Source organism: Silurus aristotelis (genome assembly GCF_946808225.1).
Source record: "Silurus aristotelis genome assembly, chromosome: 26".
In the NCBI taxonomy this organism is placed as follows: Eukaryota; Metazoa; Chordata; class Actinopteri; order Siluriformes; family Siluridae; genus Silurus; species Silurus aristotelis.
In genome coordinates this window covers 5,059,953-5,202,916 of record NC_139599.1, presented here as the reverse complement: position 1 = coordinate 5,202,916, position 142,964 = coordinate 5,059,953, and the positions used below count along the sequence as shown (strand labels likewise).

Here is a 142,964-nt window from a genome sequence, read left to right as displayed (position 1 = left end):
CACCCCACGGCGTGAACCCTGGCTCTTTGGGCCAGAAAACACAGCTCTGATCAGAGAAGCGATACGCCAAAGATACACCCTACTACCCTACTGGTACCAGCTCTTCTATCATGCTTATCAAACCGGACAGCCTGTCATGAGGTGGGTCTCTCTACTCTGAGTTGTTTCACTATTTAGCACATGGGCATGGCATTTTAAATGTTATTCTATAACACTAAACACTGCAGTATGACAATAATAATAGACTAATAGTGACCTAGTTATGGTTGGCATGCTATTCTGACACATAAGTACAGCTTTGGACATGGACAATATTTGCCCCACACTATTTGGGAAATCTTTATTGTTGGTACTCAGTACCACTAATGTTTTTTTTTTTTGGTATTTCTGTAGTATGGAATTTTATAGTCCTAATGTTTGATTGGAACACATATATATGTTCAACTTCATACATCTTTGTACGTTTTTCTCTGCATCGCTTCGGTCACACCCAGGCCTTTGTGGGTGGACTTTCCTGAGGAACAAGCCACATTTGCCATTGAGGATGAATATTTAATTGGTGAGTGAAAACAAACTGTACCAGATTTGAAACTTATGGTGATAGATTTGATCTTTTTATTAAAGACCTCACGTGTCATTTTTGACAGGTAAAGATCTGCTCGTCCATCCTGTTACTGACGAAGGTGCGAAGAGCATCACAGCTTACCTGCCTGGGAAAGGAGAGGTGCATGGAACTAATATGATAATCTAATTAAAATTCAACATTTTTATGCCTAAATTTAACCCTTGCTTCAGTGAATGATTTCACTTCTCACTTGGATACTGTAGATTTGTACTTTATAATTGCTACTTTAATTATATATATTATTATGCTCATATTAGGACATTTATTTACAATTTTCCTGTGTTGAACATCTTTTTAAAACACTTAGCACTTGTTTGACTTAATTTTTTGACTCGTGGGTCCTGTTATATGTCATCTTACAACCAACTAGAAGAGAATTATAAAAAGGATTGTAAATTGTATTTAGATGAATTAGAATATTTAGTTTATGATCAATTGACTTCGACCTCACAGCATGCATACAAAAACTTGTAGAAAGGATACAGAGCTAGATTAGTCAACAATGTGCCTATTTTTTCTATTTCTATTAGTGCCCCCATTACCAGCTGTTCATGTTTAATACCACTAATGATCCTGTATTTATACTTAATTATTTTAAGCATTTTTTATTTGTTTATTTATTTTTATTTTTTAACAGGTTTGGTACGATGTTCACACATTCCAAAAACACCCAGGGGCTCAGAATCTCCACATTCCAGTCACCATGAGCTCTGTAAGTAGAACAATGCAGTGCCTTTGTTAGTTTTTTTTACATAATACTTTTCAACATAATACTACACTAAGTTCAAAGGTTGACCGATAGTGGATTTTACCGATACAGATAGCTAGATTGAATCGTGATTTCCGATAACCAAATGATCAAATGATGATTTTTTAATTTTAATCATTTAAATTAGAATGATTAAATTGGTTACAAAACAAACAAATATAACACACCATGTAAAATGGTGCTGAACTTTATTACTGAAATAAATAAAAAGAACAGCACTGAATCATGAAAATGTGCTAAAGGAAATAAATATGTAATATTTATATAAATAAGTTTAATTATATAATTAATAAATAATAAATCTAATATACCGCTCTCCATGCAGCGTGCAGTCTCGAGTGTAAAAACAAACAGCGCGTTATATCAGTGACTCGCCTCTAGAGGCCGCTCTTGGAATGAATATGATTTTCTGATTGTGTGTCTTGTGTATACCGGAAACCTTTTAACTTTTCCCTAGATCCCTGTGTTCCAGCGTGGTGGTGCCATCATCTGCAGGAAGGACCGTATCAGGAGATCCTCCTCCTCGATGGAGAATGACCCCTACACCCTCTACGTGACACTGAGTGCTCAGGTAGGCTCACTGGAAGAGTGCTCTAATGTTAAATAAAAATAAATGTGACTCCAGAGATGCAGACTTGTAGCTTGCTGCATATGTGATTGATTGAAATATGAGGGTAAAAATGTAATCACTTCAGATATAACCAATGGAAGCAAAAAAAAAAGTTTTCTCTTGGTTTCTATCTAGGGTACTGCTGAAGGAGAGCTCTACATTGATGATTTCCACACCTTCAAATTTGAGCAAGAAAAGCAGTTTATCCACAGGCGACTGCATTTCGCTGATAATGTGCTTACATCCAGGTGTGTTTCTTTTTTGTCCGCATACGAATATAATGTCCTCCAAACTTTTAGATCGCTGTAATTTTTACGCTAAAATAAATTTGCAGATATTTTGAGATTACACAACATTACATAGATTTTAATTTTTTTTAATTTTTTTTTTTACCACAAACATTGGATATTACCGATACGATAGGTAGGTTGGATCGTGCTTGCTGATAAATGATTATTCAACCGATAGTTTTTAAAATGAATACTGAATTTAAAACAAACACTGTAAAATAATACTGAACTTTATTACAAAAAATAAATAAAAAGAAAACAGTACTGAATCATGAAAATGTGCTAAAGGGAATAATATATTATATATATATATATATATATATATATATATATATATATATATATATATAATATATAAGTTTAATTATATAATTAATAAACATGTGGCATCAGTGATTCTGATAGAGGCTGCTCTTGTAATGACAGCGGAGGCCGGAAAAACAATCAGTATGGATTTTTGACGATGGCGGCAGTTCAGCAATTAACTAACTCCCATTAGGGGTTGCCACAGTCCTTTTCTCCTTCCTTAGTGTTCAACTTCTCCTACAGCTCCTCATACGCCTTTTCCTTGGCTTTAGCCACATCTCTCTTTGCTGACCCATCTCCGTGTTCTCCTGCCTACTATTCTCATCACTCTGCCAATCCCAATTCTGTTTCACCAACCTTTTTCTCCTCATGCTCTCCAGCACCTCTTCACGACCACAGAGCCCCTGTCTGACCTCTTCCCTGAATCTCACACTGCAGTCTTCCTCCTTCAGTTTCCACCATCCTATTCTTCTTTCAGTCCTCACTCTCCTTCTCTTCTTCTTCGCCTCCAAAACCATCCTACAGACCACCATCCGATGCTGTCTAGCTACACTGTCCCCTGCTAACACCTTACAGTCTCCAATCTCCTTCAGGTTGCCTCTCCTACATAGAACATAGTCCACCTGTGTGCACCTTCCTCCACTTGTATACATCAATAGTTGTTAGTACTTCATTTTTCTTTTCTGTTTACGTTGTTGTAGTTTGAACTGTTGTATTGTTGTAGTTTTGTTCCTTCCATTTTGTTTGCTCTTTTGCTTGTCAGTGTTGGTGGGTTCCAATTCCAGTGTTGGAATTATGGACTGATCATTTTGTTGTTCTTTGAACTCTTCCATCCCATCTGGAGGGTTTCGTTTGCATAAGATCTTCTTTCTTTCTATCTTTCTTTCTCCCATTATGAGTTAATCTTTTGCTCCTCAGTAATCTGGCTCCAGACTCAAATTTCACCACAGCAGCATGGATCGAGAGGGTGATAATAATTGGAGCCAGTCCTCCATCTTCAGCCTCCCTGAAGACTGCAGGTGAGTGTGTTTAGGGGTTTAACCATTTTTTGTGTTGTTTTATGATCCTATCAAGAGCTTTGTTCAAAAATATGCCTTAGGAAATGCGGTCACATATTTTCCAATGTACAACATCTGGAAAATGAAGCGGGACACATTTTAATGGATTTACGCTTAACATTCATGGATAAGTAAAATACTGTTTTGGGAAATGTTGATGAAGAGTTAATAGCTATGTTAGATAATGTTAATAATATGATGGGCTTCCATGTGCAACAGCTGGTTAAGAGTTTGACAAGACTGACATTCAACATTAGAGTAAGTGATTACTAAAAGTCGACCGATAGTGGATAATGGATTTTACTGATACTGATCGTGAAGTCTCACGTATCAAAACAAACAGAACATAGCGTCAGTGATTCGCCTCTAGATGCCGCTGTCGTACTGTATAATGACAGCGGATGTTCTCAGCCACTCCACCTATAGACGTAGCCCGGAAAAACTATCAGTATGGATTTTTGCAGATAGCCAATAGTTCCAACAATCAACTATCGGTGCCGAATGATCAGCAAAAAAAAAAAAAGAAACGATGAATCGGTCGCCCTCTAGTGACTACATTTTACATAAGCATTAATTTCCAAAGACGCAATGACTGGCTTATTAATGTAAAAAATATATACATATATACAGCTAAAATCCAGCTTGTTAAAATGCACTACTGTCCATGATTTTTCCTAGATGGTGCCGAATCTGCTTTGGAGTTTGATTTCGATTCTGCTGCATCAGTGTTAACACTGCGAAAACCTGGCGTCAATGCAGGGACCGACTGGACTGTGACATTGCAATAACACACACTGGGACACACACAGGATACTAGGACATAAGCAAATTTATGCACACACAATCCTCTTACCAGAGGGAGCAACACTTTCCTTTTTGCAAGATTAGATTTTTTTTTTCCACGCACATGCCCTGAGAAAGAACGTGTCTAGAATGTTCAGGTTAGGGACAATTTTAGAGCGAAGATATAAGTAGGGAAGGATAAGAGAAATAGGACCATTAGAGAACACTAAGAAAAAAAATCTTAACATTTCTTTAAATATGTTTCCTGTTTATATTTAAATATGTTTCCCTGATGAGTCTGCAGATGATAGTTGATGGTAGGAATGTATTTTTTTTCCCCTTCAAGGGAATAAGATTTATTCAGGAATGTGAAAACTTTTGCACTGACATACTGTATACTTTATAATTCTAATATTCCACATGAAAGATTTTTGGGAAAATCCTAAATAGTCATAAAGCCATAAAGTATTTCACAATGTAGAGCATATTTACATGATTACCTGAATTTAGTACAGTTTTAAAGAAAGACGTTTTTCTTAATAGATTTCCACAATGACTAGAAAATCGGATTTCACCACCACATCACAGAACCACCAAACCACTGAGTATTCAATTTAATTTACTACATTTTTTTTATTTTTTTATTATTATTATAAATCGGATTTCTTTGATTCGCATTGTTTACACATTTCCTCAGTATTATATATGAGTGTTCAGAACTTTAGAAGAAACACAAACATCCATATGAGTGTCCGGGGAGGTGTTAATATTATATTTGAGCTGTATTAATTCAAAAATGATTATATCCCTGACCAAAGCATTCATTCCTTCATTCATCCGTTTATTCCAAGGCAATTGAATCTTAATGAAAATGCTATTAGATGTTTAGCTTTTGATAACCCTTACTCCTTCGTGGATCCATAACTCTGATGAAGGTTCCGGTAATGTTTGTTTGCTTAGGATAAAACAGGCCACTCTGGAAAATATTTTGTGTTGATCTCTGGTTCATGAACCACATGGATGGCTGAAATAAAGATAATGATTTAAAACTCTCAATGTGTGTTTCTGTCTTTCTCTGAAAAAAACCAAGACATCCTTTACCCAGTGTCTGAGCTGATGTTATAAGTGATGCCGCAGATGTAAAATCCCTTGTAATCTTGAGGCTTGTGTGAAAAAAAAACCAAAGACTTTGCCAGATCTCTGATCTCCCCTTCAGCCACTGATCACAACCTCGTGGTAACCACAGACTAGTAACTGCCCTTTTCCTCACATTTTAATAATGTGACAGGTTCTTGTCGGTTTCTGCTCTACCACATTATAAGGATTCGATTATTTTTATATATATTTGTACGTCACTGTGGATGTGCATCTGCTAAATGCTGTAAACTTAAATGTAAATGTGATATGTATTAGAAAACACAGTTTGTTAAGGGTACCAGTAATTCTTGGTGCGTCACAATGAAACAAGACTCATATACAGTGATTGTAGATATCAAATATATTGGTGAGCTAAAAACAGTAACAGTAGCCCAAAATGAACCTGTTCTGGTGGAGCATCAATGGTCTTATCAATGGGATACTAATAATAATGTAGTGCAAACTGCATACACACAAATCCAAATTTTCTCATAATAATTATCAACAATGATTTAACAAAGTAGGAAACAGCTATTTTTAGAAAAGGCCCACGGGCTACTCATGTGGTCCTTGCGGGCTACCTGGTGCCCCCTGGTCTAGAGTGATAGACAGCAGCGACTTTTAGCAAATTGATAGCAAGTGGGTGTTTAGAAAGCTTCTAAATAAAAAAAGGAAGAAATGAATTGATTTGAAGATTTTCGGTTAGTGTGTTCATAGTGAGTTTCTGTGCATATTCCTACCAACTCTCCGAAAAACAGGCCAGAAAGTGAATAGATGATGTTAACTCAACAAGTGTGTGTAAGTGTGTATAATGGACTAAAGTGTAATCCAGGGTGAATTTTCTGGATGCTGATTCCTGAAAATGGATAAATGCTCATTTGAACGGTTGTCTATCAGAGCTGCAATGATTGAGAGTAAACGTTACTTTCACTTTACATTAAAACAATAATAATGATGTTCTTTGCAAGATCAAAAGAATCCCATCGACTGTGAACAGCAGAAATGTGGTGTTTTTATTACATGTCCCAAAAAGTTTTATTTCTACATCTACTTCATGAGCAGGTTTGTGTACAAGATGCTGAGGAGAGAGAGAGAGAGAGTGAGAGAGAGAAACAGCTTGTCTATAGAGCACAGATTTAGTTGTGCTGTGTTCTTTGAGTGAATAAGTATTTACACCTATAATTTACACACTGAACCTCGATAAATTAACTAAAGTAGCCGTGGGTTTGTTCAGAAAAAGATAAAAACGAACTACAAAGAGTACTTAGTATGGAAAAAAAAAAACATCCTTCGGCAATAAAACGGAAGCATCGTCCAACAAAAGGGTTTGTGTAAACAACCCTGAGGAGAATCCAGAAAAGGATCTCGAGGCTCAGGTTATCCTGAATTATTATTCTAATTAAAATACTTTATACATCCATTTAAAGAGGACAGGGGAAAGACTTGCGTTTCATCTGTTCACAAAAAGACAATAGAGAGCAAAATATACAGTCTGGATTAAAACATTATAAGATCTGATGAAGCTGAAATTCTCGTCTCAATAAATGTAGTGTGTTTGTAAAATGTGTTCGAAGTTTAAACCATCCATTAGAAGATTTATAAATATTGTGATTTAGGTGTAGAAAGAGCTCAGGTCTTGACATCATGCTTATTATTGCTCGATGTGTTTCCAGTATTTGAATCTGTGCCGTTTTTCCTGCATAAACAGGATCCAGTAGACATCACATGAGCTTGTCTGGTCTAAGGCAAGCACGTCATAGCAAAAATAAAAGAAACTAACTGAAGTTGAATCTGTGCAGATTCTGTGCTGTGTAAAAGCTGAAATTGTGCATTTCTGATTCGTTATAGCTACAGCTGAATTCTGCTCAGCGCTTGCTTTTATGTGCTACACCAAACCCAAACCCGCTAAATCTATTTTATTTTTTTTTTTTACGTGTAAAATATTCGGCTCAGAAAATCCCGAAGTGCAACTTGAGGTTCTGGTGTACCCCTGAGTGTATCACTGCAGAACACACATCTCTGTACTGTGATGGTCTCGATGCTCTCCAGATCGCTCATGTTCAGCCTCGCCGTTCTCCTGCTCCTCTGGTGGGAAAACACTCTGTCTGATGTCCATTAATAGGTCTCTGCCTTCGCTGGGGGGAAGGTTCTCCAAATAGTACTGTGGGGCTAGTTCTACCAACCTGCAGGGAAAGAATTAAAGTTATAACAGATAGAGGTTGGTGGATTAATCAGTTTTGAGGATAATGGCAGAGATAGCTGTTGGAACTAAATCTATATTGATAGTTTTTCCGGCTTGCGGTTCGCTGTCATTACGAGAGCAGCCTCTAGAGGCAAATCACTGACACCACGTGTTTCTTTTTACATGTAAGTCTACTTGCTGCACGGAGAGGTCTATATTATACACTATGGGATGATCCGCAAAGGCTGTGAATACATGTAATTATTTTCATTTGTAATAAATGAGCAAAACATTTAAAAAAAACTTCTTTCACGTTGTCATTATGGGGTATTGTTTGAAACATTTATAAGAAAAAAATTTATTGAATCCATTTTGGAATAAGGCTATAACATAACAAAATGTTTGAAAATTAAATCACTGTGTACTTTTCGGATGCACTGTATATGTTGATGGTTGACCCTAAACTGTGCAGGACTGGAGGGATTCTCCAAGACCATCCTTGGGAACCTCTGCAGTAGACCCAAGCAGACCATTAAACCCTTACATGTGCGGATGAACTGCAGAGACGATGCAGATGCAGTTGTCATGAGAGATAGTGAAGTCGTGATAGAGGACCCAGCTGGGGGGGTTGGGCTGTGGCCGTCGGCTCAAGTAAGAGGAGAAGGGGTGTAGGTGAGCCACATGTCTGTGTGTCAACAGTAAGTAATTCCCTGAGCCATCCACATCATGGGCAACCTGAGGAAGGAGGAAGTTCAAGGCTCTATAACTAATAAACACGAGAGAACTTTAAAGCGCTTTAAAGCATTTTTAATGACCCATGTTACCTTAAGGAAGAACCCGGAGATGAGAGCCCGTTTTATATTAGTAGTATTGTCCTGGCAGCCAAAACCAGGCGGTGAAACAGGCAATTCAATTCGCTGCATCACCTCGAGTAGCTCCGCCCTTATAGCCACAGCCAATCGCAGTGAAGTGGCATTCAGGAAGTTAGTGTTACACCAGGCTTCGTCCTCGTTGTCTATTATGAAACACAAAAAAGCAAGCTGTTACACCAGTATAGCCCCAAGCTGTCCACAAATGCTGGGTTTGACTAGAGCACGTAACACGGAAAAACTAAAAAACTACCACTTGCATATGGAATTTCTATTTGGAAATTTGGGTGGTCCTAAATTAGCAAATGATATCATATCAACATATTTGCTCACAGCATAAGGCACCACTTTTAGCTAGTATTTTCTTTAAATAGGTTCACATACAGACGCATAACTTGTTTTATTTGAGATAAATCTGTATATAAATGCAGTTCACTGTACTGAGACCCATATCTATAATGATTGCCAGCTTTCTGACAGCCCAACAAACTTTCAAAAATGTGCTTATGCCTTGGAAGTTTAGACAAAGATTGTCAAATACCAAAATCCAACATCTAAAGGGCTCTCTTGGGCCCTCACTGGAAATCATCCCTGGTTATGATACTGTATAAAACTTTCACTAAAATGAACCTGTGGATGTTTTGCTATGACTCACGCTGTAGGTAGGCATTGTAGATGTTAATAAGGGTCAAATGGTCTCCATCTTGGTGCAAAAGTGTGCGTCTATGAGCTAACGCTGCTTCCTCTTTATTGGTTGGAGGTGTCGCAAAGCATGGTGGAGCTGTGAAAAGAAAAAAGTGGTTTGTTTACTCTGGTGGTATCCAGGAAACAAAGCAACAACGTGTGAAGAAGATTAAATTGTTCTTTAACTGAAATAAAACAATCAAAATAAGAAGTAAATGCCATTACATGTAATCCTGTTTAAGTACAGAAAACTGCTGAAAATATGGTTTAAATGTAACTTGTGTTGTGTGTATATATATGTATATGCATGCATTTAGTTGGAAAGACTTGCTCCTGACCTGTAAGCATCGCAGCGATGGTCAAAAGTTCACTGACGCAGTCAAACTCGCAGGCTGCGATAAGGGCTCTGGCCAGTGGTGGCTCCAGAGGAAGCTCGGACATGATGATGCCCACCTCCGACAGGTTGCCATCATCGTCTAGAGCAGCCAGGTAATCCAAGTCCTCAAGAGCCTGCATCAGTGCCTCTGGTGCTGCAGACACAATTATCATAGGCATTAATTACCTTACAAAATTCCCCCCAAAATAGATGCACTGATTTGTAAACAAAATCAAGATAGGTATCAAATGATCAGTTTCATAGATCCATATAGTTTTTAAGGCCTAAAATGTCGATTTTTTTATTTGAGACTTTTTTTTTTATACCCTGCAGAAAACCCTGGAAAGACTAAAAAGAATCTATATAGTAATTAGATCTATCAGTTATAACTATGAGTAACTGCCAGTCTAAAAAAGGTAAAGTGGTCTGACCTGGCCGATCCAGGAACTTGCACTGGCCCATGTCGGCGATGTCCAGTCTTTTGAGAAAGAGGACCAGGTGGCTCAGGTTAGCCTCGGCTACTCCGGGACACCGAGATTCAGGCATTTCCTTTTCATAAAGGGATTGGGGGTAGAGACGAAAACATACTCCTAAAAGAGAGAGTTAAGTGCACTCAGCTTGGTGGTTCACAAATCTCAGCCTCGTGTTAATACTGTTCTTTTTGCTCTACTGTACACAATGTAAATAAATTGTTCTGAGTTTAGTGCAGACAAGTGCCGCCCTTTTGATTTTTATATGATTCAATAATTTACCGCATCCCAGGTCTCAGTCTACCACTGGGCAAGGCAATAAAGAGTATAAGTTAATCATTACTAGACTTCTGGATGCGGTACTTCTATGAGAAAGCCTCACCTGGCAATGTGCTGTTCACCCTCTGAGAGCGGGCGTCAGCTTGGTGTTTGCTGATTGGCCGCTGGACTTGGGAGTCAGCTCGAATCTGGGGATTGTACACCTGGATGTTTTTGTTAAAAGAAAGCATGTTTGAAAAAAAAGAAATTCGAAGACGCCGTTATAAATGTATCCGGATTAGTGTTGATGCAGCCTTAATCTTAGTGTATATATAATCGTGTGTGAATATTATATGAACACTGTGTGTAAAAACATTTACAGTATACTATTGCTTGGATAGAAAACAGAAAATATGAATTGACTAACATATAAAAATGTAGTGAATAATAAAATGGCTTTGAAATCCATCAAAGACTCCTATGAATAAACACGTACCGTTTTGAGTTCCAATCCTGTATCGATGACGTAACGAATGCAGGGCAAAGAGAACGAGGCTTCTCCCAGAGCGTCTGAAAGGATGACCCTGCGTTTTAAACACGGTCCAGCCTTGTTGTCTTCTTTTGTTTCAGCCTGGCTGTCATCTCCGTCTGGCGTGTAAACGTACAGAGCGGCTGCATCGAGGCTCAGGTGGAGCGGCAGAACCTGCAGCGCGCCCAGCTGTGGGCTCAGAGCTACACACTCCTTCTCCAACAGAGCCGAACAATCACTGATGTCCTGCAGATGTTGGGGGAAAAAAATTAAGAAATAAAGATGTCGGCAGATATTTTAATTTCACATACACAATTTGCTGTATAGAAATCAAGTAATGAGGACTGAATGCATATGAATGGCACATCTGTTAGGATAACTGATTCAAAATCCTTTAGGATATACCGTATCCCTAATCTAAAATATAAACGTGAGTGTTTGCTTTCAAATGTATGTGTCCTCAAAACGTGAATTCATCTTTAATTCAGCAAGATTAAGCTGGAAGTCTATACAGCAACTCACAGCAAGGCATTGCTGAAATGAAAGCTAGGATAAGGAAAAGGGCTGTGCTGTAAAAAAAATATTGACAAAAGGTGTAGCTATATGAGTGCATGTGTATGAGTGTGCCAGTCACATGAACAGATGCTTTAATGATTTCTTGGGCATGAGCATGTTGATATTCCTCTGGGAAAAGCAGGTGATCTAGAAATACACCAACACCCATTTATGAATACAGAGAAACTCGAGCAAACGTAAGTGATCTAAGTGTCCAACACCTGATCTATTCGGCAGATACAATGCTGCTGAAAGAGAAAAAGTGTACTTGACTGAAGGAGAGACTAAATAAGTGATTAAATAAGTAATAACAAGAATGAGGAATTGACCCAAAAATGTCATAAGATCAGGTAAGATAAAAAACAAACACATTTGGTATCTTGATACAAAAAGTAAATACACCCCTCACATTTCATTCTTCATTTTATAAGGACAATACTATAGAAATAAAACTTGGATATATTTTAAAGTACTAAATGTGCATCTTATGTAGCAGTACAGATTTACTGTCGTCTAAAAATAACTCGACATACAGCCATTGTCTAAATAGCTGGCAACAAAAGTGAGTACACCCTAATTGATAACAGCTGCATGTCGCATGCAAAGCCACATGTCCTATTCATCATGTTCATGTTTTTGTCTGCATGAAAGCACCATACAAATTTGTGTCTCTTGTATTAAAGCAGTTTGGTGCTTTGAGTACAATTCTCTCATACTGACCACTGGATGTTTATCATGGTTTATTAACATCGTGCAATGTGTCTAACATCCAGCAGCTCTATGTCATTATGGTGGAGTGGAAGAGGATCCCAGCAACAACCTATGCAGCTCTGGTGAATTCCATACCCAGGAGGATTTAGGCAGTGCGAGATAGAGGTCGGTCCTGTTCACTTAGGGTGTACTCACTTTTTGGTGCCAGCTATGTTGACAATAATGGCTGTATGTTGAGTTTTTTTCAGAGGACAGTAAATCTGTACTGCTTTGGATAGGCAGAGAGATGAGAAAAGTAGGCAGGAGTGCAAGGTGATGTGACTGCAGGTGAAGCGGGATGTCTCTAAAGCAAAGGAAAAGGCATATGTATGAGCTGTATGAGAAGTTGGACACTAAGAAAGGAGAAAAGGATTTGTAGCGAATGGCAAAGCAGAGGGACTGAGCTGGGAAGGATGTGCTACAAGGTTTCACAAATAAACATGCATTTGCATAAAGCATCCATGCCCATGTTGATTTGAGTAGTTGAATAGTTTTTTTTTATGATTTACCTGTGGAAATTATGAATACTGTGCTCGTTAAATTCCTTTACTGTTCATTTGATTCTTTGTCAAAGCCATTTGTCAAAGCATACAAAGAACATAAAAGTGTACGTAATTCAAGCCACTAAAACAGATACATTTCAGAACACACAAGAAGGAGGAAGTCCATTCACTCACACTAACACATAGCGCTCTGGCTCAATAGCAATGTTAAGATTATCACGAGAGAGATCTGATCTCATAGAATTTTTTATTTACAACAGTCTTTAGAGCTTATACAAAATGTGCAAACAACAAAGAACATCAAGTGAAGAAGCAGGCTGGAAGTGCTTAGATAATGACAGAGGTTTTATCAGTATATATCAGTATAATGGACTGATCTGACCGTCCAGAAAAGCTGTACTAATTCGAATAAGCACTCTTTACAAAGATAGTAAGCGAGAAAAAAGCAATCAGGACACACGATACACTGAAAACCATGGCAGATGCGATACAATAGCGAATGATTTACAGTGAAGACCTTTCTTCTGAACTAAGCAATTGATAAATGTGTACATGTCAATTTATTACCTGTGCACTGGGCAGGAAGACAAGTATATCTCCTTCCTCTCCTCGTCGGTGGAGATCCAGGACCATGTGGCATGCAGCAGTGGCCGGCTCTCTGCCAGCTGGTTGGTCTCTGTACAGCGTTTCTGCAGCAGCCCGGCCTGGTGCAGGGGGGGCTTTGAGGTGAGGCACTTCCTCGCCCAGGAAATCAGCTATGGTATTAGCCACTGGAGGAGTTGCGAGAACCACCACGCGGAGCTCTGTACGCTGCCGGCACACATCACGCAGCAGACCCAGGAGCACGTCACTGGCCACGGTGCGTTCCTGAGCCTCGTCCAACACCAGAACGCCATAGCGCCTCAGCAGAGGGTCCGACATCATCTCCTCCAGAAGCAGTGTGTCCGTGACAAAACTGGGGGTCGAAAAAGTTACCATAAAAGAGAAAAAATATATTTGTGAACAAAATCAAAAGTAATAAAAAGGAAATATCAATGTGTTCATTTCAATAGAATTCAACAAACATGCAGAAGCAGCTTATGAGTGTATGTACATGTAACCATGTTTATTTGCATATTAATACTTAGTTTAATTAGGATACACCCACAATTAACCAAATATGGTATGTGCATTGTACAAAGGCATGTAAAAAGTAGGGATGTGTGTGTTGTGTATGCTGCGTATTTAGGGGTCCTAGCCTACCGTAGTAAAGTGTCTGGTGTGCAGCCGTCATCGTGAGGGATCCTGTAACCAACTTCAAGCCCCAGACTCAGGTCCATCTCATCCGCGACACGAATGGCTAAGCTGCAAGCTGCTTCTGAGTATGGCTGACAGCAACAAACTAGGCCCTGTGTAAACTGCAGAGAGAGAGCGTACTCCACACACCACTGGGGCACCTACACACACACACACACACACACACACTCGTGTATGAGGGTTAAAGTTTAAAAAAAAGGTCACAGTCGAAATGTTTTCTAGTGCTATTACTGTAATTACTGTAAATATTTATTAATAACCTAACAAGTTTGGTCAAGAGAAGTTCAGAGCTTCTTACTTGTGTGCTCTTGCCCAGGCCGGCCTCTCCACTCAACACCACCATGCTATGAGTCTCCAGAAGCTCAAGCAAATTATACTTCAGTCCCCAGATGGGCAGAGTCCGTCGTTCCTCCAGCAGCGCGTAATAACGCGAAGAGAAGGGCAAACTATCGTAAGGGTTCACTTCCAGGTCACCCAGCTCACCGTCCTCGCCCTCATTCCCATCCTCCAGCTCCCCAGACAGCAGTGAGGACACGGAGAGGTTGTCAAGTGCTGGGACGGTTGCGGTGGACGACATTGCAACGGAAAAATAAAGGAACTCAGGAAGTGATTACCTGTGGTGCGGAAGAAATTTATGATTTATGACATTTTCCGGTCAAGCTACAGTTCTCTGAGCTAATAGTTTCTTATTCACCAAGTTTTACAAAGCTTCGATTTACTGACTGCATTTGCAACAACACAAATTTTGATTTACAGACAAAACATTATGACCACCTAATACTTAATGCTGATCAGTCTGTGGCTAAGCAGCCCTATATGCAACAAACTGCGATGCACTGTGTATTCTGACACCTTTATATCAGAACCAGCATTAAGTTCTTAAGCAATTTGAGCTACAGAAGCTCGTCTGTTGGATCGGACCACATGATCCAGCCTACGCTCCTCACTACATCAATGAGCCTCGGCTGCTCGTGACCCTGTCGCCGGTTCACCACTGTTCCTTCCTTGGAACACTTTTGATAGATACTGATTACTGCAGACCAGGAACATCTCACAAGAGCTGCAGTCGTCTAGCCGTCTAACTCTTTCAAATCCTTACGCTTGCCCATTTTTCCTGTTTCTAACACGTCAACTTTGAGGAGAAAATGTTCACTTGCTGCCTAATATATCTCACAGACTACTATGAATGAATGAATGTCATGATGAAGTGATAGGAGTTTTTAAAACAGATTTTTTTATCATTTACTCATTCATCTTTATTAATTGCTTTATCTTGGGTAGCGGCTGAATCCTGCCACAGGAACACTAGATTTGAGATGGGAATATAATAAATGGGACACCTATCTATAAGCAACAAACCAATAATACACACTTTCATATCTACAGGCAATTTGAAGTCAGCTACTGGAATATTTTGAGGATGTGGAAGAACCCAGAGAGTTCCTCATCTTTATAATCACTAAATCTTCTGTTTGTATTTATCTAATTTCAATATAAGAAAGATCTATCCCTTTGTTTTTGATAAAATAAAGACTCGTTGTTTGTTGTGGTTTCAGAAAAGACTCAAACCCCTCACCTTGCGTCACGTTCCGCTCGTGACCGCCACTGTTTTTGCTCTTGCAACACCTAAACTAGAAAAATCTGCAGTGCACTAATACTGTTGTATGAACCTGCAGCTGTCTCCTGCAGCTGTGCCACTCTGCTATTCGGCACATGATAGGAATGTCGGCTCCAGTATTCCTTGTGGTTACTTGTGCGAGTGTACTTCACTCGTTCTTACTCTCCCTACCCCAGGTTTTGCATGCACATACAAATACAGCACACTCTCCCTATCACAAGAAGAACCATCGGATCAGCACGTCCGTGCAAACACAACACCGTCACCATCTTACTGTTAACTGGTCCTGTTATTGCAATGCATAATACACTTCAAAGGAAAACAGAGGAACATTGATTTATTACAGGTTTTGTCTGATATGACTTAGAATTAAAAACAAGTCCAAGATCTGTCTGGGGTCTGATCTGTATATGGGATAACAAATGCAAAACGATGCAAAGATTAACTTTTAAGCAAAGATTAATAAATGAATACAGGAATTTTCAGGCTGAAAACCTGACCTGAGGAAGTCACTTATGCAAAACACTGACTGCACGACCCATATAAATCTCGCCTCATGGGACTAGTCAAGTTAAAAGCATGGCTAAAATGGGCCCTAATGCACTACACTGGTTTAGAGATTATTATTTAAGGTTATATGCCACACACGACGTTATAATGAATTATAAAAAGGTTTTATAACGTTTGAGCCACAAATAATAGACTCCATATACTGTAGGAAAAGCCACCTGGTTTTTTAAATAAGCAAACCCAAAATAGTGACACGGAATAGCAACCGAAACGTTGATGTTTGACTCTATAAATAATTCGTATCTTTATATATTTATTTTTAAGAATATATCTGATAAAAATCCCTTCAAGGAAAGTAGGTCCAGTGTTCAAGGCGGCAGCAGAAGCAGCAGCAGCCTACGTGTCAGCATACGAGTGTCACGAGAACAGCGTTCAAAAGCACAATGACACTGCATTCGAAGGATATTTTATATTTATAAAAACTAAAAATACCACAAATAATGTCACGTTACCTGAAACACATTTTGGAAACCCAAAAACAACCCAAATCTCGTCTCCGGCACTCCTGCCTTCCTGCCCTCCTCCTGTCCTGTGTTGTTATTGCTCTGTCATTATTAATGTAACACAATATCGGAAATACACGGCGTTACAAACAGATACACTTCAACAACTGTAACTAAATACGCATTATGTCCTTAATTCGACGTGAAGCTGTAAAGTCTGTTTTCTTGTTATTTCTGCGTGTTGACGTTGATCCTCCGTCACCCTGCGTTACAGAAACACCGCCATCTTTGCTTCCGCTCACCGTGTACAGGTGGAGGCGGGGCTTAACAGCGAGGGGGCGTGGCTAGTGTCCAATCACGTTTATCAGGTTAAATTTTTTATATGATACACACTCCTGAGCAAAAACAAACCTAAAATACATAACATCATTAAAAGCCAGTTGTGTGAAGTATTTAAGTCAAAATACTTCGTTATTGTACTAAAAGTAATTTTTGGCTGCTTTCGAGTTTCAAATAAATGAGCAACTTTTACTCTCTACTTAACTGCATTTATGATTCAGTATATGTATTTTTGACTCCACTATATTTTAATAGACAATAAGCGATATCAATTACATTATGCACCTCTGTTGAAGATGTCATTAAGGCTCAACACTCCCCTTCCTGCATCTGCTGCCCGTGAGCGACTTTTTAGCCATTTGAATAAAAATATAGCTACTATTTAAGACTGAGTTCCATGTTGTGTTGATCTTGTTTACTGAAGTGTTGAGGTGTACAATTTATTTTAGTAAATGAAACCTCACAAATGAACAGGTTTTGGCTTTTTACATACACATGTCTTGGTTTTGAGGACTAGTGCATCTTTGACCCTACGTTCAATACAAGTCAATTACTCAAGTACTGTTCAAATCAGATACTCATGAGACTTTTACTCAAGTCATATTTGAATTGATTTTTTAACTTGTAATGAAGTAAGTTTTGCAGTAAGTTATCTATACTTTTACTTAAGTATGATTTTCAGCCAATCTTTACACCTCTGATTACAAAACAGCCTACAAAACAGCATCAATTCTTCTAGGCACACAGTTTTTGAAGGAACCCGGCGAGTAGGTTGTTCCAAACATCTTGGAGATCTAACCACAAATCTTTTGTGGATGTAGGCTGCCTCAAATCCTTCTGTCTCTTCAAGTAATACCAGACAAACTCAGGACCCTGTGGGAGCCCAAACTGTTACTTTAAGGACTCCTTGTTCTTCTCTACAGTGAAAATAAGCTCTTAATGGCAATGCTGCAGAATACATTTGCAACCAATCAGATGCCTCTCTGATGATGTTGCATTATGGATAAGTATCTTCCTGTATTTCTCAGCATTAAGGACACTTTAAATCCTGACCAAACATCAAGCTTCATTTGCAGAAATACAGACCCCAACTTTCAAGGAACCTCCACCATGCTACACTGTTGCCTGCAGACACTCATTATTGCACCGATCTCCAGATCTTTGGCAAACAACTTCTTGCTACTGCCAAATATTTTTATATTTTGACCATAGCAATTGCAGCCATTTTTCTGAATCCCAATTCCTATGTTTTTGTGCATAGTTGAGTCACTTAGCAACTCTTCCATGAAGAAAACTTCTGGCCTGCCTTTTCTGGATATTATATATATCTGGGGCTCACTGGTTTTCTGCCAGTTCTTTACTGATGGCACTGCTGGACATCTTCGGATGTCTAAGGGAAGTTAGATTGATGTGTCTTTTATGATTTAGTGCTTTATAATTAATCTAAGTGATTAAGTAATTTAGTATATTGCGCTGTGGGGGTTCATACACTACATTCATCAGTCTATACCAACATACGTGGTATTTGACATATTGTATCGTTAATTATTCTTCCATCTAGTCATTTGATTTCTTTTTTGTCATATCATTTCATACTCACAAAGTCTGGCTGTTTGATTGTGTCCGCTGAAGTCTTAGATTGATATTCTTGGCTGACTGGGGTCCACGTGAGCTTTTGCTTTTAAAGCCCCAAGTTTTGACATATTGTGCATTTTGAGATGCTTTTCTGCTTACTGAGATTGTGAATAATGGTTGTTTGAGTTAAAATAGCTTTTCTAAAAACCAGTCTGTTCATTCTTCTTTAAGGCATTTTTTTTTGTTTTGCACTTTTAAAATCCAATAGCAGAAAACATTTTATTTACTCTAAACTGGCCTGTATAGCACTAACAACTGTGCCACAGCCAAAGTCATTCTGATATTTTATAGTGTTTTGTTGAAAAAACAGCCCTCACTTGATATTATAGGTACATATGGAGGTTGATATCGCAGAAATGACACCATCAAAATCCACAATGACTTAGGCAACCAGATTCTCTGTAATTATTTTAATTCATGAAATATATTCACCACTACACCTTAATTAGTGACAAAATATTAAAGAGCAGGAAGAGAAGGACACTCGTTGACCTAAGAACAATCTGTTCTGAAAATGTATTAGCCAATTTGCCTTCTGATTTAATTCATTAATATCATGTATTTTGGGACTTTTAAAATCTGAATGAATATGAGACATAAAAAAAGTTAACCCTTGATGACCTTCACCTACTTTGGCTAAGATAGCCTACCCTATTGCTTACTGATTTCATATATCTAAGCTAAGTTTTGTTTAAAAAGTGGAAGTATATCTTCAGAAAGTGCTTACAGTTTCACACTGCTCAACTTAGTGGTTATTAACAGCTAACATAATGTCCCCAGAAGCGGAAAAAAGACCATTTGTTTACTGTTACGCTATGGTTTATAAAATATTATAACCACATATATGCAAAGTGTATTGGGTAAAGCTTTAACATGAATATTCTTTTTTAAAATTCTTTTTTTTTCTATGATTCTTTGACTCAGAAATTGTGTATTGGAATTTTTTAGTACTTTGGTGTAAGTCCTTGGGATGTTTTACTGTCGGTTGTGTGTACAGACAGGTAGCAGAATAATATCTAAGTAAAATGTTGTACCACTATGAGCTAGAATCATCCTCATTTGCAGGATTCTACAAGTATCTATACACAGAAAAATCAAGGTACAGGAATTTACCTAAAAAAGAACAAATGCGTTGTACTCTTTTATGCTAGCGATGTACCTCTGAGCATTGGTACATTTTTGTAACTTCTTTTTTGTACCTCAAAAAGAATCTATATGCACCTATAGTGATAGAAATGTACCTTTGTGTCCTGGTATGGTTAAAAATTACATCCTGAAATTGTTCAATAGAATTTCACTGATGTTCTGTTGAACTGATTTGTAAAAAAAAAAAAAAGTACACATATTTAATGCATAAATATTCTTTCAGAGCAGGGGTCTTTAATCTTTTCCAGGAAGGGCCAGTGTGGGATAGTCATTGAAAATTAAGATCATTAGATTTGAACAGGTAGAATTTGGTGTGGACTTGCTTGGTTGGAATAAAAACCTGCACCCACACTGGACCTTTCTGGAAAAGATTGGAGACCCCTGTTTTAGAGTTACAAACAATAAGGTACAAACATGTGTCGATGCTCAGAGGTACATTGCTTTACACTGCTTGGGTACAGATGTAACGACAAGGCATTTGTACCCTGTTTACATCTTGATTTTTGTGTGTAGAACTGTTCTGGATCACAATTCTTCCAAAAAAATTGTACTTTGAGTTGAGGTTTTGATGATTCTGGTGGAGTGTCCTGTCTAAAACATTTTCCAGTTTTTAAAAGTGTTCAAAGGGACACGTGGACCAAAACCATGGAGCAAAATTTATCCACACAACATTGACAGCATGTTACAAATTATGTAATTGGATTCATATAATTATTTAATTAGATTATTTAATTAGGGTTGTTATGTATAAATTATAATATTTATATAGTGTGTTAGATGTCACATAACAGGATCATAAGTATTCTCTCTATAACATTTTTACATTTCACGTATTTCTGTCGTCTACTTGATGTACAGAACAAAGTTCTGGTTGATGTAAACTCTTTTTCCATTTCTATTCTTTTTATTAATTTTTTTTGTTCCAAACTGACAAAAAAAAAAGCATTTCACTGCACTCTTACTTTGTCTGATTTGACCCTGTTTGTTTTTTGTATTTATGTATTTTAAAAGATGTGACGAGGATGGACAAGATTAGAAATGAGTTTATTAGAGGGACAGCGCATGTAGGATGTTTTGGTGACAAGGTGAGGGAGGTGAGATTGAGATGGTTTGGACATGTGCAAAGGAGGGACATGAATTATATTGGTAGAAGAATGCTGAGGATGGAGCCACCAGGTAGGAGAAAAAGAGGAAGGCCAAGGAGGAGGTTCATGGATGTGGTGAGGGAAGACATGCAGGTAGTTGGTGTGAAAGAGGCAGATGTAGAGGACAGGGTGGTATGGAGACGGATGATCCGCTGTGGCGACCCCTAATGGGAGCAGCCGAAAGAAGAAGAAGAATGTATTTTAAAAGATACATGAAAAGTTTGCTGTAATTTCTCCAAATAGAGTTTAGGCTGAGGGTATGCCAAGTTTGCAACTTAGTAAATTGATGTTTATTTATTCATTGATAGAGATTTTAAAGCGCTTTTGTATATTGCTCTGGATAAGGGTGTCTGCTAAATGCCATAAATGTAACTGTAAATGACCAAATAAATATATGAAAAAAGAATTTTTAAACATCATTTATAATGGTCGAGGCATGACCAGGCTTTTTTCTTTGCGTCAATTGAGCAAGCCCCCCAACTTTTGAATAAGTTATAATAAAGAAAGTGTATGTTGTTTTTTTATCTCTAGAAGATTTGTATGAATAATTTGCTCACTTACCCAGTTAAATGTTTCAGTACTAAAATCTATGCAATAAACCAAACACCCCTGTAAAAATATTCTTTCTATCTAAGTTGGGGCAGAAATCTGATTCTGTAATCTAATGCACCATCACAGCCTGAGCACTAATGACTCACATCCTTGTTCGTGGATCACTAAGTGACCAGTGCTCTGCCCTAATCAGGTCACACAATTAATATGTGGCCAATTATGATTATTTGCGTGTAATAGATAATGATGCAATAATATCACGTTTTAAAAGGAACTTAAGGGTATATAAAGAAAATTCTTACAGCTCACAGAGGAACAGCTACTGCAGCTAGTGAAGCTACCAAACCTACTGTTTTTTTTTTTCTTAACATCAGCCTTGACGAAGTAAGTCTTGTAAATATTGGTGCTTTTTCTTAATAAAGCAAATAATATTTAGATAATCAGTCCAGAGTTTGACTTTAGGTTTGTTTGACAATGTATGTATGATTTGTTGCATTGTTCCAACTTAATATCCTTTTGAATTTCTTTTTCACACAGAGATGTCTGGAGCACCACTTACTATCTTCTGCATGCTGTGTCTGCTGTCCATTTGTACAGCCTGCTACATCTCTAACTGTCCAATTGGTGGCAAAAGAGCAGTACAGGACATCCCTCGACAGGTTTTCACGTTTTCAATACTTTTATTATAATAAATCATAGCATTAGTAGAAATTATTCATTATGTGATCTGAATGCAATAAATCAGGAAAAACACATGAGGCAGAAGTGATTTTCATTCATTAAAGAAAATGTCATTGTTAATACCTTTATAGTTAATACTGTTGAACATCCAAGTGTGCAAATAAATACTAAGGTAACTAATAGAATTTAAAAGAAAAAAAAATCCTCATTATTGAATTTGATGACAAGAAGAAATATATTCTCCAAAATATATATATTTTTTATTAAGATATATTTTTTTGAAAGATTTGTGTTTGTGTTTTTACTCATAACTGGCACCTTTACTGTAGCTTAAAAAGTATATATTTTTACTGACAAATGTGTGTCTTTGAGACAATATCTATTGTAAAGATTATATAAATACAATGAAATTGTAAAACTGAAAAACCGTATAAGCAAACATGAATTTTCAGACTAAGACTGGTTTAGAGATAATTATATGAACATGTGGAATTGTCTGTGTTCAGTGTATGGCATGTGGTCCTGAAGATAAGGGTCGATGCTTTGGTCCCAATATCTGCTGCGGAGAGGAAATGGGCTGCATGGTGGGAACTCTGGAGGCAATGCGCTGCATGGAGGAAGACTACGTGCCTTCTCCATGTGAGACTGGAGGAAAACCATGTGGCTCTGTGGCAGGACGCTGTGCCGCACCAGGAGTCTGCTGTGACTCAGGTCAGCTGCTGTTGTCCGTCGCAACGTAGACAAATAACATGAATTTGGAAAAAAATTGTATATAAGTAAAATGCCTAGGATTAATAATCTTCAAATTACTCCATAATCATTTTATTTGATAATTTAGCAGTTTAACTGTAAAAATGACAAAAACCTAATACCTAAAACCAACAGTTATTTTTGCATCAGTGCTGAAATACACATACTTTACATTTAATCTATACATTTCTAAATATAAATAACAGACAGACAGACAGACAGACAGACAGACAGACAGACATACAGACAGGCAGGCAGGCAGGCAGGCAGACAGATAGATAGATAGAAAATGTAATTTCTATTTATATTCTCGACATATGCAAAAGTTTGTGGAAACCTGACCATAAAATTTATGTGCACTTATCTGACCATTCCATTCCCCATTTAGTCCCCATTTGCTGTCATAATAACATCTATTTTTCTGTAAAGATGTTTTTGATTTGTACTTCAGCCACAAGGCCACTCAAGATCTTCTACTCCAGCGCATGTAAAGCATATTTTCACAAATGCTGAAACAGGTTGAAGTTTGTAGTTCAACTGAATGGAAATTTAATGTTACAGTATTCACATCCTATACAATTGTGTGCCTCCAATTTTGTGGTAACAGTTTGGTTAAAAATCCCCATATACCTGCAAAAATCAGGTGTCTCAATACATTTGCCCATAGTGTGGATATTTATATAAATAGGTTAACATAAATAAATTAGAAGCTGATTTGCTAACAAACTGAATATTTTTATCTGTTATCTGGTTGGAACTTTTGAGGCCTTTTAAACAATAAATGTTTAGTTATAGAAACAATATTATCTTCAGATTTACATTACAGCTGATTTTTTTTTTTTAACTAAATACATTGCTAACTTTCTTTTCCTAACTGTTTATATATTTTCTATGACAATTAACGCAAATATGTTTGATGTGTGAAACAGAGAGCTGCACCACTGATCACTCATGTCTGGAAGGAGAAGGTGAAGCATCCTCTCACAACCTACCTGCCAGTGGCAAAGACCTCCTTCTGAAGCTTCTTCATTGGACAAACTACAGACCTTACCAATGAGCTGTCCAAGCAGGGATTACATTGTTCTCTTTAGGAGGAGCCAAACACCAGCCAAACCGTCACATGACCTTGTGAAGTTTTTAAAGTTGGAATACTGATTTAGAATGTAAACAGATACGAATATCGGTCATGTATTTTAATAATTGTAATTGATTTTGTTTTTCTGCAGTAATAAAAAATAAATCACTTTATGTGGTGCTTGAACACTTTAACAGGACTTTGTTTACTTTGTGTATTGAGGTGTTTTATTACTATATCAAAAAATCTGATTAAGTGTTTGTGAACAAATCAAAACAAATCAAATACACCGTTGACAATGTGACAAATAGAACCACAAATTTGAAAATCAGTGAGCTTCAGTATTTTTCTGTAGTATTGCAATCAGTTCAATAGGAATATCAAGAATATTGAACAGGCGTAAAAAAGTCGCAGTCAACAAAAACACACACACACACACACACACACACACACACACACACACACACACACACACACACAGGAGACATGTATAGCATTGCTGAAAAAAAGCACATTTAAATAACTGAAAATATTTATTGAATAACAAAGTCTATAATCAGAAACAAATCTGAAAAGTTTTTGCGAACATTTTTGACAATTCACATGAAATAAAAAAGATTTTTTCTTGTTAAATAATCCACATACACGAGTCAGACTCCAATACAAGGCTTTTATTTTCTAACATCTCAATTAAATTTTATTTTAAGTGATTTACAAGTAAGTAAGAAGTAAGTTTTTCACTTGAACTTTTTCAGTTGCATTCACTTGAACTTGGAAACCCAAACCTGTTCCAGCATGGAGCCCCTGTGCACAAAGATCTTGAGTGGCTTGCTATAGAGCTCTGATCTCAACACTACTGCAGCTTTAGGATGAATTGGAACACTGACTGCACCCCAGGCCTCCTCACCTTACCCACATCAGTACCTGGCTTTACTAACACCCTTGTGGCCGATGAACACAAATGTCCGAAAGCACATTCTTAATTCTACTGGAACATCTTCCCAGAAAAGTAGAGGGAATTATGAGTGAATTGGAACTAAATGTGGAATGAGATGCTCAGAAAGCACATACCATGAACAGGTGTCTGCAAACTTTTGGCAAATTAGTGTATTTAAAATTGTGAAATCTTTTATAGTAATAATAAATGTGCTTTAATAAACACAAACCTCAGGAATTGAAACTCACTACCTTCCAGGCACTAAAAACAGTTAATGTGTATAAAACAGCATGCCATGTTGCCGTGCAAAACCGATAGCCTCGATACGCTCTCTTAATGCCATTTCCCAGTTCTCGCTTTGCTCCAAATGTGTAAAACGTGTCTCCATCTTTTCCAGCCGCCTCACTGTTTCAGGGAGGTCGATAGTCAGGCCTGCTTTCTGTACCACTTCGGGAAACTTGGCTGGGGATGCTGTCGCAATGCAACACCTAGAGAAAGGCATGGACAATTTCTTTCAAAACAGTCATTAGATTTTTACTGAACTGTGTTTACTCGTATGACTCTGTGTTTGACTTTGGTGTGATGTGTTTGCGTCCAATGATGAGGAGTAATACAAGTAAATACAAAGCTTATGTGTGAAAGGGGGGTTGTGTGTGTGTGTGTGTGTGTGTGAGACCTATTCTTCCCAGTGCGCACAGGACAGTGGTAGTGATGCCAGACTCCCACAGCTGTATGAGGGCACACCAAATACTGATTTTCCTCCCAGCATCTCTTCATGGCCTCAATGATCCCTTCATCAGACACCGAACCTGAACACATGATCGAAACCAACTACCCAAACAAAAGATTTTTTTTTTTTAGCCATGTCGATTTTAGGGCCCTAATTAGATTCACTTTTCTCTATCACCTGAAGGCTAATATTCCCTAGCAAACCTAGCTGCTGGTTTAACAATATAAGTTACCTTAATGGTTATTAGCTTCCTCAAAACCATGACTATTAATTTTAATTACACACAAAATAATTAGCCCAACATCTGCTAATGTCTACACAAACCTGCCAATTGTTTATTATTATACACAGTACTAGTAACCTTGCTTGTAACCTTGGCTACTGCTTTACATAATATAATTACCAGATACATGTTTGCCAACTTGCTAGTAACCCTCACTTTTACATAAAATAACAGTATGCTTAATGTCAGCTAACATGCTACTAACATTGGCTACTCTTTTATATAAGTTAGCCCAACGTTAGCTACGTTGCTCTAAACATTGGCTGCTTTACATAATTAAAAGATTTAGCCTAATGTCATCTGGCTTGCAAGTAACCCTGACTTTGGCTTTACATAATATAACAGTATGCTTAATATCAGCTAACTTGCTAGTAACCTTGGCTAATATTTTATATACTATAAAAAATGTGCCTAATATTATGTGGGTTTCTGCAAACCTGAAGTACTGCTTTAACATAATATAATCACTAGCCTAGTGTTTGCTAGCTTGCTAGTAACCCTGAGTTTTGCTTTACATAATATAGCCAAATATACTCTAGGATGCTATTAACTTTGGCCACTGATTTACATAATTATGTGTTAGGTTTTTGTTAGCTAGTTGGCCTGCATAGTTGATCACTGATCTGCAAATTCTCCACTTGGAAAAAGGTAGAGAACTCCGGAGAACCAATAAGACTGCAGCTTTTAAAAACCTGAAGCTTGTGGCCAGTGTACAAACGCTGTCAAGATGCTTTGTATTGCACAGCTATTTATTTTAAAAGAGATAAGAAATAAATAAAAAAAATCTGTATAACACTATACACAGACCTTTTTGTGGAGTGTTTCAGGTAGACAGAGTGTGTGAGTGTCCTGAAACTGCTCCATCATCTTCTTTACCAAAGCGCCATTATTTCCAGATAAGAGCCAGAACACACGCTCTATGTTATAAGGATCCTAAAAACAGGTCATAATTACACACATGCTTTGTGGATGAGAACATATACTGGAAGAAAAAATGTGAAGCACCTGGATATCAATGGCCGGAGCCAGAGTTTGCTTGACGCTGTCAGCCATTGAGAAATCTCCACTCTGAACTGCACGGTGCACCACATCATTAGAGTTCACCATGGCCACAAGGTGCAGAGGAACCCCCATCTGCTTAACGATGCATCCAGCTACAATCCACCAACACACACACACACACACACACACACACACACACACACACAATTGCTAAATGCAAATTAAACAGGACCTATTATTATACATTATTTCAGACTTGAATTGAGGGATTTAGAGGCATTATCAAACCTTTTGAAACTACTGACCCATGTGCTATTGTCAAGATTATATTTACCCTGTGTTGATCTAAAACCTACAAAGAGCCAGCTGATAAAGATCTAAAGTCTAAAAATAGACTAAATGGGTCCGTAATACAAATAATAGCACTAACGTTTCACCTGCCTATATTTAAAGGATTATAAAGAATGATCACACGGCTTATTCAGCGTTGGAGCACAATATAGTAGAGCCGCATAGTATATAGAAGACATGCAGTAGTTGAGCCATTTATTTTAAAGAAAGAGCCATAAATGTGTTCTTTAAGAGAAACATTTGTTCACTGAAACTGGACCACTGAAGGTTATAAAAAAATAAAAATAAAAAAAAAGGTCAGGCCATGTTGTTACAAACTGTCCAGTTTTTAGGAGCCTTCTTTTAAGCTCACTGATGTGAAATGCAAAAGTGGTCCTTCTCTGTTGTCTTCTATCAACCTCAATGTTGCACATTTAGAGATGCTTTTCTGCTCAACATGGCTCTAACCCGTGGTTATTTGAGTTACTAATAAACCACAAGTGCAGTAATAAACTATCAAACATACTGTAACTAGCAAGCAAACATTCTGAGGGAATAATTTACAGAGTTCACAGAGATATTTTAATGCATCAAATGGCCACACTGCTGCCATACAATACAATGCAATACAAATAGTAAAAACATTATAAATAGTTAAAATATCTTGAATGGAGTCAATTTATCTAGTATTTATTATTACAAAATTGCAATAAATCTAATATCGGATTATGAAACCTTTTTCTGAACATTATTACTCATTTCAAGCTTTTCTTGTTCTTTTGGCAGTTCTTTTTTTATGAGCAAAATGACCTAATAATAATCTTTAATATTTGATATAATTTAAAATATTATAGGAAATACGGTAATAGATACACTGATTTATTGCAATGCTGTAAACAAATAGTGTATAAGGCTCTTTCAGTGACATGAAGACATTAATTCAGGTACAGATAAAATACTTGCACTTAATTCTGGTATCCGAGATGAGTCTGGTGTAGTAAATTTTCCCAAAAGGTATTTTATTCCATCTTACATAATGTACCTCAGGGTTTGTAACTGTTTGTGTATGTTGGTAACCTATCAACAGATGCTGCCCACCTTATAAGTGCTTTCTTCTTAGGCTTCTGTTTCATGCCTCTCATTTGACAAAAATAATAATGATCCAGTAAACAAAGTTAGAGATTTAATGCCTGTAGTCTATACCTGTTATATTTCCTGCTCCTCCTGTGGGCACCACTACCTCCAGAGTGGGTAGTACGTCTCCATCCATATCCCCGACTCCACTCAGTTGCAGGTAGGCGTATATAAAATGAGCGAGCTGCACCAGAATGCGTGACCAGTTCACAGAGTTCAGGCTCATCAATCCATATCGCTTCACCAAGTACTGATCGGCGAACAGCTTCCTCAAAGGCACGTCGATTTCATCCGAACTTCCGTCCGCTTTATACGGAGCACATAAACAGAATGAAATAACAATATACAATAAAATAGAAGCCGTCATAGAATTTGAAGGGCTTTTAAAGGTGATGATTGGAATTGTATTGGTTTTAATGGAAACATTCATGGCCCTGTGGGTGTCTACTGGTAATTTGTTGCAATTAATTAGTGGTAAATCTGATGGACCAATAGAACTCTTTTTGAACTTCTATTACATGTCACATAAAATATCTATTGGATAGTATTAGGGACCATTAAGACACCATTAAGCATCCAGACTCCAGTTAGTTTTGATAATTAACAGCTGATGGTTTGCTAAAGCCTTTTTAATGGAAACTATTAGAATTTCAATGGGTTTTTTCAGCAAGGAAAAGTTTGGGTATGGTAACAATGGTAGGTGAGTGCAGATCATGTGGTGGTCATGTGACAGGAATTAAAATTACCTTTCAGTTTTCTGTTGATACAAAGGTCACTGATAATGAGATTGCTAAACGTCATGTAAAACCAATATAATGGAAAAAAAGAACTGCTCAGAATTTTAGATGTTCTCTGTATGTTTTGTAGTTTTCTCCAGGTTATCTAGTTCCCTCCCAAACATGATAGTAGGTGAAACAGCTACATTAAATTGCCCCTAAGAAAATGGAATATATTTCGTAATTGTGTTGTTGGTCACAGCTAATGGTTTGTATTAACGCTCGTAATGAAAACCATTAGAATTTCCTTTTTTTTTTTTTTTTGCAGAGAAAAGCTTGGGATTGGTAGCAATGGCAGGTGAGTGCAGATCATGTGGTGGTCATGTGTCAGGAATTAAAATATCCTTTAGTTTTCTGTTAAATATATATTTTAAGCCAAACAGGGCATAATGGTTAAATACCTGCAAAAACATGGACATTGTCCGCTGTATGTGTGGTCATTTGTCTCTCCTGCACCTGAGTGATTCGTCCACGTGGGAAAACCACCACTATGTCCACGGCACTAAGATCACACACACTGCTGATGGCTGAGCCTCCGGTGTCCCCAGATGTCCCTATATGGAAAGAGAAGTATTTACTTTTTTTATTTAGTAAGAGGTACTGTATATAAAGTGCTCAGATATTATGAGCATGCTCTACTTCAGATATCCTGTTATATGTATTACGTTTTTCACTTACCCACAAGGATGATGGCACGTCGATTGTCCTTGCACAGAAAGTACTCCAGAAAGCGAGTGGTGCAGCTCATGGCCAGATCCTTAAAAGCCAGCGTCTTTCCATGAAACAGCTCCAAAATGGACAAAGAGCCCTTCAGCCGCACCATCTTCACTGCATCTGGCACGGAGAACTTGGACAAAGCACTAGATATGAGGCCTGGAGTGTATAAAAAAAGCGTCAAGAGATTAGAGATGCATTCGGGATGAGCATGAAATAAGAGCATTTGGGTTACCTTCCAAGTCATGTTTTGGGATGAGCTGCTCAGGGATAAAGAGCGAACACACTTCTGACACGAGCTGCTGGTAGGACAGAGAGTACCAAGATCGGAGAGTGGCAGGGGAGATCAAGGGAATCGTCTCAGGCATGAACATACCCCCATCAGGAGCATAGCCTGAGAAGAGAACATCCTGAAAATCCCAACCGTGAACCTCTCCACGGGTGCTGCAGTACTGCATCTCGTTTGGATCTGACAGCCTGAAAAATACCACATGCTATTTTTTTTTAAAAAGCCTGTTCCAAAAAAGAAAATTTCTAATAAAATACATATTTAAACGGTATTTAAATTGAAAATGGCTTTTATTGGCAAGATGTTGAATTGTCATACACATTGCTATCGTTCATCTGTCTACAAAAAATATGACATCTCCATAGTGCATCTTTGTCATATGGCTACATTGCATTCCAAACTCTAAAAAACTTTGGAACTGGAACCTTCTTTCGATTTTTGATGCTAATTCTAATTTTTATGTAAATATTCTCATATCTCCTCATATCTTCTCAAATCTTCTCCTACTTCTTTTTTTTTTATACTTAGACCTTTTACTTAATGCACAATTTCTGAGAGGTCGATGGTGTTTTCATTTCGCTGCAAGTTGTATTCTGCAAATAACTATAATATGTTTGTGACAAATACAAATCTTGAATCATATTGAACAATATTGTACAGAATAAAAAAAACCCAACTCTGAGCAACACATAAGCACTGGGATCACTATACACATCACAAATATTGCAATATGAAGAGATCTAACGGCTTTTACGCAAAAGTTTTTCTTTGTGTTTCATCGAAGGGGGCACCAATTTGGCATTCGAATCTACGGCAATTGAATTTTGTCAAAAATCTGGATACTACAGTCAATTGTAGATGAGAAGCATAGAAAAAAAATATAAGACTAATAGATTGGGATTTGTCAAATTGTGACAATATATATATATATATATATATATATATATATATATATATATATATATATATATATATATATATATATATATATATATATATATATATACAGTGGGTACAGACCCCCTTAAATTTTTCACTCTTTTTTATTTTGCAGCCATTTGCTAAAATCATTTAAGTTCATTTCTTTTCCTCATTAATGTACACATAGCACCCTATATTGACAGAAAAACACAGAATTGTTGACACTGTTGCAGATTTATTAAAAAAGAAAAACTAAAATATCACATGGTCCTAAGTATTCAGACCCTTTGCTCAGTATTTAGTAGAAGCACCCTTTTGATCTAATACAGCCATGAGTCTTTTTGGGAAGGCTGCCACAAGTTTTTCACACCTGGATTCAGGGATCCTCTGCCATTCCTCCTTGCAGATCCTCTCCAGTTCTGTCAAGTTGGACGGTAAACGTTGGATGACAGCTATTTTTAGGTCTCTCCAGAGATGCTCAATTGGGTTTAAGTCATTGCTCTGGCTGGGCCATTCAAGAACAGTCACGGAGTTGTTGTGAAGCCACTCCTTCGTTATTTTAGCTGTGTGCTTAGGGTCATTGTCTTGTTGGAAGGTAAACCTTCAGCCCAGTCTGAGGTCCAAAGCACTCTGGAGAAGGTTTTCGTCCAGGATATCCCTGTGCTTGGCCGCATTCATCTTTCCCTTGATTGCAACCAGTCGTCCTGTCCCTGCAGCTGAAAAACACCCCCACAGCATGATGCTGCCACCACCATGCTTCATTGTTGAGACTGTACTGGACAGGTGATGAGCAGTGCCTGGTTTTCTCCACACATACCGCTTAGAATTAAGGCCAAAAAGTTCTATCTTGGTCTCATCAGACCAGAGAATCTTATTTCTCACCATCTTGGAGAACTCTATGCGGGTTTTTCATGTGTCCTGCACTGAGGAGAGGCTTCCGTCGGGCCACTCTGCCATAAAGCCCCGACTTGTGGAGGGCTGCAGTGATGGTTGACTTTCTACAACTTTCTCCCATCTCCCGACTGCATCTCTGGAGCTCAGCCATAGTGATCTTTGGGTTCTTCTTTACCTCTCTCACCAAGGCTCTTCTCCCCCGATAGCTCAGTTTGGCCAGTTGGCCAGCTCTAGGAAGGGTTCTGGTCGTCCCAAACGTCTTCCATTTGAGGATTATGGAGGCCACTGTGCTCTTAGGAACCTTAAGTGCAGCAAAAAAAATTTTGGAACCTTGGCCAGATCTGTGCCTTGCCACAATTCTGTCTCTGAGCTCTTCAGGCAGTTCCTTTGACCTCATGATTCTCATTTGCTCTGACATGCATTGTGATCTGTAAGGTCTTATATAAACAGGTGTGTGGCTTTCCTAATCAAGTCCAATCAGTATAATCAAAAATTTCTGGACTCAAATGAAGGTGTAGAACCATCTCAAGGATGATCAGAAGAAATGGAGAGCACCTGAGTTAAATATTTGAGTGTCACAGCAAAGGGTCTGAATACTTAGGACCATGTGATATTTCAGTTTTTCTTTTTTAATAAATCTGCAAAAAGGTCAACAATTCTGTGTTTTTCTGTCAGTATGGGGAGCTGTGTGTACATTCATGAGGAAAAAAAATGAACTTAAATGATTTTAGCAAATGGCTGCAATATAACAAAAAGTGAAAAATTTAAGGGGGTCTGAAAACTTTCCGTACCCACTGTATATATATATATATATATATATATATATATATATATATATATATATATATATATATATATATATATATATATATATATATATATATATATCACACTATTTTTGTCAAATGTCACTGATTTATAATAAAAGTTTTGAAATCAGAAAGCCTAGATTGATCTACATACTTACTGCAATGTTACAGAAGCACCTCAGGGACTGCAGCTATCCCCAAAACAGCAATGTCAAACTGTAGTTTACTGTTTTTTAGGCACACTGTTTAACATTAGAGTATGCACTTGTACATGAAGCAGGCATAAAGGGGGACAAAGTAAAGTGTAACACCAGAGCAAAGATCAGAGTGTCAGGAGTAGATCTTCACATTCTGTAGATACTGTGCACCCTGCTGGCAAGAGTGAGAAGAGCAGTAACTTTAGAAGGTCTGGAAGTAAAAAATAGCAGTGGTGGACAAAAGTCACAAGCCATGTCATTGAGTTAAAGTAGAGTTTTGAAGTAAAAGTAGAGATTATTATTATTATTATTATTATTATTATTATTATTATTATTATTATTATTATTATTATTATTATTGGGATCAGGAACACCATGCGCCTTTTAACAGTGAGTGGGCAAGTTCCAGTAGCCTGTCTACCTACCAGCATGTTTTTTTTTTTTTGTAGGTACAGTAGTAGAAAAAGCAAAGAACCCAGAGGAAACCCACACAAACACTGGGAACCTGAACCCAGAATTGTGAAGTGGAGATTCTACTCACTGTGCAATGACTTTATATTTTTAGGGTTAATTGTAATATTATATATATATATATATATATATATATATATATATATATATATATATATATATATATATATATATATATATATATATATATATATACAGTGGGTATGGAAAGTATTCAGACCCCCTTAAATTTTTCACTCTGTTATATTGCAGCCATTTGCTAAAATCATTTAGGTTCATTCTTCTTCCTCATGAATGTACACATAGCACCCCATACTGACAGAAAAACACAGAATTGTTGACATTGTTGCAGATTTATTAAAAAAGAAAAACTGAAATATCACATGGTTCTAAGTATTCAGACCCTTTGCTCAGTATTTAGTAGAAGCCCCCTTTTGATCTAATACAGCCAGGAGTCTTTTTGGGAAAGATGCAACAAGTCTTTCACACCTGGATTTGGGGATCCTCTGCCATTCCTCCTTGCAGGTCCTCTCCAGTTCTGTCAGGTTGGATGGTAAACGTTGGTGGACAGCCATTTTTAGGTCTCTCCAGAGATGCTCAATTGGGTTTAAGTCATTGCTCTGGCTGGGCCATTCAAGAACAGTCACGGAGTTGTTGTGAAGCCACTCCTTCGTTATTTTAGCTGTGTGCTTAGGGTCATTGTCTTGTTGGAAGGTAAACCTTCGGCCCAGTCTGAGGTCCAGAGCACTCTGGAGAAGGTTTTTGTCCAGGATATCCCTGTACTTGGCCGCATTCATTTTTCCCTCGATTGCAACCAGTCGTCCTGTCCCTGCACCTGAAAAACACCCCCACAGCATGATGCTGCCACCACCATGCTTCACTGTTGGGACTGTATTGGACAGGTGATGAGCAGTGCCTGGTTTTCTCCACACATACCGCTTAGAATTAAGGCCAAAAAGTTCTATTTTGGTCTCATCAGAGCAGAGAATCTTATTTCTCACTATCTTGGAGTCCTTCAGGTGTTTTTTAGCAAACTCCATGCGGGCTTTCATGTGTCTTACACTGAGGAGAGGCTTCCGTCGGGCCACTCTGCCATAAAGCCCCGACTGGTGGAGGGCTGCAGTGATGGTTGACTTTCTACAACTTTCTCCCATCTCCTGACTGCATCTCTGGAGCTCAGCCACAGTGATCTTCTTCTTTACCTCTCTCACCAAGGCTCTTCTCCCTGATAGCTCAGTTTGGCCGGACGGCCAGCTCTAGGAAGGGTTCTGGTCATCCCAAACGTCTTCCATTTGAGGATTATGGAGACCACTGTGCTCTTAGGAACCTTAAGTGCAGCAGAAATCTTTTTGTAACCTTGGCCAGATCTGTGCCTTGCCACAATTCTGTCTCTGAGCTTATCAGACAGTTCCTTTGACCTCATGATTCTCATTTGCTCTGACATGCATTGTGATCTGGAAGGTCTTATATAGACAGGTGTGTGGCTTTCCTAATCAAGTCCAATCAGTATAATCAAACACAGCTGGACTCAAATGAAGGTGTAGAACCGTCTCAAGGATGATCAGAAGAAATGGAAAGCACCTGAGTTAAATATATGAGTGTCACAGCAAAGGGTCTGAATACTTAGGACCATGTGATATTTCAGTTTTTCTTTTTTAATAAATCTGCAACAATGTCAACAATTCTGTGTTTTTCTGTCAATATGGGAAGCTGTGTGTACATTCATGAGGAAGAAGAATGAACTTAAATGATTTTAGCAACTGGCTGCAATATAACAAAGAGTGAAAAATTTAAGGGGGTCTGAATACTTTCCGTACTCACTGTATGTATATATATATATATATATATATATATATATATATATATATATATATATATATATATATATATATACACTGTATGTATATATAATTAATACTATCATCCAAAGAAAGATGTAAAATGTAGTATGTAATCATGTAAATGTTTTTTTATGATTTGTATTGTTTGTTGATGTAGCAGGTTGACCTTTGAACCTATTCCTTCATTTATTTGACATAGACGTTTAATCTTTTACTAATCTGGATTAGAGAGTAATTCAATAGCATATTTTAGTATTGTTTATGATCCCATGATTTGCTGTGATGTAAATGCAGTGATTAGATATATTCTAATTTCCAGTGCTGGTAGATTCCTGCAATTTAGCTAGAAATTGAAAAGAAATAGGCTCTGTATTCATTTATCATTAATCAATGTTAATTCATTTACATTTGCATTTATTGCAAATGTCTCATGTATATATTGGAACAGTTAAAGGTTAAGAGCTTTGCTCAAGTGCCTAACAAATGGTACCTTGGTAATGGGATTTGAACTCACAACCTTCCCCAGTACTTCGAAGTTCAACAGTTTCTTGTACAAACCAAATTACTGAATTTACAGTTGAAATACCCACTGTCACAAGCAAAAGCTTTGCAGAATCCAGGTTTGGATTCAAGTCCCTAGTAAGAAAGCCAGAGATGACAGTAGCGAGGGAAAAAACTTTGCTGGACATCAGAATAATAGTGAATGTTGTACAATGTACTGTATAGTAGTGTATGTCAAGAAACCAGAACACCTTATTCAAAAATGTATTGGCCAATTTCCATGTCTTTGCAAGGTTTATTTACACAAACTTTTTCCACATCAGAGATACATCCAGGGATATACAACCAAGTGGGCATTTTTCTTTAAATCGAACCTCAACATTGCCATTGCCATTAACACTGCTCATAGTGTTATTAGTTATTTATTAGTACTTCTGAAGGGTTCAGGGAAAATCCGCCATTTAATTCGGATACTCGATACTTGATAGGTGTCATCAAATGAGTTACACTGTGTTTTAAGACCTAATTGCTCTTGAGCAGTCTAGCAGTCATGGGTTTGTTGCTGAAAGCCGCCTCAAGCATGCTGTGGTAGACGTGTTCATTCTCCTTAAACATGCGCAGCTCCATCTCAGTCTGTGAGCGCATAGCCTGGGGGGGAAAGACATAAACATGAAAAATGAGTGTATACATGAAATACACTCTTTACAATCTTCTAGGGTGTTGGATTCAATGTCCGGTTTTCATATAGTGTATAAAGTGTATGTAATCAGTATTACAACAAAACCACCATAATTGCTGTATGTGTGTATCACCTCATCAGTGTATTACCTCCAAGTCTTTAGTAATTGTGTGATGGGGTCCGTGTGTAACAATGAGGATTGCATAGGATTTACAGATCAGGCCATGTGCAGCTTCGATCAGTCCTGCATGCCAGTGTGTCACACCGGCCCTCATAGTGGCCATACCAAGCTGAGCATTGTTTGAGTGATAGAGCTTCCTAATAGATGGCAAGGAAACAAAGATATAAACGTGAAAGGTTATTAAGGGGGGTGTGAGATATAGTCCGTTATTAGAACACGCATATTTACCTGTAGCCTTCCACCATCCTGCGTGCAAATTCTGCAGCCTCCTGGAAGGACTGCTGATATGAGAGAACCTCACTGATCACCTTAAACACACGCAGCAGGTAGAGGTTCGTCTCAGCCAGCACTGGTTCCTGCTTTTTCAAGCACTCACGGCAGATTTTAACAACCTGTAAAAAACAAAGAATAAATAATGTATGTGTCACATAATAAAATTATTAATAATAATTATTATTATTATTATTATTATTTTATATTATTATTGTTATCATCCTTATTTTATATAGTGCCTTTAAAAGTTACATCTCAAAGCGCTTTCCAAGGATAAAAATAGGAAATAAATATAAAATATAAATAATAATAATAATAATAAATACTCTAGCATGGCATATGTCTGTTATTTAAATAGGACTGGAATTATTACAAACTAAACTGTAGGCTATTAGTAGTAGCGGCTCCCCAGTTTTGCTTGAAACATTCCAATCAATTCCCAGTTCTCCCTACAAACCAAGGATGGTAAAGGCTAACTCAAGTGCTTGCTCAGAGATGGATAAAGCCAGCTGGCTACATCTTTTTAAGTTACTTCTCATGCTGAGCTGAGTCACATATTTGAGTAACACACCCTGAATACTATTTACCCTCTTCTGCATACATGAGCTCATAGACACCCATACATAGCTAGTACTGCTTTGATTGACAGGGGGAAAGAGATTCAAGCACAGCTCCCAAATAGAGAGCGCAGACAATTTTGATCCCTTGGCTTTCAGCCATGGATTCTGTTACATCAGATGTCTACTGATATGACACTATTCGTTTATTTGCCTTTTAAAAGCCACTATATATATATATATATATATATATATATATATATATATATATATATATATATATATATACATATATATATATATATATATATGAAACCCCTCTTTATTATAGTGTGCCTTATCTACAATTCATGCCTAATTTTTTATTTGATTTATACCAGGCACTGCTATATGAACAGTGTTGTATATTGTATGTATGGAACATAATATAGTTAATAATCTTTGATATTACCTCATGAAAGTTTCCCTCAATGCGAGCTTGTTCAATTTTGGCCAAGGCCTCCACACTAAAGTCCATGACCTCTTTCACCAGCTCCGCTGAAGGCTGAGGATTCAGCATAGAAAATGACATGAAATCACATCCCATGCATCATCATAGTCAACACTTTAAAATGTTCATGGTCTTGTTCTTAACCAAATAACCATTGATAATTCTTAATTAGTTTTTAAATGCAGGGTATTAAGCAAAAAATAAATAAATATGACAACTTAAAAAAATAAAATAAAATTCTGAATATAAACATGAGCAGATTTTGAGCTTTTGATATATTAGACCAATGTGATGTGGGAATGTAAAACAACAGAGTATACTACTCAGAATTTTGATTTATTTCTTATATCATATTGATTTACAATATAATGTAGTAGCTGTACACATTCATTGACCCATGACTGCTAAAACTGCCAAAAACTCCTTCCATTAATGTTAACAAAACATGTCCGTTCAGAAAGTGTTATTGTACCAATGATTATGCATTTGCTTTGTTAAATAACCACACTGTGGCTGTGGGAGTGTGGTCAAGCACCGGTTTGTGAATGGAGGGTGGAGCTGGAGGAAACTGAGGGGTAAGGCGCACACACCTGATGGTGGCTTTCCACTAACAAATGTTCTCTGTCAGAAAGAAAGCCTAGAGAACGGGAGAGCTGGTAACAAGGAGCTGTGTGCATAGGTGTGTTCAGGAACAAAATCATTGAAAAGTTAAATGAAACTCTGTGGTACATTGAAACACGTTTTGGGTTGAACTATTGCCTCTCTCCTATTCTTTTCTCCCTGAGCCAGAAAGCTCTCTACATACACAGAAAAAAAATTATATTTATAATTAGACTAGGATTTTGAAGAGCGCTTGCTATGCATACAAGTCCTGTAAATGAGGTGTTACTATAGAAATTTTAACATGTTATTAATATGTTAAATGTTAGTCAATAAGCCCACCTTTTTGCCATCGGTCTCTTTAACCGCCATCATGAGTTCATCCTTGATGCCACCACTGCAGTGTTCGCACTTGCAGTCAAAATAATACTGCTTTTTGAGCAGCTTCTGACGATCCTTGGATAAGTTTAAGAAATCCACATAGCTGACTGTAAGCTCAACGCCTTCTGGGATATTTTCTAAGGCGCGCAGCTCAATCCTACCGTCAGGAAAGAACGACAGCATGGTCAGAAGAAAAGATTAAGCACATCACAGAAGAATATTATTTTAAGAGTGGATACACTTGAAGGTTTTGCATGCTTTCTTCAGGAAACTGATCTTAAACACAAGATGCATAAAATAATCATGAATGCCTCCATATTATACAATTCAATTAATGTAGACACATATCTGTAAAAAAACAAAAAAACAAACAAAAGAAGTCTATTGCAATGCATCTAAAACATAAAAATGCATCTAATCCTAAAGTGAAAGTTCGTATACGCTCTCATTAGTATAAACAATCATTTAACTGCACACTAGTTATTAATATTAACATCGTATCAAAAACAAGCCACATACAGATCTTTTTAAACTGTCACATTGAGTAACTGAATGAACCTGAGATTTATAGAGATGATATGGAAAGGGATGCGGTAAGTTCATTCAGTCAAACATTTCAAATTCAGTTACACTCCACGAGCCTACCTCCTCTGAGAGTGCAATGCTGAGTCCAGAGCTGTCTGACTGGAAGAGAAGGTAAGAGGCCAGTTCACAGACGACTACAGAGCAACACGATTTAAAATCAATTGCTAGACCGTGATATTATGTATATAATGCATTATTTTAATATACATTGAATAACAATTAATTTAATAGAAATCAATTCTAATCATATAATTTTTTAAAACATTTAAATTGATTACATTGTGTGTAATGTTAAAACGTTCCCTTTCTCATTTTTGTAACTATTATGAAAAAATTACTTTAAAAATCAATGATAAAAAATTCAAGGTATTTAAAGAATTCACTTGGCGAGTAACTGAACTACCATGTTGGAGACCAATAGACCTTAATATACTAAACAAAAAAAAAAATTTCATTCAGAATACCTGTTATATTTTTTATACACTGTTATGAAATTAAATTCTTTCTTTTAAACTACTGAACTCTTGTCACGCCTCACCTGCCATGATTGAGGATGACAGTACAGTTGGGCCAGCAGTCATGGTTGACCAAACAGAGGTTAGGAAAAAGGCCCACACCGACTGCCTGGATTCCACGCTGGTCACTCATAGTGAAGGCATTGCAGTTGATCTAAAAATGAAATATAGAGATACAGAGAGTGCTACAGATGTGTAGGTGTAGCCTTGCATCGGCTTTTCAGTTTATTCTGTTGTGTATTACTGTACGTTACAAATGAACAGTGAAGGCGTGCATACCACACCGAAGATATGTGAGACGTAGTCTGTGCTATACTGCTTTTTGTTTCCTTTCCAGTAGTCCTGGAAGTTGTCAACATCCTTTTTGAGCTGCTCAAGGTCCTCTGGGGACATTGAAGAGACGTGGTCCTCCAAGAGGTCCAGAGTTGTTAGCTGTGTGTCAAAGAGTTTTCCTTTGTGCTTCTGTGTGCGCCACAGAGCTCGCGCCACCAGACTGAAAGGAAAACACAACCATAGTTAAATTCTAAGTACTTTTAGTGTGTTGTGTAACATAGTTTATACAAAGCATAATAGTGATATCTAATATAAGCTAGTAACAAAAATCTGATTTCTGAGAGTTTTAATGTTTTCTTCTTATGTTAGGATGCTAGCTAACAATTATTACAGCCTGACTAGATTTTTGAGCAGGTTTTTCAGTCATAAAGATGACCAGATACTAAAGTTATGTTAATACTACAGGCTTTGCAAAAAAATTATAATAATAATTCATCATCAATGTTCTGAATCTTATACTACTACTACTACTACTTCTAGCTCCTAGTGCTGGAATTTTAGCTACCATGAGCTAATCTGACAGGAATGTTTCATGTGTATAATCTTTACTGCCAATATAAGGCACATAGATTCACTAAAAGTGAAAGGATTTCTGAAGAAATAAATGTTCATAATTTATTCCTTAAAAGTTATTTTCATTCAGCATTCATAACCCTTCCTGTTAATCCTGGGATGTTAGCTAACACGAGCCAACTTGGCAGTATTTCTGCAAAAATATTCGGATAGGATTTTTAAATTATCATATTCAAAATTGTCGTAATCTTGGTAAAAAGCATATGCTACAAAGTTTGCCAACAGACTAACCTGAGAGGATTTTTAACTCATAACTATAAATGTTAATGAGCTAATTGTTCACTGAATGTTCATTGCTAATTCTGGAAAGCTAATTTACATGTGAGTGGACAGGATTTCTGATGTAAAATCATATTTATGAATTGCTAAAATGTGCAAGATAGCTAATATAAGCTAACTGTGGTGATTTCTGAGGTGAAAGTCACATTCAAAAATGTTTAGAATCTTTAATGTTAACGTTGGCAGTGTAGCATTGAACACTGAAAATCTTGACATAACATGACGGACCTTAAGCAGACCTCAAGCAGCAAATGTCATATGTGAGCTCTTAGACTTATACACCAGAGCTTCTTTTTAAATCCTGTTCTTCCCATTAAACAATGGAAACATGCCAATTTGGATGAATCCGATATTATGAGACGATGTTTGGTCTCGGGTGGATGGATAGAAAGATGGCTAGATGGATTGATGGATACTATGTTGGTCTCTTATATCACAGTTTAAATCCTTTACTCACCGCACATTCTCATTGGGTGCCTTGCCTTTTTGTCTGATGGCAGCACACTCATGCTTATGCTCTTCCCAGGCAGCTCTCTGACATGTGCGGTCACAGTAGTGGGCAAACTTGCACTGGGCACAACGGTGTGGATTAACCTGTCTGCGGAAGCAGCTGTGACACACGTGCATGAAGATACTGCAGACCAAAGAGAGAGAATATTTAAGTATTGGTTTTACTACCATAGTACGTTCAAACTATTTTAAAACAGACTCTCTTATACACTATACAGTTATAAGTATGGAAACATTTGACCATCATACTCATGTTGTAATAAGTTTCACTCTTTTGGAAAGGCTTTCCAGCACACTTTTTGAAATTTGAGTCCATTCAGCCACAAGAGTTTTGGTGATGTTCATTGGTTCCTTTGGGATGAACTGGAACACCTACTGACATTGGGTTCACTTGGTGTTACAGATCATTCCAAAGGTATTTAGTGGGGTTCATATCAGTGCTCAGTTCACTCATTAAAGCTCTTCCAATTCAAACTTGGCAAACCATGTTTTTATAGAGCTTGCCTTGTACACAGTGGAATTTTCATACTGGTTGGAATGATCGCATGCCTAAATTGATTTATTTATTTTTTTTTGCTTTAGATAGCTTCAAGCTTTTATGTACTTTCCCAAACAAAGTTTAACTTAAACATTTGACAAATAAAATCTGATAGGAGAATCTGTTTGTCATATACATGCTATCTGTTTGTACATATACATGCACCATCAATACCTCAATAAATATAGTGAATGAAAAAAAATATGAGGAAATAATGAAGCCTGACAACTATTTGTTTTTACCTACAATGTTTATTTTATGGTGCAGCTAGTTATTAAAATGCAAGGCAATTTGTATTGTCATGCTAGAGAAACATGATATACTGTAGCTGTTTGCTAGCTTTAGTTTCACGGTTCATTGGTAAAAGGCATCCAACATGTAAATGACCAAAATCCCAAAATGCTTATCTTCAATTATATTCAGGTGCAAAATCCTTACTTATTTTTCATGATTTTTTCTTTAAATACGGAAGAGGTGTCTATGTATTATGTACATACAGTATACGGCAATATCAGAAAGAGCTTTATTGCCGAGTATGTTTTCACTTACAAGGAATTTGTTTTGGTGACAGACGTTTCCAGTTGCACATTTTTATGAAAAATAAATCAAATAAAAAAAGTAATAAAATAAGATTAAAAGAAAAGTGGTGTTGCACATTTTAGGTGAAAAAAAAAAAAAAAAAAAAAAGTAAATACACAGAAAAATTTAAAATAAATAAAAATTGGTGGTAAAAAAATAAAAATAAACAAATAAATAAGTGGTATTGCACATGCCGACTGCAAAAAGTAAAAGGTTTTTATTGAACGTGTTTAAATTTTAAAGATATATTTATCCTAAAATGACCTTACAGGGCCTGTTTTTTTTCTACTTCCTCAGAATTCATCTGTATACACCTGTCAGGCTTTATTAAATAAGCCGCTTGTCATCGTGGCTTTCCAATATTTACATGGCAACCCATGGTTACCGGCAAACGATTTGGATCTCAGCTACCTCAAATATAAATACAAAAACAAATATCCTGTGCACCAGATTGGAAGACATCGGCAGTTTGCTTGGACCCTTTATAAGGGCAATATTGAACTCTTATCTCAGTATGAGTGACATAAAATCTAAACCCAGATATTTTGTTTTTATGAGTGTTTTGTATGAGTGATATAAAATCTGAACTCAGATATTTTGTTTTTATCTTGGATCTATGGGCATCATGGGCTGTACACGACTGTCATGATGCTTTATATAACAACGGTTCCAAGATTACAACTACAATCTTGAAAAATGGCAATTATCAAATGTTTTATGTGATGCCAATTTTTTATCCGTCACTCTTTCTGTGTCTTTACACAGTGCCCTGTTACCATTCAGTCCAGCAATAATGGAAAGCAGTGTTTCTGTTTACAAAGTCTATAAGTGGAAATTTCTGCGTGTTAGCTTCTGACATGCATAACCTGACAACTATGCAGACTATTCTTACTTTTTATGGAGGTGAAACAGTGATCCAGTCACATGAGAGTGAAGCCTGCTTCATCCTTTTGCTGCTGAAGAACCTTCTACAGTACATGTAAAGCTAAAATCTCAGGGCAGGGCTTAGTTTAGAATTTGACCGTTACATACAGTATAAATGCGAGTTAATAGAAATTGGCATTAATACAAAAGACACTAAATCTAAAATTATAAATCCAAGATGTAAATTAGATCAGTCATCTGACAAATGAATATCAGAACTAGAAATAGTCCTGAAGTACATTGGCATCAAAAGTCATAGGATAAGAATCATGTGACTTGTGTTACTCGTTTGCACAGCAGCTAGAAAATCCCAGTGACAGCAGTTTACTATGTACTGATATTCTCCAGTTGTATCACGCATTTAAAGTCCATTTAAGCCGCCCAATTCTTATCAGTACAGTTATATACAGTGCTTGTATACAAAATTTACTGTTTTACAGTTTATACAGTTTATTTAACTGTAAACTATACAGCAGTGCAGTTATTTTGTAAAATTGTTTCATTTACAGGCAACTGTTGCCAGAGGTGGACAGGATTTATTATACATTGCATGTATTTCAAAAACGGATTTCAAATATAAAATTGAATTTTGTCATGACAGGGTTGATGAAAATGTCTTCATATTTTGTGTCAAAATACTTAAGTGTTTTGTATATTTGTATATTTAAAATACTGTCAAATACTTTGTAAAAAAAAAGTCTACATGATGACATCATAAAAATGTGGCCTCTGATTGGTGCCTACTCAGTAGTTTGCCCAGACTTGTTGAGATCAGCTTGATCCATATGGAAGAAGGTGATAAAGGTAAGAACCTTGAAGGCTGCCACTTTTTAAATAGGTGTGCAATGATTGATAAATAAATATTTGATTGCTAAATACTGTACCCTAATTGAAGTAGCTGTTTAGGAGGATCATGATTTTGCATACCATTACATGCTGGACACATAATTATTATTATTAATTATTATATTATTTAATTATTATATTATATTAATTATAATATATTATGTTATTAATATATATTATATAACAATCAAATGATTAATTAGTTTAAAACTAGTTTCTATGAATACGGGTGCCAAACACCAAGTAACTAAATTAGGATACAATTATGAGTCATTTGCAAAACTGTAAAACATTAAACTGTTGATTACTTTAAAACTAATTTTCATCTGGGAGATCACAGGGATATTGTATGTAAATATTTGATCTGTTAACTGGTTGCATATGTGAGATTTATTGCATGACTCGGCCAGAGAAAAGCGGTTGCTATCAAACATTGTTTACTTAATCAACTAAATTAAGTCTAATGGTAAAGGAACAGATCAAATAGGCCAATTGATGGAAGGTTTGCAAAGAAATTTCATGCTTCATTGTAAAAGTATTTTTAGTATTTTAAAAATACAAAAATACAGTAGTTTATTTTTATACATGGTGTGGCTGCTGTATTTTGTAGTTTATTTTGATACACTTAAATTTAAGGTATTTGTTATTTTATTCTAAAATACATCTTGATGTATCTTTGCCCAACCCTGACAGTTATCAAACACTAGCTAAAACCTACGAAAAAATTACCATTTCTTTTTTCTTTATTCATCTCCAAAATATTTTATTAATATTACCATTGAATTCTATATATTGTATAAGCTTATATGTACATGCAGGTATCCTATCCATACATCTAAACGTTCTTTTAAAAAAATTTCATGATACATTTTGATCTTGGTAAATAAATTGGAAAGCAGAGAAAGTGACAATTTTGCTGGAATCTGTGGATTAAAACATAAAAGCATTAACTAACTTGCTAAATGTGCCACATATTACCTTGTATGTAGCTGACTATGTAGGAATTTTTAAACTACAACAGCAACAACTTAAGTAAGCTGACTAGCAAGATTTTTTAGCTAGCTAAGTTTCTTAGTTTTCTGTATCTAGCTAAGATGTATCTAGATGAATTTCTAGTTTGCTAATTTTTATCTAGGTAAAATTCCTATATAGCTTACTGGTATCTAGAAATATTAAAAAATCTAGCTAGTTCATACCTAGCTACAATTCACATCTAGCTAGTTTTTATATTTAGCTAATTTGTTTCTACCTAAATTTTATATATAGCTAGTTCATACCTAGCTACATTTTATATCTACTTATAATAATTTCTTTCAACTTACTGGTTCAATTAGAATCTAAACAATGATGCTTAACTGAACCTGACTGACATGAAACATTAGCCTTGTACAATCAATTACTTTTTACTTCACACAATTAGTCTTTAATCCTATTTGAAAATATCTGTAGTATTGTCATATTGCTTGTCAGAACGGTCTCCTGAGACCCAAGCTGCACAACTCTTTTAATAGATCTGCTCCAAGTTCTAATTTAAACTAATCTAATCTAATCTAAACCTACCCATAAGAGTTGTTAGAGTATCAAAAATGTGTTTTGAAAGCTCACAGCAGTGACCTTTATCGCTTCACTGCGCTAAATTTGTTTTTATTAGCAGCACGGTGCCTGTTGTATCATTAGCTCATTATCTTTTCATTGCTAATTAGCCCATTACCATTCTGTATTCTGCTCTTTCACATTCATAACTGTGTCAATTATGTTAAAATAAATTTAAACAAAATGTGTAGGGAAGTTATTAAGTTAGCATAAAAGTCAATCTTGAGACCTCAGTAAGTGCTATTTACAAAGTCACAGGGTTTAAAGATATCATGTATCAGGGACCATGAATGAATTCCTTGCTACCTTTTTATTAAATATAATATATAAAGGAAAAAGGTCCTTAATAAAGGCAAATATAAGTTAAGTTTTGTATTATACAAAACCCTTAACATTATTTAACAACTGTTTCCTTAAAGTTTTTTTTTAATTTTTTTTTTAGAATCAAAATACTATAATTGATACATTTTAGAAAAAATTCTAGTTAGGTCAAATACTTCGTTAATTAATTATTCAAAATGAGAATGATCAGATACTTTTTTCTTTATTTAGGGAAAGTGCCTAAATCATTCAGAATATCCGTGTGTAATAATTTTTTTTTTTCCAGAACAGAATCATTTCATTGAATAAGAATGTCAGTTTTGTTATTTTTGCTGTTCTTAAAGAAAATTCATATGCAGCTTTGATTTTAGTGTTGGGGCTGGAGTATTTACTTCATGGCCTAATTTCTTGAGGACCGATTTGAACATAACTGAACAAACAAATGTGATTGGAATTTCTTGGTTGCTTTTTTATGAATTGTGACAGAATAAATATGAACCTATAAGTACAAATAGCTTGTGTCTATACTACCTGCTTCTCCACTGGAATTATTTTGTAGGTATATTTGTAATTGCTACACATTAAAAAATTACCTTTTGTTACTAACTTTAAGTAGCACACAACCCAAGACACTGATCCTACCTGTCAAAGACCACAGCTGCATAGCTAGACTCTGTGAACACCACTTCACCAGTCTTCATCTGCTTGGTGGTCCGGAGGCCGCGGCCTTTCTCTCCGGCCTGGAACACCTCGACGCCATCCATTTTTTGAAGGGTCGTTGAGCAGAAAGAGAAAGGTGGTGGCTGCTGCTGCTGCCGAGAGAGGAGCTGCACACACACACACACACACACACACACACACACACACACACACACACACACACACACACACACACACACACACACACAGTGCACACTGACTTTCCCTGAAACTTTACCTATCCATCCACTACTCAGCACATTCCCAAAAATAGACTCACCCCTCTTTCTCTTTCTCTCTCTCTCTCTCTCTCTCTCTCTCTCTCTCTCTCTCTCTCTCTCTCTCTCTCTCTCTCTCTCAGAGCTGAACCACGTACACCATGAAGGGGGAGCTGGAGGTGTTGTCCTGATGTGTATGGACTCACTGCAGAGGTTGCAGGAGTGTGTATGTACCTATGTGTGTGTGAGAGTGTGAGTGTATGTCCTCCCCTTGTTTGGGAGAAGTAAGGCTCTGAGAGTATTTTTATCCAGCAGCTGCGTCTGCCTGTCACAGGAGAGATGGATGACATGGTATGACTGCTGTGAGACCCTCAAAACAACCTGCAACTCAACAGACTTCCACCTTTTATTACTGTTTAATTATTTATTCAACTTCATTGTGATATTTGTTTTTTAAGGACAGTGTTAGCTTTTATTTCAACACCATTTACACCTTTCATTGTCGCAATAATGTTTACATGCCGTTTGTTGTTTGTTGCTGATCTTCCAGGACTTGCTCTCTTTGCACAATATTCTGTCCAAATCCTTTGGTCACTGATCACTTTATTTTTGATTGCTGCTATTGTAGAATTGCACAATTGTTTACATTTCTCTGTTTACATTTTTCTGCTACTGTGCACCTTATTTTGTTACGACAGGTTTTACTGGCGGAGCTATTGTTGTTTTAATTTTTATATTTTGTGTATTTTGTATTGTCCTGCACTGTCCTGTGTTGTCTCGCACTGTCTTGTGATGTCTTTGCACTGTTTGCACCAGTTGCACACATGCACTTTATGTGGCGAGGATCTTAGTTCCTGGCCCTGTGTTCTTCTGTTCTGTGACTGTTGTTTACTGTTGTTTTATGTTGTTTTATGTAGCACCTGGGTTCAGGAGGAACGTTGTCTCATTTCACTGTGTACTGCATCAGCTATACATGGTTGAATGACAATAAAAGCTTCTTGACTTGACTTGACTTGACTTGTGTAACAGACCAGAAGAAGGATCAAAGGGCCAAAGAGTGGCAGCTTGGTAGTGCTGGGATTTTAACTCGTGAACTTTCAATTCAGTGCCTTAACCACTGAGCTACCACCTTCACAACAATTTCAGCATTTATATGCATAACCTTTATTCTTAGTGTACTTGCACTAGCTTCTGCACAACTTTACACTGCCCAGAGCCTTTATATTTATTTATGTACACACACGCACACACACACACACACACACACACACACACACACACACACACACACACACACACACACACACACACACACACATTTACTAAAAGTGGAATAATGTGTAGCTGAAACATGCTTGTATAGTAGTGAATAACAATTTTTCTCAAATTAACAATAAAATAAAAACATCTCTTTTCTAAATATTATAAAAAGTTATATATTGGGAAACCTGACTTTCCCAACCATATGTGCTTCTTCCCCAAACTGTTACCTCGAAGTTAAAGGCACACAATTGTGCAGGGTGTCATTGAATGTAATAGCATTAAATTTCCCCTTTTACTCAGAGACCTACATCTATTCCAGCATGACAATGTCCATGTGCACAAATCCTGCTCCATGAAGATATGGTTTACATGGGTTGGAGTTGAAGATCTAGAGTGACCTGCTATAGAGCTCTGACCTCAACCCTATTAAACACCTCTGTTTCACCCCAAACCTTCTCACCTTTATCAGTACCATTCAATGTAATCTCTGTTGTCTGTAAAACTCCCAGAGATCCAACATTTTCCAAAAAACTCAAACCAGCCTTCTGTAAACAAAAACCATGCCATTTTCAAAGCCACTGAGATCACATTTTCCCACATTCTGATGTTTAATGTGAACATTGTATGTCTTATTGGATAATTACCTGAAATGTGCACTCTTCATTTCTGAAAGACTATTTGCTCAAAATGTCTGTATTCAAGTGAGTACACACTTTTATTTGACCCTCCATTGACTATTTCCAGTGACTAATCACTTTCATTTTTACCCTGTAGTCTAAAGAATACGTGTAATAGCGTGTGAAAAATGAATGAGGCAACCTAAAGAAATACAAATTGTTCTGTTTTTTTTCCATTCATATATGAATATTACCACATCATATTGCTTTTTTTGCAACACAGTAGAGATACTTTTTTATGCAGGTGATTTATTCAGAGCTGACAGGCTCTGCTGGATTTTTGGAAAGGGTCGTCACTATAGTCATGGACGTTTCCATAATCTTCCCATATAGCGAAATGTTTATAACAAGAGTGTGGAATGTGTTGTGTTTAGAGATTGTGGGCTGTGTTGGATCAAATGAGACAAAAAAAATACCCAGTGTGAGAGTTGGGAACATTTGTAGCCAGGATAATTACTTGTCCTTTAAATTGAGGTTGAATGAAATACTATTTGCTGAATTAAACAGAACATTGGAAATAAGTAGCATTAAATAAGAGCACAAGTGAAATAAGGCACCTTTATTACATACAAGAATATTGCACGTCACAAAATCACAACTGTACAACTACAAATTACACAAGACACATATTGGCTACAGATTACATGAATTATATTAACAAATGTATGCACCGACACCACAATATTGGCTAGATTTTAGGTGGAACGTTGTACTTTTTGTTCCAATACAAATTGGCACGTCTTTATATTGCAGAACAACAGCTATAGCTTTCTACTTTGCTAGCTAATTCACGTTATTTGCTGTATATTTATATTTAGGTCCTAGGAATTTAACAAATATTTTCAAATTGGCGTGGTACGTCAGCTAACATTTAGCTAAGTGTTTTATTGGTAGATAATGTATGTTTCTGTTTACCATGTTGTTTCAAGTAAACAATAAAACCTGAAAGTAACTGTTATGTGATTAGAATCCACAGGCTAGTAGACTGAAAATTGGAAAGCTAGCTAAATAAATGGGTTAATTATTTTTGTATTTAATTCAATTCAATTCAATCTAGTGTTATTTGTGTAGTGCTTTTAACAATAGACATTGTCCCAAAGCAGCTTTACAGCAGCTCTACTCAGATAAAGAGGTTATAAAGTTGTGAGAAATGTCATGTGGAATGTCATACTGTGATTCAATCCAGAAGCTAGGTTTGCTAGCATTAGGGGCGTAAGCTAGCAAAGAATAGCGTAGCAAGTATGATAGTGAACACTTACAGTGTGTGTAAATGTTTACTAAAAATCTAGCTGACAACTAGATGAAAATTCTTTAGCATTTATAAAGCTGATATAAAAATAATATTGGTAAAATTATTTTGATGTAATGTTGACTGATGAAAGATTTTAGTGTATAATGCCAACTAAAACTATACCTATAACTCTCCTTAAAGAGAGCATCTCCATACGTTCTCCACAAGTTTTAAAATCTCACAGGAACGCGTTTACAAATCGTAAAAGTCTAGATGAGCTCCAGAGGTATAGTCATCCTCCAACAGGACCTTCATCAGCTTCCCTACAGACTCCTCACAGGTCAGGATGCGGCCTTCACAGTGCAGTGCCATTATAGACTTCCTGGCATTGTCGTCCGCTGTGTTGGTTCGAGCATGGACTTGCATTTCTGTGTCCAGAGGACCTGAGGAAAAAATACAGGTATGTAATGCACTGCTAGTCATAAGGAAACGCATGTTGGATGTTTAATAAATTTATATAAATGTACAAAAAACAGACCTCTTTATTACACAAAAACATTCGTTTTATAGGATTATTAGATATTCATTTGCTTCATTTTTGGTAATTGTGTATTAGTTTATTATTATATACTTGACAGTATAGGTATATAGTTATATATTCCTTATATTTTTGTTATTTATTTGCCTAATATCTTTGCCGTAGATCCAAAGGAATGACAAATTCAGAACCCAAAGAATAAAAATTATTACCTTGCAGAAATAATTGAGCTGTTATAAACCGTATATATTTATATTTATGGCATCTGGTAGATGCTCTTATCCAGAGCAATTTGATCACATTTATGAAACTGAGCAGTTAAGGATTAAGGGCCTTGTTTAAAGGCCCAGAAGGATTTGAACGCATGACATTCTGATCAGCAGTCCATCATCTAAAATCACTGAGCTACCACTTCCTCTACTATACACCATATATGCTTTCGTTTGTTATTCTAGAAGCTATTCAAATGTGTACCTAGCACTAAGAATAGGTTACTTAATATTTTTCTAATAAAAAAGGATGTCTGATTTTGTTCATATAAATTCCAATAAAAGCAATACTTTTTTAGTCACCAAGTGTCAAAAAAAGATTTGTGTTATTTAACCCAAATTATACCTGTCTACTATTATACACACTTGTTTTGTTTTTATGAGTTTCGGAAACATTGATCTAAAAAAATGTAAAAGTGATGAAGAAATCAGTATAAACTCAGGCTTGATGTCCTAATAGTGGGTTTAGGAAGCGCAAGATATTTTGAATAAATCATGAAAAAAAACAATAAAAAAATCTAAATACTAAACATACAATATAGAAATAAACAGAAAACAATCAAATAAATAACATCATAAATACACAAATAAAAATAAATAAATAGCTCTAGTGACTTTTGTTGGATCATTGTTTTGTATATTTGTAACTTATTTAATATCAAGACTGCCAAAGGGACAGCATCTCCAACATGCTGTTTAAGGTTTACAAGTTTACCAGGAGCATAGCTGAGAACCCTGAGCTCAGGTTCTTCCTTGGCCAGCACACAGAACATCATGTCCCGTGCTGCTTTCCCTGTACAATAAAGAACCCAGGAAGGAATAGGCTGCAGGGCACACAGAGAGCTCACGTTCACCACACTGCGCTGCAGACCCTCATGAGCTGGAAAAGCCTGCAGGATCCCAGCTGTCAAACACAGGGCTGAGCTCACGTTCATCGACAGATACTCGTCTACATCGTCCATGTCAGTGAAACTTCGGAAGAAGCGTGAAACATCGCCCAGTGCAGCTAAAAGGGAGGAAATGCAAAAGATTATTCGGCTCACTTTTTGAAAATAACACTCAGGGTAAAGAAGTGATGTGTGTCTATATTTTGGTCCCTTAATGATTCTTTGACTGATTAATTGCTACCAGTGGGGCCTATTTCATATTAAGGGGCAAAAATGAAACTTGAATAAAGGGTAAAAAGTAAATGTAGCTTGATAGTAAATGGGGCAAAAATATTTGCCATATTTCAAAAAAGCTAAAGAATGTTTTCTTACATAATGATGACAAATATAATTTTTTTTTTTAAACAGCACACAATTTCCTCATCATGTGCCACTGCCTCAATCTCTCCATAATTAGCTGTTCGTCACAACACAAAGCATGCTGTTCCTGTACATTAAATTAAGCATGTATATTTCATTATAAAAAGTCAAATTCATACATTCATATATTTATATTCTCTATAATTAATCATTTATTTCAATTGACATTATTTGCAGCTTCAAAATAAAATGAAAAGTTTTATTAGAAATGAAGATCGGGGTCAATTACATTTTGTTGTTCTTTATTCCAATTCTCATAAATTGCATGGTTGGTCAAATCAAAGGTCAACAGGAGCCAACTTTGGCCCTCAAGGCCCTGGTTTGGGCATCTAGAAAAATTATTCTTTTAAAGTAAACTTTATAAGACTATATTTGGGATTGTTGAATTCAATTTGTATTTCTCGTAAAGGACATCAGAATTAAGTGACCCATATAGGCAAAGGTAAGATTATATTATATAATGATAATAACATTATATTATGATAGGTAATAACATTATTGAAATATCTCACAGCAAAACTGAAACTGATTACTGGACTTCTATTATTATAATTTTTTGGCCAATTAAAAGAAATCTGATCCCAAAAAGAGATGAAATATTAAATGACTGGAAAAAAAAGACAATATTTTTAAGTATGAAAATGTATGCATATTTAATTTGACCATTTGCACAACCTCGTTTTTGGAAGAAAGAAACATCCAAACATCATTCCAAAGCAAAAATAAATAAATAAATAATAATAATAATAATAATAATAATAAAATGTAATAAAAAAGCAAAGATTGTGATGTTTGCTTGTTTAATATTTATAAATTCTATTCCACTTTATTGTTTTGCACACGTTTATGCTTCTATTTAATACAAATAGCTGTAAATAGTAAACTCAGTGAGACTTTGACCATCCTAAAGCTTAAAGCCTACACTGTGTAATCATGAACTAATGATCTATGGGTTTTCTGTTCACATTTTTCTCACCCGCGTTATTAAAAAGCAACAGGCTGTTGATTTCAGAGCTTGGTGTCTTTTTGGCTTCTCCTATAACCCTTTCCACTCCGTCTTTCTGGCCCAGATCTGCGACCACACAGCGGATAACCAGGCCGTTACTCTGCGAGGATAAATCCACCTCCAGCTCCTGCAGCTTTTCTGCAGATCTGGCAACCAGCAACAGAACCGAGCCCGGTTGTAGAAGAGCTGATATTTCTTTAGCAAGACATCGTCCAAAACCTTTAGAAGCTCCTGTTATGATGCAGATAGCCTTGCCGAAGTCTTTCCTTTTACACGGAGCGACATTTGAAGTCTTACCGGCTTCCATATTGCTTCTCCCGAGTGTGATTTCAAAGCGAGTGTACTTGTTAATTGTTTTGGACGCGGGACTGCAACACTTCCGGGAGTTTGACCAATGAGCTCAACGCTTTAAGGCACGCCCCCCAGGAGCAGCCAATCAAATATTGCATCATTACTCAAATGGGTAAAGGGGAAAATTTCGATAAACCCTGTGTCGTGCCATCGACCTGTTGCTGAGCTCAGTCATATGCTATAATCGGATTTTCTTTAGTAATATTTTCCCTGAAAAATCCCTTTCAGACTTGTTCAATTATACAAATAATTTTGTATTTATATAACACAATAACAGCTGTCTAAAAATATATCCATCATCAATAAAGCAACAGAGCAAATCGAGCAACAAAAACTTGAAAAACTGAGAAATTAGAAACTAACCATCATAAGTATATTTTATTGCACATTATAATGAATATATTATGCAATAAACCTAAACATACAAGCTTAGATTTTCTGTGTAATCTTTCATTGAAGTCAGCAAAAGATACCTATTTATCAAACACATTATAATTAACAGCTTGATTCAAGACAGAAAATAAAAAAAAGTATAGAAAAAAACAAAAAATTGTGATACTAGGACAGATACACAATGCTCAGACTTTCCATAAATGGTTTCTACTGGTATTTTCAGGATGAGTTTCATACTGTTTATTTATCACTTTGTCCTCTATATCTCCCTTTTTCAAGCCAACCACCTGCATGTCCTCCATCTCCACATCCATAAACCTCCTCCATGGCCTTCCTCTTCTCCTCCTGCCTATATTGTGTTCTATTTAATACTCGTATTGTCTGTATTGTCTCGTATTTGCTGTTTTGTCTTGTAGAGTCTAAGCTAAATGTACAGTGTTATTTATGTCTGTGTTGCTTTTGAGAGTCACCAACAGCTGGAACCAAATTCATTGTGTGTGTCAACACACTTAACCAATAAACCTGATTATTATTCTGATCTTAGCACTTTTCTTCCCCATGTCCCTCCTCTGCACATGAACAATCATACCTTTCTCACCTTTCTCAAAAACGTCCTACCTGCACAGTCTGTCTCGTAAACTTGTTTCTAATCCTGTCCATCCTCGTCATTTACAATGAAAATCCCAGCATCTTTAACTCAACCATCTCCAGCTTCTCTTCCTGTCTTTGTCAATGCCACTGTCAATGCCATAGCAGGTACTCATATATATATATATATATATATATATATATATATATATATATATATATATATATATATATATATATATATATGTGTGTGTGTGTGTGTGTGTGTGTGTGTGTGTGTGTGTGTGTGTGTGTGTGTGTACACACACACACACACACACACACACACATATAAATGCATAATGCATAAATGCTGCAAATGTAAATATACACACAAACAATAGTCATTTATTTCTTTTTTAACATTAAACATTAATATTGCACATATGGAATTGTGTATTAAACAAAAACATGTTAAACAACCCAGAACATGTTTTATGTTTTCAATTGTCCAAAGTAGCTAAATTTTGCTTTGATGACAACTTTGCACACACTCATGACATTCTCTTATCAAATTTACAAGAAACTTATCAAATCATCAGATCAATTTACATTTATTGCAATTTACCTCTTCTCAGAGTTTAAAAGGCAGGCATATTTTAACATCCAGAGGAGTTGGTCTAACTGCAGAAATAAACCATTTATTTCGGAAAAACAACAAGCTTGCTTAGGCCAAGAAACACAAGGAATAAACATTGGATCAGTGAAAAGCTGTCCCTCCAAATTTTTGGTTCTAACTGTCACGTCTTTGTTGGATGTACAGAGGGTTAATGGACGGTTCCTGAGCGTGTGGTTCCCACTGTGACGCATGGAGGAGGTGCTTTGCTGGTAACAGTCAAAACTAAAGGGCACACTTTAGCAGCTTTGCTACCACATCATTCTGCAGTAAAATGCCCATCTGGCTCGCACTTATCGGAACCATCATTTGTTTTCCAACAGGACAAAAGACCCCAAATACACCTCTAGGTTATAAAAGAACTGTTTGTTGCAAGAATGAAACTGATGGAATGCTGCATCAGATGACTTGGCCTCCCCAATCCCCTGATTTAAATCCAGTTAAAATGGTTAGGCATAAGTTGGATTGGAGGGTGAAGGAAAAGCAGCCAACAAGCAATCAACACCTCTGTTAACCATGAAAAGTGACTACCTCATGAGGCTGACTGATAAAATGCTAGGAGTTTTGCAAAGCTGTAATCAAAGCAAAAGGTGGGAATGAGAGAGAGAGAGAGAGAGAGAGAGAGAGAGAGAGAGAGAGAGAGAGAGAGAGAAAAGTAAGTTCTACGTGATAGGTTTTTTCTCAATCTGGCAACCTCAGACAGCTCCTGCGGTACATACATGGCGGTATTTGTGTGCGGAAACACGGCCATTTTAGTGTAAACTCACGTGGTGCAGGCATGGCGGTGGATATGAGATTACCTGCGAGAAAACAGACGTGTTTTCCAATTTCTAATTCCAGCTCAGACCACAAACATTTGGTAGTTCCAGGGGATGTGATCACATCAGACACAGGGTTCATGAGGTGAATATGAAGTCTAATGTAGTCTAAATGCAGCACTATGACTCAATGAATTAGGGTTATGGATGCTGGATGCTAGTCTAATATATTTATTTTTTCCCCCTAATTTAATTTGTATTATTCCAATGTCTGTCCAACTGCATTGTAACACTTTTCTTTATTTACTTACGTCATTGGGTTTGCCAATTTGTTTATTTACCTACTTTATATTAGTATTTACATACTTAGGATACCTACAGATAACAATATATAAGCTAAAAGCCATTGTAAGCATTTTCCCCTATTAATTTCATGTTAATCTAATAGTTTCCTATTTTCTTCATTTTTCATTGTGTAGTTAATAGTTTCATTAATAGTTTATCCGTGCAAAACAATTCGGTGTTACATTTTATCCTGTCCTCCTGTTGCTAATGCATTGTGAAGTAGGGGTGTGTAAACTTTTGCACTACACTATGTAAATTTTATCCCTCTTTTTTTGTGCTTCAGAGGCCATGGAACGTATATGGACGATGAGAAACTCACTGCTTCTGTGGCTGGTGAGGTAGAACGAGTCAACAAGCTCATCTGCGTGAGAGCACTGAAGACAAGGTGAGTACTTTTGGTGATTGGATGGAGATCTCATTCGTTAGCCTGTAAATGAGGGTTTTTTTCAAACCAACCCCAGGAAATCACATGACCATTGCATATACTATGATGTGCCACATGGTGTACTTTTTGCTGTTCTTTTATTATTTTTTCTATCCTTCCCCCTTCCCTCAGATTCAATGGTGAAGTCGGTGATGTGATTGTTGGTCGGATTACTGAGGTTTGTGAATGTTTTAAATATAGAAACCTGCATTGTTTTGCCTCTAATAGACCAGAAAAAAAGATGTCTGTCTTTTTACTCGACTCTGTGACTGTAGGTTCAGCAGAAACGCTGGAAAGTGGAGACGAACTCTCGTCTGGACTCAGTATTACTTCTGTCTTCGGTCAATCTTCCTGGAGGAGAGTTGGTAAGTAAACTATAACTTCATTTTTAAATGTGCTGTTAAAGGACAATCATGTACCACAGTGGAGTTGGTTAAATGTTGAGCTTTTAAAATAAATGAAAGAATGATATAAACCGTCTTAAGATGGATTTGGCGAACTGGAAATGATGGCGTTAAAAAAATGACATATAACAAAAAACAGTACCAGGAATTAACACCAACAGCTTCATTATTCAATCTTTGTCAAATAACGATGTGTTAAAACAGTCAAGTAAATGTGATGCACTACTTGCGGATGGAATTTCCTCTCAAATGCCCTGTCATTTCAAAATATTTTATAGTATTATTATGTATTTTATAAAATATTTGATATTTTCTGACAAATTCGGCTCTGCAAACATCATTAACAGCTTTAACCCGTCTTCGTTTTACTTCGAGTGGTTTTTCACACCAATAGTGTTTTAGATTCAATTCAACTTTAGTGTTATTGTGCAGAGTACAAGTACAAGTACAAGGCCAATGAAATGCAGTTAACATCTAACCAGAAGTGCAAATAACTATCTATCTATCTATCTATCTATCTATCTATCTATCTATCTATCTATCTATCTATCTATCTATCTATCTATCTATCTATCTATCTATATATATATATATATATATATATACAATGATCATATTATAGGAGTCTGAAAGTGCAATATTTATTACAGTAATACTGTATAAGGTGAAAATGTGAAGATAAACACAGAAGGGTTGTGAACAATGTGAAAAAAGGCAACATTAGGTAAACCAATGACTATTGCTATATGATCCATGAGTATTTTGCATAAGGAGACGAGATCGAGATTTATCCTCTGGTTGTCATCCAGTATTGTGGTAAACGGTTTCTAACTAACCTTTAGGGGTGGCACGGTTCACAAAACCCACAGTTCGCTTCGTATCACGGTTTTAGGGTCACGGTTTTCGGTTCTGTACGGTTCTTGTTGTTATTTTTTCTCTTAATCTTAACAGTTAATCAACACTCCAGAAATTTCCATCAGCATTTGATATATAGCTTATTAGCTTTATTATCCACAATATCCACAGTATTTTACTGTCTATATGTATGTTCACGGGAAACTGTCTGAGGCGAAACTGAGCACGGGGCTACATTGCTCATGCGTCGAACCGTGCGACGCACACACGAACCGAACCGAGACAAGCGAACCGAACGGTCCGGGTGTTTTTCCATGTACCGTGCCACCCCTACTAACCTTTAACAATAATATTTCAGAGGAGGCGATCAGCAGAAGATGAACTTTCCATGAGAGACTACCTTCAAGAAGGGGACCTCATCAGTGTATCCTAAGGAGCATGACAACGGTGTTTATATATTAGCACATGTCTTCAAATGACTGTCAGAAACTCTTTTTGCTTGTCATTATAAAACGACTTCCTTGACTTGTCTAAGGCAGAGGTACAGTCTGTGTTCTCAGACGGCGCCCTCTCTCTCCACACACGCAGCTTAAAATACGGAAAGGTACGTAGCCAATAATATGTTCATGCAGAAATAAAAAATCAGTGATCACTTCCTGTCTTTAGTGTTTTAATATTTGAATGTCTTGCCCAGCTGGGTCAGGGTATTCTCGTGCAAGTCTCACCATCGCTCATCAAGAGACAGAAAACCCATTTCCACAACCTGACATGCGGAGCGTCCGTAATATTAGGGAACAACGGCTATATCTGGATTTACCCCACCCCGGGGCACCATGATGAAGAGGCAGGCGGGTATTACACAAGCCTAGAGGTGAGAAGACTATTTGTTTTGGTTATATTATATTGATCAGGTACTGCATTTTCCGTGTTTTCAGTTTTCGGTTTGGTTTTCAGCCCGTTCCTCTCTCAGACCGGGAAGTCATTTCTAGACTGAGGAACTGTTTACTGGCTCTGGCAGCTCACAAAGTGATGCTGTATGATACCAGCATCCTCTACTGCTATGAATCATCTCTGACACACCAGGTAATGTTTGCGTAGATTTGTCTAGCGGGATTCATGTGGATTTTTGTCTTTTTGCGTGGATGTGTGGAGAGGTTCGATATGAAGCTTGTGGGTCAGAGATTCCATCTGATACCACATTAACATAAAATAACACAAGGCGTTAGGGCGACAAGTTTGGTTATATTTTGAGGGGAAAAAGTAGAGCATGTTGAATGTGTTTGGAAGATATTGCAGGCATGATAAAAAAAAAAAAGCCGGATCGAAAAGGAATGCAAGAAATGCATCTGTCATCAGAATGATGAAGCAGAATTTAGTCAAAAGAATGCAGTGATGAGGTTGAGGAACTGTTAAAGCCAGAATTCACACTCCTTCAAGTAGAAATGTCAAAAGTTTTAGCTCAGTGTTGCCAAGTGTATATTAATCTAAGGGTTTGTTATATTCTTCAAAAATATCGGGACGCCTGATTTTCCCAGCCGCGTATGCTACTTCTTTAAACTGTTACCACATAGTTAGTGGTACACAGTTGTATAGGATGTAGCATGCGGTAGCATTTCATTTTCCCTTTACTTGAACTAAGAGACCCAAACCTGTTCCAGCATGATGATGCATAAAGCCAGCTCTATGAAGATATGGTGTACATGGGTTAGAGAGGAAGATCTTTTGTAGCCTGCTATAGAGCTCTGATCTCAACCCTATTGAACACTTTTGGGATAAATTGGAACGCTGACTGCACCCCAGGTCTCCTCATCTCACCTACATCACTACCTGACTTTAGTAACACACTTGCGATCGAATGAGCACAAATTTCTACAAGCACACTCCGAAATTTAGTGGAACACCTTCCCAGAAGAGTGACGGTTATTTTAACAGAAAATACTGTAGGCTAAATGTGGAATGGGATGTTTTAAGAAGTCCACACTCTTTTGTATATATAGTTTTTGTCTCTACATTGAATCACAGGTTTGTACGATCTGTATCTTTTAATGAGCAGCACTTCGGAAAGCTGCATGGTTCATAGGTGCGTTTTAGTTCTTGCGAATTATTTCAGAAACGTATAAAATTGCTCTCCTTCTTTAGATCAAAGACATCCTGAAACCGGAGTCCATGGACGAAATCGTGATGGAGACACGGCAACGGCTTCTCGACCAAGAGGGTTAGAAAATCAGTCATCGTTCACAACGTGAGAAGACGAGTTAATACCCAACGTTATTTACCAGTGTTAAGAACAAGGTTAATATTAATTCTATGTCATATGTCTGAGATTCTTTCTGCGCTGATCATAAGTTGGAGAATGTGATATATATACTGCAAGAAAATGCTTAAATGAATACTCCAGATATTTTCCAAACCATTCTCTGTCCTTTTTGTAATATATCTATCTTAGTTATAACTTGCTTATGATAAAAGGCTAAGGACAGGTGTGGAAATATTAAACATTTCATATATGTGACCATTGTACCTCTTATTAATTCTGTATATGAAGAATTTTGTTTTGAATTTTCTAATAAATGGAGTAATATGTTAAAGGTTGTGATGAAACCAGACATATATAATCATGATGTTTAGATGTTTTTATGATACACAATGTTTCATGATCCAGTATAAAGATCTGCTTAGAAACAATTAAATTACATTAAGTAAAGGTTATTAGTTTTAATGTCTCCAGAAATAATTGATTCAGTATAAAAAAATTATTTCATTTGCCTTCCAAGTGTGTAATATGTGTACAGATTTTGGATTTTAATACTGATCCTATATTTTTCAGAATACCTTCTCAGAAAAGTGTTTGCAATAAATCAATGAATAGTAATTTTATCTCTCTCTCTCACTCTCTCTCATTCATAAATATATATATATATATATATATATATATATATATATATATATATAAAATATAATAATAATTTTTTTTGGTAGTATGTATTCATCTACTCTAATAACACACCCTGGTGTCTTCATTAAGATAGGTAGCTGGTAGTGTAGGATCTTGAGTGGGCTTTTATAGAGCTCGGACCCAAACCCCTATATACATTTGAGATTAATTTGAATGCTGACTGCACCCCAGGCCTCCTCACCCTCACCCTCTATCACCTACACTTTACTATCACCCTTGTGGCTAAATGAGCACAAATCTCCACACACAAACTCCAGAACATCTCCCCAGAAGAGTGGTTACTATAGCAGTAAATAGAGACTAAATGTGGAATGGGACATTAAAAAAAGCACAAATAAATCTTACATTTACCAACTGTTCCTGATTGTGGTGTATTTTCTTTATAAAATAGATTCTCATCTCTGAACGGACATTCTACATTTTTTACTGATACATATAAAGATTTCACGAGCGTGTGTGATTTTCCCATTCTTTTCCTCGGTATGGGTCACGGCAACATTTCTGTCTGTGGTAATTGCGCATGATCAATCTCCACTTCAAGACATGAATACGCATAGAGTTGACAAGAGTTCCTTACACAGTGAACTCTCCTGAACTTTTCCATATTTTGTGATTTCACAATCCAGACCTAAAAAGCTATTAAGTGGCTTAACATGCTACGTTTTTAGACCATATCTAATATGATGAGACTAAAAGCTAACAGCTTATAAAATTGTTTACAGATGAACATTCATCCCCATTGCTGTGAAAGCAAGAGATCCACAGGTCAGATTGGAGTAATGTAGCCTGGACACCACACACTGCCAGGCTGTATGGAAGACCCAAATTAAATCAGAAAACGTGAAAAAGGTTCCTTTCTAGTCCAGCGAGTCCAATGCTGATACTTTTGGCTCTCTTTTGGGCAGAAAGGCCCTTCATTCTCTGTGCTTCAGGGGTGTTTTATATATTATGGCTGATCTTCCTTACATCATTGGGATATGCAAAGAAAGAATTTTACTGTGCTTTAATGTACATGTAAAATGTAATGTATCATACATTCATATATGTACATCATGTTAATTAAGCATGTTATTTTCTTGACATGTCTTATCCTCTGCACAATCTTGCACAGTTATACTGTATATTACTATATATACACCTACCACACCTTCTGTAAATTAATCACTCTTACCCCTGTACATATTGCTATTTATTGTAAATAGGCCAATTCTGCATTTCTGGTTAGATGCTAATTTCACTGGCTGTGTACATGTAATTTGCACAATGACAATAAGGTTGAATCGAATCGAATCTTTTGACTAAAATGCACTTCTCTGGGACATTTGTATTACGGTTTGTCTGAATAAAATATGGAATAGTAGCTAAAAAATTAAAAGCATGTACAGTATGTGTGTTCTATTAGTCTGATTTCAATAAACAGATACAGATTTTAACTCTGATGCTAAAGAACAGTTATACATTATACACGTAGGAACATCACATTGCCGCAAGGGGGCAGTGTTTACTCCTGCTTAAATGTATGTCCTCTATTGGTAACAATTCATGCATTTTTGGTTTTCAGATGTTTACAGATGCAGTAAAATAGGTAAAGGTGTTCATTAGGATAGTTTCCATTAAAGAGATTTAAAAATATCATAAATAAATCATTGTTTGTTACTTCAATGGAAAGAAAAATAAATCTTGCCAATAATTTATTGCTACTGAGAAATATTTTTATTATAACATTTTTGAATGAAATAAATATTCGATACATTAGAAAAATAGAACTTAATATTTGGTTCAGAAACCTTTGTTTACAATTACAGAGGTCGGACGTTTCATGTAGTTCTTGACCAAGTTTGCTCACACTGCAGCAGGGATTTTAGCCCACTCCTCCATACAGGTCTTCTTCAGATCCTTCAGGTTTTGGGGCTGTCCCTGGGCATCACTTTGTTTCAGTTACCTCTATAGATTTTCTACTGGGTTCAGGTCTGGAGACTGGCTAGGCCACTCCAGGACCTTAAAATGCTTCTTACGGAGCCACTCCTTAGTTGCCCTGGCTGTGTTTTTGGAGTCATTGTCATGCTAAAAGACCCAGCCACGACCCATCTTCAATGCTTTTACTGAGGGAAGGAGGTTGTTGCCCAAAATCTCGCGATACATGGTCCCATCCATCTTCCCCTCAATACGGTACAGTCGTCCTGTCCCCTTTGCAGAAAAGCAAGATTTTTCCACCCCATGCTTCACGTTTGGGATTGTATTTATCCTTCTTCTTCCTCCAAACACAGCGATTGGAGTTTATACCAAAAAGTTCTATTTTGGTCTCATCTGACCACATGACCTTCTCCCATGTTTCCTCTGGATCATCTGGATGGTCTTTGGCAAACTTCAGATGGGCCTGGACATGTGCTGGCTTGAGCATGGGGACCTTGCGTGTGCGGCAGGATTTTAATCCACGACGGTGTAGTGTGTTACTAATGGTAACCTTTGAGACTGTGGTCTCAGCTCTCTTCTGGTTATTGACCAGGTCCTTCTGTGTATTTCTAGGCCGATCCCTCACCGTTCGCAGGATCATTGATACTCGACAAGGCGAGATCTTGCACGAAGCCCCAGTCCGAGGGAGATTGACAGTCTTTTTGAATTTCTTCCATTTTCGAATAATTGCGCCAACAGTTGTTGCCTTCTCACCAAGCTGTTTGCCTATTGTCCTGTGGCACATCCCAACCTTGTGCAGGTCTACAATTTTGTCTCTAGTGTCCTTAGACAGCTCTTTGGTATTGCCAATAGTGCAGAGGTTGAAGTCTGATTGATTGAGTGTGTGGGCAGGTGTCTTTTATGCAGGTAATGACTTCAAACAGGTGCAATTAATACAGGTAATCAGTGGAGGAAAGGTGGGCTTCTTAAAGACAAACTCACAGGTCTGTGAGAGTCAGAATTCTTGCTGATTGGTAGGTGATCAAATACTTATTTCATGCAATAAAATAGAAATTAATTATTTAAAAATAATAATGATTTTCTGGATTTTTTTTTAAGATTCTTTGTAAGTGGAAAATCTTGAAAAATCAGCAGTGTATCAAATACTTATTTGTCCCACTGTACATATATTTTATAAATTTTCTTTCTTTGTATTTTTATTTTTCATGTAGTATTTTTTTTTTTACTGCTGCAACTGTGGTGGGTTTGTGTGAATTCTTGTTAGAAACAAACTATATTAATAAACAAGCTTACAAAATCATCCTATTGTCTATTCATATAACCTCCTCCTATTTTTTACTTTTATTATTTTATATCATATATATATTCTGTAAGAATATTTTAATAGATTGTTTATAGAAAGAAAGAAAGAGCAAAAAACATACAGCTTTTCCCAAACCAATTAGAAGGTTCAGAAGGGGGGAAAAAAAGTTTTTAAATTGAGTTTTATTTATTTTGGGGGTTTTTTTTAGATGGGAAAAAAACGTTGTTTCAGGAAAAAAAACAATATTTTTAAATTGTTTTTTTTTTTTTAGAAGGTAATAATTTTTTTTATTTATTTATAAGAATAACAAAATAAATGTTGATTTTTTTTTTTTTTTTAATAAGAATGACTTTGGACAATAGTAATGTTTTTAAGAATAAAGTTTTTTTATTTTTAATTTTATTTTCTATTTTTTTTATTTTAGAAGGAAAAGTTTATTAGAATTTGTTTTTTTAAGTTTTATTATCATTATTATTATTATTATTATTATTATTATTATTGTTGTTGTTGTTGTTGTTGTTGTTGTTGATTGTAGAAGAAGAAGAAGCAAAAGGGAAAAAGTTTTGTTGGCGGAAGTTTTGTTGGGCGTAATGACGTCAGACGCACGCCTGCTCAGGAACTAGCCCACCGTGCGTATGGAAATATGGCGGCCCCTGCGTCGACGACTACACGATAGACATTTTATTCCTCAAAACTTGTACGAGCACGTAAGAGATTCTGCCGGGCTGTAGGTGTGTTCACACCGGGGGCTGTTCCGCTTAGTACCGCGGATTGCTGCTTTAGAGAAACGCGCTGACAGAGCTCGGGCGGAAGGCGAGAACCGCCAGGTTGTGCGGCAGAGTTGAAGTGCCTCTGGTCCGGGTGTAACATTATCTGGAGCCCGGGAGGGACCGAGCGACGGGAAGCTCGTACACGGAAGTCGTGGAGAGGAATTTGGCAGGAGATACCGAACCCGGGAAGTGTGTAAAGTGTGTTTGGAATGACTTTGGAATGAGTCCAAGTATTAGTTTATTGTGCTCACGAATCTTTTTTTTGGAAAACTTGCCAACTAAGTCAACTTGTTGACCGACTGAGCGCGTGAACCTGAGGCAAAGTGCAGCCAAGTGAAGACCTCGGCGATGCTAAAAGCTTTTTAACTTTCATATTTTAAAACATAACCTTGAACATTAATCTTTAAAGTATAAGTAATCGCAGAGTATAAATATGTCAAGTTCTAAACCCGTCCAGTTCAGAAGGGCTTTAATGGTACAGCAGGTGGAGACTGAATGTGGAGACACATTTCCCATTAATGATCTAAATAATAATAACAACTTCTAATATTAAAGTCAACTTTCACTACATTCCTTATTCCTGATCATTTAATGTATGTTTTTTCTAGTTCAGGGCTAATTTAAAAGAGACTTTATATATAACCCCAAAGACAAATGCAGTATAGTTCTTAATTAAACGTATGCAATCTTTTCTACCAAATAATTTCCATGATAACATTCCTGATTATTCATTGGAAATGTTCTCAGGATATGTCTGTAAATGTGCTTGACAATAATAATGGATCTCCGCCAGGTCCTTCTACACGCCTCCTTGTACATTAGGGACATTTAGTTTTTGTGATTTCGTGGATTGGCGTTATCACGTCTAGACGCAGAATGTAGGTTCACGTCCTCGTGAACTTTGTATTCCGTGCTGGGATGATCCAATTTTGCGTTTTGCTTTTCACCCCGTCGTTCGTTTGCGTATGTGAAAACTGAGCACGTTTGGGCAACTCGATTCATGACACACATAACAAACCCGCCAGAGGTGATCCGGGTCGATTTGGTCCCCGTGGTGGACAGGGAAAAACGTCACCGTTTGGGATTTGGGGTCTGGATCGCGTCACGGGATCGCGAGCCTCTCTGACGGAGAGCGTGCTGCTCGAACTGGCCTTCACAAGGAATTGGCTTTGCCCCGTTCCAAGTGAACCCCTTTTCTGTTCATCGCTTCGAGATTGACACCGAGCTCGTGATTGTGGACGGTTGAGCGTCCCGGCTCCGGCCTGGCATCCTGCCCTTATGGGGCAGCAGCCAGGGAAGTTTGTTGGTGACCAACGGAGGCCGAGTCTCCCTGCTCTGAACTTCATCAAGAGTGGAGGAAAGAGGGACTCGTCGCGCCATGGGCCTCAGCCCCTCAACGTGTTCGCAGTTCACGGTAAGGAAGTCGAGTTTCAGTTCCTGATTTTGGGTTCTTTTAGGCTTCGGAGTGCTGCGTTTTGGGACGTCTGGCAACAGGAGAATCACAAGTCATGGATTAAAGGGAGGTTTCTGGCATTTACATTGGAGCCACACTAATTTTGATGTAATTTTGGATGCAGCATTTGGTAGATGCCTTTTTCAAGTGCTCAGTTGTATAAATTACCTTATTGATTATTTATAAAAATGAGCACTTGAGGGTTAAGGGCCGTGCTTGAGGGCCCAACAGAGGAAACTTGGCAGTGCTGGGATTTGAACCTGCAACCTTTCGATCAGAAGTCAGACATCCACTTCTGGTATAAATTAGAAACTATAAATTACAAACTAGATTCAAGCCAATGCATTAAGCAAGTTGATGGTTGGCTGGGCTGGTACATCACATCCTGAGGGGGTTGTTTACAACTGTACCACAGCCAACAGTTCAAATGTGTCATTTATATATGGATGGCACACAATCCAACCAGTTAGTTCTCCATTATAACGACTGGAGTGGAAAGTCAGTAGTTAAGGCTCTGGGTTACTGATCGGATGGTCAGGGGGCTCAAGCCCCGGTATCACCAAGCGGCCACTCTCTGGGCCCTTGAGCAAGGCCCTTAACCCTCAGTGCTCCAGGGACATTGTATCATGACTGACCCTGTGCTCTGACCCACATATTCCTATCATTGCAGGCATATAGAAGAATTCTGTTCTGTAAAGCAGCGGTCCCCCAACCTTTTTTGCGCCACATACCGGATTAATGTCGGACAATATTTTCACGGACCGGCCTTTAAAGTGTGGCGGATAAATACAACTAAATAAAATGATAGGACCAGCATAAAAACTGGTATTTTCTAAATATAATAATAATCGTGAATCCATTGTGTTGTTTTTTTGTTCATTTTGCTAGCTTGCAGGTTTCAAATTAGTAATTGTATTAGTAATTATATTAAATTAAATTAGTAATGTATTATGTGTTAGCTGCCCCTTTAAGAAGGTAGCGGATGGAGGTAAGACATGTGACCAAGGCAAACATCTTGACATGCATCAAGAGTAAGTCATAGACAGATGTAGTGGAGAGAATCTGGTAATTTTCCAAAATAATACATCGTTCAGAATCGGATAATAAATAAAATGGAAATAATGTAAGTTATGTATTCTTTCAGTGTGGCCCGGTACCAATTGACCCACAGCCCGGGGGTTGGGGACCACTGCTGTACAGTACATGTCCCATTTAAGTCAAGTCAAGTCAAGTCAAGTCAAGTTTATTTGTATAGCGCTTTTCACAACAGACATTGTCTCAAAGCAGCTTTACAGAAAACAACAGTGAAGGTGAATGGTGTGCGTTTGTCCCTGATGAGCAGCCGTGGCGACAGTGGCAAGGAAAAACTCCCTTAGATGATATGAGGAAGAAACCTTGAGAGGAACCAGACTCAAAGGGGAACCTATCCTCATATGGGTGACATCAAAAGTTTGGTCATAAATCTTTCAACAATACAGAACAATTTGTGATCATCATAGATCCAGCATCAGCTTCTCCATGCCAGGGCCTTTAAACACTCGGCATCTACTTCTCCATGATCATCCATAGGTCCATAATCTTCACGAGGTGGGACGTGACTGGAGCTGGCCAAACCTCAGGATGCCTCGGGATGGGGAGAGAAAGAGAAGCAGTGGAGAGGAATTAGCGTAGCTGCTGTTCATGATATTAACAGCACAAGTTGATAATGTGCATGTGATCAGATGTTCTGGAGCACAAGGTTGTGATGTGATGTGTGTGATGTGTGTTATGTGTAGGCTTTGCTAAAAAGATATGTTTTTAATCTGCACTTAAACTGGGAGAGTGTATCTGAACCCCGAACACTGTCAGGAAGACTATTCCAGAGTTTAGGAGCTAAATGTGAAAATGCTCTACCGCCTTTAGTGGACTTTGCTATTCTAGGAACTACTAGAAGCCCAGAGTTTTGAGATCTCAGGGAGCGTGACGGATTGTAGCGTGTTAAGAGACTGGATAGATACATGGGAGCCAAACCATTTAGTGCTTTATAAGTGAGTAGCAGTAGTTTGTAGTCTATTCGAAACTTAATTTACATTACATTTCTGTCTTTCACGTGGTGGAAAAACCACTACGGCATCTAAAAATGCTCCTCGTCCACACTGTCGTTTTCAATCGTCTCCCAACATTTTCTCATCCACACAGAATCGTCTGAAAACGCACGTGTCCCTGTGCTGCACACAAGCAAAAAAACATACGACGAGTTGATCTGAATCGTTTATTTACTTCCCGGCTTCACCATACATGTGACTTTTCTGATATTCCTAAAATCATTACGCACTGGTATTGAATCAGTGAAATTGCTTCATTGCTGCTGCTTTTGAGATGGAACACTTTCTGACCAATCAGATTTGAGAATGAATATTCTTATATATCTAATGTATTTATTCATTTCTATATGTAAGAGTAGATAATTGGATTTTTGTCCGGCAATGATGAAGAAAGTGTTGGAAAAAGGAAAACTCCTGTCATGTACCTAAAACGGACCGAAGATTGAGGATAAACAGTGACTCGATCATGCGCAAAAAAAACCCTGACTTCACATCCTGCTCCGAGATGTCTGTCCACAGTAGTCTGTGACGTGTGACGCTGATAACAGAGCCGGTGCTGACACCTCTGTTTTGTTCAGGACCTATGCCGAGCGAGGCCGTCCGCAGCAGTTCCTTCCCATAGCACACTCGTTGTCACGGCAGGCAGAAAAATGGCAGGTCTGTTAATCCGCTCTTGCGCAACCCGAGGCCGAGGACTCGCGGGCGGGTTGGCAAACAAAACCTCCTGCCAGCTGCCAGTAAAGCAGAGAGTTCGTGTAAAGTGGCCGGAGGGTCAATGGGGTCATTTACAATGTCTCTCAGCGCTGTTTTTTTAAACTCTGGCGCTCGAGTAAAAGGCAGGGCCCTTTTAGAATTTGGTCTGGTCTTAGGAAGACTCCTCCTGGCTCGCGCTGTGTCTCACCGAGCAGGTTCGAACACCACACACACCGCAGGGAGACAAGCAAAGACCTGTCTGACTGCACCTCTTCGTCTGCCGAAACACTCGTATTCATAGAGCTTCATTTACAAGTCAAAGGTGTACAGTAAGATTACCTGTGCGTGTGTGTGTGTGTGTGTGTGTGTGTGTGTGTGTGTGTGTGTGGGGCAGCAAACATAATTGAACTGCTATATATCTCTTATATCAAAGGGTTTAAATGTTAAACAAAATAAGAAAGGAATAAATAAACTGGTCTAAATTATAAAAAAAAAAGGACATGAATTTAAATACATTGTTTTATTGTTATATTTTATTATAAATTATGCATTTTTTATTATAAGGTTTATTAATATATACTATATATTGTGTTAGAATTACACTATAATTACACAAGATATATATATATATATACACACACACACACACACACTAGTAGTTTTTGCTTTTTTTTCTTCTCCTAGAAATCTTTACACTATACCGATAAATGTTTGTGGACACCTGACCACAAGATTCATATGTGCTTTATAAACATTGCATTCCACATTTAGTCCCAGTTTGCTCTTCTAGAACCCTCCACTCTTCTGGGCAGATGTTCCACTAGATTGTGCAGATGTGCTCATTCAGACACAGGGCTGTTAGTAAAGTAAGGTACTGATGGAGGTGAGGTGAGGAGACCTGGAGTGCAGTCAGTGTTTCAATTCATCTCAAAAATTAATCACTATTAAAAGGGTTAAGATCAGAGCTGTGAAGCAGGAGATCTTGTGTTTGAACCCACACACATGTAAAACATGTCTTCATGGAACTGGCTTTGTGCACAGGTTTAGTTCAGGTGAAGGGAAAATTTCAAAGCTGCCACATCTGAAGTTATTCTTCCCAATTGATACATTTTATTAAATCAATATTTTTTTGTATAAGTACAGAATAAAAACAGTATTTTTATTTTCATTACTATGTGCTTACTAGGTAGTAGTGCTGGGCAGTGTTATTAATTGATCAGCTATCAGCAGTGAGTAACGTGGAACTGGCACCATTCCATGACACCGGATTGCTTTGGAATACAAGTGTTTGTAAACGGGTTGTTGCATATGAGCTCAGATTGCAGAATTATTTTTTTAAGATTGGAGATGAAGCATGCTGACAAACAGCAAACAAACATGACCAGATTACTGGCAATGCACCGTATAAAATATTATTGCTCGCTAAAAGATCCTCTTAATTCTTGTTTTTCTTTATCAAGAATATAGTGCGGCTCATGGTTCATTGGGAAGATCTCCAGGTTGAAGAGTGTGTGATCATTGTCTGTGATAGTTGGAGTAGTGTGCATGCTACAGTTGATCTCTGGTTTTGGGTATATAAGCAGACATGTTGGGCTCCAGGACCACCAGGGGGCCTCGTAAGAATGCGGGATTTACTGTTCAACTTAGTTTCAACCAGTATTTTAATCTGGTATTGAGAATCGTGAAACCATGGAATTAAGGTCAAAGTCAAATTTCTGGTGCTAAAACATTCCTTGTTTTGGGCAAGTAGCGATTTCAGTATTTTACATATTTTCTTTATATTTTTAATTTCAGATGTTCTGAGATTTCTCCGTTGCTTTGTTGCACGGGTGTACGCTTCATAACCAGATTCCTCTCCAGGCCAGCAGCTGTTCTGAACATGTATGGACCGCAGTGGAGTGGACCATGGTGTTTTTAAGTCTCTCTCCAACCCCCCCACCACCACCACCACCACCACCCCCCCCCCCCTTCTTCTTGGCTGGAACTCATGGAATCTGCACAGTCTAGACACCAAAGCTCTCACCCCATGATTCTTCTGGGTTGTGAGGACATGGTTTTGTTTTCAGCCGGAGGGATTGAGATGCAGGCGCCTTGGTCATTTTCGACCAGCTGTTGAGCCACAGAGGCTCTTTTTTATTTTTTTCATTGTCCAGCGTCTGCTTTGTACTCTTTGCGGACGTGAATCGCTTCTGTCTTTTGGGACAACCGCGTTTGTCTCACAGAAGACGTTTTGTTGAACTTGTGTGGATCGAGATATTCTAATGAAAATGATCACGATCGCAAATGTTATCATTTAGTATAAACTAACATGAGTTTGGCTGTCTTCGCTAAATTTGGTCTCAAAATTGTTGTAATGTCCGAAACTCTCCATTTTGGACATCTAAAGAAGCCCTTGCTTACACTCATGAACCACCCAATGAAAATTCCCCTCCCACAGGTTTTCATAACCATGTGACCTGCACTTGTATAATGTTATGGACGTTGGAATGTTCTCCCACTTCAGTAGACAAAAGTTTGTGGACACCTGACCATAAGATTTGCATGTGCTTTTTGAACATCCCGTTCCACACTTAGTCTCCTATTACTGTTATAAGAACTTCCACTATTCCGGGAAGGTGTTTTCACTAGATTTATAGAGATTTGTGCTCATTCAATCATAAGGGTGTTCGTAAAGGCACTGTTGTAGGTAAGGCGATGATGCCTGGGGTGCTGTCAGCGTACTAATTCATCTCTAAGGAGGTCAGAGCTCTAAAGCAGGCCACTCCAAACCATATCTTTATGGAGCTGGCTTTGTGCACAAATACTTTTGTCCATGTAGAATTCAGAAATTCTACAGTGATCAATGTTATGCACAGATCGTTTTGATTCGCTGACTGTCTTTTCATCACAAGTGAATTGTGGCGAATTCCTGCAGTAGGTAGAGATTAGATATGAAAAAAAGTCACCTACACTTTATCTCAGAACTCTTAGTCACGGAAATATCTACAATCCGAGTATGTCTAGTAGCCGGAAACAAGGGCTTTGAAACCGTAATTATTGGTAAAAAGAAACAACAACTAAAAACTTGAACTCAACTAAGGGTTCACTTGTGTTTTTCGTCAAAAACCTGATATCTGTGGTTTGGGGAAATTAATACACATTAATCCGAGTGATAAGAACCGTTGGAAAGCTAACAGATGCAGATGTTAATGCCTCACCGACCGTGTTCTGCAGAGACTTTCTGGCGTTTCTGAACTCTGAAAGGGATCGACGCTCGTGTGTGCAGAAGCGCAGCGTTCAAATATTGCAGCCTGTTTGGAAGACATAGTTGAACACAGGGCAAGCCACAGCAGTGGAGCAGGAATGTGACCTCCTGTGCATTCCTCTCAAGTGTGTCTCTCTCGCTTTTTTTTTTTTCTTTTTCTTCCCCTCCCTCGCTTTCTTGTTTTCCCTCTATAACATCGGCATGCGGATATTTGCGTATTCGCAGCAAACGGGTTATCGCGTATTAACGTTTGCTTGCTGACCAGGGTGTTTTTTTTGTTTGTTTTTTTTTTGCAACAGATGAACAGTTCTTCAGTGTCAATGTGATATTATTTGTGTAGTCAGTTTGCAGTGTGTCTGTTTAATAATAAGGATAATACCTTGGTTTTAAAGTCACGGTTCGGATCAGTTTCGGCACAGTCAGGGGAAATCATAAAAACAAAACATAAAATTGCGTGTTTTTTTTTTTTTTTTTTATCAAGACAGTTTATTATTATTATTATTATTATTATTATTTTATTTTTATGTTTTTACATTTGTAAACATTTCACCAAAAAAAGTGAACTGTTGTTCACAAATGTTAGTAATAAAAATGTTTATTATTATTATTATTATTAACATTTGTGAACAACAGTTCACTTAAAAAAAAAATATATATATATTTTTTTAATAAAATGCCTGCTTGGTTTTTATAATTATATTATATATAATTGATAGAATTTTATGAAAATTTAAATATATACAAAAAAAAAATAATAATCTAATTAATCCAATACTTTTTTATTTTATTTTTATATTAATTAAATTGGTGCAAATAATGTTGATTCTCTCCGGCTGAGGGAAGAGGTGACCGTCTGTGAGCAGCAGTATGGTTTCATGCTAAGAAAGAGCACCACATACAGCAATATTTTCTTCTTGATCTTGCAATGAAAATGGCCAGTGATGCTGGCATTGCATTAAAAAGAACAACACACAGGGTGGAAGAATTCACACAGAAGTATCAATACTTTTGATGCTGGTTAATATTAGGACACCAGACTTTTCTAGCCATATGTGTTTTTTTCTCAAACTGTTACAGCAGATTTGGTGGCACACTATTGTATATGACATCTTTGGGTCACTTGTAGACCCAAACCAGTTCCAGCTTGACAGAGCCCCTAGGCACAATGTGAACTACATTTAGATATGGTTTACATGGATTGGAATGGAAGATCTTGAGGGGCCTGCTATACAGCTCTGACCCAACAATACTGCACACCTTTAGGATAAATTAGGAACACTGACAGCATTTGGGCTCAAACGATTCCTCGAGTAATTCGATTAAAACACACACACACACTGTGCTTCCCCACAGACCATTATTATTAATGCACCACCTGCTAATCTCTGGACAGGTAACACAGGAGGCGTTGCAGAATGATATATGTGGCGGCATAGAGCAGGGAGTGGAGCACATTTTTAAAGCTGGCGATAAATCCACAGATTTAGTGCGTGGACCAAGAAAACCACTTCGGAATACTGTTTCGAGATTTAATTAATAAATAAATGAGTAAGAATAATAGTTTTATTAGACGGATATTTTCCTGCAACCTTCTCTTCACTGCCACTGCGGAGGGACTGGTTTTGACTATTTTGATGTAATTTGTCTACTAAATGCACTAAATGGTTTTAGTTTTCACAGATATTCTTTTATACAATTTTCAGCAATAACATTTAAAATTTTTCTAAAAAGGAAAACAAATTACCGGTTCATTATAAGAGACCCGTCTTATTACCCCCTGTATATTTAGTATTTCTATTTTAATAAAGAAAAAGTACTTCTTATCCGATTAATAGTTAGGATACTCGATTAGTAAAATAATCTATAGCAGCAGCCCTAGACTGCACCCCTCCACACCCTATATTCATTACTAACGCCCTTGTGGCTGGATGCCTACAAACATCCACATGAAAGAATAGAGGTTATTATAACAGCAAATGGGGATTCAATGTGGAACGGGATGTAAAAAAAAAAAAAAAAACCCACACAAATCTTGAGGTCAGTTGTCCACAAACATTTGTTCATAAAGTGTATCTTGGGATCATGGCATCATCTGTACGTTCTAAGAGATTTATTTTCAAAAACACTAGAGTGGCTCAGTCAAAGGAAAAACGGGCTAAGAAGGTTAAAACATTCTCTTGTTCGTCATTCAGGAAAAACCTGTAAAGGGGAAGGAATGTAGAAACGATATGCGAGTTTGATTTTGGTTTGGGTAGTGTGTAAATGAAAGAAACAAAAGCGAAATCCACCGCGTTGTATTCTGTTTAGTGTTAATAATGATAGCTTGCAAAAATACCATTATAGCAATCAGTATCTGTATCAACAATGCTGGCGTTGTAGTAAAAATAAACAAGGTGTTACCTATACTTAGTTCCTTAAACAAATAAAAGTTCTCATCAAGTTGAGATGTCCATCTAAGAAGCAGTGGTCGATTAAGAGCACAAACCATGTACTTGAGTAAAATGCCAGAGTAAAAGAGTATATTACAGATATTACTCCAGTAAAAGTGCTCCCTTTAAACTCTACAGATGCCTTCAATGGTACTTAAGTATCCAAAGTGCTGTAATTTATTATGGCTATAATGTTCCTATTATCTTTCTAGTCACAAAATATTTTGCTTAATCAACCCAGTTTATGTGAAAAGACTCTGTTACTCTTAGCATCTATTAAAAGAATGCTATTAATGAGGCTTACACTGATTGACATCTATTTAAATGATCATGAGCCCAAAACCTTTTCAACTACTTTAAATAAATAAATGATAAGGACCCGTGTGCTGCGGCGAGGTCGAGTTTCTTCTACCATTTATTCCCGTCAAAATGTTCTGCTCGCTGTTGAACTGATGCTGAACTGTATGTTTGTGATCAGTAGATACATCAAAGCGCCAATCAAAACAAGTTCAAAACGGAGCGCGCGCTCGACCCTGATTGGTGGCTTGCTGAGGGTTTGACGAGGTACGTTTTCACCCGCTCATAAATAACAAGTAACTGATTTCGCAAAAGTCGAGTAAAAAGTACGATATTTGATTTTGGGGGAAGTGGAATTTCCCAAATGTAAATAAGCCAGTAAAGTGCAGATACACGAAAAAGCTACTTGAGTCCGGTAACAAATTACATTTACTTAAATACGGGCAGTAGTTCAGTTTTTTCATGTTTAAGAAAAGGGGCTCTAAAGATCTAAAGAACACAATCATATCCACAGTGAAACATGGACTGAGCTGTGAGCTGCTTTTCCGTAAATCAGTATGTAAATCATAATTATACCAAGCCATAATCGAGGAGCAGCAAGAAAAATGAGCTCATCAGCATATGATTTGTAACCCATTGAAAATGTAGAGAGGGTTACGAAATTCCGAGTCCGTCAGTGAGACCCGTGTAACCTTGGGGGGGGGGATGAAGAGGAACGGTTCCTCTTCTTGCAGTAGACGTTTTGCAACCGAGTACTAATGCTGATCATTTGTCCCGTCTGATATTTTTCTTTGATTGAGCCCCAGCACTGTAACTCTCTTCTGTTAATCCTGATGATCGCATTCGCACCGAGTTTCCAAATATGTAAACCGTCTTCTCTTTAAAGGATGTTTGGAATTATAATTTAGGCAGCGAACCGATGAAAAACATCCCCGCTTCGCCTCCCTGCATTTCCAGTGCATGTTGTAAGCAGAGTTGCAGGACTTCAGCTGGATTTATTTAACTCTAATACACTCTCAGAATGAATGTGAGCGAGAGGGAGGGAGGTGCTGTAGTTATTACGCAGTGCTCTGCTCCTCTGGCTTCTGCTGTCTCTGCCAGTACAACATCTGCAGGACATCTCAGCACCGTCCTGCACATATAAAGTGCCTTGCTGCCTTTCCCCCCCCCCCCCTCTCATCGCTTTATAAAGTTTCGATTGTAACATGACCCGCAGTGTTTTTTTTCATAACCTCTGACCATTTGTTTAGTTTTTTGACGCTTTTTTTGTATTTCTCGTCTGTAAACTTCTGTATCTATTACTCATGCGAATCAGGTGTGCGCGATTGCATTAGTGCATTCGAGACATTATGGAATTGAGGAAAACGGATTGTGGTTGTCCAGTAAAGTAATATTCATGGATATTATAATATAGTGCTTTTCTTTAATTTATGTGAAAAAGAAAAATGCCTCCCAAAATGAAACATTTTGTCATCCTCAAGTCGTCCCTTGAGAGTCGTTTTGTCCGTGTTCACTCCTTTTCTCGTCTTTCTCGTTTGTTATTTAATGAGATACCAAGATCTCGGGCACTATCCGGTTATAATCTATTAGCAGGTCGAGTTTCTCCCAGATGTTTCTAACTATCGAAGTTTACGCAAAATATAAAGTAGTACACGTAAAAGGACAAACCCGCTTCAAGATAAACCCTTTCCAGCTATTTACAGGCCTGGTTTCTGTTCTTTAAAGCTTATAGTGGAGCTGAGATCATCTCAAACGTTAGCATAGACGACTATCTTTATCTTATCTCATCCCGTCTGTGTGTTTCAGTGTTTCTAGGAAACGGATCCTGTGTGTTTGGGCCCCGGCTCCGATTCTGCCTTTATCTCCGCTCTCGATCCCGCTCTTAATTTCTTCCATGTGACTGTATTTGGTTTTGTCATGTTACCCACGCAGCGATTTGGAAACAATAGACTTTGTAAATCTGAAACTGGGCCAAAAGTATAAGAGATGGTGAATTCCTTTTTTTTTTTTTTTTTCCCACAGTATATTTTTTTTGTGTGATGCAGTGCAGATGAAAGTCTCATGCATTTTTCTATTTATTTATACATTTATATTTTTTTGCTACAGTATGGATTCGTGCCATATTTGATCAGTGGGAGGCAGCAACGCTATGTGGAAATAAGGGTTTTTAAGGGAACTACGAAGCTTGTTGATGTATTTGTTGCAAAACAGCTGCACATGAGTGGGAGCACATGTTCATGTATCATCTTTAAGGCTGCCGTAGATCTTGGGATCTTTGAAATCTCTGTACGGTCCGTTTTTTTTAACACATCCAAAAAAACGTAAAACCGATTGAAAAGACTTTTCATCGCGCCATGTTTTTTTTTTTTTTTTTTTTTTTTTGCCTTTCGATATTTATCCCATCCAGAATATCCAAAGCTTTTATTCAATATGTTCAAACACAATGTGCTCGATGGCGGTCTGATGCAACCTGATGCTGTAATTATATCACGAAGATGCCATTTTTAAAAAACTACCGCCTGCTGATCTACACACATCAGCCGAATGTCTGTATGAACATCTGTACGGACAATTACTGACGAGATCTAGCAAAATACGGAGCGAATCTGTCTTGTGGCGTAACTATGGTTACGTTTGAGTAGATAGAGAGGTGTTTTTGGTGACCAGTGTGCTCTCATTGCTCAGATATGAGACTGGGAATGCGAGTCGTGATTGTCAACATTTTGAGAGTTTTTCTGTGAATGGGAATCATTAAATCGGTTTGCAGAACAATAGAATGATCAGTTGTTCGATGATATATATCTGTATATCTGTAATATCTGTATTGGTTTTAGTGGTGCAACGGATGACATACCTCACGTTTTCGATCAGATTGCATTTTTCGCGTCAGCAAAAAAGGGGAGGAGACCAATCTAATTGGCTTTTCATTTATTACAGGAAGAGTTACAGTAAGAAAATGCTCCCAAATGTGAGATTTAAATGATGATTTTAAGTTAGTCGTCATCTTAGTCGCTTGATTAACGCGTCTCGTTTACGCGAACACGTGGCTGATCCGCAAGTAAAAGAAAAAAAATGAACAATTGTACAATGATATCAAAGCTATCGTACACAAACATAAAAATATAAACATTTAGTTTGGCCATTAGGGGATCAAATACGATCCTCTGGACCCCTGATTAGTGTGCATGCATGTCAGCTTATGACAATATTTATATTTCTGTTCGTATACAACAGTTTATAACAATTTCCCCAAATTTCTAATAAATTCCCAAAAATTCTTAGAAAGTTTTCAACTATTTTCAACTCCAAATATTTCCAAAATTTCCCATGGTAAGTTTTCCGAAATTTACTGGAAATTTTCCGACCCTCTGCAACCCTGGTCAGAACAGAGCTCCTCAATTCATAGCAAAAGCTTTGGACAACATGTTTAATACCTCATTTATTAGTATTATTGCACTGAACTAGCTAACTAGCTTGTCGTTATTGTGCGTTATTACCTACCACGTCGTCTTCTGTTCTCTCGCATGTTACCGGGCAACACACCAGAGCTATTAATTAGTCCCCAATGCAATCACTAACTAATGCATTCATGATGTGGCTGTTTCTGCTCATATAATTTTTGGCTACGTCCCTCTGTACTAATTTGACCCAGTGTTATTAATTCTCAGCATTTATGGAATGAAGTCACTCGTTGGCTCTGAATCGATCAGCGCCCTGCCTTGTGCCCTTCTTTCATTACACGTGCACCATGCTAGCGAGGAACTTGGCACTGACCGAGCTGGCCTTGAAATGGCCCAGATGCCCAGAAGGAATTTCAAGGATAAACACTGTCGAATAGCTTGGCTGGTCCCTGCACGCGTGCTATTCGGGACTCGCCAGCCTTTTAGCGAGCGGTGCTGGCGTGATAGATGTCGGAGGAAATGTTCGCAAAACACTCTATGAATCATAATTAGGATTCTTCAGGTGTCTTGTGCTTTTTTTTTTTTATTATTATTATTTTTTTGCGAATAAAACAACTTGGTGGCCTACAAATATATCAGAAAACCTCATCCATATTTTATTTGGAAATTAGCATTGTTTGCATGTGTCTCAGGTCCCTGTGTAGACTCCAAACAGAGATCGGGCGTTTGGGCTTTAAGAAAAGTGAAAAGTCATTTTTCAGCAGCCACCTGGATTTTTTTCAAGCACTTAACGACCTAGAATTCACCTGGACTATGATCTCAGCCAATCAATGACCCAGAAAATGGCTAGACTATGAACTCAACCAGTTAACAAACTAGTAACCAACTGGACAATGATGGTCCAGTTAACAACCCAGCAACCACCTGCGATCATTCAGAAATGTCCAAGAAACCCACTAATGCCTGAATACCACCAGGAATATTTTATTATTATTTTGGTGACTTTAAAGAATTTGGAATTTTTTATGTATATAAAAAATTATTAACCTCATACATTACATACATATTACATATATTAACCTCCACACAAAAATCTTTATTTCGACGTAGCCGGACTCCGGTCCGGGTTTCCTGAGGAGGAATTCCAAGTTTCGAGGGAGTTTTATTTGCTTTTCCCCAGTCTACAGTCAGCTTTATGCTACCTTTATTAGAGCGCAGCATTGTTTTGTTTTCAAATCGGCACGGGTGCAGCGAATCTCCGCGATGGCACTGTGCAATAAGCTTGACATTTAAAAAGCAGTGTGATATTTTGTGGGGGGTTTTTTTGTGTGTTTGCAGGCGAGTGATGTCAGGCGTGCTGTGATGCCCCTGAGGCGTCCTGCACCTGGCTCATGTTTCCCCTGTCCATTAGGCAATGCAAAATAAAAAATAAATTCCTTTTCATTTGGATTAAAACAGGGGAAAAAAACAAACAAAAAAAAGTTCCTTACAGCGAAAATATCGTCTTGTAGGTGTGCAGCGAGTTATTTGCCTTTTATTTACTCGTGCCCTAGGGTTTGGAAAAAGACGAGAGCAGAAAAGAAGGGACAAACAAGAATGGGAGGGGGGGAGCGAGAGCATACCGTAGACGTCAGCTAACTGTTAACATACTGAGCGTGGCATTATATAAATCGTAACGTAGTGATTCTCCTGTGAGCTCATCACTGAACTATGTGCTTCACGTTTCTCCGTCCTCCCCCCTCTACTGGGTCTGAAACTCGCACTCCGAAATCCTGAGACGGTTAAAGCTTCTCAATTCTTTTTTAAGAGCTTTTTCCTAATTAGCTTGCGATTAACTTTTTTCTCTTTTTTTTTTTTGCTTTTAATAAACGCATGCTAAAAACCACTGCTTCTGCAGCGATTACCGGGTCATTTTGTGCATCTAGCAAAATCTGTTTGTTTGTTTTTTGGGGGGGTATAAATTGTTTCCAGAGTTTGATATTGTCGATGATGCAAACCAGGTGTCCTGCAAGACCCTGAAGCGAAGTCCTATTGCGAAAACCTTTAATCCTTTTACCAAATCAAAACGCAAAAGCCCACTGTATGATTACCTCTGTACCTTGTTCTCCGTTTAAAGCGCTCACGCAATCAACTCGATCTCAATCTACACGATAACCTTTTTAGGTATGCTGCAGGGTTGCTTTTCAGGCCCTTTTTGTATTTAACTGTAAATGAAGTGAGGTAGCTGAAATACCACAAAGTCCTTGTTGCAGTCATTTCATACCTCAGCTCTATTCTCATTCCCTCTTGGCTGGACTACAGACTACAGAGGAATTGTATCATTGTCCTATTTTCTGTTGTTTTTCGCTCCCGCAAGAATGGAAAGTCGAGAGAATGTCTTAGCGGGCCAACGCGGCTCTGGACTCCGCAGCGACCCAGGTTCCCGCCTGTCTGGAGACTCCAGTCAGCTGGTGTAGAGAGCCGGGTGATGTCAGCTCCAGAAACATTAATACCTTTTTTTCCACATGCTCATGGCGAAGGATCAGAGCATGGAAATGAATTTGACCTAGGATTCGAAGTATGCACCTCATAAAGGGCGAGGTTTTTCAAAATGAGAATATTACGTAAGTTGTGTTGCAGGTAAATGATCTGTCCAGTCAAATGACAGAAAATTGGGATTTCAAATGTATATATTGGGGTTTAATGGTACAAAAGTGAAAGCGTCCCGTAAAACCACGCTCGAGCGAAAGTAAAAACGTACAATCCGAAAGTATTCAACTGATGAAAGAACGAAATCGTAGCCACATTTTGCCTGGAATCATCATTCAAGTCGAGGTTTCTGCTCATTTTCATTTCTGCTACTGGCTAGAATTTAACTTGAAATGTTAGTTTTAGGTTTTAATGCTCTGCGTTATTGATCGGAAGGTCGAGGGTTCAAGCCCCAGTATCACCAAGCTGCAAATTCTTGGGCCCTTGAGCAAGGCCCTTAACTCTCATTTAAATTAATTTTTATTTGTAAAGCGCTGTTAACAATGGACATCGTCACAAAGCAGCTTTACAGAGATAAAGCGGTTACAAAAGAATGGATATGTTCGTTCCTCGTAATTGTAAGTTAGCAAACAAGGGCAAAGAAAAAACTGATGGTATGAGGAAGAAAACTTGAGAGGAACCAGATTTAAAAGAGAACCCACCCTCACCTGTGTGGCACCTGGAACCCTCTGTGCATGCACAGTAGTATTATTTCATGACACGAGTTTAGTACCTGTATCATCCACACATACTACGAAATAAAACTTTATATTGCTTAGGTAATATGGAATTTATATAAATGGATGATTTCATTTGGTTTGGTACATCCTATTGTTGTTAGTGTAATTATCTCGTCCTCAAATAAAGCTGAACTTAACCAGTTGGATTTTCCCCAACAATGAACCAACAATGGCAAAAAGCTGAATAAGTTTTATTCAGTTTGAACTTTGTATAAAGCAATACACTATAAATTATAAGACAAAATGCATTATCATTGGACCATTTAGCTCGATGACCAATAAAAAGCAATTATTCAACAACACACAACTGACTATCCCCCCAGCCCCCCCTCCAGCTTGGTTAGCCTCACTGCTTAAACAAAAGGGGGAAGGAAAAAAGAGGGGATGCTTGCCGTGACATTTTGCAGCACACTTGCTGTTCTTCGATTCTTCTAATCTGTAAACATTGCCAAAAATAAATAAATAAATAAATAGTGCCGTGCAACAAAAGGCAGATTCCTTCTCCAACTGTCTCATCCTGTGACTTGTTGCCAGAGAGTGAGTGCCTCGGTGTCCCACTCTGTTAATGTGTGTGTTTGAAATTATGTATGTTTCCAAGTAAGTGTGTGTGTTTTGGGGGAGGTGGGAGGATCCAGCCAGCTGATGTCATGCAGTCCAGCAGGCAGCGCCTGAAAGGGGCCCTTTGTTGGCAGAGCGCGGTTCTAGCACTCGGCTTCTCTCACTGTCGCGCTCCCGAGACGTCAGAATGGCACCACCGAGAAGCACCTCGTCATGACTTACGTTTAAATTCGCTCTTCGATCAGCTTTGGGAAAGGTTTTTTCTTTTTTTCTTTTCATGTTTGGATGTTCCTCTTCCTTCCAGTTAAAACGATTAGAGCAGAGCTGGAATGGGGAGAAAATGGAGCCTCTCGCACAGGAAAGACGCTAGAAGAGCTGCGTAAAAAAAAAAAAAGTCATAAAGTGGATGCAGCTGTGGAGTCTTGCGATGTGGATACCAGCGTTTAGTCTGAAGAAACCAGTTCCTTCGCTTTCCTAACTTTGGTTTTCTTTCTTTTCTTTTTTTTTCCTTTTCTTCACACGCTAATTTTTAAGGGTTTAGGTCGTTTGTCAACCTAAACAAAGTCTACGGATTTAAAAAAAAAAAAAAAAAAAAAGAAATTCTTTTTCCCCCCTTTAAAGCAGGACTGTACAAATCAAATGAAAATGTTGGAAATCTGTCTGAAATTGGTGGGGTGCAAATCCAAAAAAGGTCTTTCAGCTTCCAGCTATAACCTTCAAGGTAAGAATTTGGGATTGCGTGGGAGCACATGAAAGTGGTGTGTGTGTGTGTGTGTGTGTGTGTGTGTGTGTGTGTGTGTGTTTTGGTCTTCATGAAGAATCCGTTACAGGCGAGTGCAGTCGAGGGAACTCTGGGTTGATGATCTTCTGAAAATCATAGGTTTTGGCAAATCTTGAGGCCTCCAAGCATTTCTGCCGTTTTGAAAAGTGGAGGAGGGGAGAGAGAGAGAGAGCGAGAGAGAGAGAGAGAGAGAGCAAAGCCAGACACACTGGCTCACAGCAAAGGAATCGGGGGAGGTAAAAAAAAAAAAAAAAAAAAAAAAAAAAAAAAAAAAAAAAAGTCAGGGAGGAGAGAATACTAGGAAATCTGACTCCAGCCTGATTGCCTGCATATGTTCAGTGTAAGCAAACGTTCAATTGTGTTCTAGAAATTCACACTCCCCTGTGTGTCCATAGAAAAAGGTGTTCTGCTTCGTGTTTACTCTTGTGTACGGTGTCTTCCCCCTCTCCAAAAAAATAAATAAAGAGCGAAAAAGGTTTCACACTTTTCTGGACCTTTCCTTAGATGTTTAGCAACTGAGGAGTTTTTCTGGGAAGGCCCATGTTTCACGTGTCTTGTTGCATGGTCTGGTTACTGTAAAAGGGGGGGACCTGAAGTCATCTTGAAGTTCCAGCAATTTTTGCTGTGGTTCTTATAAATAAACAGTTTTTCTTCCTCTTGTTTTGCTGAGGCTTACTCCAGCCTTCACTTATTTAGATTTTTTTTTTTGTCTCATTCTTTGCTAACTGTGTATTCGGTGTTTAGACAAACGAACCCAAACTATGAGGGAAAATCTATAGATCAATTACGCATTTTTTTCTTTTTAAATTAAGAAAAAAATCTTGGTTTGTTTTCAGAACCAAAAACTAAACAGAGGAAGAGAATCAAAGGTTATAATTTTATTTGTTTGGTTTTTATGTTTTCTACATGCAGCAAATGTAATCCTGAAGCACACTATAGAATAAATCAGAATGATTAGACCCCAGTTTTAGGAAAATACACTATATGGACTATCAGGACACTGGATTTTTCCAGCCATATGTGGTTCTTTTGCAAACTGCTGTCTACAAATTTGGAGTTTTTTGGATGTCGTACCATTTCATTTTTCCATTCACTTGAACTAGGGTTAGGGTTCGGGCTGTTCCAGCATGACAATGCGTCTGTGCACAAAGCCAGATCCATGAAAATATGCTTTACATGGGTTGGAGTGGAAGATATTGTGTGGCCTGCTATAGAGTTCTGACTTTAACCCTATTAGACACTAAAAGTTGAATTGGAATGCTGACTGCACCCCAGGCCTCCTCATTTTCCCTACATCAGTACCTGATGTTACTAATGCCCTTCTTCGCTGAATGAAATAACAAAAATACACATCTTATTGGAACAATTATAGTAATAATTAAATTGGGATTAAATGGTCACTTATAGTCAGATATCTACAAACCTTTTGTTTATACTTAGTACATATTGTGTATATTTAAATACTATATATTTGTATAGTATACACTTAGTGTATATTGTCATACAATGCAGATTGCTATAGGATGTCCATCTAACTGGTTTTAGACAGTTATAACTGTTTTAATGTGTAAAGTGCATATTTTCTAAACAGGTTATTCTGTTGTATAGATCAAATCCAGTTTAGGTGGTAAATTTGTATGGTTCGGATCCTTATGACCAGGTTAAAAAGCAATTTCCTTTAGATTTATTTGAAATAATTGTCGCCTGCAGAAATCAAACGACTCATTGACCTCTGAAATTATAGTTATTGCACCCTGGAAAGCCTAAAATAGTGCTAATCTATTGGACGAATATGCTCATGTTTTCCTACCCATATGGCCAAATGGCCTCCTACAACATTATCAAAGAAAGTAGAGGAACATAGTGATACCACTGAAGGTCAGAACCCCTTTATCCTCTCCTGTGGTCCGTAAAGGTGAAAAAAATAGAGAGCCAGCAATGAAAACAGCAGTATGACTGTGCAAACTAACAAACTAAAGATTGATAGTTTAGATATTTAAGGATGGTTAGAGTTCAACCCTCTATGGAGGATTAATCGAGAAATTGTTAACTTCAAGTAAACAATTAGCTTCAATTTCTAGTAGCTATTTGACATCAAGCAATTCAAATTAGACTCGGAACGATTTAATCATCTCAACGTTCCTACATTGTCACAATATCCAGTGACGTTCATTCTGAATATCAGAATAAATCGGGCGACTTTTATGCATTTTGCTCAGTACTTTAGTGCAAGTTATCAATCCAGATAGTCGCGATTGGCTTGCTGGTATGTCTATACTTGGTTGACCTAATCTTCAGAGCTTGCTGGCGTCTGCTTTGTGTTTTAAATCACTGGGTCCTCTTATTAGGGTGAAGGGGTTCAAAACCGCTTTTGCTCTAAGCTCTGATCTCATACGACTCGTAAAACCTTGAGTATGTAAAAGCTTTCTTTATTTTACTGTGCTCATCCCACGTTACAGCTTCCGTCACGAGTCGAGCTAATCACGCATTCCGCAACATCCCCAAACGTTACACATCGCACCTCAACTTCAAGGAGGAGCCTCACTCCCCTTTTGTATGTGTGGCGGTTGCCTAACAGGAAAATCACAGCCAGTTCTGTGTCATTTGTTTATCTTCCACTATCGCTGCCTTATTTCCTTGCCAGACCTCATTTTTATGTCTCATCGTACAAAACATGTTTTTCAACATCAGATGCTATTTTATTCCGCATCACGCAGGAGATTTCGAATGAGGTCAGGGTTAATCAGAATCAGAAGAGAGGTTTTATTGCTCACACATTCAAGGAATTTGTCTTGGTGATGGAAGGTACAACATTAAATCAGTGGAAACGAAGAGAAAATTATACTTAATTTCCCGCCATGATCACGTGAAAAACATGTACAAAATCGAATGTAGAGATGCATGCAAGTGGGAAGGAGTGCATTAAAATAGTGTTGGAATTAAATAGGGAAAAGAAAATGTATTAGACAAGTTTGTGTGTCGCACTTGAATTTGATTAATGTAGGTATGACAAAGTTTCCCAAGGTAATTGAATACTCCTTAAGATTACTGAAGACATGCAGGAATAAATGAGGCGGGTGTTATTGCTGAGGACGGGGATTTAACACTACACGTCTCTAAGGTGTTTGTTGTTTGTGGGTTTGTATTCTTGTTTATTTATGGGACTGTCTGTTTTTACAGAAGCTCGACCGGATTTTGAGCCCTCTGGTCTTTCTGAGGCGGCACGATGGAACTCCAAAGAGAACCTGTTGGCAGGACCCAGTGAAAACGACCCCAATCTGTTTGTAGCACTGTACGACTTTGTGGCAAGTGGCGACAACACTCTCAGCATCACTAAAGGTAAGACAGCAGGGCGTTGTGTCATTCAATCTTTTATTGGGATTGCAAATGTATGAACTCCTACTTCCTTTAAAATGAGAACTAGAGGTCGGCCGACTTTACAGATGTTGGATCGTATTTCCCGATAACCAATTATGTAACCGATAGTTTTTAAAATGGATTCCGGATTAAAAACAAACGCTCCGTATAAAGTAGTACTTTATTATAAAGATTTTAAAAAGTACGGAATCATTAAAATGTGCTGAATGAAATAATTATATTAATTAATAAATATATAATATCGCAATCTCCGTGCAGCATGCAGTCTTGTGTGTAAAAACATACAGCACGTAGTGTCAGCGATTAGACTCTAGAGGCCGCTCTTATAATGAAAGCGGGCAGGAAGCTTGAATCTGCGAAACCGACAAATCGGTCGACATCTCCCGAGAAATACAAGAAGTACACCGATGAATGCAGCTCTAATTTTAGTGTGTTTGCAAATGAGCTCTAAAATGTGTACCTGAGGTAGTAATAAAAGAAAATGTGGAAAAAAATGGAAATAGTCATTGTAGATTGTAGACATTGTAGACATTTTATTCCTGTGAGGTTCACTTTACTACAAAAAACAAAACAACTCAACTATATTTAATATTCCTACTTGACCCACTTTTATGAACAACCTTTTCGTTTTGTAATTTTTTCCGTTCAAAGTAAAGACAGCACACGCTTTCTGGAGCAAAGTGTCTATCGGTTGTTCTCTTCAGTAATGTGTTTTGAAGGGCCATTAAAGTAAAAGTTTTCCACTTCAGCTCGGAGCGACAGATTAACTTGCACACGTTGTTTATGCACCGACGTGTATGTAATGGTGTTTGTTAATAAGTAGCGAGATCGTTTTAAGATAAACTCGCTGAGAAGTCTAGTAGGTTTATTTCTTTCTTAGAAAAACTTCTTGCAGACCGAGAAATCTAAATATTCATGAACCACAAATTGTCTAATAGTGAACTAGATAGGGATCTGATAGGATCTGATAAAAGGTTACCCATAAACACACTCCTGTACCGAGACCTAAACAGTTTTCTGTTAATGAAAGCGCACTGGACGGTATGTTTGTTAAGTGAGTTAAGTGAGCGACCCACCATGTCCATTCTGGGCAGTCGAGTGACGTCACTGTCTGGAAATCCACATATTCACCTCACGTTCTCTATCTCCCCTCTGCTTCCTTTTATCACGTGCAACATGCGCGTTTTTTCCACTCGGCTCGCTGAAAAACAATACGGCAGCTGTGACTGCGCTAGAAACGGCTTTTCATGTGGGGAGCTCATACTTCATGATTTTTCATTTTCCCCCGAGTTTACATGACAAAATTAACTGCACAGTAATGGATGCAGAATGTTAGCGGTTTTGTAAAAAAATAAAACAAAAAAAACATTCATACAAGCAGAAAATTCAAATAATTACAGTATCAGTGTAGAGGCTTAAACTGGCCAGATTGTAATTTCAGTTTGTACCACAATGGGACGAAAAAAGTAAATATCAGCTTTTGAGCGCTGAAATTGTATATAACAGGGCATATTGTATGGTGTGTGTGTGTGTGTGTGTGTGTGTGTGTGTGTGTATATATATATACAGTGAGGAAAATAAGTATTTGAACACTCTGCTATTTTGCAAGTTCTCCCACTTAAAAATCATGCAGGGGTCTGAAATTGTCATCGTAGGTGCATGTCCACTGTGAGAGACATAATCTAAAAAAAAAATCCAGAAATCACAATGTATGATTTTTTTTACTATTTATTTGTATGATACAGCTGCAAATAAGTATTTGAACACCTGAGAAAGTCATTGTTAATATTTGTTTGTTTGCAATTACAGAGGTCAAACGTTTCCTGTAGTTTTTCACCAGGTTTGCACACACTGCAGGAGGGATTTTGGCCCACTCCTCCACACAGATCTTCTCTAGATCAGTCAGGTTTCTGGCCTGTCACTGAGAAACACGGAGTTTGAGCTCCCTTCAAAGATTCTCTATTGGGTTTAGGTCTGGAGACTGGCTAGGCCACACCAGAACCTTGATATGCTTCTTACAGAGCCACTCCCTGGTTATCCTGGATGTGTGCTTCGGGTCATTGTCATGTTGGAAGACCCAGCCTCGACCCATCTTCAATGCTTTAAATGAGGGAAGGAGGTTGTTCCCCAAAATCTCACAATACATGGCCCTGGTCATCCTCTCCTTAATACAGTGCAGTCGCCCTGCCCCATGTGCAGAAAAACACCCCCAAAGCATGATGCTACCACCCCCATGCTTCACAGTAGGGATGGTGTTCTTGGAAAGGTACTCATCAGTCTTCTTCCTTCAAACACGTTTAGTGGAATTATGACCCAAAAGTTCTATTTTGGTCTCATCTGACCACATGACTTTCTCCCATGACTTCTCTGGATCATCCAAATGGTCATTGGCAAACTTAAGACGTGCCTGGACATGTGCTGGTTTTAACAGGGAACCTTCCGTGCCATGCATGATTTCAAACCATGACGTCTTAGTGTATTACCAACAGTAACCTTGAAACGGTGGTCCCAGCTCTTTTCAGGTCATTGACCAGCTCCTCCCGTGTAGTTCTGGGCTGATTTCTCACTTTCCTTAGAATCATTGAGACCCCACGAGGTGAGATCTTGCATGGAGCCCCAGTCCGAGGGAGATTGACAGTCATGTTTAGCTTCTTCCATTTTCTAATGATTGCTCCAACAGTGGACCTTTTTTCACCAAGCTGCTTGGCAATTTCCCCGTAGCCCTTTCCAGCCTTGTGGAGGTGTACAATTTTGTCTCTAGTGTCTTTGGACAGCTCTTTGGTCTTGGCCATATTAGTAGTTGGATTCTTACTGATTGTATGGGGTGGACAGGTGTCTTTATGCAGCTAACAACCTCAAACAGGTGCATCTAATTTAGGATAATAAATGTAGTGGAGGTGGACATTTTAAAGGCAGACTAACAGGTCTTTGAGGGTCAGAATTCTAGCTGATAGACAGGTGTTCAAATACTTATTTGCAGCTGTATCATACAAATAAATTGTTAAAAAATCATACATTGTGATTTCTGGATTTTTTTTTTTAGATTATGTCTCTCACAGTGGACATGCACCTACGATGACAATTTCAGACCCCTCCATGATTTCTAAGTGGGAGAACTTGCAAAATAGCAGAGTGTTCAAATACTTATTTTCCTCACTGTATATATATATATGCTGACTGTTTATCAATTTGACTTTGTGGTCATAGAGACTCATTTGTCAAACTGAATATATATTATCTATATTATATATGAATATATATGAAATGACAAAAGATTGATATTATATAAATTATATGCATTTACACAAGAAAACAAATAGAAATCAGCTCAGAATTTCATAACCGTTCATATCCTATACTCGCTAATGGGAACTGCTCGGCTTCAAATCATACAAGTGCCCCGAGTTTGTGGATGGATTCCGCTGTCAAATTTAAGCGCCGTATTGATTTCAATTGCACACTTTTTTGATCTTTGATTTCTGACTTGAAATAATGTGGTCAAATCCAGAAAACAAATGAGAAACTGATAAACACGTTCTCAGCATTTCGTTTTCATTTGATTGTTTTCTGTTTTGCTTTTTATGGAGTTTTATAGGCACCACTGAATGCATTTTTCGTGTATAAATTACAGGTTCGGAGGATAGCGGATGTTACTGATACCGAGAGGGAGGTTGGATAGTAGTAATTGCCGATAACCGATTAACCTACCGAGTTTTTAAAATGCATTAAAAAAAAAATACTAGTGTAACACTCCATGTGAAATAGCACTGAACTTGATTACAAAAATAAAAGAAAAAAACAGAACTGAATCATGAAAATGTGCTAAAGGAAATATGAATATATTCATTATTCAAATATAATTAGATAATTAATAAATAAAAAATATATAGCACTCTCCATGCAGCACCTCTATTCGCCTCTAGAGGCTGCTCTCGTAATGACTGAAGGCGGAAAAACTATCTGTAAAATAAAGCAACTAAAGCAAAAAAATATTTGCTGATAGTTCCAGCATTCAAGCACCGGTGCGATTAATCAGTCGACCTCTAGTAAACGGTTATCAATATAGACGTAAATTAGAAAAACAGTGTAACATTACGTGTGAGAAGCAACACAATAAAAAACACTGAGCGTTCGCTTAAATTCTGACAGAATTTACCCCCGGAATTTTTCAGTACGGATGATTGTGAGGTCCTTCCCATAAAATGATCTCATAGCAGCAGATATCTGTATCAGTCTTCTAGAACACGGCGTGCAGCTTTACTCCACAGAGAAAGGGAGAAGCGGAAAGGGAGAAGAAAGAAATCTAGTCATACACTCATAAAACAAACAGAAATATAAGACCGTGTTAGTCATACAGGCATCTTTAAAAAAAAAAAAAAAAAAAAAAAACTGTAGACGGAAATGCATCAGAACTGAAAAAAGGCCACACATCCTCTGCAGTGTGAAGTTGATTGGGTTGTTTTGTTTTCCTGAGTTTGCCAGAGGCATCGGACTCGCTGGTATTTATATTTGAGAAGAAAAAAAAACACGCACAAAGTAAACAACACGTTCAATCTTTGTTTAAAAATAAAATTGATGTTCATGTCTGACATTATTATTCTACCTCCCGTCTTCCACAGACGTGTTTTTTATTGTTCCTACAGAGGTGTTGGATTTTTATCAAACGCCCTTTTTTTTTATTTAATTTTTTTTAATAAATATTCTTTTATCCCTCTTAAAATGTCAAGGCCCATCTTTTGTGTCCAGAGTTGCATTCCTGAACTCTCGTTACTACGGTCCTCTCCTGTTATTTTCATTGTGGTTACTGAATAATATGGTTTATATGAATAGCTGAAAGAGCTTTTGAGAGGTCGTCGGTTTCAGAACAAGTTCTGGAATTCGATGACGCCATGTTGCGCAACCACGAAAACGAGGACGTTGTGTTTAGAAGGGAGAATACAATCGAATTACAACTCGGCTGGTTCGGAGTTGCGACGTTTCCTACCGAAATTTCTTTTTTATGGTCTGAAAAAATAAACTTATCTTGGATCATAATTATCAGTGGTGAACAGTAACAAAGTGAATGTAATTTCTGTGTGTTTAAGCAGCTTTTTACACGTATCTGTAGTTTATTGAAGTATTTCCGTTTGGGGAGACTTTTAGCAGGAGTCTAACAGCGTCAGTTCAACAGAACATTTTAAGAGCAATAACTGATTGAAGAAACTCCTGACCCGAACTTGCCACAACACCCGTGGCTTATTTGCACAATTTATTTTTAAGTAGTTGAAAAGAAGGTTTTGGGCTCATGATAATAAATATCTATTAATAAATATCAATCAGTGTTTGATTACATATCATTCTATTAATAGATCACGTGCTAAAAAGTCTTTTCACATGAACTGTATTGATTAAGCAAAGAGTCTTGTGACAAAAAAGATAATAAGAACATGATAACCTTTTCCACCAATGGTGGATTTGTTATGGCTATCACGATGCAATTAGTGTCAAGGAGTCACACTCATACTACATCAGACTCTCCGATAGTCTCGTGTCCAGATGTTTTATGTCGAACTCGTGCTGTTTCCTGTTCATGGTAAATATAGAAACAGATTTCATCTGGGTTGACTAAAGGATTATATCCATAAGATTTGTGTTTGTGCCAAATGTTTGTCTGATGACTCTCGGAAATATATTTGTCTCTAAATGTTTTTTGTTTTTTGATGTTTATTAGGAGAGAAGCTACGAGTTCTGGGATACAATCACAATGGCGAATGGTGTGAAGCACAGACCAAGAATGGTCAAGGCTGGGTGCCCAGCAACTACATCACTCCCGTCAACAGTCTGGAGAAGCACAGCTGGTACCACGGGCCCGTGTCGCGCAACGCCGCCGAGTACCTACTCAGCAGTGGCATCAACGGCAGCTTCCTGGTGCGGGAGAGCGAGAGCAGCCCGGGCCAGCGGTCCATCTCGCTACGCTACGAGGGACGAGTCTATCACTACCGCATCAACACGGCCTCAGACGGCAAGGTGAGAACAACAGAGTTTACTAGTGCTTCTGACTTAACACAGTGCTGTTGAGTTCTTGCTTCTGATTGGGCAAGAGTTCTGATGGTTCTGATGTCATTCAAACCACGTTCATATTATTATATTAATATATTATCATTATATTAATATATATATTTCCCGTGGGCTCACCACCTGCAGGAGGGACCGTAAGGGACGGTGCTGTGAGGATTGGGCAGCAATCGAAGGTGGGGGCCTGCTTAGACTGCTGCCCCCGCGACCCGAATTACGGATAAGCGGGAGAAAATGAATGAATGAATGAATGAATGAATATATTATCAGTACCATAGTATTAGCGGTGACCCCGAATAGTCGAAGATTCAATGCTTTGGATAGGAAGAGCCGGTTTCACAGTCGAATCTTCGCAGAGGTGCTATGAAACAAGGATCATCCCATTTTTGGTTATATAGGGGTGCTCAAAGTCTGATTTTACATACAACTACCCGGTTTGGCAATAAGTTCATTATGATTAATGTTATAAATAAAAATGTGAAAAGAAAGAAGCTTTTAATAAATACTTTGAATGCACGTAAATATACTTTCCATGATCCGTGACCGATAGAGGAGCATCTTGGTGGCTGTACTTAGAGCGCGCTCGCACAGGCAATATAGCCGATTTCATTTGATTTGCCGACATGTGAAATGCAAATCCTGTCCGCAGTGTGGCCTTTAGGCAGTTTTTTTTTTTTTGTGTGTGTGTTTACTGATCTGAAACTGATAGAAACCCTTCTATCACAAATCTCTTCTGCCACTCTTCTCCATCAACATTCTCAAAGCAAATATTGCGTCCGTAGTGCTCATCCTTCATACTGTTGCTCACAGATGGTCACCTCTTCTCTCAGCCTGGCTTCCACTACTCCTTTCCATAACTTCATGGTGTGATCAACTTTATTCCCCTGTAGTTACTGCAGGCCTGCACATCTCCCTTATTCTTAAAACCCAGCACACTCCTTCTCCATTCCTCAGGCATCCTCTCACCTTCCAAAATCTTGTTGAACAATCTTGTTAAAAACTCAATTGCCATCTCTCCTAAACATCTCCATGCTACTACCAGTATGTCATCTGTTCCAACCAACTTTCCACTCTTCATCCTCATAATTACTGATCTCACTTCCTCCTTACTAATCCTATCCACTTCCTGCATCACCATCTCCACACCATCCAACCCTCTTTCTCTCTTTTTCCTCATTCATCAGCTGCTCAAAATACTCCCTCCACCTTCTCAACACACTCTCCTTACTAGTCAACACATTTCCATCTCCATCCTTTACTTCTCTAACTTGTAGCAGATCATTCCCAGCTCAGTCCCTCTGCCTGGCCAATCGCTACAAATCCTTTTCTCCTTCCTTAGTGTTCAACTTCTCCTACAGCTCCTCATATGCTTTTTCCTTGGCTTTCACCACATCCCTCTTCACCTGCTGCCGCATCTCCTTGTACTTCTGCCTACTTTTCTCATCACTCGGTCGATCCAAATCCTGTTTCGCCAACCTCGTTCTCCTCATTCCACCACCATGTCTTTTTGTCTTTCTTTCTATTGCCAGATGTCACACCAAGTACCTTTCTAGTCTCCTTTATCACTTCTGCAGTATTTGCCCAATCATCCAGCACCTCTTCACCACCAACGAGCCCCTGTCTGACCTTTTCCCTGAATCTCACACTGCAGTTTTCTGCTTCAGTTTCCATCATCTTATTCTTCTTTCAGTCCTCACTCTCCTCCTCCTCTTCTTCACTTCCGAATCCATCCTACAGACCACCATCCGATGCTGTCTAGCTACACTGTCCCCCACCAACACCTTACAGTTTTCTTGCTTATTCAAAACTAATAATAATTTGTCAGAGTCTGAGCGTCGCAGTGAGTGCATTAAGCTCAAAGATTCTTTTCAACACACCAGTCCGATCCTCCAGAAAATCTTCTCTGGCCTACAAAACTGTAGGGAGGCTGGCTGCTTTTCAGCAGTTCCAATTTTATCACCGATAAAGAATGCACACTGTGTGTGTGTGTGTGTGTGTGTGTGTGTGTGTGTGTGTGTGTGTGTGTGTGTGTGTGTGTGTGTGTGTGTGTGTGTGTGTGTGTGTGTGTGTGTGTGAGAGAGACTGAGAGAGAGAGATGCATGAGTATGTCACCGCTCTGTATTGTTCAGCATGGTGAGGTAAGGGTGTGGAATGGTGGCTATGAGAGGAATGCCTGCAGTGGAGAGATGATCCACTTTCCTCATCGCGCCTTTAAGCAGTCAGCCGTTTTCAATTATTCCCGTCCGACTTTGGACCACAAAACACCGTGTGATTAATCCAGGGGTAGTCTGGATCTCTCTGATTTAGTGGTTTCTGTAATTCCAGTGACTTTAATAGGCCCAGCTACGATTACCTCATTCCAGGAACTTCATCCTCAGGCTGTGTCACACTTTTTTTTATTTTATTTTTTTATTTCTGGTCATGATAATAGTCATCATGCTATTCATTCTGAAGGCCTGCATATATTTCTCAGAGGATGTTTTTAGACCTGTGCACCAATGATTAAAACTCTTGTGTGTCTTTCAGCTTTATATCTGATAAACCAGGGCATTCCAAGTGACCGAGTCAGTGAATTTCTTCTTCTTTCGGCTGCTCCCTTTAGGGGTCGCCACAATGGATCATCCATCTCCATACTACTGTCCTCTACATCTGCCTCTTTCAAACCAACTTACCTGCATGTCTTCCCTCACCACAACATCATGGTGTGGCTGATCAACTTTATTCCCCCTGTAGCTACAGCAGGTCTGCTCATTTCCCTTATTCTTAAAACCCAGTACCGGCACACTCCTTCTCTATTCCTCAGGCATCCTCTTACCTTCCAGAATCTTTAACAATCTGGTTAAAATCTCCACTACCATCTCTCCTAAACATCTCCATGCTTCTCCTGGTATGTCATCTGGTCCTTTCCAAGGAGTCTGTGAAGTTATTGTTACATGTTCTTCCATGTTACAGGCATCTTTTTTTTATAGAAAAAAATGAAGGTTGGTGTAATGTCATTACCACAGTTATTTTGTTGCCATGATACCACAGCAATTTCTCGCTTAATTGACAATTGCTTTTCATCCTTTTATAGATACATTTAACGATGTGGAAAATCCATGAAACAAGTTAGCCCCCTGGTGTCACATAGTTATCACAACAGTCATTTATTTTACTTTTCTTGAGGTAAAAACTAAATCCTTGCCTCCTAAAAACTTTTCCTTACAGCAGGGGTCCCCCTAACTTGTTCTGTGAGGGCCACATCATTTTCCCTTTCTTTTATGGGGTTGGTTAGGAGGGCTTAGTTTGGGGACCCCTGCCTTACAGGAACAGCTTTAGCTCTGATACAAATGTAAAATTTTTGTAATGTGGCTGCCGTGTGCGAGTTTCTACGTTCAGAACAGTTCCATTATTATAAAGCTTACAGCTGATCAATGCGACTGTTATAGAAAATCAATCAACAGCTTCTGACGAATCAAGAATCAAACAGCGTTGTTTCTTCAGCAATTTGAGCTACAGGAACTCGTCTGTTGGATCGGACCACACGGTCCAGCCTTCGCTCCCCGTGTTCATCAATGAGTTTCGGCCGCCCAATACCCTGTCGCCGGTTCACCACTGTTCCTTCCTAAGAGCACCTTTGATAGATACTGACCACTGCAGACCGGGAACATCCCACATGAGCTGTGGTTTTGGAGATGCTCTGACCCAGTCTTGTCAAATTCGCTCAGATCTTTACGCTCGCCCATTTCTTCCACTTCTAATACATCAACTTTGAGGACAAAATGGTAACTTGCTGCCTAATAAATATACCCACCCACTAACGGGTGCTTGATGACGAAATAATCACTCACCGGTTATACTCAGGGGTCATGCCTGCTGTATTCACTGCGTACACTTGTTTCCAATTTTATAAGAAAAAAAAATACTGTATTATCGAAATAATTTTTACAATTTGTTAATATTTTGTGAAGTTGGTCTAATGTTCATCTAAAAACCTTGCTGTGATTCTGAAGGTTCCTGTGTCCGAAGTAAGAAAACCCCTGTCCTAATTTAGCACTATTCTTCACAGCTCTATGTATCGTCAGAGAGTCGTTTCAACACACTGGCCGAGTTGGTGCATCACCATTCCACAGTATCTGATGGCCTCATTACGACACTACACTACCCAGCACCCAAACGCAACAAGCCCACGATCTACGGTGTCTCACCCAACTACGACAAGTGGGAGATGGAGCGCACAGACATTACTATGAAACACAAGCTGGGAGGAGGCCAGTATGGAGAGGTGTACGAGGGAGTCTGGAAAAAGTACAATCTCACCGTTGCTGTGAAAACACTAAAGGTTAGTAAAGAGCCTTTTTGTGCAAGACATACAATGCACAATGGAAAGTGTGCGCGCCTTGGTTACAATTCCCTCTACTGTAATGGCTTCATACAAATTGTTTGATTATAATGGAAAAACCACAAAAACACAATATTTTTCCATCTTCTAGGAGGACACAATGGAGGTGGAAGAGTTCCTAAAGGAGGCGGCAGTCATGAAAGAAATCAAACATCCCAATTTGGTTCAACTATTAGGTAAGTCCGTTCCCTCGACCAATCAAAAGAATCTTTGGTTTGACCTCACCGATTATAAACAAACAACAAATCAGGTACTTTTATAAAGAGTCTACCTGCAAAGTAAGCAAGTGATTAAAGCATGGCAGCAAATTCATTGCTAATCAGATGTTCTCATCTCAGGTGTTTGTACCAGGGAGCCTCCCTTCTATATCATCACCGAGTTCATGACCCATGGTAACCTGCTGGACTATCTGCGCGAGTGTAACCGCGAGGAGGTCAACGCTGTGGTGCTGCTCTACATGGCCACTCAGATTTCCTCGGCAATGGAATATTTGGAGAAGAAGAATTTTATTCACAGGCAAGAGAATCCCTGAAAATACAGCTCGAATAGACTACAGTGCACATTTATTGTCTTTCATTTGTTTTTGCTCAAGAAAACGCATGCTTTTATGATTATGGCATCAGTTGTGGTTTTAGTGAATGGGGACGTTTGGTTAGTGTTCCTGGTGTCATTTAAGCGTATAGTGACCCTGACCCCACTCCAGTTGTGGCAAGTTTTGTTGCCGCAATGTTACTCCTACATATATAATGCTCTCTAATTTACAGATATTCCTTCTATTGTAGTAAATGGGAAGAAAAAAACAAAACAGGTTTTTTCTTTTAAAAAATTTAATCCTTATGAAAGGCTCGGTCCGAACTAAACACTTTCCTTTCTTCTTCCTTCTCCAGGGACTTGGCTGCCCGTAACTGCTTGGTCGGTGAGAACCACTTGGTGAAGGTGGCAGATTTTGGTTTGAGTCGTCTGATGACGGGAGACACGTACACGGCTCATGCCGGAGCCAAGTTTCCTATCAAATGGACTGCACCGGAAAGCCTGGCATATAATAAGTTCTCAATCAAATCAGATGTTTGGGGTGAGTGAATGACTTTGATTTTTAAGTGGAAGTCACAAGGGCAGATATCTTACAATGTTGAGCTAATGGTGGTCTTGGTGACTCAGCTTTTGGAGTGCTGCTATGGGAGATTGCCACCTATGGGATGTCCCCATACCCTGGGATAGATCTGTCCCAAGTTTATGAGCTACTTGAGAAGGACTATCGCATGGACAGACCTGAGGGATGCCCAGAGAAGGTCTACGAACTAATGAGAGCCTGTGAGTAACTTTGTGTTATTGTGTGTGTGTATATATATATATATAGCCATTATATGTATTTCTTTGTTTTGGAGCTGGGGTTTTACAGAAAATGACTACCAGTAAAATTGTGGAGGATTTATACATTTAAATATATTTATTAAGAATACTAATGCTAGATTAGTTTTTGTTATGCACCATACAGACAAATGAGCACTACTTTGAGCATCGAGATATATCGCCTATTAAAAGAACATAATACTATCATAATGACACTTTTTTTTTTTATATATATTCATTGCAATTGAAATCAAAACATTTACTTGCCTATGCATAAATCTAACAAATAATTAGGCTATGTTATAATTAGAGGTTGACCGATAATGGATTTTACCGATAGCTAGGTAGGAACATACTTGTCAATAACCAATAAAAATAAATAAAAAAACACTCCATGTAAAATAATACTGAACTTTAGTACAAAAAAAAAAGTACTGAATCATAAAAATGTGCTAAATGAATATATTCATTAATTAAAAAATTGCATCATTAATAAATAAAAAAGTTGTAATATAGCGCTCTCCGTGCAGCGTGCCATCTCACATGTAAAAACAAACAGCATGTGACGTCAGTGATTCACCTCTAGAGGCTGCTCTCGTAGTGACAGCGAACCGAAAGGCGGAAAAACTATCGGTATGGATTTTTGGCGATAACCAATAGTTCCAGCAATCAACTATCGGTGCCTCGACCACTATTAATAAACTAGGGGGAAAACTTTTGTTCGAAACCCAACCTTTATTATCAAATTCAGATATATTATACGAGTAAAACATATATTTGAAATTTTATTTTCACAATATGTCTTTGGCATTGTTCAGAGTGCCGTCCCAAATGTTGGGGGGTTGGGCTGTAATTTGGAGGCAATATCAGATTTTTATGTTTTTGGGTTGGAACAGGTTGGAAATGGAACCCAGCAGAGAGGCCTTCCTTTGCCGAGACCCATCAAGCATTTGAAACTATGTTTCAGGAATCCAGCATCTCAGATGGTACTCGATTATCTTACTGCTGAGCAAGAATTCTTGTTTGCTTTCCCCTGTGTAGCTAATGACATGATGTTTTACCTTTTCCAGAGGTGGAGAAAGAATTGGGGAAGAAGGGAAAGAAGCTTACACTTGGATCCATACAACAGGCCCCAGAGCTGCCAACCAAAACAAGAACGATGCGTAGACCCTTGGATAAAGATGGAGACAGCCCTGGTGAGCATCACTTTTTAGAGGAAACTGGGAAACTTCATTGCCCATATATTGGTTTTAAATCAAATGTTTGTATTTCCAGACGGTGCCGAGGCAGAGGTAGCCGTGTCTCCAATGCTTCCCCGAAAAGAGAGGCTTTTGTTAGACAGCAATCTGAACGACGAGCCAAAATCCAAGACTTCCAGCCTCAACCCCTTGATCAGCTTAATCAAAAAGAAAAAGAAAACCGCTCCTACCCCTCCAACACGTAGCAGTTCCTTTAAGCACCCCAGGGACGAGTTTAACAACGGCTCGTCGTTCAACGATGCCACTCTCGGAATCGACCCTTCTAAGTTCCTCTGCCTTAATAATAACGGTGCCGGAGGTGTCACTAACGGAGCCCCTGCATACCCCGGTCAGGTTTTTCTCCCCTACCCGCGGAAAAAGGGCGCACCAGGAACCTCCGGTGTCGGGAGATTCGCCACAGTCCCCCCAGGTGAGGAAGATCTGTCGAACTCGAAGCGCTTTCAGAGGTCCTCATCAGCCTCCAGCATGCCTCCGGGGTCAGACCGGACAGAGTGGAAGTCTGTCACGCTCCCCCGTGATGTGCAGTCTCGCCACTTTGACTCCAGCACCTTGGGGAGCAAGCCTGCCCTTCCCCGCAAAAGCACACCCCGTGGTGGCACGCTTACTCCGCCCCCACGCCTGTCCAAAAAGACAGAAGACGCATTGGACGAGGTTTTTAAGGATTCCGAATGGAGTCCAGGATCGAGCCCCCAGACCTTAACCCCAAAGCTCGGGCATCGGTCACAAACGCAGAGCGAAAACTCCAAAACCAATGCTTTCCAAGCAGACCTGATTAAACTGAACGCACTCTCTGCCCTGGGAGCAGCCGGGGAGGAGTGTAGAGCACGCAGACACAAACAACCTATGGATATCTCGGGTCAGCGAGAAAAGGATAGGGGGAAGTTTACAAAGGCCAAGCCTGCTCCTCCTCCACCTCCACCCTCGAGTGTCAAATCTGGAAAGGTTTCGAGGAGCCCCACGCAGGACATTACCGCTGACACGAAAGTCAAAGCCAGTGCTGACCTCAGCCCCACTGGTTCTGACCAAGGCAGGCCCTTCTTGCACCAGGAAAACACCAAAAAACACAGCACCTCGAAAGCACAGTCAGCAAAGAACATGTCCACATCTCCCACAAGTCAGCCGCTCGGAGTCGTGCCCATCTCCCCCGTTGGAGATCAGGGCTCAGCCACCGCATTCATCCCCCTCGTGAGCACGCGCCGCTCTCTGAGGAAAACCCGTCAAAACGAACGCATCCCCAGCTCGACCATCACCCGCGAGATAGTCTTAGAAAGCACCGAGCTTCTCCGTGCCGCCATCAGCCGGAACTCTGAGCAAACAGGCAGTCACAACGCGGTTCTGGAGGCCGGCAACAACCTGTCTAAGTTCTGCCTGAGCTATGTGGATTCCATACAGCAGATGAGGAACAAGTTTGCGTTTCGCGAGGCAATTAACAAGCTGGAAAATAGCCTGAGGGAGCTGCAGATCTGCCCTACAGCTACTGGGGGCTCCAGCACACCACAAGACTTTACCAAGCTCCTGTCCTCAGTCAAGGAGATCAGCGACATTGTTCAGAGGTAGCGGAAGTGCCTCACTCCTCCCTTTCATTGTCCCCTCTTCAGGGTACCCAGCTGAATAATGATCTTGATGGCAGAGGGAGGGATGTTTTTGTTGTTTTCCTCTCTCTCGAAATGGCTGTGATGTACGTTATTCCTAAACAATCTGAAATCACCTCTCGCTTTAAAGAAAAAAAAATACTGTACGATTCAATATACTGTAGGTTGCGTATCATAGGACACAAGCGTCTTGATGTTGGACAGAAATTCAGAAGGATTAAAACAAAAAAGTATTAGTTACATTTTAAATATTCCAAATCACTGCAGTTCTTCTGTCTTTAAACAGATGTGCCTTAATCGTTGTTGGCCTTCATTTGTCAATGTCAAAAATCAGCCAAGTTGCCTTGAAAACCCAGGACTGACTGACAGCATTTTAACTTATTCACCTCCAGAGGAAAAAAAAAAAAAAAAGACACTATGTGATTCCGAACACTACTGTCCCTAGGATTTGGAGGACTGGTAAAACAAGACCAGCACCACACCACACGAACTACGTATCCGAATGTTTGTATTATTATTTTTTTTAACAATCTGTAAGCATGCAAGCCCGTTCCGCACACCACTCGCGAAGATCCCAGTTACATCTGCCTGTTTTGGGTCGTCTCAAGGTTCAATAACGTATCCAAATAGAAGTAAAAGCCCTTCCCACAATCACTTCTTGTCACTTAAGGACAGCTCCTAGCTGACCCTCCGTTTCCACGGAAACAAGAAGCTGCATAATGATTTACATTATTGAGGTTGAAAGTGATAAGGTTTAAATGAAATCCAGGATGCACGAACCAGCCAGGTGTAAACGAGGTACAATTCGCCGACTCTTACGAATTATAATCACTAAAATGATTTAAGAATTTTTCCGACGTCCCGCGGGTCAGTGCCAAAGTCGCTCACCTCTGTCTTATAAAGCCTCAAATGTATCGAGTGCTGAGGAATCGTATGTTAAACCAAAACCAATGACAAAACCTTGACTGCTAAGTCAGAAACTCATACTGAAACAAAAACAAAAAAATAAGTTCCTTTTTGTTTTACTCGCATTGTTTTACAGTATTAGTGTTTTTCTTTTTTTTTACGACACGGCCCTCCGACTGCGATGCTTGAGGCTGAAGCCAACCACAAGCTGCCTTAAATTCACCGTGGTAACGCCAATGTTGATGTTTGTCCTGTTTTTATCTTTAGAAGTCATGCCACTACTCTGGTCTTTTTTTTTTTTTTGCAAGTGTCAACTTTGTACACTAATTTGCTCATCTTATGTAAATGTAAATACACTTCTTTTTTTTTTTTTTTTTTCTCTGTAACCATGGTGCAATTCCTCTGTAAAAAAAAAAAATACAAAGCAAATTTTTGTTACTTGAATGAGGGCAGGTTTTGTTCGTGGTCCATATTTGCTAGAAAGTTTATTGTTTTACATCAAAATACTGTCATTCATTTTCTATGCAGAAGCAGTTGTCCCACCAGCAGGGCAAATCAACTAGAGCTTTATAGTAGATGCTTATCTTAATCTAAGACTATAATAAACAGATTCGGTTTAAACATTTATGGAAGGAGTTTCCAGTATCAGCACTTTTTCCAAAACTGGAACGTATTCAGGATTTCATTTTCCAGTTTCCTTGTGTTGCAGCACAACACAACATAAACCGGGCCTGTGGATGCTGCACTATGTTGCTATAAATGGATCAGGAAAAGTAAAATTAAACCACTGTGGTTTAATGAAGAACAATATATACAGGAATCAGAAAATATATAGATTTTTTTTATAGCAGGACACCCTGACGTTGTTTTACTCCTTACACACGAGGTGGTATCAAAAAACTTATCTACATTTAAACCCGTTCACCTTCAAAATAATCCCCTTGCACAGCAATACAGCGCCCCCCCAGTGTTCCTGCCACTGCTGGAATGTGTAAGCACCTTCTGCAAATCGTGCTGGATCTCTGCAATGGTGTCAAAACGGCAACCTTTGAGCTGAATCATCTTCAGGAAGAGTGCGAAGTTCACAGTAGCCACATTTGGAAAATTAAGGTGGGTGCGGAAGTGAGATCGCGTTGTTTCTGGCGAGAAACCAATCATATCAGTCAGATTAACACCAGTTGCACAGCTTTCGATGTACACAAGATATCATCTTGGCACACTGACTTACGAAGGTCAAGTGCTCCCTGTGACTGTGTGTGCTGCCATCTGTTGGCCAGATACAAAACTACTTTAAACTTTTTGATACCTTATTTTTTTGGTGTTTGAAATTACTAATGTATTAAATCTAATTTCTACCTTGAATACAAACAAAACAAACCAAATCAAATCTTTTCTGTTTAGAATCTTTTATTATCATTAAAATCAAAATATCGACATTTGAATCATATACACGCGAAAATGCATTTGAAATGTTAGCGCAGCTCTTTCAAAATGTACTATGTATAAAGTGTATACATTTTAAACTGATGTGAATGAAGCCAGAAGTGGTTATTCAGACACGGCGGAAACGGACAGAGCAGGAAGAACTCTTGACACGTTCGCGTCCTCGAGGACAAAACTGTTCTGCTTTTTCTAAAGAACTTCCGGTTTATCGCTGAGACGGATTATAAAAATCTTGCCGCGCGTAAAGCCGAAAGGAGGTGCGTAGTGGAAGTTAAATGGAACACCGTGTGAGCAAAGCGAGGAGGCACACGTTTAAAGAAAGAAAAGTGGATGGTTATCAGAATCATTTGTACAAAGCAAAGAATGCTGCTATATACCTTGTGCCCCCCCCAGACATATTTAGCCATATATACAGCAGCTGAGTGAAGTGTTATGATACAACTCATGATGTCTTCCCCTTCAGTAATCTGCAGTGTCTCTATAAAAGCCTATTTGACAGCGGCAGGTCAAATTTACAGCTGGAACGAGCAAATCCATCACGCGGCATTCACGAACGACGCTTTTATTTTTTTTTTCGTCACACCGAGATCAATAATAAAAAATAATAAATCGCAACTGTGTAAAACTGCATGTTTAATTCTGGCAGAGAAAAGAATAAGATTAGACAGTTATGGTTTTAATATTAACACTAATCGTAAGACTGTAAGGCAACAAATCAAATGCTGGTTCTAGTTCTAATGGACATGGTATGAAGGAGGGAGGGGTGGGGGGAAACGGGGGACTGAGGCCCAGTACAAAGAGAGAGGAATCTTTTGAACGATGACATGAAAGGAAGTGCCTTTTTGTAAAGTGTCATTTTTTGAAAGAGAGAAAAGACTTTCCAACATCCCCAAGAATGAACACACTATGATAAAATATACACTGTTAAGCTGATTCGGCGTATCGGTATTACGGTCGACGCTGCCTCGGCTCGGACGCATGTTCCGTTTGAATGGTTTTGAGGATTCAGCAGAGCGCTGAACGAACACGTCATGCTTCCATCGTGCCTCTGAATATCAGCTGAGGTCTGCTCCTGGTCAGTCAGAGCACGACAGAAGAAAAGGGACAAACTGGTTAAATGGAGTGCGTGAAAGCGAGGGGTACGATAAACTGTTGAGCATGTGTGAAGTTGCCTTGGTCTGCTGGCCCACTGCTCACACCGCCCCCTGCAGGTCGGGAAAGGATGAGGGTGGGTGAAAGAAGAGGAGGAGGAGGACAGGGTGGAAGGGGATGAAAGGGTCGAGTACGTAGTGCTGGTCATTAGCAGCTGCATCCTTCCCTCTGAGGCTGTGATTCGCTGGTTAACCGGCCACCCTGAGGGGCAGAAGGTTTGTGTTGGACACCGGATTCGGCCGCGTTCAGGTCCAGGCTGCCGTCCTGAATGTTCTGGTAAATCTTCTTTGCCGCCTCTAGGAAAGCGTCCTCCACATTCTCGCCTCTGTGGGGGGTTGGGAACATGGGTAAGATGACCATTACGTATCTTTTACAATGACAGAATCCTAACCTGTTAATGTTAAGAGTTAAAGCATGAGCTATATTCTATTCCAACCCCTAACTTCCGTTTATGATTAATCAGCAGTTCTTTCCGTTTATGACCCATTTAAGACTCTGTCCACTTTCTCCCAGCGTTGTTTGCAATCTGTAAATCCGCCATTCAAACATATGCATGAGTTTTTGAATTGAAATCATTTTCACACTGCACAAAGTGTGACCTCGCCATAGACAAATCTGATTAAATAAAGGGACTCGTTAAAAACAAGAAGAAACACTATAAATGCTAGAAACATCTGGATATCATCTGTGCCCTTCATACAAGCCAGACTTCAGCCTGTATGATGTATAATAATTACTGTTACATCACTGCTGGCTCTGATTTATTGTTGATGAATTTTATACAATAGCAGCTCAGAGTTCTGGCTGGGAGGCGAACCACAGGTTTATATTAACTCATTTAAATGCATCGTTTCTAGAATACCCATTTATTCACTGGAATTTGTATGGTTGATGCACCAAGGACAATGGGATTAAACGGATCTCCTGTGACAGCACTTCCTAACAGTCGCTAGGTTTTGCACCACAAAGCACGTCTTCACGACAGAGGAATTTATGCTTTTCCGTTTGAACGACAATTACGTTTTTGTGTTTGATTAACTTCAAAAGAAAGAAAAGGGGAGGCTCTTTATGAAGATTCAACTGTATACAGCTGCTATAAAGAGGGAGAAATGATTTGTTCCACAGCAATAAATGCATTACCTGTAATTATTAATGGATTAGAAAAAATATATACTTGAAATATTCCATATTTTTGGGCAAATTGTTGTGAAGAATGAGGAATAAAGCACTTCTAGGATATCAAATTGAACAAAACTGCCACGTTTTTGTTTTGTGCTCATGCATGCGCATATTTTTTATTCATTTTTATACACACTGCAAACTTACGTTTTTGCGCTGGCTTCCAGGAACAGCAAACCTGCAGAACAGGAAAAGACAAATGAGTAAAGCAAAAGGCGCTCCTCCTGTGTGGATGTTGGGTAATAATAGGTTTTATGAGCGTGTGCTGACTCCCAGAACCTCCATAAACTCACCGTTCTCCTCAGCAAACTGCTTGGCTTCTTCATACGTCACATCTCGCTGGGCTTCCAGGTCGGCTTTGTTTCCTATGAGAATGATCACCTGTAGAAACACAAAAATAAAATTTTCGTAACTTTCGAAAATGAACCATCTGACAGAGGTTACACTCTTTACAAAGACAAACATCTTAGACGTTTTTATAGCAGTTTATTTTAAAACGCCGTAAAGAAAAAAAAAGTACTTACAGTATTGGGGTTGGTGAGGTTCCTGGCATCAGTAAGCCAGCTACTGAGGTGGTTATACGTGCTTCTCCTGTCACAGCGATAGACGCAAACTATGTCAGCAAAGCACAGCAGAGAGCCAGCACATAAGCACCTGTCATTATATTCTACTTTAGCAGCGAGCAAACGTATGCGTTTATTTAACCGCCGTACCGAGCCTGTGATCAAAGTCATTTCAAATTACTATGAATAGAAGTGTTCACTAAATTAATAAAATGCTGATCCACTGCATTGTGCTACAGGTGTAAAATACCATCACTATATTTATAAATCTATGATACTACACTCGATCATCCACTACAATACAAACATTCTATTGAGCCGTTTAGGTTTAGGCTCTTCTTTTTTAATAAATAATGCAAAGGCTGCGAGAAATCATTTAGGGAAAACAAAAAGACTCAACTCTGATCCATTTGACTCACTAAAATTAGACTCCTGTTGCGGCTCACCTCGCATCTTAAGGCTAAGGAATAAAAGAGCTATGTGCATAAACAATACACTGAGGGATGAAGTTTCTACCTGGTGATGTCGTAAACCATGAGTGCTCCGGCAGCCCCCCGATAGTAGCTGCGTGTCACAGCTCTGAAACGTTCTTGCCCTGCCGTGTCCCAGATCTGCAGCTTGATCTTCTGCCCGCTAACTTCAATAATCCTCGTTCCAAACTCCACGCCGATTGTATGGGGGCAGTCGGCCATGACTACAGGGATTGGGAGAAATGACAATTTCTTTGAATGCCAAAGGGGGAGATTCTTACACGTGAGGCTAATCTTCTATTAGACAACACAGTAGCAAACTTTACAATTGTCATTGCAGAGTAAGCCATGGCACAGTACCTGCCGTGTAAAAATTCAATAAAAGTAATACAGATCAAATCCAATTGTATCATCAGACAACATTTTTGCTGAAATCATCACCCCGAAACAACCAGAAATGCTTTATATCCTTACAGATGCGTGATGAGAAAATGGCGATTGGAAAACTACACTATATCCCCAAAGGTAATTGGACACATGACCATAATACCCATATGCTTTTTGAACTCCACTTGCTGTTATAATAACCCCCCACTCTTCTGCGAAGGCTTGGGGCTTTAAGAAGTTGGGGTTCAAATTTATCTCTAAGGTTTTCAGCAGGCTTCGGGTCAAAGCTCTGTGCAGGACTTTGTGTACAGGTGATCTGTCAGGCAGAAACACATCTAAGACCCCTTGGTTCCAGTAAAGGACACTAAAGCTGCACTACACAACAACTATACAGCTGACAATTATGTCTGTCTAACTTTGTGGCAACAGTTTGAAGAAGAATCAAGTTTGGGTGAAATGGCCAGGTGTCCACAAACTTTTGACCCTATAGTAAAAAAAAAATCCAACCTAAATACCCTGCTGTGCATGGGAGGACAAACAGGCGGCTCCAAGCGAACAGCAGAAATGCACGTACAGTTTTGTACAAAATAATAGCAGTACAATGTGACTAACCAGAATAATCCAGGTTTTTAGTATATTTTTTATTGCTACGTGGCAAACAAGTTACCAGTTGGTGTAGTAGATTCTCAGAAAACAAACAAGACCCAGCATTCATGATATGCACGCTCGTAAGGCTGTGCAATTGGGCAATTAGTTGAAAGGGGTGTGTTCAAAAAAATTGCAGTGTATGCCGTTGACTGTACAAACTCAAAACTATTTTGTACAAACATTTTTGTTTCTAGGATTTAGCAATCCTGTGAATCACTAAACTAATATTTAGTTGTATGACCACAGTTTTTTAAAACTGCTTCACATCTGTGTGGCATGGAGTCAACCAACTTGTGGCACCTCTCAGCTGTTATTCCACTCCATGATTCTTTAACAACATTCCACAATTCATTTACATTTCTTGGTTTTGCTTCAGAAACAGCATTTTTGATATCACCCCACAAATTCTCGATTGGATTAAGGTCCGGGGATTGGGCTGGCCACTCCATAACATTAATTTTGTTGGTTTGGAACCAAGACTTTGCTCGTTTACTAGTGTGTTTGGGGTCATTGTCTTGTTGAAACAACCATTTCAAGGGCATGTCCTCTTCAGCATAAGGCAATATGACCTCTTCAAGTATTTTGACATATGCAAACTGATCCATGATTCCTGGTATGCGATAAATAGGCCCAACACCATAGTAGGAGAAACATGCCCATATCATGATGCTTGCACCACCATGCTTCACTGTCTTCACTGTGTACTGTGGCTTGAATTCAGAGTTTGGGGGTCGTCTCACAAACTGTCTGTGGCCCTTGGACCCAAAACGAACAATTTTACTCTCATCAGTTCACAAAATGTTCCTCCATTTCTCTTTAGGCCAGTTGATGTGTTCTTTGGCAAATTGTAACCTCTTCTTCACATGCCTTTTTTTTTTAACAGAGGGACTTTGCGGGGGATCCTTGAAAATAGATTAGCTTCACACAGACGTCTTCTAACTGTCACAGTACTTACAGGTAACTCCAGACTGTCTTTGATCATCCTGGAGCTGATCATTGGCTGAGCCTTTGCCATTCTGGTTATTCTTCGATCCATTTTGATGGTTGTCTTCCGTTTTCTTCCACGTCGCTCTGGTTTTGCTCTCCATTTTAAGGCATTGGAGATCATTTAGGCTGAACAGCCTATAATTTTTTGCACCTCTTTATAGGTTTTCCTCTTTCCAATCAACTTTTTAATCAAAGTACGCTGTTCTTCTGAACAATGTCTTGAACGACCCATTTTCCTCAGGCTTTCAAATGCATGTTCAACAAGTGCTGGCTTCATCCTTAAATAGGGGCCACCTGATTCATACCTGTTTTTTCACAAAATTGATGACCTCAGTGATTGAATGCCACACTGCTATTTTTTTGAACACACCCCTTTCAACTAATTGCCCAATTGCACAGCCTTACGAGTGTGCATATCATGAATGCTGGGTCTTGTTTGTTTTCTGAGAATCTGCTGCACCTACTGGTAACTTGTTTGCCACGTAGCAATTAAAAATTTACTAAAAACCTGGATTAATCTGGTTAGTCACATTGTACTGCTATTATTTTGAACAATACTGTACTGCCCTGCTTTTAAAAATCGGAGAGCTCAGGCCTGCCGTTGTTTCATGTTGGTGCACGAAATGGCATTTGAGATTTCGCAGGTCAAAATGAACATTGATGAAGTAATTGATGAAGAAAAGCAAGTGCTAACAAAGCACGAATGTCGGAAACACAGGTTAAATTCTGGGACTAAACAGTGGCATAAAAAACTGGATTCGATTTCAACTTTGATGCAAAGAAACATATTTCTGGATCTATAAAGCTCTCGAACACCTAAAAGCATTTGTTCTCATCTCCGCCCATTAAATAACCCATTTGTCATCGCCTAAGCTGAAGGAAGCTACAAGAGCTAGAACCAGCTAACAGAGTTTCTCTGTCGCATTTTGTAACCTTTTCTCTTCAGACTGCACAAGTTCCTGTTTATTTTGCTCTCTCAATGGCCCACTTGTGTGGAGTGATACAGGATGCGTCCTCGGTGAAAGACGGGCCCGCTCCCTCAGCCAATAGTCCTAAACCTTTATTATGCATTTTGGAGAAGACGTTCATCATGCGCTATTCAGCATCAAGAGCCTCATCCTATTTCTTATCATCAGTGATTTCGAAAAGCATCACTCTAGCATTTCCTGTGCATAGATATTTGTGACAAAAAAAAAACTGTGTGGTACTTACATTTCTTTTCTGTAAACTGGTGAAGCAAGCATGACTTCCCGACCCCCATGTCCCCTGAGGATAGAGCAGAAGACACGTTACATTCCACACAGAAATGTAATAGTACACAGTATATGCTGACCCTTCTTTCTTACAGTGCGAGAAAAGAAAGCCATGTACAAGGACGTCCATGGTATCGTCATATAACCGAAGACAATGATGAGAATGAATCCACAATCGTTAGAGTAAATTTGAATAGAATACAGTTTGCCTGCAGAGGCTATAAACTAATGCAGAAGGTCTCTAACTTGTTAACAAACGAACAAACTCGTACACACTTACCGATGATGATGTATTTAAAAATGTATGAGTAGTTGTACGGTGCGGTGGCCATTGTGGCTCTGAAAATATAAAGAAAAAGGAGAGAGAGAGAGAAAGAAAGAGATAAATTAAATCATTACACTGCTGAATTGGCAGCTCCTCCTGTGTGCATAAAGACTATCCTTAGCCCTAATTCACAATATTCTCACACTAGACATCCTTTTACACTGCACCTCGTCTTCAATCTTGATTTGTAATCTGCTTTCACCTCTGTCTTGCATGTCAAGGATGAGATGTCAATGTTAAAACCGCTATACAAATAAAAATCAATCAATCAAATTCACGTTAAACCAGGTGCACACTGCGATTTTGGCCGTGATTTGGTTGTCTGAGAAATTTTTAAAAAATCCTAAAAGATTCCTATAATTTCAACCAAAATCTGGGATTGCTGCTTTGGCATGTTCACCGACAGCCGATTAATTGGCGCTGCGATCATTTCTGTCCTCCGATGAAATTCTGGCAGTGTCAACAGATTTCAGACTCTTTCCTGCAGCGTGACTTCTCCTATGGCGTAAAATGCATCAGGTGGACAACTTTTTGAGTTATGGCGGAAAAAACAACAACAACGCTACAGATTGTTTTTGTTCGCTGCTATACTGTTAGCGAGAGAACGCAGGTCTGAACATGGAGGGATGACGTTCAAAACTTCGAACGAGTCTTTTCCTCGTGTGCATAAGTCTTTCTGTTGTACAGTCTGACACTATGAGAATTGAGATACAGTCTGACAAGCAAACAATCGTGAAGGACTAATAAAAGTCGCCCCGCGTTAGACCTAGTGACTGGTACAAAGATAAAGAATCGTAATTCTTTAATTCCAGTGGATGTGAATACTCAGTGTAGGGTGTGGCTGAATTTGGCACTTCCAATGTCAGTGGGTCCTCATACGAAATATGATGTGGTTTGTCACTTGATAATGACACTGAATGACTACCATACTTTTTTTTTTTTTTTTGACAGCCAAAATAAAAAAAAGCTGATGATCAACAGGTTTATTGGCTGAAGAGTCTAAATCTGTCAATGATGCGAACACATTTAAGGAGACTTTCCTGTAGCAAAAACACAGCAGCTTCTAACCTCATGGAGGCTCTTCAACTTAAAATAGACACATCTTAAACAGGTCACACCAATAACCTACACAAAGAAACATTTATTGATGAAGCACACAATGCTTTTAGCTGCCAAAAACATTACTGATAAAAATCTGTTTTTATGGTTGCCCATTTCCTTTTACAAAGAGGGGGGGGGGGGGGGGTGTTTGTTTGCTGGTTTATCAAAAATTACCCAGTCTCACTAGCCAACTTTGGGTGTCTGTGAGCTCATGAAGGCTAAATAAAGCTGACTTAGCTTTCATTAAAACCTTTCTAAAGAAGCACATGATCTTCACCCTGGAAGCTGTAGAGAGATCTAACTGGTGGAGGGAACTAGCCAAAATGAAGGAAACGAGAAAAAAATATATATATTTAAAATCAATTGAATTGACCACGTCTACTCAAGACTCTTCAGAAACAAATACATGATAAAAGAAAACTGAGCTGAAATTAACCACTTTACCAGCATACAGTTATGGTGCATGTAAAATTATGTATTTCTTTCTTAGGTGGTGTAATTCTTCTGACTATAACCAGAATCTGCACAAAGCTCCGGTTTAAAATGTACAAATATTTTTTTACCTTAAAGCATGTACATGGTTAAGTAAATGTATAACTAAATAATGTAGTAACTGTGGCAATGAGTTGTTACGTGGTATGATGTAGAACTCTGATCACGCGCTGTTGGGGGAAAAAAAAAACTCTCTCGGTCACTAATCCAATTTTGTTCAGCAGGGAAACAAGAGCACATCCAGACTGTAATAAGACGAGACATAAACCAGATGATATACTTGTGTTATGTGTCAAAAGCTGCCCAGGCCTCTAAAATATGACTTAACATCACCTTGATTCGTGGACTAAAAAGCCTTCGTAGCTGTTCTCTACACCCAACCACGTGTGCTAATCCATAAACCCAACACTATTACACGGATGAATAGCAACAAAATGAAAGCATCTCAACTATCTTAACATTAAGTCAATCAGTTTTGACCTGAACACATGACGCACAAGTCTGTACACTTTTCTAGGAAAGACTGTAAAGAAGTCACACCGGTTTTCTGAGATCGATATCAGTTTTGAAAAACAATCACTTCATAAATACAGCATGGGTGATTTTTCCCCTCGCATTCAGAAACCACAAGCTCTCAGCAAACTACTGCTTTCTCACCACCCCTCATATGACTCTGCCTCATTTGACAATTTCATTATTCTCCACGTAAAACGTGAGACTTCAGCAGTGCAACAACACACCTTCTTGCAATTGTAATTCAAGGTGATCCGAGACCACAAATCCGATCTCACAGAAGAGAAATACGACCACATATATATATATATATATATATATAAACTGCAAAAAGGCTTTCTGACTCGATGCACAGACCTGCATTAAGGAGAAACAGAGAAAGCATGTGACCAGTCTGCCGTCTCAGCACTTCCCTTCTCTGATTCAGAAAGCAGAAATCTCTCACAAGTATTCATTTTCTTTTCCCTGCAGAACACCACGCTTTCCGAATCATATTTTTAACAATTACACATAACATAATACAGATGATTCTTAACTGCAGTAAGACACAGTCAGTGAACTAAACCATGCTGTTCATTTATCTTTAGGGTCTTGGTGGTCCTGGAGTCTATTCCTGGAAATACACAATGGATAAGATACCAGTTAATAGCACAGAGCCATGCACACACACACACACACACACCAAATTTCCTGATCAATCCCGGAAGAAACCACAGAACCTGGATAAAACTCACACATACACAAAAACTACCTGCAAAAGTCCACAAAGACAGTAATCTGAGATCAGTATTAAACCTGGAGAGGTGACGTGACAAATGTAAACTCAAATCCAAAATACTAAATTATGTTTTAAATACAGAATAAAACAAACAGGGCATGCTGTTAAATGGAAAATTATAATCATATAACAGCAACTTGGCAGTGATTACCTGTTTTTCTTTTTAATTTATTAGGATACATCTTACTTTTATCTATTCACAGGTAGCGCTGTGGAATGATTGCAACACAAACTCCCTGAAACAACAGGAGGAAGAAAAAGTGTGGCATTTGTGAATAAGTTGATAGTGAAGAAACAACAAGGGGCTTTTACTTGTTAGGAAGCTGAGGTCAGACATGACACAGAGCACCCCCTAGAGCACAGACAGTTAATGGCCCTGCTCAAGTACCCAAGAGTGGCAGCTTTTCAATACTAGGCCTTGAACCCCCAACCTTCCAAATAGTAACCCAGAACCACTTCCCTGAAACAGAGCCTGTAATATAAATTACACCTCCAACTACAGTCAAAGCCAGTTTTGTAGAAAACTAATCAACACCTGCTGACTAATAAATAATAAAAAAAAGGACAATTCATGAAAAAAAAACCTTCTAAGCCAGACATCTGGGTATATTTATTTATTATTTCCATGCAATCCTTTCATTAACCTTTAGAATGATAAAACCTGACGGTAATGTAATAACATGACAACAGTAACAGTAACTGTATATTCAGTATAATCACTAATACTGAACCTGAGGTTTCTTCTAAGGCAATACCTCTAAAACAAAAGAAATAATTTGTGTGATAACATGGCTCATAAAAATGTATCATGCTGTAACATTAATTATGCATCTAATACAAATGCACTGTTTGAACACCAGAGCTCTCAACTCGTGAAACCCTTAAACGTAAAGCATTGAGGGGATGCTGGTTACATGATCACATTCTTTCCTTTAGACATAGATAGATAGATAGATAGATAGATAGATAGATAGATAGATAGATAGATAGATAGATAGATAGATAGATAGATAGATAGAGACAGACAGAAATCTGTCATTGCATAATACAAGTACAAGTGCAAATAATAGAGTGCTTAAACTGACAAGTTCAGATAAATATGTAAATAGGTAAAACAAATAAATATAAAGCCAGTGAAAATGTGTGCAGACACTGTTAACCAAGTACATTAAGGGAAAAAAAAAAGAAAGATATACATATACATTATATATATATATATATATATATTATACACATACACACACACACACACACACACACACACACACACACACACACACACTTTGGGTCTGACTTTGGAGCTCCATTTCCAAAATAATTAAAATAATGCCTTTATGTTTGAATCTATCGTTCGCCCAATTTTTGAGACTTTAGTCAACATTTTTTAAAAGAATTATGAACCGCTTTTCTTTCTTTTCTTGTAAAATTGTATAATACACTGTTTTTAGACACCATCTATCTTCATGCATTTGTATAAATAGCTATATATATATATATATATATATAGCTATTTATACAAATACATATCAATCCAATCTGACACAATACTAGTAACAGTGGTGGTGTCATTAGAAATAATGCTGAGTTACTGTAAACATGAAAACACACCATCGGCCATCTCTATGGTACATTAAAAAGATGCTTAGCAGGCAAACCCAAATAATAAAAGCTAGCTAGTCTGGAAAGAAACTACGAATAGAATAGTATATATCAATTTCGAATTAATTTTTAGTTTAAATAAAATAAAAATGTGGGTGTAGTCGGGTTGCCTGCTTCCTGTTTTCCCACCAACAGTCCCCTGATTCCTGCACTTGCTAACTCGCCTGCGAGTCCAGTGCCGCTTACCTGAGGCAAATTAGCTCGCATGCTAACCGGTTTATTCTAGCGGTTGACACTCAAACTATTCACTCTAGACATGTACACCGGGAAACTACTTATCTCGTGATAATTGTATGGGAGTGTGATGCAAAATGTCTGCCCTAATTACATGCGAATAAAGCGTTTACCAGGGGGGCTGTGGTGTCGATTTCACGCCGTGAGCTTTCCGAGCGGATCTGCAGCGTCCTCTGTGCTGGAGGAGGGAGACTGCCTTTCCAAGATGGCGGCCCCCGTGACACAGGGTTTCCTCTGGCGTACACAAAGGGCCACTGATACTACAGAGAATGTCAGAAATAAGGTTTTAATCATATTTATTGGTTACGCCGATCAGGCATATAGCATTAAAACATTATAACATTATGACCGAAGTGAATAACACTGATCATCTCTTTATTATGGCACCTGTTAGTGGGTGGGTATATTTATAAGGTAGCAAGTAAAGAGTTTGTCCTCAAAGTTGACGTGTTAGAAGCAGGAGAAATGGGCAAGTGTAAGGATTTGAGCGAGTTTAACAATGGTAAAATTGTGACGGCGAAACGACTGGGACAGCATCTCCAACGCTGCAGCTCTTGTAGGATGTTTTCCTCTTCTGTGATGTAGCTGTAAGAAAGGATTCTCATTCAGTTGTATTTCCACGCTTCACCACTAGAGGCAGACATAATGTTTACCAAGCATGACAAGTTACCTATGACGTCACAGTGCACCGTTCTCCATCAAGAGTATTGATGGCATGAAATAAAGAATAAAAAAATATTTTTAAAGTATTGATGCCATGTGGAGCGAAGGCTGGCCTGTGTGGTCAGATCCAACAGACCAGCTGCTGTAGCTCGAATTGCTGAAGAAGTTAATGATGTTAATGCTCGACACCAATGCTCGGTGGTCGTAAATGTTATGCATGATCCGTGTAAATATCAGATTTTCACAAAGGAACAAAGTAACATATAAAGGGATCTTGTTGTTGTGCAGCCAACAAGAGTAAAAAATAATATGTACATCGTAACAATCATTCACTTAATATTGCCAATCAAAAGCAGTGATTTCAAGTTCAATTATAGAGGGGGCCCAAAATTAAATACTGGATCTAAGCAGAGACACAAACACTGTCAGACAAGACACAGACAGGATACTTGGGCAGTTATAATTGAAATATGATTGCTTCGTAGGCCCGATATAATGGATCAGCAGGCCAGTTGTGACCCGGGGGCCTTAAGTTTGACCAGTGTAATCTAACATGCTGCACATATCTATTAATATAAGGATCTTCCTTTGATTATTGATTGATTGATTGATTGACTTATTAATTGATTGATTGATTATACTTTGATTGATCTAGGTTTACATTTTTTATTTATTAATTTAAAGACACGACATGACCAGAGTTTTGTGCACACCAGACCTATACGTGCTGCTGGTAAACTGGAAGCACACTGTTGTCTAGACCATTTCTAGGAAGTAAACAATAACAAAGGCTAAAGCATTTCCGGTGGCACCATTTTTTAAAGCATGGAGCTGTCAAATCAAAACAGGTACTTGTTAGGTTTAATTAAAACAGAAAAGTTAAGATATTTCTAAAAAAACAGACCAGACACTGAAGCGACACCTTTTTATTTAGAACATTAAACGTTTACCTGAAGTATCGTATCCAGACGTGTATTATGATCTGCTTGAGACCGAGTGCGTCCACACGAGAGAAGCAGTTCGAGTCGTGCGTTCATTTTTTAACGTGACTCCCATATACGCTATGCAGTGCATTACACAGGAAACAACATTGAGTAGTTCATCTCATGGGTCCGAGTCGATCGTCCTTTTGTCACGTGAATAAAGGCTTAAATGAACGAAATTATCTAAATGACTCAAAAAAGATTTATTCGTTTTGATGAAAACCAAAGAACCAAGTCACTCAAATGATCCGATTTTATATTGATATATCTCATCATAATAATTATATATAATAAGATATATAAGATATATCATTATAAAATAGGTTTATATATAGTTTTTTATTTGCCATTTGGCATTATGCTATTAGCATTGGTCCTAGTTAATTAAATATTTTATATGCATTTCACTATATAATGTAAAAATAAATTTTTTCCTGAGACTGGTTAGCTAACTTTCAGAATTGTTGCATGCATACTTTCAGATATTATGGGACTGAGATGTTATAAAATAAAAATAAAAGCAGAGAGTTTCTTAAACAAAATCATGGACTGCTGTTGTAGAATCACCAACCCACTTTTGAGGACATTTTAATTTGATAAAATGATTTTTATTTGTAGTATGAATCTATTTTGTCAGTGGTGTATTAATAGGTTACTATTTCAGTTTCTTTTTTAGTTATTTCAGTTTCTAAACAGACTATAAAATATATTTAAATTAGAGCTATACAAGTTTTGTTTGGAATAATGGGAATACAGTACATTTTGGTGATATCCATGCTTCACCTATTTAATTTAATGCACCCCTGTTTTTGAATAAAGTGTTGATTTATTTGCATGTACTATACCAAATTATTTTTTTAACCTCCTTGTATTCTAAGCTACATTAGTTAGTTATATAGAGAGATAGAGAGATTTGCAAATAAAGCCACCAAAGCACTGAGTCGAGCATTAAGTTAATTTAGCAGAAATGTTACTCTTGAGTTATCACATCCAGTTGCCTAGAAGCAGAAGAGACTCATTTGAAACTAAGATTTTAATAGTGACATCATTTATATACAGTCCAAAACACAATCACATAATAATGTTGAATATATGTATGCGAAACAAAACACAGATTGGCTCTGAAAACATATCTTACACTTAGATTGACTTGATATGTAAAAAAAACCCTGGATTAAACCATTTCAATTAGGACTTTATTATTTACATTGGGTTTTTTTGTTTGTTTGTTTTTTGTTAGTTTTTTTTACATTCATAACTTCTCAACGGCATCCCTTTATTCAGTACAAGATGTTGTGGCTTATCACTTTGTAAAAAAAATAATAATAATCTATATTATTTAAATGTATTTTTATTCCCAAAAAAATATTATTGGCAGGTAGCAGATAAGATCACATCTCACAATCCCATTGATCAGTTTTTAGTTCAAGTCCCTTATTGGCTGTGGGAATGCAATCTGCCACATATAATGCAAAAGGTTTTTTAAAAACATAAAGAAGGACATTTTTGAGCAGTTTCACTGAAAGTTCTCAGGAGGTCTCTTCTTTCACAGATTCATTACCATGAGGCCAACCAGCATACAGATGTAAAGCAGTGATCCTGGGGGCCAGCAGGGAGCACTGTTACATAAATCTGTATCACAGCAGTGGATGTTCACTCCAGGAAGCTCCTGCTGCTGACAGTGGCGGGACGTGGCGCATCCACTGGTCAGGACAATACCCAGTGCCACTGTGGAGTTAAAACAGGGCATAGATGTTCAGACTAGTGATTATCCCCATAGAGCTCTGTAGCAAACATTGTCCCTTTGCATTATGGTGTACTCCTAAATTCATAGATAAACCATCATTAGAAATCAGGAATTAGGCCTTTTTTCTACAAATGATCTACAGTATACAACATTATCAAATTTTATATCAGATTTCACTTTCTTGGTCTTCTTACCTGATTTCAAGAATGCACTACTATAACACAGAATATCAGATAGTGTTTCTTTCACTATCAATATATTAACATACACTAACATATTGGTTGCTTGTTATAATGAACATCTGTAAAACCAAATCAGTGTTATGTACCTGCTAATTAAATGTCTTTGCCTTCTTCATTTTGTTCTAAGGTGAAGTTAGTGACACATCTACATATGCATCTCTGAATTTATTAATTTTATCTTAATGGACGGGTTTAGAGTTCTCTCGGAAAATTCTCCTTGTAAATAAGAGAATGTTTAATGCATGAAAGTAAATTCCTGATGACAATACCCCTGTGGGATAGCGCCAAAACAGGTGAAGGTTAGTTATGTTTATGTCAAAAGTTTTTGTCTGTTTATAGTTACTACACTTTTTCTACACTAATAATAATCATTTGTGACACAAGTTACATTATCCCTCAAATTTATCACTTAAACAGAAAAATTGGTTAGACATCATTTGTTTTGGTTATTTTTTAAAGTTAATAAGGCAAAAACCTATAAGCCTGTCTTTATGAAGACTTTTCTGTGTTGGGAAGTTTACTGATTGTCAAATTAAGTAACAATAAACACTTATGTTATATGTTAAATGTTGAAGAAAGCATCACTATTTTTTATTATCTTGTTTTATAACAGTATGTTTTTTATGATTTATTATTACACACACACACGCACGCGCACACACACACACACACACACACACACACACACACACACACACACACACACACACACACGATAAAATTGTTTATTTCAGAATCCAAGACTTCAACAACTCTCTGGCATATACAGTAACAATACATTGTATGCCATTGTGGGCAAATTTATATATTATTTTTTCTTAATACACTATTAGAGTTTTTTGAATGCAATGATGTAACCTGTTTGTCGATCGAAATATGTTTTGCATGTTTATGCTTAATTTCCTAGAAGCATTTTTGCCCTAAAACATAATGTCCAGCAAGCAGATGCTGTAAAGCCTGTTACATAACTGCTCCAGCAGGACTGAGATTAAGACTCTCTTCAGGTCCAGGACAAACCCATGAGACTCGGCTTCAAAGTAGCCTTGTCTCATACGTCAGTCTGTACGCTTACTGACGGCCCGTCATCAGCACTCCCTGACCCTGTTATTTCCCTGAGCCGGTGAAAACAGTGCTACCTCAGCCCTTAAGCAAACATGCAGAGCGCTACAAACGTCTTTAAGATTGATGCCTTGTCTTAAGTGGACATTAGCGTGCGATTCATTATTGACTGTTTTGAGGTCCGGAATTTGCCCAATACAAAACAGATTAGGGTTGTAAGAGGAATTGAAGAAAGATTGACAAAGCAAAGTGGTCATTAATAAATTAAATGGAAGGTTATGTCTACTTAAACCAATACACAGACATATTATGTATTATCTAAACTGTCATTGTCGAAATCAATGTATTCACAATCAACATGTGGTATTAAAACAGAAATTGTGTTAGTCATCACAGTAGTACCTTTAACATCATAATAAACACACTGTACAGTGACAGGATTTAAAAACTGATTCTATTTAAACCGGTAAACATGCCTCTGTGTGAAGATATGAAGATTAAGTATGTACAATGCATGTCAGCTGCCATGTAAAAGATGGATATAAACTTATTAGAAATGATAGTTGTCTTGATGTCAAAGGCACATCTATTTGAAGAGAATTATGTAAATTCTCACAGAATTTATTTCTGAAAGAAATATACATAAATAAGCCACAAATATGCCCATTTACATATACATTTAAAAAAAGATTTTACCCCAAATGAAACAGTTTCCCCCAGACGACTTGTTTTTATATAGAACCTGTTTGAGAAGGTGTAATATCGAGAGAAGTATCATCAGGATTTATGTTCATTTAAAAATATAAAATAGTTTCAACTTGTTTAACACTTTCCATTGTCAGTGTACGAGAGAGAGAGAGCGAGAGAGAGAGAGAGAGAGAGAGAGAGAGAGAGAGAGAGAGAGAGAGAATCTTTTGTAAACCAACTTTATAGAGCTTTTTATGTGCACATGGGTATTGTCATGATGGAACAGTTATGGATCTCCTTGTTCTAAAAAATGTTAAGAAAATGTAATGCTACTGCATCCAAAGGTATCCTATATAATAGTTTGCCTCCAACTTGGTGTTAACAGAACCACATGGTTGGAAAACTGTTGACTACCAGTCAATACGTTTTTTTTCTACTGTAATATTCTTACAGACATTAACAGCTTTGGAATAGTACAATGACTAAGGAAAGTGTTATTATTTTCCCAGGCTGTTACACGTTTCTTATCAAATGACTTGCATTCATGCAAACAGTACTCACTGCTTTCTGTTTTGATGCAGAAGCGGTGCTTAAAGCCCTTGTGAGAATGCGTACAGGTGATGATCTCAGGTTTAGAGCATCCGACGTCCACATACTTCTGCCCATGAATGACATTACAGCCGTAGCACTGCAGTCCATGGACTATAAAAAAGAGAATTTTTTATAAATTACTTTTAAAAGTCTACATACATTTTTATCTGTCAGGTGAGTAGAAACATATAGTTAATATAAATAAAAAAAAAACATCCAAATGTGATGTAATGCTATAAATATTGTATGATATTCCAAACCAGACTCTGCTGTAGTAGCTGTAGTCTGTTAACCTAATCTTAACCTTTATATGATTTAGCTACAAATGTGGAAGTGGAAGATACATTGAGTATCTTTACTCAGGACATGGTTGAGGCAGAAATTGGCATTATGGAATGCACAGGAAACAGGGGTTTTTAATTAGGAACACTTAAAGGTAATCTGATTAGGCATTGTTCTACATTGATTGAAAGGGCACAGCATGACTATTAGTGTAAATGGCAACATATAATGACTTAAATCTCAAATTGTATTGCAGGTTATAAAGCTAAAACACACTGACAACTGTCTGTTTACATGCACAACATACCAGCAAATAACATTAGCAAATAAACCTATATTTTATATTTACACTACACCTATGTAGCTCTATACAGAAAGATGAATCTCTCACAATCTTCAAGAAAAAAACTGAAAACTCATCTCTTCCATGAGCATCTCATTATTCTTTATCCCTTCCTGTCCTTGAGTTTTCTATTTTGAATGATAACTGAAGCTTTGCAATAATGGCTATTTCTCGGCTTTACTACGGTCTTGTGATAAACCGCTTGCTGTATTCCTCAGCTAAGTTGCTTAGAACAACAGATTCTGCCAAATAAATAATTAACAGTTATAATTAACATTAACAGATTATTAAATGTATAAATCTGTTGATATGGTCAAACAGTAAAGTTGCTTGGGTTGCAAAACATCATCACATCCTTGACTATTTCTCTATAACAGCATGACTTCAAGTGTTTTGTTTTTTTCTCCCTTTATGTCTTTACGTCCTTATTAGTTTGTCATACTGGACCATTAACTGAGTGGTCACAGACGTCATTATGTTTGCAAAATCAGAGAAAATTTTACTTCACTGTGTAAATTCCTATACCCCATATTTAAAATAAGCTCATAATGGCTGCCTGTATATTTAATGCTCCTTCACACCTCCTCAAAGCCTACAAATCTTGTGGACAAAACATCAGGTTATTATTGTGCAATACCAGTCAGAATGATACTCGTCGTCCTCCACAATCGCTTTACCACTCCATTAAATAATCACTGCCAAAAGCTTTCAGACAGATTTCCAAAGCTCATTAATCCCTACTAAATGTTCTAGAGTGAAAGAAATGTCAAAAATGTACTGTATATCCTCAAGGTAACAAGAAGCACCACTCAAGAAACATGTCTGGAGCACGTAGCTATTTTAGAATTATACTGTATTATATAATATGATGTCTAATACAGGATCTCAGAGAAGTTTTGAAATAATATATTTTATATTAAGCGGGAATTTGCACTTTGAGCAAAATATTTTATTTCATAATCAGTCAATATTAGATATCTTTTACTTCGATTCCTGAGATTTCTTTTACAAAAGAAAAATGTCTTGGAATGATTGTTTTGTCTGGATCAGGAATCTGTTGATAGGTTGTGGTGAATATGCAGTTACTGTACATGCATCACACCAGATATACTAAGACGAAGAGAAATAAATCTACAGAAATTTTGTTCAAACTTGATTTTTATTTATTTAGTTTCATATGCAATATTTGAATTGTTTCATTTTGCACATAATCCTCCAGACTGTCCATTTTTCCTATATAGATATTGGATACACAAAATGACCCCTGTGATAAACTGATGTTTCATTCTTGTTTTTCAGCTTCACTCTCAAAAACAGTCCTAAGAAATATAAAGCAATTAGTAAATGCAGGACAGAATGAGATCAGAGTTTTGCATCTTTTGTTTTTGCATCTCAGGCAAATATCGAACCGATTATCAGTATCGAATCAGTACAGTACATCCCTACTCATCTTCTCCCTAGGGTAAAAAAAAAAACCCCATCAGTGCATCTTAGTGATTATTTTGTATAGGTAAAAAGACATACTACCAATGTCCTACCAATAAGACAGCTGTCCAGTCTCCTTTTGGACAAGCTGTATGTATTTGCTTATACCCACCCTGGGAACTGAAGAGCGCCGATGCCAAAACGAATCCGACTCCGTACAACAGCCAAGTGTGTAAATTCATGGATGCAGTTCTGCTGAGCTCGTGTCCGTTTTGGGCCGGAAGTTTACCGCAACCGAACCGGCGGGGTTTTCAGAGCAGACTTCCTGTCGAAACTAGTCCATGAAGCGCACCAAGGCTGCTCCGTTCCGCGCGGCTGTGAGCGCAAGGCGCAGGCGGATCTAAGCGCATGCATTCAAGAAGGAAAAAAAAAACAGTGGGTGGGGGTTCGAGAAACAGTTCAACCATCACACCAATATATTTTTTTGGTCAAAGGAATTTGTCATGATTTTTTTCTTTTAAAAAGGGTGCTAAAATGTCTAATTGAAACACCAACTGATGCCACTGACATGGTGAGGCAAAGTGGGGACCTAAGTGATGGCATCATGGTACCACCTACATCACATTATGCCATCATTGTAATGCATTAACACCAATAGACTCTCATCAATTATTTTAAGTCACAACCTTCTCAGGGCTGAGATTTTATTCATTTCCTCTCCCCAGTCTATTTTACTCATATTTCCTCTCCCCAGTCCAGAAAGATAAAGACTGCCACAAGATGCCTCCAATCCTCCCATAAAAATGTTTCAAACTGCTGCTCATGTTTCATCCACAGGAAAATGCTATCCGCCCTCTTCCAAATACATGAGCTCACAAATCCCTGTGATTGGTTACTGGTTCTCTGAAGAAGAGAGAGGGAGAAAAAGAGAGACAACATGCCATCCCTCAATCAAGCTTAATTTCAACAAGGATTGTGGTATCACTGGGATTCAAACTTGCGATCATCCGGTGATAAGACAAATGCTGTTCTGTGTCGCTCGAGTTGTGGTGGACCTGCAACCTACCCCAGGAAAATTGAAAGAAGGGGTAAGAATACCATCTACACACTTAGTGTAAGTCAGCATAGCCAAGCCACCTAGTGGCAAGTATTTTAAGATGTTGGAGGAAACCAGAGAACCCAGAGAAAACCATTGTGGATATGGAAGGAACATTAAGAAGGTTAAATATGATTCAGGTACATTTAATGAGATTAAAAAAATAGGGTTGTTCATTTATTAACTTTTTTTTTTTAACAGAAAAAAGAAAAAAAAAGAAAATCTGTTTCTGCATTATTTTTTTACAGGTGCTTTATTGTGTAATACTAAAGGAATGTGTTTCATTATAATCAGATTCATTATTTATTCTGAGGTATTAAACCTCTCAGAGATGTGACTTCATCTGCCTTTGATTTATGTGTTCTGTTTTTCTTCATAGTAGGTAACATCCCTCCATCATATCCACAGGCTTTTCACTCAGTAAAGACATTCCATCTAATCAAGAATTAAAGACTAAATCCTTTCTTAGAGTCCATAATGCCGCGGATAAGTCAAGCTTTTGCGATAAGCTCCCACTCTCTCTCAGCCACAAAGCAACATATGGTTGCACCTGATACATGATTTCCTGTGATCCTCACGCTGAACAAGAGATCTGTTTACAAGGATTTTGATATATTTCACTCAGGATGGCTTTGTTTCTTTTTAGACCATGGTTAAGTAATGGCAGAAAGGCTTCCTGTGGGTTTCTGTGTCCTTATTCTCTGCTGTGAAGAGAGATTGTGGCGAGGAAGTGGTGAGGAACAGTAGGAGCTGAGCTGAAGGCTTTTTGAAATCCTTATTAATATTCTACTCAGAGCTAAGCTGTGTGAAAATGGCATTTCATCCAACCAAACCCCGTCACAAACCATTACACTGTCAGTAGGATGCACCAGTCTTAGGAGTGGAATGCTGGTTTACCATCTTCACATATGCTGTAGGTTGTAAGGAGGAGGTAGAATTGGGGTCAGCTGATGAAAATATGTTCCTGATGAAAATATTTCGATGATGTTCTGAGCAATTAGTAACTCTACACAAAACAAAAATGTCCAAGTGACTAAAGTCCAAGCGCAGCTTCTGAAGCTTCTTTTGCCTCAGAGGTTAAAAGCAGTTGAGCTGTGGTTCTGAAATGCACAGGCATCTTTTAAGGAGCTTTCTTCTTATCAAATGTCACAGAAAACGTCTTAAAAAGCCTATTTTAAATCCCTCAGCAGCAGAGTGACGGCTATAGGATTGTAGCTGTGGAGTGTGTGTAGAATACTGTTCAGAATTGTTGATGAAGCTGCAAAAAAAGGGATTTCACAAGGATATACTTGAGGCACTAGATATACATATAAATATATACATATATAAATATAAACGAGCGATTAATGCAGCACACTTTTCTGTTTGACCATTTTTATTAAAAATTTAATTAGATATATTATTAAATTATAAAATGTTCTTCCTTTTTCACATTTATTTGAGATGTCCTTTCTTTACTCATATATATAAATATATATATATATATATATATATATATATATATATATATATATATATATATATATATATATATATATATATATATATATATATAAATTTTTTTTACTAAACCTTTGTTTTTCCTGTTGTGCCAAACATAGCAAAACCTCCGTTTAGTGTCCTGATGATTTACGTCATTTAAAATGCCATCATTATTTTAAAACATTTACAAGAATATTTCAAATATTAAAACTTGAAAAACATTAATTTAAGGTACATTAAAAACTGCAATAAAGTTGCGATTAATCCCGAGTTCATGCGAGTTATCGCGTTGAAATGTTTTAATCGATTGACAGCCCCAATATTTATATATATATTGTATATACACAGAACATTTTTGTGTATCCACATAGCGTATCTTCTGCAACATGTGTCTTATTCCAAAATAAGCAAACCCTAAAATGTACTTCAGGATATATATATATATATATATATATATATATATATATATATATATATATATATATATATATATATATATATATATATATATATATATATATATAGTACAGACCAAAAGTTTGGACACACCTTCTCATTCAAAGAGTTTTCTTTATTTTCATGACTATTAAAATTATAGATTCACACTGAAGGCATCAAAACTTTTAATTTACACATGTGGAATTATATATGGAATTATATACATAACAAAAAAGTGTGAAACAACTGAAAAATGTGATATTGTAGGTTCTTCAAAGTAGCCACCTTTTGCTTTGATTACTGCTTTGCACACTCTTGGCATTCTCTTGATGAGCTTCAAGAGGTAGTCACCTGAAATGGTCTTCCAACAGTCTTGAAGGAGTTCCCCGAGAGATGCTTGGCACTTGTTGGCCCTTTTACCTTCACTCTGCAGTCCAGCTCACCCCTAAACCATCACGATTGGGTTCAGGTCCGGTGATTGTGGAGGCCAGGTCATCTGGCGCAGCACCCCATCACTCTCCTTCTTGGTCAAATATCCCTTGATGCCTTCAGTGTGACTCTACAACTTTCATAGTCATGAAAATAAAGAAAACTCTTTGAATGAGGTGTGTCCAAACTTTTGGTCTGTACTGTATATATAACCCTATATTGATTGAATAGTAGAAAAGTAAAGAAAAGCTCTGGGGCGGTAAATTATTTAGAATTTGAATAAGTTGTCAGATTTGACACTGTAAACTGCAGTTACCTCGTTTTTAGGTGAAGCTGCATATTAGAATCAATCTAATGTTTTGGTCTGCTTGTGTCTCCCCCCTGTGGACAATTACGGCAACAACATGGATATAGCATTTAACATATTGACAAAAACATTTCAGAATATTGATTGTTGCACTTTATGGAAGCAGATGACTGAACTTAGAGAACCATTTAACTTGGGAAGATAATAACAGCAGGCTTTGGTCGTGTTACAGATTGATCAGTCTTTAAGATTTTTTTGATTTTTTGATTTATTAAAGCTGCCATTAAACAAGAAAGAAACACTTGATGCTAAACTATTGGATAAATTCTCCTAAGGCATATATAGACAGTTGTACCATACTGGTAATTAAAGCTATTAAATTTTCTTCAAATAGATGATGATGAAATGCTCCAAAATGCAACAGGGTTGTCTGGTTTCTTCATGCTGTCTAAAAAAACAATAGACTGGCTATGCTAAATTACCCCTAGTGTATCTAGTGTGTGTGTGTGTGTGTGTGTGTGTGTGTGTGTGTGTGTGTGTGTGTGTTAGTGTTTTTAGATTGTGCCCTAGTGTTAGAAAAAGTGTTTTCCTGCTTCATACTAAGTGTTCTCTGGATTCTCGAAAAATCCTCAAAAAATGTGATAAAACACTGAGATCTTGGCCTGCATGATTCTTTATACTGTGCTCCTGTCACGTGAATGCTCATCTATAGAAGGAGAAGGAGTGTGGAGAAGGAGAAGAAGAAGGAGAAGGAGTGTGCCGAGTGTGCCAATCTTTAAGCCTAAGGGGGATGTGCAGACCTGCAGTAACTACAGAGGAATAAAGTTGATCAGTCACACCATGAAGTTATGGGAAAGAGTAGTGGAAGCCAGGCTGAGAGAAGAGGTGACCATCTGTGAGCAGCAGTATGGTTTCATGCCGAGAAAGAGCACCACAGATGCCTTATTTGCTTTGAGAATGTTGATGGAGAAGTATAGAGAAGGTCAGAAGGAGTTGCATTGTGTGTGTGTGGATTTAGAGAAAGAGTACGACAGGGTGGAGCGAGTCTAGTTGTGGTATTGTATGAAGAAGTCTGGTGTGGCAAAAGTATGTGAGGGTGGTGCAGGACATGTATAAGGACAGTGTGACAGCAGTAAAGTGTGCAGTAGGAACGACAGACTGGTTCAAGGTGGAGGTTGAATTGCATCAAAAAGATGCTGAGATTTTCACTGGGAGTGATGAGGATTGAGAGGATTGAGATCATTTGGACATGGGGAAAACATGGGGTATATCGATAGAAGAATGTTAAGGATCGAGCCGATAGGAAGGAGGAAAAGAGGAAGGCCAAAATGAGGTCTCCTTGGCTTTCTGGATGTGGTGAGGGAAGACATGCATATAATTGGTTTGAATGAGGTGTGGAGATGGATGATCCACTGTGGCGACCGCTAACGGGAGAAGCAAACGGGAAAGAAAATTTTTAGTTTTACTTTACAACCTGAAGATGGCGCTAATGCAACAAGGAGTCTGGGAACGCGCTGAAAGAGAAGACGACGAAGAAGAAGCGTGCCACACGTGTTCCAAAATGTCGAACTCCACTGTTTTGGTTGTTTAGTTAATTTTGTACGAAGCGATTCAAACTGTTAAATAGTTTTACGTTGTACAAGGGGGCAGCTCGAGCTGTAAGTAGCCGGATATCACAGGACACCATGGCGCAGAGAAAGAAGAGATTGTGGAAGAAGAAGAAGCACACTGGGAGCAGAGAAGCAGATGTGGACTCGGATGGGGGAGATTTTGAGTTGGCTGCTGAAATTAAAGACGACGTTGTGGTGGGTAGTGAAATGAAATAGGATATATTTATTGGTAATAAAATGAAAAACATCTTTACTGTAGAACTGCATCTTATGATGATATCCTGTAAATCCATTCAAGTTTCTCCAGCCATGACAGACGATGAAGGAATTACTCTATAATCTGTTGAAAATGAAAACTTATTTCAGTAAACATTGTGGAGAAAAGTCATTTATCTGTTTATAAGCAATGTAAGATAAACTAATCATCCTTATTCCTTTACATAAGAAGATTTGTGGTGTAAAGTGGTATAATGTCCTCAAATAATTTTATTCCCCTTTTTAGGATCTAGCAAATGGCCTCTAAGATTTACTCCAGGGTGCATTTACTTATGCACTTGTCCCAGGGGTTTGGACAAAACAACCCAAATGGACTTTGCTATGACCCCCAGCTCATGGAAAGACTGCGTCTTGATGTATAATGTTTAATTGCTTCAGTAGTATGTTAGTAATCTAGTGGAAAATATTGTGGTGTTTATCAGTAATCTTGATCAGTAATGCAGGGTGGTGTGACACGTCCCCTGATTTGAAGCGCTCTGGTTTTGATTTTGTAGAAGCGATAAGAACATTGCTGCGTAACGTAGAAACGTGAAAGATAAAAAAAATGACACCATTAGATGGCATTCCCAAAAGCCAAACTCTGCCTATCAGGTAGCAATTTCATGCTTTTCTCTAAAATCCTCTGTCGTCATGATAGTCAGGTACTGATGTAGGTGAGGTGAGGAGAGGAGGCCTGGTGTGCTGTCAGCGTTTCCAATTCCTCCCATCGGTGTTGATTAGGGATGAGATCAAAGCTCTACAGTAGGCCACTTGATATGTTCCATTCCAACCCAATTAAAGTAAATCTTCATGGAGTGCACAGGAGCATTGTCATGCTGGAACAGGTTTGGGTCTCCAAGTTCAAGAGAAGGGATCGTTTAATTCTACTGCATGTAAATACATCCTATACAATTGTGTACCCAAAAAAAGGCAGGTGTCTAAATTCATTTCCGCATAGTGTATATTCATATACAAGAGCTGATGTAATTGCAGGTTTTCACTTAATTAGTTTACTGTAAGTTTACACACACAAAAAAGGGCTTGTATTGACGTCAAACTGTTTTTTTTTTTTTTTTCCCCCACAGTTTGGTAAAAAGCTGCCTCGCTTCCCCACGTCGTCTGATTGCATATCAGATGTAGAACCGGACACCAGAGAGATGGTGCGTGCCCAGAACAAGAAAAAGAAAAAGTCTGGAGGATTTCAGTCCATGGGTATGTCCATTTGAATACTTTTATCCCAAAAAATCCACATTACTGACTTTTACATAAAGCAAGTCATTTTCCCATTGCGTAGGCCTCAGCTACCCTGTCTACAAAGGGGTCATGAAGAAGGGCTACAAAGTTCCGACCCCTATCCAAAGAAAAGTGAGTCCACTTTTGCTCTTCAGCAGGTTCAGATTGGTTGTTTTTTTACCCCGTGACCTTTCCGTGATGTTCGATTTTGTTGCGATAGACGATTCCTGTCATCCTGGATGGTAAAGATATGGTGGCCATGGCACGGACAGGAAGCGGGAAAACGGCTGCGTTCTTGGTGCCCATGTTCGAGAGGCTGAAAGGACCTCAAGCTCAGACAGGAGCCAGAGCTCTGATCATCACACCCACAAGAGAGTTGGCACTACAGACCATGAAGTTCACTAAAGAGGTGACGTTGAAGCCCAACATTGAGCTGGTTTTATTTTTTTTGAATTAATTATTAATAAAAAATATATATCATAAATATCAATATTGTAGTTATTAGTATATAATTATATTGTATAAATATTTGTGTGCATTTTTATAGAAATATTTACTTTTCTTTATTAAGTAATTAAAGAATTGTGTATATCATTTTTTTCAAACTTTAGTTTTAATTGTTAAAAACTGATTCATTGATCATATTTATAATTGTTATAATTGTAATTTTTTATTTCACCAGCTGGGCAGGTTTACTGGGCTGAAAACGGCCCTAATCCTTGGAGGCGACAGGTAAACTTTTTCAGAATTCATTTAGTTTTATTTATTTATCCATTTCCTGCTTTTCGACACGCATTAATTCATGCTTTTATTTTCTTCTCCAGCATGGACGATCAGTTTGCTGCTCTACATGAAAATCCTGACATGTACGTCCTCCATCAAGCATTACTCAAATTGTTCTTTCCGTTACAATAGATTTTATATTATACACTACGCAGAGATGATATCACGTGATCAAGGAGTCTGAGAGACATTTTCGTTTTTCTTCAGCATCATCGGTACTCCTGGGCGTCTGATGCACATCGTCATGGAAATGAACCTCAAACTGCAGAATGTGGAGTATGTGGTGTTTGACGAGGCAGATCGGTAAGCTCCCAGCTTTCTCGGGCGACTCAGTTTTTGCAATAAAATCCTGGTTTTCAGGCGTTTTTGATAACCTGTTCCCTCTGCCCTACTAGTAGTTCAGATAAAGGTTAAGCACGGGTGCACATCAATGCATTTGTTCCAAAACGTTGTTTATACGCGTTCTTTCTAGATATTTGTAGAAGTGTGTACATTTATATAACGCACTCTATTCTGAGGAGATATTTGTGAACGGCTGCTTACAGCTGTAATATTTAATGTATATATAACGCAATTAAACGAACACATCCATGTGGATGTTTATTGATAAATTGTGAGTGTTCTTTCTAGTGCTTCCTCTTATTATATTATTCTATTACTTCAAAACAACTGACGTGACCTGATGCGTAATCATTGCAAAGTTGATTATATTTCCAGTGTTCTGTTGTCGGCTCCAGATCTTTTTTTTTGTGTTTCTCAACAGATTGTTTGAAATGGGTTTTACCGAGCAACTGCAGGAGATCATCAGACGTCTCCCCGAGACCCGCCAGAGCCTGTTGTTCTCCGCTACGCTGCCAAAACTGCTTGTGGAATTTGCCAGAGCTGGTTATTTCTCTTTCTCTTTGTCAGAATCAATACATAATACTCAGACGCCACAGTTATAATCCTGGTCTCGATCAGCACGTCATATGCATTTCTCTTCTCTTTTGAACAGGATTAACAGACCCAGTCTTGGTGCGTCTCGATGTCGACAGTAAGCTCAGCGATCAGTTAAAGGTAAATCGGACCAAACGTCACACGAATGCCACCTTCGAATCTCGCTACGCGCATCAAAAAACCCGTCGTAATAATCATTTTTTCTTGTTTTCTCCCGATTAGCTGTCATTTTTTTCCTTGCGCCTGGACGAGAAGCCCGCGCTGCTGCTGTATCTTCTGCGGAACGTCGTGAAACCTCAGGAGCAGACAGTCGTGTTTGCGGCTACCAAACACCACGTGGAATACCTCAACCAGGTAACTAACCACGACTCTTAAACACAGGCCTGAAGAAAACATTGGGGATGCTGATGCTGTGGCATCGCTTTCCTCATTCCGATTTGCTCTTAATCCCTCTTTTCTGCTGGGAAGGTGCTCTAATAGATTTCGAAGTGTGCTAGTGGAGATTTATGTTCATCACCCACAAGTGTTTTAGTAAAGTCAGGTAGTAGGGTGTAGGTGAGGTGAGGAGACCTGAAGTGCAGTCAGTGTTCCAATTCATCCCAAAAGTGTTTAGTAGGGATGAGATCAGAGCTCGAAAGCAGCTCATTTAAGATCTTCCTCTCCAAATCATGCAAACCAGATCTTCACGAGCTTGTGCACAGGTTCGTTACCGTGCTGGAACAGGTTTGGATTTCCACGTTCATGTGAACGCAAAATTTAATTATACCGCATCCAAAGACGTCCAATACAATTGTGGGCCCCTAGGTTTGTGGTAACATTTTGGAGAAAAAACACGTGGCAGGAAAGGTCAGGTGTCCCAATACTATTGTGTATATATAGTGTACATAGTGATTGTTGTTATATAAAATGTCTGGCTCAGTGTGTTATGTATGATGATTTTTTTTCTTCCCCCATCATTCATGACTAGCTTCTGACTTTACAAGGAATCGGGTGCGCGTACATATACAGCGCTTTGGACCAGACGGCCAGGAAGATCAACATTGGCCGCTTTGTCCACCGCAAAGCAATGGTTCTGCTGGTGACGGACGTCGCAGCTCGCGGTATCGACATCCCGTTATTGGACAACGTCATCAATTATAACTTCCCTTCTAAGGGCAAGCTCTTTCTGCACAGAGTCGGTATGTTTAGTGCACCTTGTGTAATAAACATGTTCACTAGGGGTAAAAACAGAGCTGTAGAATGAATGAATGTGGATTGGATAATGCTGAGGATTAATACTTTATTTTCAGTAAACGCTATCGTCATATTCTGGATATTTCCTCGAACATTTTGATATTTTTCAGGTTTTATAACCCACTGTAAACGTTAGTCATGTTATTTTGTTTCATTATGTTTATGTGTGAGCATCCACTGTTCTGATGTGCTCTTGGTGTTTTGTTGTGCAGGTCGTGTAGCACGTGCTGGCAGGAGCGGTCGAGCCTTCAGTCTGGTGTGCCCAGATGAAGTGCCCTTTGTTTATGATCTTCACCTCTTCCTTGGAAGACCTTTGCACCTTGCAGCCATTGATCACACTCAGGGTATCTCACCTCCATAAGTCATGTTGTGTTTTCAGTGTAGTAGGGCTTGCTTTCTAAGAATAATGTGTGAATAGATATAAATAAATAAAATAAAAATATATTTGGTTTATCATGACTTTTTTTTTTCTTCTTCTAGATGTTGACGGAGTGCTGGGTCGCGTTCCACAGAGCATCTTGGATGACGAGGACGCGCAGGTCCTCGCAGCCCACGAGAACTCTTTAGACCTCGAGAACCTCAAACGGATCTCTGAGAACGCTTACAAGCAATACCTAAAGTCCCGACCCAACCCTTCTCCAGAATCTATCAAGCGGGTGAAGAACTCTGATCTGTCGTCCATTGCTGTTCACCCAATACTAGGTTTGTTTGGTTTTACATTGTTTTAATGCAGTTCGTCTTGCTGTTTTTGGCTTAAAGTGGACTTTCGCATGTTTCCAGGGTCAGGACTTGAGAAGATGGAGTTGGAAAGACTTCAAATGGTCGATTCAATCAAGGCTTACAGATCGAAATCGGTGAGTTAATCATTTAAATACATTGAAGACTGGGATTCATTGCTGCATCAGTAAAAAGCAAAATAAAAAAGTACTGTAATTAAGATATGCACCATTGGAATCTTTTAGACCATATTTGAAATCAACTCCAACAACAAAACCAGTGCTAGCGAGGTAATGAGGACGAAGCGATCCCGGGACAGCCATCTGGTGGACAAATTCCAGAGGACACGAGAAGAGATTCAGCAGAACCATCCAGCTATTCAGAACTTGACCCCAACACAACCGCAACACGGAGAGGAAGTGGGGGATGACGAAGACGACGACCTCCAGGTGAGTCTAGAAGCCGGTTTGCTTTGTGGTGTCCTTGAGTGTCCTTTAGATTTTTAATTTTTTTATTTTTTTAAAAGAGTGAGTCAGTTTAGCAATTTTGCACTTCTAATACATTACACAACCAAAAAATACAGTCTGACACTCGTTTATCCATCAGGGTGTGTTCTCGGAAGTGGTCGGAGGAAAGAAAAGGAAACGGGACGGGAACGTGGACGGGGCTAAGAACAAAAAGAACCGGCAGTCAGGTCGAGACGAGGAGTTTTACATTCCGTACAGACCCAAAGACTTTGAATCAGAACGAGGGTAAGGTTCCGATCTTCACACTGATTCTAAAAAACCAAAGGAAAAAGTATTAAGCAGCTAATATTCATTTGAACATACTGAGAAAATGCTTTGATCATTTCTTTTTGAAACTCAGATATTTGAATATTCATTTTGCATACTAATTTCTAATGTCCCCTCCCCCTATTTATTTCTTTTGTATCTTTGTCATTAATTACTGATTGTTTGTTGTTTTAAAGATCCTAAGACCTTTGTTTTATTTATTCGAATGAGAACACATTTAATCTTGTTTGAGGCATGTCATTTAGGAAATTAGAATTTTTTGGATCATATTGGAGTCACTCAGTGTTTCTTTGGATTGTTTAAATAATATTTTTTAGCTTTCCAAAAGAGAGAAAACGCTCTTAAGTTTCTGTAATCACACTCCAAAAGTTGCTAATCCACAGTGAAATGTCTGAAAACGCTTACATCCCTGTACCGCGCGTGAGTAAAAATAAAAGATTCGACCCGAGTCATTTCCGCTTGCCGTTTATTTACTTCACACAGTCACATGACTAAAAATGCAGCATCGTTTTCGAAGGCCTCTGTTTTTATCCACTTTGGAGAGTGTTTTCAAAAAGCTACGTTTTCGTTGTCATCCGTTTAAATGTGGACGAGGCCCAAAATGGAGAGGAAAACTATGCATTTTTAAACGAAAGGTAAAAAATTGATCAATTTGTGTCCCCAGACTCAGTCTTGCCACCCAAGGCAGCTCGTTTGATCACCAGGCCTCCTCGGCTGTCCTGGATCTGATGGGAGATGATAACAGTACGCTGGACCAGCATCAGAAAATGATGAGATGGTGAGAGGATCAACACGTTCACACACACATTGAATTAAACCCAAACAAATCCTGTCGCAATACACGAGCAATAAACCATGTCTCCCTCGAATCTCTCCAGGGATCGCAAGAGGAAGCGCTTTGTCCATGATACTGGTAAAGATGACAAAAAGAACAAAATAAAAACGGAAAGCGGGCAAGTGGTCAGTGTCAAGAAGTCAAAGAAGAACTTGTATCCTTTTTATCTGGCGTTCTGTTGGTAATCACATCGAGTCTGTTCAAATTAATAATCAATTATTTGATAAGAGAGGATTTATTCCTTCACTCTGGCCCAGTTATGAGGAATGGAAGAAGAAGTACAAGGTGGAAGATGCAGATGATTCGGACGGAGAAAATGGAGGAGGAAAGGGGCTTAAATTTGGAGGTATGAACATCTCTAAATCATAAAACAAATTGTATTTTATTGCGACCCGAATTACGGATAAGCGGAAGAAAATGAATGAATGAATGAATGATGAATGATGAAATTGTATTTCAGACCCCAAAAAGAATAGTTTGATCATTGAAAACGGAATTTGTATTATTTTCATTTATTCATTAAACATAATGACTTCAATTGCTTTGAACTTATATTATGTCAGTTTACCGGCTGGATTGTTACTGGATGATACCCAAATTTCCGAATTCCTTCCAATGTCCTGCATTTCACTGAAAAACGCTGCTTCTGATGTATAAATCCGCTTCTGTGTTATTAAGGTCGTAGTGGCCGAAAGGGAGCGGGACCTCAGCCCCTTAACAAGAACGGCTTACGGGTTCGTTCGGAGCTGAAGAGCAGGGAACAGATCCTGAAAAATCGCAAGGATCGCTCCAAGCAGCAGTTCCTGCAAAGTGGCGGCTTGAAGAAGCTGCGTGGCCGAGGAAAGCAGCGACTTAACGATGTCATGAAGTCTGGCTTCGGGCGCGGGCGCTTTAAGAAAGGCAAAATGAAGAAAAGACTTTAAGAGCTTGAGGGGTCGAGGCTTAAGGCAGAAACCCATAGCTGTCAACTTGCCAACAGATTTGACAAGGACTCACAGAAAAAAAAATTATGCGACTTATTTTAGTGGATAAAGTAGTTTGAATCCGTCATTGTTTTTTGGGGGGCAAATGGGTACTGGGAGAGGTATACAGAGCAAGGCCATTTGAGCATTTTTGAAAACTATAACTATATTATAACAGTGTGAAATTTGGTATATATACATGTGCATTTTGAAATCTGCATCCAATACAGATCCTATTAACAACCATTTGCATCTAGTGTGTGATTCCTGACTGCTAGAGAAGGTTGTTTGTTACAGACAATAGCCAATAGAACCAACTGCAAATCTTGCTCAGGATCAGCATGGTTTATCCACAAGATGGCAGCAGGTGCAGCGACTACAATTTGTACTTGGGTCTGCAGAAAACAGCTTCCACCCAAACACAATACAATTATTTTTAATTCTTAGGATTTGGTGCTCCTTTTTCGGACAAATAGTAATTACAAATGGCATGCTTCTAGAAATAATCAGTTTTGTGCAACAGCAATCAAAACAAGCCCGTGTGAGTTTCGAGGGACGTGTAGGTTGAGACGGGAGAAAAAAAGGCGAAACGTAAAAATTCCTTTTGTGGAAGACGAGACCGTTTCCACAGCTGAAGTATGCAGCCAGTTGCAGGACACATGTTGAGAGCCGTGGTCTCCATATGGATGCAGTTAGTTTAATTCATTCTTGTTATCGCAAGGTTATCTGAGTTATGCCCATGTCTGATTTAACCCATTAATGATTAGTGAACGCCTGTCCGACTCCGACCTACAGCAGTATTTGGTAAAACCACTGGGTAAAGGCCTGTGTGATGCTGGAAGGTTTTGATAAATGTGATTGTGCTATTCAGGTTTAGCCAAACAAGCTTGCTTGCTATATAACCAAATCGCCGCTGTCTTTCTACTGACGAGCTACGAGTCTTTTAGTAATATTTGTGAATGTAGTTCACCTGCCTTAACTAGTCGCCTCAGTGAATTCAGTTAATAAGGAGTAAAATACGATGTAGCCATGCTGGAGTCATTTTTTTTTTCCCCTTAACCATATGCCCCCATGTGCCAAGTATTTTGTTGTTCTTTTACCACAGAAACTTCAGGGAATGGTCCTTTCCCTAATTTATGCTAATACATACATAAATGTATATGTATATCCACAGACAACAAGTTCCAACAAAATTATATAAACGATATAAACCTCTTACCACACTATAAGAACTATAAACGGCTAAATCACGTACCAGAAAATTTCTCTCATTTATAAAAACACACTCCTTCCAAAGTTAAATGCAATTCTATTTACAGCAAATGTCATAATCATATTAGTTTCTTCGATAAAAACAATCATGGGTTTTTGTAGAGGTGTTAGCTTAGTGGTTGAGGTACTGTACTCTGGATCGGAAGGTCAAGAGTTTAAAACCCAGCTCCACAAATGTGCCACTACTGGGCCCTTGAGCAAGACCCTTAACCCTCAGCTTAGTTGTAAGTTGCTCTATAGAAGGCTGTATGCCAAATAGCAAAAAAAAAAAAAAAAAAAAAAAAACTTTTATGAGAAAAAAGCTTTCAATTGTATAACAGACTTAAATCTCTTTAAACCTTTTTGAGATGTTACTATTGAAACAATATATTAGAAAGAGCATTTTTATAACCTGTGATTTATCTCGCAAACAGAATCTCTTGCTGTTAGAGGAATGAATCAACCATCAGATTAGAGAATTAAACACCCCCCCCCCCAAAAAAAAAAAAAAAAAAAAAAAAAAAAAAAAAACAACTCAAAGGTCAATGATTGAAAGGTCTGGTTTTACTTGGTTTCATTTATTTAACCAATTTTATTTGTAAAATGTCTTTTACATGCGTTAATAAAAAAAACTCGTCTCATTAGTTATTTGTAATCAGTTGTAGACACCTGATGTGATCAAATAACATTCATTCTCTTAGTATTTTTAAAGCCTAGAGAATGAACTCTTCTATCTTATGCTTTATTATTTCCTCTATATTTTGCATTATCATTTGAATGCTAGGCTGTTGCCAGGACTAGAAAAAAAACCCAAAATCACATGTTAAACAAGATCAAACTTTAGCCCTTCCAAACTCTGTATAAGATTCCACATCATGGCAGTCATTACCTACTATATTGTTTGCACCAATTTAACTGACATTTGAAGAAATATTGAAACAAGCAGAATTTCTAACCACTTCTTTCATTCACAATATAGTATTGCAATAAATACAATATTTATATATTTAGAATTAATAAAGCATTTTGCTGATGCACAGCATGCATATTTATGCAGTAGTCATTATTTTGTATGTATTTCTACTGAGCTACCATTTGTGTTATTTCACTGTTTTAATAATAATCACAGCCCATGTCTAAATGCAATAAACTACGCATCAACTGGTTTTCTGCAAAAACACGGCTATTGATTGTCTGCTGTATTGTAGACCTCAGTATTGATCCTCAGGAATGAAGCTTGTCTTCAAAGGGGGGACCTGTATGCGAGCTATTAAAACCTCAGAGATAGGACGTAGGCCCTAAAACAGATGAGAGCACTTTTAGACCTATCAGATTGCTTTATTTTTTTTCCGAGCACCAGCTCTATTCTAAAGTGAAGAGGAGCGACTGCCTTATCGTCTTTCCCATGGCTAACACAGCATCCACTTGAGATAGGACTGAGACACTGCTGTTCCAAACTGGTGAGACTGCCGAAAGTCAACAGCCGATATGCAACAGGGCCGTGTGAACCGCCTTATCAAAACCGGCGGTTCACACAGGCAGCGAATCAAGTCAGCTTTTTATCGACATTGCATATATTTAGTTATACAGTGAGAGAACTATAACTATACCTCTAGAATTGTTGTGCATCATGCATAGTTTCAGTTCTTTTCATTCATTTATTTTTATCCTGGTCATACTTGGTGGTGTATCTAGAACGCATGCATGCATAGGTGCTGTCCCGCTCATGCACTAATTTAAAGTAGCCATTTTTTGGTAGGTGGGAGGAAACGAGAGAACACTGAGGAAACCCAAACCCAACGAGGACATTAAAAAAAAACCTATAACTTGAGGTCTGGATCAATCTGAGAACTCTGGAGCTGTAACACAACATGCACCATGTCAATTCCCACTACCATTAAATCACATTACACACAAAAAAACCCAGAAATATAGGCTAAAGTGGCCTGTCCTGTTGAGCATCCAGGGTGCAGAGTTGTTGACACAGCATCTCAACAATGGACGCCTTGGGAAGGGCAGGCTTCCGAGTGTGTTCCCTCATTCGGCATGTTTAACGGTGGTCTGGTTTCAGCAAACTGTCGAAGGCTGTTTGAGTTGCACTTCCATTGGGGACTTGATAAAGACAACTTAATTGATAGTTTGTTGACAGTTTCAGTAAGTAGAGTTTGAAAAAGGTCCTGCTTTAATTCATTCTCTGATCGGTCGGCTGAGTCTTAGTATTGAGTATGGCAAAATAAAACTAAGCTTGAGTAATTCAACTGGAAGCAACCTCGTATTTTATTTATCTCCTTTTCAAATGGTATATTTTATATGCAAAGATAAATTTGACTGTAGTGCTTATGAAAATTTTAATGGCAGTTCCTGCTAATAATACATTTTGAAAAAGAGGTTATTTATTATTATAACTTTTGTAAGAATGCTTGTCAAAAAGGATCGCATGGAGTACATGTGGATATCCATGTAACTGGGAGGCATTAGGTTTCAAGATGGGTATGAATGGTCATTTATGTAGCTTGTGTTGTGATGTGTAATGCATTTAGATAGTGACTGATTAGTCAGGATCATGCTGTGATCATTTCTGGTGAATGTTCGTATTAAACAAATGCAGATACACATACAGATTATGCCATTGTGTTAGAAGTCTTTTTGTAACCTTATTAATTTTTGCTTTTTATCCCTAAATCACTTTACAGATTGTCAACATCTGGCTCTTATGTCACCAACTGTGAAGCCCTCAATATGAACTCCATACTGCACTGTTGGTTCGTCACACCTCGTGTTGCCATGAGTTACTTAACCCCCCCTACCCCCCAAACCCTTCTGCTTTTGTAATAATCATCACAATTCTTCAGATCTAATCTTTGCTCAATCTTTAGCAGTCCTACAGTCTAATCAATTACAAAAGCACTCCCTCCTTCCCTTCTTTTTTTTTGGCTTTCCAAGAAGTTTTGGTCCTCATAGTGATGTGGAGTCTAATTGGCACCACAGGACCCAATAAGGGAAAGTGCACATCTGTAAAGCACTGTCACTTGCTGTATGGAGTAAAGACCGTGAAGTGCTGCGTGCTTAATGGAGCAAAAGCCAGTGTTTTGATGATACAAGTGTGCACTGATCTGTGGAATGTAGGTTTTGCTCAGCTTTGTGGCTTTTAAGGCCAGTTTTCAAACACCTGGTGGTAAACCTTGTTCTGTACTCCAAGTACAGAAATACTCAATTACCCAGAGATGCCTAACTTAGCCTGGGTATGACTTAACTGTTCCTAGTATGCCTTCATATGCAAATTATTTAGGGACGACTTCTATCTTTATATACATTCATGTGTTCCCTTTTGGTATAGTTAAACTCTTCTTTATTTAAATCAGAATAATTTTTTAGTGGTTCTTTGATGCCTTCTTTCAGCCTTATAATTCGTTTTTGTCCTCAGGGTTTGATGATGTGCTTATGGCATACCAAACACACTGAAATCCCATTAATTCTTATAAAGCCGGGAGAAATAAAATCTTTTCTCTGGTTTCAGCTACCACCTGTCACTGACACATGAAATACGGGTTAAGCTCGGCATAAGGTAGGCTGCAGGATGGTCTGCTCAAGCCTTTCGTCCCACTGCGATAAATCCTCATGCACCCTATTCAGACAGCTAAGTGAATTTGAAGCGTGAGCATTTGGTTACAGCACATGGAGAGAGAATGTGCTCTGTCTTCTTGCGAGAGTGCTTTCAGCACGCAAGCCTTTCTCGACTTTTTTTTTTTTTTATATCTTTTTCATGCTGGTTTGCTTTTCAGCTCTTTTTTTTTTTTTTTATGAATTAGAGTCTACTATTAATTTTGTTGAACAGTGAAGATTTTAAAGTTGGAAGGAAACAGATATTTGTGGAAGGAATAAAACACAATAGGGCATCATGCTGGTGTGATGTGACAGACCATCCCAGAGTGTTTTCTTCTTCTTACATCACAGCAATGCATCAACACAAACCAGAGATGGGAAGTAATGAAGTACAAATACTTTGTTACTGTACTTATGTAGATTTTTCTGGTATCAGTACTTTACTTTTACTTTTTACTTTCAATCATTACATTTTTTACACAAATATCTGTACTTTCTTCTTCTTACATTTTCAAACCAGACTCGTTACTTTGGTTTGAATCTATTTGGTGACATGATCAATATCTTTTCCACTCATTGCCTGCCGTTTTCAGCCCATCAACTTATTTTTTTGTAAATACGTGGCTACCACTGGTGTATCACTTCCTGTTCCTATTACAGACTTAGGCTAGCCTACGAAGCTAACAACAAGCAATGCAGAAGGCAACAAGTCGTCTGTGGTTAACGTGGATGAGACAGAGGGAGTCAGCGATGTAAACATGACTGAGAACAGAGACATTCCTGATCACCTGATCATTGTCTTTTCTCCGCTTGTGTTCTATATGGTGGATGGATACATTCATAGAAATTTTTTATTATTATTTTATATTAATATATTAATATGACTTGAGATCCAGGTACCAACGTGACATAAAACAGGTCATACTAATGGCTACGGTTTACTTAAGTACATGTCAGAGCCCAAACTTCTTCAGGTTAACTTTAATGAGAAAGTATAGTCAATACTTCAACGTTTAAAACATAAACATCTGTACTTCTACTTGAGTGAAGTATGTATGTACTCTAACACAAACATTCTGAGTGTATTATTGCCACAACATACTTTTTTAGCAGTTTATATTAACATCTAATGTGTAGAACATCTGCAAGACAAGCCATTATTATCACTTACA

The 142,964-nt window shown here is 38.1% G+C and overlaps 10 protein-coding genes and 2 long non-coding RNA genes across 22 annotated transcripts in view; 6 read left to right on the top strand and 6 right to left on the bottom strand.

The window, feature by feature from the left end:
• Positions 1-5,493, top strand: part of LOC310720704 (neutral alpha-glucosidase AB-like) — a 15,139-nt gene extending 9,646 nt beyond the window's left edge. For all 3 annotated transcript variants that reach the window (XM_083531583.1, XM_083531581.1, XM_083531582.1), the window contains 8 exons: positions 1-141; positions 495-559; positions 648-724; positions 1,263-1,337; positions 1,852-1,965; positions 2,140-2,252; positions 3,519-3,619; positions 4,337-5,493. The exon at positions 1-141 is cut by the window's left edge and continues 103 nt beyond it. In XM_083531583.1, the coding sequence (XP_083387709.1) occupies positions 1-141; positions 495-559; positions 648-724; positions 1,263-1,337; positions 1,852-1,965; positions 2,140-2,252; positions 3,519-3,619; positions 4,337-4,446 (796 nt within the window). In that variant the 3' untranslated portion in view covers positions 4,447-5,493. The remainder of the gene's footprint in view (positions 142-494; positions 560-647; positions 725-1,262; positions 1,338-1,851; positions 1,966-2,139; positions 2,253-3,518; positions 3,620-4,336) is intronic.
• A 1,077-nt stretch (positions 5,494-6,570) lies between these two features.
• On the bottom strand, positions 6,571-16,999 carry dqx1 (DEAQ box RNA-dependent ATPase 1). Of its 2 annotated transcripts, none has more exons than XM_083531586.1 (12): positions 16,691-16,999; positions 14,349-14,664; positions 13,997-14,190; positions 13,322-13,709; positions 10,914-11,192; positions 10,542-10,641; positions 10,121-10,279; positions 9,652-9,843; positions 9,285-9,410; positions 8,585-8,775; positions 8,305-8,495; positions 6,571-7,761 (listed from the first exon to the last, which is right to left on the bottom strand). In XM_083531586.1, the coding sequence occupies exons 2-12, from the start codon at positions 14,625-14,627 to the stop codon at positions 7,578-7,580; spliced, it is 2,283 nt and encodes a 760-aa protein (XP_083387712.1). In that variant the 5' UTR covers positions 14,628-14,664; positions 16,691-16,999; the 3' UTR covers positions 6,571-7,577. The 2 variants fall into 2 exon arrangements, with proteins under 2 accessions (XP_083387712.1, XP_083387713.1); XM_083531587.1 differs by lacking the exon at positions 16,691-16,999 and adding an exon at positions 15,078-15,341 and having other exon boundaries at positions 14,349-14,902.
• A 5,038-nt stretch (positions 17,000-22,037) lies between these two features.
• Positions 22,038-24,029, top strand: oxt (oxytocin; the record flags this gene model as incomplete). The annotated part of the gene is made up of 3 exons (XM_083532166.1): positions 22,038-22,157; positions 22,686-22,890; positions 23,859-24,029. The coding sequence occupies 3 exons, from the start codon at positions 22,038-22,040 to the stop codon at positions 23,984-23,986; spliced, it is 453 nt and encodes a 150-aa protein (XP_083388292.1). The 3' UTR covers positions 23,987-24,029.
• A 631-nt stretch (positions 24,030-24,660) lies between these two features.
• On the bottom strand, positions 24,661-33,155 carry thnsl2 (threonine synthase-like 2). 3 transcript variants are annotated; one of them, XM_083531074.1, is made up of 9 exons: positions 32,982-33,155; positions 30,146-30,387; positions 29,875-30,069; positions 29,598-29,750; positions 28,490-28,726; positions 26,960-27,108; positions 26,762-26,887; positions 25,618-25,772; positions 24,661-25,429 (listed from the first exon to the last, which is right to left on the bottom strand). In XM_083531074.1, the coding sequence occupies exons 2-9, from the start codon at positions 30,366-30,368 to the stop codon at positions 25,213-25,215; spliced, it is 1,455 nt and encodes a 484-aa protein (XP_083387200.1). In that variant the 5' UTR covers positions 30,369-30,387; positions 32,982-33,155; the 3' UTR covers positions 24,661-25,212. The 3 variants fall into 3 exon arrangements, with proteins under 3 accessions (XP_083387200.1, XP_083387201.1, XP_083387202.1); XM_083531075.1 differs by having other exon boundaries at positions 30,146-30,304; positions 32,982-33,129; XM_083531076.1 differs by having other exon boundaries at positions 29,875-30,043; positions 30,146-30,304; positions 32,982-33,112.
• Positions 33,156-36,108: 2,953 nt separating this feature from the next.
• On the bottom strand, positions 36,109-51,121 carry smyd1a (SET and MYND domain containing 1a). Of its 2 annotated transcripts, XM_083531626.1 has the most exons (12): positions 48,526-51,121; positions 47,464-48,059; positions 47,233-47,417; positions 41,737-41,913; positions 40,374-40,587; positions 40,118-40,248; positions 39,640-39,678; positions 38,956-39,151; positions 37,975-38,067; positions 36,922-37,085; positions 36,662-36,830; positions 36,109-36,481 (listed from the first exon to the last, which is right to left on the bottom strand). In XM_083531626.1, exons 3-12 carry the CDS (start codon positions 47,352-47,354, stop codon positions 36,356-36,358), a joined length of 1,431 nt encoding a protein of 476 aa, XP_083387752.1. In that variant the 5' UTR covers positions 47,355-47,417; positions 47,464-48,059; positions 48,526-51,121; the 3' UTR covers positions 36,109-36,355. The 2 variants fall into 2 exon arrangements, with proteins under 2 accessions (XP_083387752.1, XP_083387751.1); XM_083531625.1 differs by lacking the exons at positions 47,464-48,059; positions 48,526-51,121 and having other exon boundaries at positions 47,233-47,452.
• Positions 49,992-54,182, bottom strand: spra (sepiapterin reductase a). Its single transcript, XM_083531636.1, has 3 exons — positions 53,769-54,182; positions 52,201-52,491; positions 49,992-51,121 (listed from the first exon to the last, which is right to left on the bottom strand). Exons 1-3 carry the CDS (start codon positions 54,103-54,105, stop codon positions 50,931-50,933), a joined length of 819 nt encoding a protein of 272 aa, XP_083387762.1. The 5' UTR covers positions 54,106-54,182; the 3' UTR covers positions 49,992-50,930.
• A 2,296-nt stretch (positions 54,183-56,478) lies between these two features.
• On the top strand, positions 56,479-61,448 carry exosc2 (exosome component 2). The gene is made up of 9 exons (XM_083532107.1): positions 56,479-56,688; positions 57,172-57,273; positions 57,445-57,490; positions 57,588-57,677; positions 58,930-58,995; positions 59,107-59,175; positions 59,266-59,442; positions 59,526-59,654; positions 60,711-61,448. Exons 1-9 carry the CDS (start codon positions 56,564-56,566, stop codon positions 60,789-60,791), a joined length of 885 nt encoding a protein of 294 aa, XP_083388233.1. The 5' UTR covers positions 56,479-56,563; the 3' UTR covers positions 60,792-61,448.
• A 3,896-nt stretch (positions 61,449-65,344) lies between these two features.
• On the top strand, positions 65,345-104,391 carry abl1 (c-abl oncogene 1, non-receptor tyrosine kinase). 2 transcript variants are annotated; one of them, XM_083531573.1, is made up of 11 exons: positions 65,345-66,928; positions 86,883-87,041; positions 92,791-93,086; positions 97,183-97,455; positions 97,607-97,691; positions 97,854-98,031; positions 98,403-98,587; positions 98,674-98,826; positions 99,762-99,851; positions 99,936-100,061; positions 100,141-104,391. In XM_083531573.1, exons 1-11 carry the CDS (start codon positions 66,793-66,795, stop codon positions 101,679-101,681), a joined length of 3,222 nt encoding a protein of 1,073 aa, XP_083387699.1. In that variant the 5' UTR covers positions 65,345-66,792; the 3' UTR covers positions 101,682-104,391. The 2 variants fall into 2 exon arrangements, with proteins under 2 accessions (XP_083387699.1, XP_083387700.1); XM_083531574.1 differs by lacking the exon at positions 65,345-66,928 and adding an exon at positions 79,945-83,642.
• rab14l (RAB14, member RAS oncogene family, like) lies at positions 104,012-117,501 on the bottom strand. 4 transcript variants are annotated; one of them, XM_083531646.1, is made up of 9 exons: positions 117,420-117,501; positions 115,920-116,066; positions 110,985-111,043; positions 110,664-110,717; positions 107,476-107,653; positions 106,921-106,987; positions 106,690-106,777; positions 106,544-106,574; positions 104,012-105,542 (listed from the first exon to the last, which is right to left on the bottom strand). In XM_083531646.1, the coding sequence occupies exons 3-9, from the start codon at positions 111,034-111,036 to the stop codon at positions 105,365-105,367; spliced, it is 648 nt and encodes a 215-aa protein (XP_083387772.1). In that variant the 5' UTR covers positions 111,037-111,043; positions 115,920-116,066; positions 117,420-117,501; the 3' UTR covers positions 104,012-105,364. The 4 variants fall into 4 exon arrangements, with proteins under 4 accessions (XP_083387772.1, XP_083387774.1, XP_083387773.1 ...); XM_083531648.1 differs by lacking the exon at positions 117,420-117,501 and adding an exon at positions 116,477-116,514; XM_083531647.1 differs by lacking the exon at positions 117,420-117,501 and adding an exon at positions 116,194-116,404.
• Positions 116,634-119,556, top strand: LOC310720740. The gene is made up of 2 exons (XR_014531813.1): positions 116,634-117,317; positions 119,005-119,556. It is a non-coding gene; the product is annotated as an uncharacterized lncRNA (long non-coding RNA).
• Positions 118,471-124,230, bottom strand: LOC310720737. Its single transcript, XR_014531810.1, has 3 exons — positions 124,001-124,230; positions 121,749-121,889; positions 118,471-119,180 (listed from the first exon to the last, which is right to left on the bottom strand). It is a non-coding gene; the product is annotated as an uncharacterized lncRNA (long non-coding RNA).
• Positions 124,231-129,056: 4,826 nt separating this feature from the next.
• ddx54 (DEAD (Asp-Glu-Ala-Asp) box polypeptide 54) lies at positions 129,057-137,184 on the top strand. Its single transcript, XM_083532137.1, has 20 exons — positions 129,057-129,385; positions 130,531-130,657; positions 130,740-130,810; positions 130,899-131,087; positions 131,361-131,410; positions 131,503-131,544; positions 131,669-131,764; positions 132,225-132,346; positions 132,456-132,517; positions 132,620-132,751; positions 133,365-133,575; positions 133,843-133,974; positions 134,111-134,332; positions 134,411-134,484; positions 134,593-134,796; positions 134,954-135,099; positions 135,806-135,919; positions 136,020-136,130; positions 136,234-136,322; positions 136,655-137,184. Exons 1-20 carry the CDS (start codon positions 129,266-129,268, stop codon positions 136,897-136,899), a joined length of 2,559 nt encoding a protein of 852 aa, XP_083388263.1. The 5' UTR covers positions 129,057-129,265; the 3' UTR covers positions 136,900-137,184.
• Positions 137,185-142,964: the final 5,780 nt, after the last annotated feature.

Bases quoted from the DNA above. Each gene is read 5' to 3' on its own strand.
- spra (XM_083531636.1), bottom strand. From the start codon at position 54,105: ATGGAAGCCGGTAAGACTTCAAATGTCGCTCCGTGTAAAAGGAAAGAC. The intron at 52,492-53,768 runs GTGAGAAAAATG...CCTCCCTTTTAG, and splicing joins GTTGCTTTTTAATAACGCGG to CTGCACTGGGCGATGTTTCA. The intron at 51,122-52,200 runs GTAAACTTGTAA...TTTTTTCCTCAG, and splicing joins GGTTCTCAGCTATGCTCCTG to GTCCTCTGGACACAGAAATG.
- smyd1a (XM_083531626.1), bottom strand. From the start codon at position 47,354: ATGGATGGCGTCGAGGTGTTCCAGGCCGGAGAGAAAGGCCGCGGCCTC. The intron at 40,588-41,736 runs GTGAGTAAAGGA...TTTTCCTTTCAG, and splicing joins GCACCCAATGAGAATGTGCG to TCTGGTGGCGCGAGCTCTGT. The intron at 36,831-36,921 runs GTAAATATGCGT...GCCATCTATTAG, and splicing joins AGGATGGTGGAAGGCTACAG to GAAGCTCTATCACTCAAACA.
- thnsl2 (XM_083531074.1), bottom strand. From the start codon at position 30,368: ATGCAGTACTGCAGCACCCGTGGAGAGGTTCACGGTTGGGATTTTCAG. The intron at 28,727-29,597 runs GTATTTAACCAT...CTCCGTATAAAG, and splicing joins CAATGTCCATGTTTTTGCAG to CGGACGGAAGTTCGGATGAA. The intron at 25,773-26,761 runs GTCTGTGTATAG...TTGTTTGGGTAG, and splicing joins CTGAAACACTCCACAAAAAG to TTGGTTTCGATCATGTGTTC.
- abl1 (XM_083531573.1), top strand. From the start codon at position 66,793: ATGGGGCAGCAGCCAGGGAAGTTTGTTGGTGACCAACGGAGGCCGAGT. The intron at 98,827-99,761 runs GTGAGTAACTTT...GGGTTGGAACAG, and splicing joins CTACGAACTAATGAGAGCCT to GTTGGAAATGGAACCCAGCA. The intron at 100,062-100,140 runs GTGAGCATCACT...TTGTATTTCCAG, and splicing joins TAAAGATGGAGACAGCCCTG to ACGGTGCCGAGGCAGAGGTA.
- dqx1 (XM_083531586.1), bottom strand. From the start codon at position 14,627: ATGTCGTCCACCGCAACCGTCCCAGCACTTGACAACCTCTCCGTGTCC. The intron at 9,844-10,120 runs GTCAGACCACTT...TTGTGTCTGCAG, and splicing joins CAAGTTCCTGGATCGGCCAG to CACCAGAGGCACTGATGCAG. The intron at 8,496-8,584 runs GTAACATGGGTC...CTCCTTCCTCAG, and splicing joins TCTCCGGGTTCTTCCTTAAG to GTTGCCCATGATGTGGATGG.
- rab14l (XM_083531646.1), bottom strand. From the start codon at position 111,036: ATGGCCACCGCACCGTACAACTACTCATACATTTTTAAATACATCATC. The intron at 107,654-110,663 runs GTAAGTACCACA...CAATCCCTGTAG, and splicing joins CCAGTTTACAGAAAAGAAAT to TCATGGCCGACTGCCCCCAT. The intron at 106,778-106,920 runs GTAAGTACTTTT...GTGTTTCTACAG, and splicing joins ACCTCACCAACCCCAATACT to GTGATCATTCTCATAGGAAA.
- ddx54 (XM_083532137.1), top strand. From the start codon at position 129,266: ATGGCGCAGAGAAAGAAGAGATTGTGGAAGAAGAAGAAGCACACTGGG. The intron at 131,765-132,224 runs GTAAGCTCCCAG...GTTTCTCAACAG, and splicing joins GTGTTTGACGAGGCAGATCG to ATTGTTTGAAATGGGTTTTA. The intron at 132,752-133,364 runs GTAACTAACCAC...ATTCATGACTAG, and splicing joins ACGTGGAATACCTCAACCAG to CTTCTGACTTTACAAGGAAT.
- exosc2 (XM_083532107.1), top strand. From the start codon at position 56,564: ATGGCGGTGGATATGAGATTACCTGCGAGAAAACAGACGTGTTTTCCA. The intron at 56,689-57,171 runs GTGAATATGAAG...TTTGTGCTTCAG, and splicing joins TCAGACACAGGGTTCATGAG to AGGCCATGGAACGTATATGG. The intron at 58,996-59,106 runs GTATCCTAAGGA...GACTTGTCTAAG, and splicing joins AAGAAGGGGACCTCATCAGT to GCAGAGGTACAGTCTGTGTT.